Source organism: Neopelma chrysocephalum, unplaced genomic scaffold (assembly GCF_003984885.1).
Source record: "Neopelma chrysocephalum unplaced genomic scaffold, ASM398488v2 Primary Assembly neopelma1_96778, whole genome shotgun sequence".
Lineage (NCBI taxonomy): Eukaryota > Metazoa > Chordata > Aves > Passeriformes > Pipridae > Neopelma > Neopelma chrysocephalum.
This window is the reverse complement of record NW_020925422.1, coordinates 356,482-500,660: the sequence shown is the minus strand read 5'-3', so window position 1 is coordinate 500,660 and position 144,179 is coordinate 356,482. Positions and strand designations below refer to the sequence as shown.

General features: G+C 38.4%; 1 protein-coding gene across 1 annotated transcript; it reads right to left on the bottom strand.

Moving 5' to 3' along the window:
• Window positions 1–67,771: 67,771 nt before the first annotated feature.
• On the bottom strand, window positions 67,772–136,060 carry DTWD2 (DTW domain containing 2). The gene is made up of 6 exons (XM_027709434.1): window positions 135,819–136,060; window positions 121,993–122,085; window positions 116,974–117,068; window positions 99,479–99,668; window positions 75,750–75,878; window positions 67,772–70,511 (listed from the first exon to the last, which is right to left on the bottom strand). Exons 1-6 carry the CDS (start codon window positions 135,900–135,902, stop codon window positions 70,341–70,343), a joined length of 762 nt encoding a protein of 253 aa, XP_027565235.1. The 5' UTR covers window positions 135,903–136,060; the 3' UTR covers window positions 67,772–70,340.
• Window positions 136,061–144,179: the final 8,119 nt, after the last annotated feature.

The following is a 144,179-nucleotide window of genomic DNA, read 5'->3' as shown; positions in this document are numbered from 1 at the left end:
GAGGTTCAAGGGCACATGTGTACTTAGAAAGAAGGAGTTATCTCTTTCCTCCAAGGAAAAAGAGAGGTGTGCATCTGTGGGAAATCATACCCTTCTATCTTCACTAGAAATAAAAAAGAGTGCAGAGATTATTTTCCAGCAGCTAGTGAATACTTAACCCAATTTATTAAATCAGCTTCAGAAATTGATGTTTTCATACACAATTTTTCCCATTTCTGCTGTATACTTGACACTCACAGAATCATAGAATGGCCTGGGATGGGAGGGAGAGATCATCCAGATCCAAGCCCCCGCTATAGGCAGGGATGCCACCCACTAGGCTCAGGTTCCTCAGGGTCCCATCCAACCTGGCTTTGAACACTTTCAGGAATCCACAGCTTCTCTGAGCAACCTATTCCTGTGCCTCACCACTCTCACAATACAAAATTTCCTCGTAACGTCTAATTTAAATTTCTTATTTCAGTTTAAAAGAACATTCCCCCTTGTCTTGGCATTACATGCCCTTGTAAAAAGTACACCTCCCTCTTCCTTATAAGTCCCCTTTACGTATTGAAAGTTGCAATAAAGTCTCCTTGGAGCCTTCTTTTCTACAGGCTGAACAGACCCAGCTATTTCAGCCTGTCTTCACAGCAGGGGTGTTCCATTATCCTTGTGGCACTCCTCTGGACCTGGTGTAGTGGGTCCATGTCTTTCTTGTTCTGGGGGCCTCAGACCTGGACACAGCACTCCAGGTGGGGTCTCACCAGGGCAAAGTAGAGGGGGAAAATTACCTTTCTCAACCTTTTGGCCATACTTCTTTTGATACAGCCCAGGATACAGTTGGCTTCTGGGCTGGTTAGCTCTCTTGGTCAGCACAGTCTGCTCGTGAAAGGCTTTTACATGCACACTGCTGTCAGTGAAAAAATATGATCCAGACTACTTTGCCTTGCCAATTGCAGCATCTACTTTCACTTTGAGGGACTAGATTCTTGACATTCAAACTGCAGATCAGTTACCAAACTCAGTGAACTGTCTTCTTAGACAGCATCTTCACAGCAAGATCAATACAAAAAAAAATCAAAACCCAAACAGCTGACTTATCCTGCAAGAAGAGATACACCTATAAAAGACTGATTGATGAAAAGAAGTTCAGTAGCAGATAAACATCTTCTGGGACCCAACACCAGAATGGGTGACTATTAGCCAGAAAATCTGTAAATGACTAGTAGAAAAAATGACTCTCAAAAAAGAAACCTGAAAACAAAAAGAGACTATCCAGCCCCAATTTTCCAATGGTCTTAATGTTTTCCCTCCCCACCAAATGAGAATCATCTGTAGGAATATTTTACAGCTCAAATTCACATGACCTTGGATACATGCTGGTTCATGAAGACTCGCGCATGCACATCCTCTGAACATGACCGAACATGGCACTGCAAAGTTTGACAATGGAGAAATAGAGACAAATTGAGCACAATTATATGGGGCCTTCACATTAAGTGAAGGACTTCTGACAATACTGAAACACGATTACTTTGATCTCATTTTGTTTTTAGTATCAGTTGCCATATAAATTCCACCTTTACTGTGCTTTTCATGCTGATGGAAGTAAAATTGTCTCATCGATGAAACCAATCACGGATTTAAAAGAATTACTGTAAACCAGATTAAAGAGGTAGTTATGCACTTACTTTAATAAAGATTAAATGAAGAATGACATTCCTTTGGACCAGAAAATATCTCACACTTATCCTTGTCTGGCCCTTAAGCTCCATGTTTCAGTGCATGTCCTCTTCATAAGCATCCAGTGCTGGTCAGTGTTGCAAACAAGACTGTAGGTTAAATGTGCCTTTGATTAGATTCAATGATCTATGACATTATTCATGCCATAATTTAGTCAAATACCTTTGAGATTAAACAGCTAAAAGCACTCTTTTCCTCCATCAGCTGAGAAATTACTTACAATGAGTAAAACTTATAAAAATTCCTAAAAGATTTAAGAGTTTAAAGTGCATTTTCAAAGTTATTTTTCAAAAGTATGCTATGCAATATTCATGTTCCTTAGGGTCTTACTAGAATTCACTTTTTCTGAAAACAGGAATTAGCACCATTTAGCTGTTTTATAAGTCAGAAATCATAAATTGCCTTCTACTTAATGATTGCAAGGTTAAAAAAAAACAAACAAACAAGCCACCATGCAGTTCATGTAAGTAATAAAGTAATAGTGAGTTCACCTAAACACTTGCGTATACATGCCATATTTTTAGAGACTAATACTAATAATTACCAGGCAGAGGAATAATAAGGCAGAAGAATTACGATATGGTGAGAATTTCTACATTCGTTATTTCCCTGAACTGACTGTTACAGAATGACATGTCACCAATATTTTAAGATGTGGTAACTCTTAACAATTTTTCAGCTGAGTGCTGCTTATTCTTCCTTAGAAAGTACTCACTCAGCATTTTCTTCAAATACATGGGTTTTTTTTCAAAAATCCTCATTGAAACATTTAGTGTATTTCATTTTCCTGTGGCTGCCTATTTAAAATCTGAATTTTAGGCTCTGATATTTTTCTCTGATTAAAAGCACCAGATGTAACTAATTTTGATACCTGACTGAATCAATGAAACTCCTACAACTTCCAATTTCTGCTGTGGAGTTGGTTAATGATAACATTTAAATTTCACAATCTGCAGTAAACCTAAACTTTTGAAATAAGTTTTTGTTCACAAGCTCACATACTTACAGAGAGCAAATACAACAGAAACACAAATGGTGACATTCAGCAATGAATGTTCATTACAGAAACCTACAAAGAACCTTAGTTTGATCAAATACAGCCAGGAAAACTAATTTTGAAATGTGAATGAATGTTGAATTCACTTTTTTTTTTTAGACCCCTCTCAGAATCCCGAATTGGTATGAAGTGATGCAGTCCCATTAGTACAAAAGTTTGTGGTGGTTCATATCACCCTAGTTAGGCAGTCAGAACACAGGCATTTCAAACACAAGAGAATATTATTTTATACACTATCTCATGTCATCTATTTATCCCAGCTATTCAACACTGGAGACTACAAAGGACTCCTGGCTAACAGTCAACACTACCGTGCGTGAATAGCCAAGACTAAGACACACACCTGGTCACAGCCACGTCAATCAAGCAATATGGTAACAAAATAAAAAGATGTCTACAAACACAGGTTACATTCCCCAGCATCATGGCACAGCTGAAGAAAAAAAAAAGAAGCTTCTGCAGAAATACTAGCATACCTTAATGGAAGAGCTTTTCTATCTCCTTGAAAAACATATTTACTGTACTGCTCCTGAGAGAAGTCCTGGATAGTGACAGAACAACAATGTCATAGTGAAGTACTTGGCTTTCCAAAGTGCCATGCAGCACTGTAAATTGCAGCACTGTAACCAGAAAGAGCTGTTTCAGGATGATTTTTCATAATCCTAAATAATATGTAGATAAACATATAAATAAATAAATATATAAAAACAAGTCTTAGTTTGAAAACCATTTCAAAGGCAACTATAACATTGGGAGAGAAATTAATGTAATAAATAGTTTACATTTACATAGTTCAGAATATATTAATGCAAAACCCCAAAATTTTATTCTTACTTACAGAGAAACAAAATAATTCATATACTTTGATGTTACTGAGTATTTGAAGCTTTATGGTGAAAGCAATATTTTTGTGGAAGGAATTAATAAACATTAATTTTTAAGACTTGCAGCACATATACTTTAGAGCGAAATGTTAACCAAGAAAGCATTAAAAAAACAAACAAAAAAAAACAACAACCAACCAACAAACAAAGAAAAAACAAACAAACCAACGAAAACACCAAACAAGTTTAATCAAATTGTCAGTGCTATTTTATTTATGGATTCCTACTGCTTCCTGTGTTGCAACTACACATATGAATGTTAGCTATCTGTTGATATACACATTAGCATATGATAAAAACCATAAAAGACTAATTAAATTAATGGAAACAGAAGAAATAAAATTAACTTGCCCTATCCATTTAGAGTTCCATTGTTTTTGTAACTCCTCAAAAAGATACACAGTTACAGACATGTTCTGCCTCAGAAGATGTTAAGGATGTCTGCAGGTCGGGTAAAAAGAGGAGCTTAGTGAAAACCAATGATTTCTCCTACTTTTCTGCAGAAATTTTACTTTCCCTACAAGATCAATCCTTTCCCAATTTTCAGCGAAAATAATTCTTTTTTATGTTCACCAGTTAAAATTAATAGTTTTCATTTATTTTTGAGCAAGCCATATATCTCCAAGATTTCCTTACGGCAGTTCTAGTATAAACTGTTCAGCCTTTTATGGATAAGACAAATTGTCAAAAGGAGACACTATCTCTAATTGTCAGTAACATAGTCTTGATAATCTAAAAAAAAAATTTTCACTGCAATGGGTCCAGGATACCATTGCACTCATTTCCAAAAATCTTACCTCAAGCTCATGCTTTCTCCCAGTCAAGGTTAATGAATGTATCCTTCATAATTTTTTGAATGTTAAAACCACAACAGAAGTTAATATCCCACATGGCGAAAGGCACTCAGTGAAAGTCTCAGTAACTTACTATTTATCATCATTTTTACTGCTACTGTTTTTATAAAGATCTAGAGAGTAAGACAAGTGTGGTGAGCCTACACTTCATCCTACTCCTGAGGAAACTGGCTCCAAGGCATTTATTAGTCAGTAACATTCACAGTTCCTATGCTGTAATAGCAATAGCTTACTGGTTTTAACAAACAACAGCCTTTGTTTTGAAGGGATTACTGTCCTTGCTGGCTCTATGCCCTATCAAAAACCCAAGACATCCAATTATCCTTTAAAATGCACTGTTGGACATGACTGTTTGTCAGAACCTCCACTCACATTTTGTGCCTACTTGTTTCTCTTATATAACCTGTTACATCCTCCTTCACCATACAAGCCACACAGAAAGTGTGGAATGGTCTAAACAATCTATAAACAGTATGTTATACAAACAAACACCTTATTAAGCTACTTTTACTGAAAAGTAGAGCTAACTCAGAAAACAAACAGATAAAAAAAGGCTCTATATTCTACACAATTTATGTTAAAACATGTATTACACTTTTATAAACAGCTAGCTTATACATCAACATCTGTAAAATTGTAACGCCTTGAAAAGCAGTAAAGTACTTTGATTTTTCTAGACTTATCTTAGTCCTGTAACTAAACACATCAAGAACAACATTTTAGTTTCTCCCGCATAAATTGCCCACAATCTAACCAGTAAGTGTCACTTCAGTTTAACATCTGTCTGCTTTCAAGAATGTATGTCTTGCAAGACAGGGGCATGATCTAATTGGCCTTTCCTATGGATTTTTTTTCAAGGCAATTTAACCTGTCTGCAGGTTTGGGGGTGTTACAGATTCTCATTTCATAAAGATAGTAAGACTGTAGTAAGTATCAAAACACTTTTCTTGTTCAATGTCAATAGAAAGTTCAAAGTATAAGAATACTGTGCATTTGATAGATGAACAGAAATGGTATATTCTCACAAGTTCTAAATAAATAACATTGAAAGCTTAACAGTAATAAAAGATGGTAAAAAGTTCTCACATTTAGTGACAACTTCACAACACGCTTGGATTTCATTTAGTCTTACCTCTTGCTCAACTACAGGCATTTAAAAAGCAGCTGGACTTTGCAGCTATGCAGTCAACTCTTGCAGGCAGTTGAATCTTCAATATATTTCACTATCTGAGCACCGGGAATCCTCCCTTAGCAATGTTTACTTGATAAACTCTAAATAAAAGACACCTTTATAGTCAATAATACAATACAACTGTATGTTTATAAATATTTACTACTAATAAAATGTCTAATAACTTCATATTGATTATATCTCAATTCAAACCTGACAAGTGGTTTAACATTAATAACTTTTAATATAACTCAAGTGTATATTATCCACCCAGTTGTATAGATCGTAAACTTGAGATACAGGTAGGTTGAATGATTTTCCCATCTCTTCTCTGCGTGCTTTGGAGCATAATCTAAATGTAAACATGTAGAAAAGTTCAAGTAAAATGCTAACTCCACAAAAACCAAAATAATTTTTGCTCTTTGCTTCTACAGAGACATAATTATATCCCCAATTCATAAGAAATTTCCTGACATTAAAAAAAAATCTAGTGACCTTCCCAATTACAACTCCACTGGGTACAAGACAGATGCAACTCGACATCCGGTAGTGAACAGGTTTTTTTTCCAGTAACATTAAATTTTTGCGGTGAGTGGACATGGAACAGCTTTAGAATGGACTTAAAATATCTCTTTTCAAGATGTGAAAAATTATGAAAGGTAGCATGACACAGACAATAGTTCAGGTTGGCACACATCTAGACTGAAATTAATAATTTATGGAATAATCTTTTAGTTTGGTCTAGAATATAAATGAACACATCCATGTCATACTTGCACTGATTTTTCTCGTTTGCAACAAAATGATGTTTAGTGGCTTTAAATTCAGAAGACCCTCTTTCCTGTTTAACCTATTATCTAGGGTAATATAATCATGCTGAGCACTTGTTAAGTCACTTTTCAACCATCAATCATTCCTAAATAGTGATCTCTCATTTTAAATCAAAAAGTTAGAACAGATTCCCCCTTTTCTCCATCTCAGAGATAGCAGCAGTCAATAAAGCTATCCACTTCAAATATGTGCTGGTTTAAAAGTTAACCAGCAAGGGAAAATGAACTCAATTCAAAAGAGAGATTTATAAGTCAGAATAACAATTTATTAAAATAATGCAATAAGTACAATTATACAGACAGACAATTGGTTTTAACCCACAAAACCCAAATGTATACCCAGCACCCTGGGGTATGAACAAAAGTGGTGTACCTTGGCCCACCCCCGAGTCCAAAGCAAAGGGAGAGGGGATAAACCTGCTGGTGGGAGAGCTGCTGCAGTCTGGTCAGAAGTGATGATTGCAGTCAGGTCGAAGGTGGTGGTCTCAGTCTAGTTGAAGGCAGTGGTCTGGAGTCTTCCTCTGGATCCCACGAGAGGACGCAAGGCTCTGAAACTCCCAGTTATATACTCTCCAGTTCAGGCGGGAGTGCTCAGTCCCTCCCTCAGAGTAGGGAATTCCATAAAAGGGCATGCGGATGCTCAGTCCCTCTTCCATATAAGGGTATCAGAGCAGGGAATTCCATAAAAGGGTACAGGAACATCTTCCCACCTTGCAGGCCTCTACTGACAGCAGTTTTTGGGAAATGGCATGGAGGCTATAGAATACACAGTTTTGGGTTACACCCATCCAGGGATGAATTGGTCCCAGCCGTTCTAACCAGGACAAAATACGAGATTTTTGTCTGTCAGGTGTTTCATACCATCTACTCCACATTTCTAAATACAATATTCATATTGGTAGCAAACAGGCAACAACCACCTGTAGAAGCATCTAATGGGAATTTCTCTGCCTAACAGAAGTCTGAATCTTATCTAGGTGCCTGCTAATTGACCTGCAGAGGATACATTTCATTGTGTGCAGCCAGGCAGCCCTGTTTAGATAAACCAATACAGAAAAGAGAGTTTGGGAGTTTTTAAGCAGAGGTCAGGGTTAATCTACAAATGTGTTTTATCCCTTAAAGGATTTATATTAATCCAGTTTTGTCTCTGATGATGTTCATTCAAAGCTTATATTATAACTGAAAATCTTCCCTCTGATGCTTTTCTTTTTTAATACTAAACCACTTAATAGCGTGCTGCTCAACAGGAGAGCTAGGAGAATCTTCTGGTAAATCTTTAACTAAAACCCACATACTTTTTAATAAGCAACCAGGTACACTTACTGGAGAATAGAGGCCCTCTAACAAAAAAAAAAAAATCCTGATTTTGTTTCTTCCCTGAGTTGGTTTTTTTTCTTACATGTGTTCAGTTTGCTTTTTTCTTTTTCTGTTTTTTCTTTCCTAACTGCAACTTTGTCTAAGATTATTCTATAGCAAAGATAAATTAGAAGGTGTTCAGATACAGAGATATGATCCAATAGCACAGTCCTTGACAGAATTTAGACTCATTTCAAAATCCCAAAGAACAAGACAAGAATCTGGCTGACGTTCAGGATATGGGATTTTGTGGGATAAGATGGAATTACAATTTCAAGATGAACCCCAGTAGAAAGACCACCCATTTTATGCATATCAGATGGTGGCTGCTACAGTTAGAAAAGTCAACTTAAAACCAGGCGGGAGACAATTAAATATTCCATCTTTGCTAGCGAGGTCCTGAAAAGCACCTTTCTTCCTTCTAGAGAGTATTTCACTGCCTTCCTCTCCAGGGCTCCCTCCTTAGAGTGCAGCACCCTGAGCTGCCAGTGCAGGCGTCGCATAAGTGCTCTGGAGCACTGTCACACCAACATAGGCAGATCACTGTCCAAACACTGCTCTGGCAGGAACCAGCTCCTGAACCTACAGGTTCCGGGGCAAAACACAGGAAGATAGTGGGGGCAGTCAGAACAGAAAGACATGAAGCCTTTCAACAGCAATAACCTACAACATACAACAGACCAACTTTTGTCATATCCATGTTTTATTCAGTCTGGTTTTATTTATTCTAATGTAGTAAAAGATGGTACCCTGTTCCATTTCATAAATTCATCCATTTTATATGAACACAAAAAATCCTCACGTATCATTTTGGGTGTATCCCTTATTCAAGGCACCACAATATAACAAGACTTCTGTTGCAAGATCAGTGATGTACCACTCCTCCCTCACTGTACAGTCACTTCAGTTTCACGTGAGTTGAGTCAGTCGTCTCTTGTCTGTTATTTGACATTAATGCCCTTCCTTATGATGACATTTGTGGTTTCCGTTATTTTCTGCAGCACTTCATTGATTTTGAGATCTATAACGCCTGCACGAATTGTCCTTCAGAGCTCTGTCTTTACTCCAGCTTTACAGTAGGTACATGCCTAATGATTCAGGATCAAATTCAACCAACCTAGCAAGTGCATGAGTGCTGAAGAAACAAAAGTACTTTTTTTCCTTCAGCTGAAATTCAGTTTCCTTAAAATTGTAAGAATATTAGCATTTTAATGAATAGTGAATGTAATAGCTATGATTATATTGATCATTTTTGTTTCTCACTATTAGATACCTCAGGTCTTGCCTTACAAACTAATTGAAAAAAAATGTTAAAATATAAAACTATAAAGCCTCCATCCAGGAGTAACCAAAGCAAGATTAACAGCATTAAAAAGTGATGTTCACAACTGAAATGAGCTAAGCCAGTTTTTGCTTCTGCCCAGACGGACACACAGGACTTTGCTAAAACCAGTTCCGAAGATGGGATTGTGATTGTTCCTCCCTAACATCTCCTCTCTAGCATGCTTTTCCCTGTCTTAGAGATGAACTTGAGATCTCTTTGGTGATGAAGGTGCATACAACAATAAAGTTCAACACAGAGGCTTTCAGTTTAGGCTTTGATGACACCTGAGCCCACCTGTGCACCAAAGAAGCCAGTTTACATAAAATGCTCTTCTGAAATATTTCAGCTGGACCAATAGCCTTGGTAGCACAGGAGATAGAAACTCGCAAAAACATTCTCTCTTTCCTTGGCATTGATGGCTAAACTGAAGGCCTACATTTCCAGGGCTGCTTATAATTTCCAAGACTGGAGCTGATGGCTGGGTGATCCACAGCAGACCTTTGCTGTCCATATAGTACCAGCAACATTCAAAATACCATGTGCTATGACAGTCTGCAAATATAGGAGGAGTTTACAGAAGAACCAAGCCTTGATATCCTAGCAAATATGGTCATGACTCTTTTTGAAGCTTCAGTCTACATTCCTTTTTTGTATTTTCCAGGTATATTTATTTCTCCACAGATTAGTCACACTGTATGGATTCTTTTGAAAACAATGGCCTTCAGTAAGTCCTGAACTTCAATGTGTGTTTTCTTTAAACACAAGCCTGACATACTCACAAGGAAATCATTTTAGTGTGATCTCAGTTGTCCCTCAGAATATGATCATTCAAATACAGTTTCATAAAACTTGTCATACAGTCTTAATTCCATGAACATTTTGCCATCCCATTTGCTCTTGTCATACTTGTTATACTTATCTTACTGTATAATAGCATCATCCACCAGCAAGAGTGCTTTATTTGCACATGCAGACTGGTAAATGTCCACTGCCAGGGGCAGCTGAGTTGTATTCAATCACCTTCCCCAGCCTCCCTCTACTTTGTGCTTTCAGAGAAGAGCCATGCATTTAAAACATTCTCATAATACGACAAAGAAAAACAATTGCCTCCTAAATTAAAACAATTGATGATACCAGTGCCTAATTTCCATAATTAAAGCATAATTAAATAAATATGAACACATTGTAAGACACTGGAGCCCATTTCTTCCAGTACATACCATGAAGCTCTATACTTTCCACTCCTGTGTTTCAGAACAGTTCCTTGCTCTCAGGCCAGCAAAGAGAAGCAGCTCTCCCCAGGCATGATCCCTACATCTGCCAATGCTCACTACAGTGCTCCACCGAGGGAAAGGGAATTCTGTCATCATGTTACTGTACTGATGGAGTGTTCTCTGGCAAGCACCAGTAGGATCTCCAGAAATATGACACAGCAAGATAAAGCTTATACAAACTGAGAGGCATAAATATAACGTACTTGTGTTAATCCTGTAAAAGCACACGTATATGACAAGAGGGGGCAGCACTACAGAGCTCTGCAATCTGTGATTTTCCACTGCAGTTTTCACCTGTTGAAGAGACAGGACATAAATGCAGGTGTGTCTTCTGTCGGCAAGACCTTACTTCCATGTTCAAGGTAAAGCCTCTTTATATCTCAATTAGCACCCATACTAACAAGGCTGGTTATAGACCCACTTTCAACCTACACAGAAAATAACACCACATCCACTATGTTAGCGATCAAAGCTATACAAGTTTGTAGATTGTTTCAAAGATCAAAGACAGTCTGTCAGACTTCATTACCAAAAGAAAAAAGGGACTCTGACTTCAAAAGGCTTTGCATTATCCTTTGTTTCCTCCTAAAAAATAATTTTGAAACGGTGAGGTACCTCAGAGAAATCTAAATTAACAAGCTTTCTGACAGTATCTTCTATCTCAGGCTGCAGTTTGATCCTATCATTCTTTTTCCTTCTCCTTTATGTCATAAGTGAATGCTGATTGTTTGCCCCACTGGCTTAATATGGGGACACATTAAGGAATAAATATTCAAGCACTTCATCAGTCTGCAAGTACCTAAAATTGCTCCCCCTTCCTCACCCAACTGTTTTGTCTTGTTCACTGCAAGATTGTCTGCAAAAGGCAGTTTGAAAGTATCTTCAATTTGTTTTCCTGTTTCCCTGAATGAAGTGACACTTTCAGTCAGATTCACAGAACAAATTACACTAATTGTGAATAAAAATAGCTTCAAGATTAGATGACTTTGATGCTGTTTGAGCTGTAATTCACATGGGTGTCTTTTTGGAGTGCAGTTTCTTGAAAGCATTCACATTTTCATGACTGCTATAAATATTTTTGCACTATTACATAAGGGAATTTTCAGAATTTTCATAATCACCCACAAGGCAAAAACTCCGCCAGCCACACAAAGATCCAAACCTAAATACATTTCTTCCTATGTCACTAGGACCCAGATGTAAAGCAGTATAGTAAAGCAGTATAGTAAAGCTAACATATGTCAAAGCTAATAAACACTAGAAAAGAACTAGTTTAAGCTTGCTTTTCCTGTATCCAGGGCTGTTTTACACCACCACTGAGGTCTTCATTGACAGTTTCCATAGCCTCCATAACAAATAAGCTAACAGAGTTAAATCAACAGCACTGAGAAATTCATTCAGTCTAGTGAAGGACTATAAGAAAGTGTGGATCTTCATCCATTTCACCTCTCCACAACTAACAGTCATCAAGATACCACTGAAGAAGTGTGCTCTTTGTTTGCCTCTGGGATTTAGTTTTCCATTACAGAAATTGCACATGAGCAGGTTTCCACTATCATCAAACATTGAGCAAAAATATTTAATGGACAAGGTGCTGATTTACTAGCTCTTGGGGTCTTGCCTTGTAGGAAATGATCATTCTTCCATCTGAATCACAGAATCATAGAATCAACCAGGTTGGAAAAGACCTCTGAGATCAAGTCCAACCCTTGATCCAACAGCGTTGTGATTACTAGACCACGGCACTAAGTGCCACATACAGTCTCATCTTAAAAACTCCCAGGGAGGGTGCATCCACCACCTCCCTGGGCAGCCCATTCCAATGTCTGATTACTTTCTCTGCAAAAAATTTCTTCCTAACATCCAACCTAAACCTCCTCTGGAGCACCTTAAGACTGTGCTCTCTTGTCCTGCTGGTTGCCTGGGAGAACAGACTGACCCCTACCTGGCTACAACCTCCTTTCAGGGAGTTGTAGAGAGTGATGAGGTCTCCCCTGAGCCTCCTCTTCTCCAGGCTAAACAACCCCAGCTCCCTCAGCCTCTCCTCATAGGTCTTGTGCTTAAGTCCCTTCATGTGGGAAATAAGCAGGCTGAAGGCCTGGAAAAAACCAGACCTCTGCCAAGCACAGAGCAACTCATTACAGGAATGAATTTGTAGCTCCAGAAAAAAGCCACCTCCCCAGGCAACAGCTAGCACCTAGTCAGACGCTGGGGTCACGGTTTTGCCTTATAAGGAATGTTTTCTGTTTATGTTTGGCTATAAAAGGCTGCGACCTTTGAATAAGCTTGTCTCAGTTTTTCACCCCACACCTGAGTCTATGCCTTAATGCACCACACCTTCACCAGCCTCTCCACCTCTCTTCTCCACCTCTGGACCTGCTCCAGCACCTCAATATCCTTCCCGAACTGAGGGGCCCAGAACTGGATACAGTACTCCAGGTGTGGCCTCACCAGTGCTGAGTACAGGGCCAGAATCCCTTCCCTGGTCCTGCTGGCCACACTGTTCCTGATACAGGTCAGGATGCCACTGGCCTTCTTGGCCACCTGGGCATACTGCTGGCTCATGCTCAGCTTCCTGTAGACCCAAATTCCCGAGTCCCTTTCTGCTTGGCTGCTCTCCAACCATTCTGTGCCCAGCCTGTAGCGCTGCATGGGGTTGTTGTGACCAAAGTGCAGCACCTGGCACTTGGCCTTGTTGAACCTCATCTTGTTGGAATCAGACCATCTCTCCAGCTTGTCCAGGTTCCTCTGAAGAGCCCTCCTGCCTTCCAGCAGATCAACACTCCCCCCAACTTGGTGTCATCTGCAAATTTCCTAATGGTGGACTCAATCCCCTTATCCAGGTCGTCAATAAAGATATTAAACAGGACTGGGCCCAACACTGATCCCTGGGGGACACCACTAGAGACCGGCCGCCAACTGGATGCAGCTCCATTCACCACCACTCTCTGGGCCCGGCCCTCCAGCCAGTTCCTAACCCAGCACAGGGTGCCCCTGTCCAAGCTGTGGGCTGCCAGCTTTTCCAGGAGTATGCTGTGGGAGATGGTGTCAAAGGCTTTGCTGAAGTCCAGGTAGGCCACATCCACAGCCTTCCCCTCATCCACCAGGTGGGTCACCTGATCATAAAAGGAGATCAGGTTGGTCAGACAGGGCCTGCCCCTCCTAAACCTGTGCTGGCTGGGTCTGATCCCTTGTCCATCCTGTAGGTGCTGTGTGATTGCACTTAGGATATTCTGCTCCATAACCTTGCCAGGCACTGAGGTCAGGCTGACAGGCCTGAAGTTTCCTGGGTCCTCCTTGTGGCCCCTTTTGTGGATGGGCGTGACATTCGCCAGCTTCCAATCATGTGGAACCTCCCCAGTGAGCCAAGACTTGGTAAATGATGGAGAGTAACTTGACACTCCTGCTAGCTCCCTCATCACCTGTGGTGGTGGGAAACAGTTTTTCCCCCCTAGAGTTATAAAAGTGGTAACCCCCGAGGGGGTGGTGACCCTTGGGGTTTGACCCAATCAGCGCTCCTGTGAAATATAGACATTATCACACTTAGACCAGAAGAGAAGAAGTTGTAGTAGTAGAAGAAGTAGCCATGTTGTGAAAACCACGAGGAAGGGGCAGGAGCCCCTCTGGGGGGGCCACGGCCCCCCAGCCCCCAGCTGGGGTCATAGAAACTCAGAAACAGTGTTAAACTGGATTGAGGTCTGTGACTTGAGAAGCTGAAGGAATTTTCTCCACCGTGAGTGGGCAGACAGAGCAGCGGCGGAGACAGCAGCGTCCGGAGAGTAGTGGCAAAGAGCCAGAAGATAAGAGAGAAGCAGCAGAGACAGCATGCAGCTAAGCAGAGAGACACAGAGTTGTCTGAAGGATGAGAGAGCAGCAGAGAGCAGGACTAAGCCACTACAGAGAGAGAGTTTTTGGGAGTAAGAACTGAACAACCAATCTCCCCAAACCCCCTGGAGACCCCTCCTAGGAGGAGGGAGATGGAAGATTCTCAGAGTGCTACAGCACTGCTGAGAGAGGAGCTAAGAAGCTCAGGCATCCTGAGAGCTGAGCCAGGACGGCTGATGGAATGTGGAGGGGATGACCTTGGCCCCCCCCTCGCTGCAGCTGCAAAGAAGCTGTCAGCCAGCTTGAGTCAGAGCCAGAAGCTCTGCAAGGGGCTTGAATCCCCGAAGATAGGGACTGTCACGAAGACCCCTGCGCTTCGTGGTATGACGTGGTGAAGTGACCTTTGTCCCGGTGAACACAGCCCATGGAAGAGAAGACCCTCGTTTTGGAGACGGAGGGCCGAGGGGCTTGGATATCCCCTCGTGTGTATTGGCAAAGATCCAGCTGCAGCTGCTGCATTGGAAGAGAGAACGAGACACTGCTGCCTTAGAGAGACTTGCTGCTCATAAGTGGGAAGGATCTTTTTCCTTCTTCCCTCCTGGACTTTTATTTGGAAGGGAGAAGTGATTTGATCCATTGTAAATACTGTATGTCATGGTACAGTTAGTTAAGATTGTATATGATGTATTATGCTATTTATTTTTGTACAGTCTTGTAATATATTCCCTTCCCCCCAATTTGAGTCTCGTGTGGTGTCTGGAAAACCCATCTCACATTGAGTTGAGATGTGGGAGGGGGGCTAGAACTAGGGAATTGGATTTTGGGGCTCTCAAACCATGACATCACCCTAGAATGGATCCCATCTGGTCCCATAGACTTGTAAGGATCCAAGCAGCTCAGTAGGTTGCTAACTGTCTCCTCCTGGATTACAGGGATGCTACTTGGCTTCCTGTCTCTGTCTATCAGTTCCGGAGGCCAGTTGTCTTGAGGACAACCTGTCTTACTGTTGAAAACTGAGGAAAAGAAGATGTTAAATACCTTATCCTCATCTTTGGTGACTATGTTCCCCCCCAAGTCCAACAAATAATGGAGGTTTTCCTTGCTCCTCCTTTTGCTATTGATGTATTTGTAGACACGTTTCCAGGATGAAGGACTACTGCCTCCCTAAGATCGTGCTTTATGGTGAACTTGCCACTGGCTGCCACAAGAGAGGAGCCTCGAAGAGGAGATACAAGGACTCCCTGAAACAACATCTCAGCCTTGGCCATATTGATCTTCATCACTGGTCTACTCTGGCCTCCAGTAGGGAGGTCTGAAGACACACTATCTATAACACTGCTGCTTCTTTTGAGAACACATGCAGGATCAGTCTGGAGCAGAAAAGACAATGCAGAAAGAACCGTGTCTTATCGATACCATCCAAGGAATCTTTCTGCTGTGCCTTTTGCAATCGGACGTGTCTATATCGCATTGGCCTCTTTAGTCACCAGTGCACTTGTAGCAAATGTGGGTAGAGTACGTCCCAAATCTTCATTCGCGAATCCTAGCCATGATGATGATGATTTGTAGAAGCACTTCTTGTTATCTCTAACAGAAGTGGCTAGATTGAGTTACCTTCCAGATCCCTGGTAATATCCCCTCTTTAATGTGCTATTTCTATTCCTGTTATTTTGTGGATTAATATCACTGTAAATAAATTCCCAAAATTCACTTCAGCCTGATTCCAAAGGCATTGTCAATATTAAAGATGCCAAAACTGTGGTGGAATAAGATGTTCTACACATTTGCATTGAGAAATGTATATGCTCTGGGAAACACTATCATAAAACAAAATCCCTAGACACAGTGTGCTGGGCAGGCACTGGAGTCCTCAATCAGCAAAGCCAATATCTGAAATGGAGTTAATACGCTGTAAAGTGGTACTTAATAACAAAGCAATAGGTCCACAAATGCTCAGAGTAGATAAGGAAAATTAGGAAAGCACTCAGCCAAGCTGCTTGGGGCTGTTTCTTGCTCTTTCCTTTTCCTTCAATGTTGCCTTTTACTTAGCATTCAAAACTTCTAGTTTTGCATAGAAATAAAAACTGGAGGGGGAGGTGGGGGGAGATCCCTCTCAAGTCGCCAGAATAAACACCCTTCTTAATAGGAATATTTTGTTGTATAATCTTTTAGCCTACATGGATCAATTTAAATCTGGTTCCTGGCAACTCCATATTCTACTCCCTAATGGTTTCTCCCATGCTGATCACTAAAGCATCATCTAAAAGTTGAGAGGCATAAACTAATTAACAAAGCTAACAAACAGCCAAAATGGAAAACTGTACACCACAGCTGAACAAAGATGTGTGGTCTTTTACTCCTTTTGCCTGCATTAATATCCCCAGTTTTGTTCTTTCTCAAATGTTCACATGGAGATACACCCATACATAGTTATACATATATATATAAAAAGCATATACGCACATATGCATATATATAAAGATGTCACCACAGTTACTGAATATATAGATATAGATATATGGATATAAAAATTAAAATACTGTTTTCTTCAGGGTTTTCTTTAAGCTTTTTTTTACTTAAAATGTGTCTTCTCTGTGCAGGGTGGCTGGATGCATTCCAAAATTCACTTTTATTCCTGATTACATGTGACATTTTTTTAAAGGACACTTCTGAAATAGTAATTATGAACTGCAAATGTGAGTAGGCTGGAGTCCCCAGCAGGCATGGCAGAGTGAGCAGGCACTCTGCAGCACATGGCATTCTCCAGGCTCCTTCATGGTGTGCCCGTTGCAAACCATGTCAACCGTGCAGGACTGCATTAGTATCTCCGGCAACAGTGGTTTAGAAGAGCTGCAGATTCAGACTCTGAGACTGTGCAGTAGGCAAGAAGGTAACCTCTTCAGGAGTCATGACAAAATAAACCTAGAAATCTACTAGTTGGCATTAATATCCACATAAAGATAAGGCGTAATTTTAAACTCTTCACAGCTGTCTTGAGGCCAAACAGTGAAACTTATCCACTTCTAATCACTTTTAGATTTGCTTCCTCACAAAAACCATAGACAGAATCAATAAGAAGAGTAACAAGTGAGGGATTCAAATTCTCCTCTGTATGTACACACACACACACACACACACACACATATCCTAAGCGATCTGTGGTTGGGTCTCAGGTAAAGGAAAGTAAATCCAGGATTTAATAATCTACTTCTTCATGTATAAATTTTATTTTTAAATCTTGAAAACAATGCTGAACTTCTCTCTTTTAAAGGCAGCATCCAAAAGTGAGGCAGCCCGCAAAAATTTTCCTACTTCAAAAGCTTGCATGAATAAATGACAGCTTCTCATACAAGGATGATATGAAGCGGTTCTACAGCAGTCACAGCTCAGAGGTGATTTCGAATGCTGGAAGTGACCTTGATACCAAAATTATCAAGGTAAGAGTATGGTCTTCTGTTTGTGAAATATAGGAATTAATGGATTCTTTTATATATATATTTCATAAGCAAAGAGTGAATTTTTTTTTGTCACATTTATTTCTGCCTCCCTTTGCATATAATACTAGTTTGCTCACTGAAAAGACTGCATGTGATCAACCATATTGTCTAGGTAACTTTAATGATATTTCTGCATAGCCTGGCCAATGACTGACTCTGAATTACTGAACAAAGTTCAGTAAATGTTTAAGGTCAGTTCAATTGAGAGCAAAACTTAGATATTTATTTGTCTGTAAGAGTATGTTCAGCTCTTTTGAAAAAGTTGCACATAAACCTAGTCTTATGAAACATTCTAAAATAGTTTTTTTTTTTATTTAAGGTCTAGTTTTTGTCTTTCATCACTATAAAAGCAAAATAGAGTTAAATTTGAACAAAGACCAAGCTTGGACAGCAGTAGTCATAAAACCAGCTGCACCAAAGGAGGTAATAGTTTTGCTCCAGCTTGCCCTATCCTTTTCCTCATTTTATTTTTTTCCCACTCGTTTCCCCAGCTAGCTGACCTGACTGGAAAAAAACCCTGACTTTATATATTGTCATCTTTAGGTTTTACAACAGTTCCTTACATAAACAATGTTCAATTCCCAAATAATTGCAATGCTCTTGAGGAACACAGGCGGTTTGTACGCATCAATGCAGAGCAGTGAGCAGAATCCTAAGCTAATGGCCACCTACAAGCTGGCTGAATGTAACAGCCTCATGGGAGCATATGTTATTTGCTGCCTGTTAGATAATGCATTAAGACATGATTCTAGTTAATAAAGGGCATTCAGATGCCACACAGGGGACACTGAACACCTGTACCTGTGAAATGCTCTCCCATAAAGCAGTACTCAAAGGTTTTTTTAGACATGAAACTCTGGTGCAGGAAGAATATTATTAATACTGAAGGCAGAGGAATAAGTAAAGCTTTATAAAGAAATTTCTTGCAAGATCTACAACAGACTTTCAGAGCCAGGGCAGGGGCAATTCTGTGATTCACCCATGGGTCACAGCATCATTATTTTGTTGCATTTCACTTTATGCCCTATAGACAAAAGTTATCTCAATTTATCTTCTATTTTTGCAGAACAAGTTGGATGACAGCTTTCACTGGCAGAGAAAGTCCTTATGGTTTCTGAGCACAGGAAAAAAGAGCTACTTATCTCCAAAAATATCTTGAAAACACCAGACGTTTGAGCAGGAGATGCCATAAACAATGACCCTGTCTACTTGGAGAGGCAACCTGGAGCAGCTCATCACAGGTGTGTTCTGGATGGCAGATAGAGGTACCCCTCTTCATAAAAAGTTCTTTTCTTTTTTGCCTTTTTGAAAAAGTATTTCTAACAAGTCCTTTACTGTGCCTCTTAATAAAAGACCACTTTTTTGCTCTTTCTTACCAGTAAATATGGTCCTGTCATGCGACACACATGACCTTTTTTGACTCTTAAAAATAATGAACCTGGAATTGAAAAATATGTTGAAAATATTTTTAGAGATGAGCCAGTTGGCAGAACACAACCATCAGAAAATATCTCAAAAAATATTTCACCTACCCACACAGACTCTCTGTGAGATTGTTCTGGGAAAGATGTTACGCACTGCTCCACAGCTATTTCTGCTTGGTGATAAAAGTAGAATTGCAGTGTTCAACAGACCTTGTGGAAAGATATGTAGAGGGGAAAAAAAACCCAAAAACTAAAGCGAGTTGGGTGTTTTTGTAACCATTACAACATAGTGTCTCGATCTGAGACAATTTGGAGCAGCTGAGACCTCTGACAGAAGTCTCCTCCCTTGGATTCAATACTCCCCTGGTTTCTCCAATATCAAGAGAGATACCAAATACACTCAGATGTGAGTGAAAAAATAACTCTTTATGAAGGAGAAATTCTAATAACATTACTGATAAAACTGGGTTAAACCAACCAATGAGGAGAAACTTCCCAAGCCCCACCCTCAGTCCAAATGGAGATGGCAGAGGTCTTCCCCCACATGGAAAAATCCACACATGGCCACAGAATAGAGACAAACTGGACAGCCTTCCATGTGCTTTGCCTCGCCCATGCCTGGAAAGCCAGGCAGGAATGGTTGGAGAGCCAGTACTGGCAGGAAATGGCAGATAGCTGGGATTTGATACCAGCAGGTGCTTGCATGGCACTGGAGTGAGGCTGCAGGGCTGGCACAGAGAGTCAGAGCAGGGCTGTGGACCCCCCAGGAGACTGGAATGACCCGCAAGACACCCATTGGATCAACGATGAGACTTGGTTGTTACAGTTTCGATGTTCATTGGTCGAAGTGGTGGTTGTAGTGCTGTTAAAGTGTCAAAGTCCAGATCAGTTGAGGTTTAGTGGAAGCCCCAGGTGGTGAGGGAAGCCCTGAAACTCAGAGTTATGCAGGGTCAGGTTCAGGTGGAAACCTCCAGTACCTCTCCTGAGATAGGGAGGTTTACACTGGATGATATAACACTGTGAGTCACAGGATACTTCAGGAGTCTTTTACACCTTCTAAAATCACAGAATCATGCAGAATCAAGTAATCGACTAGGTTGGAAAAGACCTCTGAGATCATTGAGTCCAACCTTTGACCTAACACCACCTTACTAGACCACGGCACTAAGTGCCACATCCAGTCTCTTCTTAAATTCCTCCCGGGACTATGACTCCATCATCTCCCTGGGCAGCCCATTCCATTGCCCAATCACTCTCTCTGTAAAGAGCTTCTTCCTAATGTCCAACCTAAACCTCCCCTGGAGCAGCTTAAGACTATACCTGCTTGTCCTACTGCTTGTTGCCTGGGAGAAGAGACTGACCCCCACCTGGCTACAACATCCTTTCATGAGGTCTCCCCTGAGCCTCTTCTTTTCCAGGCTAAACAACCCCACCTCCCTCAGCCTCTCCTCATAGGACTTGTGCTCCAGTCTCTTCACCAGCCTTGTTGCCCTTCTCTGGACCTGCTCCAGAACCTCAATATCCTTGCTGAATTGAGGGGCCCAGAACTGGACACAGTACTCGAGGTGCGACCTCACCTGTTCTGAGTACACTTCCTTAATCCTGCCGGCCACACTGTCTTGATACAGACCAGGATGTCACTGGCCTTCTTGGTTACCTAGGCACACACACTGGCTCATGTTCAGCCTGCTGTCAATCAGTACCCCCAGGTTCCTTTCTGCCTGGCTGCTATTCAACCACTTTGTCCCCAAAATCACATCCCTAGATGCTGCAGCTGTCTCTTACATTAGTGCATCTGAATCCATTACAGCCTATCATGGCTCATCAACAAGAGATCATCAGACTAAGTATGAATGTTCCAGGGAGTTATCACAGCTAAGTCATCTGTGTAAGGAAAGAGCAGCACTACCCCATCTCACAGGGTTTGCCTCTTTCCTTATCTTGTTTAACACTCACCTTGTAGCCTGAGGTGTCAGATCTGCCTTCAGCCCCTGGCCTAGGTGGCCACTCTGCACATTGTTAGCAAAGCACAGTGCTGGCTGAGCCATGAGCACCAGCAGTTCAGTCTCTTTAAAGAAAGCAAAACACCAAAAAGCCAAAAAAGGCATATTTGGAGAATAGGGAAGAGAAATGGTGGATACCAGAATTTTTGTGTAACCCAGGACACATATGTCTTGTACAAAGGTAGACAGGCAGGATGGAGCGACCTCAGAACAATTCTCCTTGCTTTGACTTTTACAAAATTTAGCAGTTTATTTCACCAATCTAATGTAGCTCATTAATGCAAAGATGTTGTTTAACATCTAAATTTAATATAAAATAAGATGTGGTAATGTTGCTGATCACGTATTTATTTGAAAAATGCATCTCTCTTAAGTGCCTCTTTTTTTTGTTTTCTCCAGCTTGGCTGGGGCATTGCTCTTAAAGCTGAAGAAATGAGCAAGCTCTGTGGTGTCCTCACCAGTCTGTCTTTGAGATCTGAGAGGCAAACAGACCTGGCACTCAGGATATAAAGGCAGGAGACAGCACCAAAAATAAAGGCCAAACTGTGAGAGTACAGTTCCTGCAAAAACCTTGTTGCAGGCTCGCAATGGTCACTATCACAAAATTGATAGTCAGATTTTCCCCCCAGAGACATACGCCTGCATGAGGAGTCTCTGGACTAGAGAAGGTGGTTGGGCTTACAAGTATTGGCCTTCCTGCAGATGAAATTATTAATGAGTTCAGCAGAGACTTCAAGCAAATCTTCTCTCATACTTCAGGCCAATATTATATTTCAGATATATTGTGATAAGTTTTCAGATTCTGGCTCTTTTAAACCATGAAATACCAATCCTTTGTTTTTCAGTATTAACATGTTTTATCTAATATAATCAAAAACAAAACTAATATATGAGGCAATAAAGAAAAATAAAAGCAGACAAAATCTAATAGTTTCTTTAATTTTTTCAATATTTTTGCTAAAATAATACACAGTATTCTCATTCATTATGTTGACCCAGCACTTTCCATTACAGGGCTCTCCTTCTAGTTGCTAAAATTTTGTCTTTACCTGCTTAGGGTGAAATTTCCTATGTAATTTCTAAAGTTTAGTTTCAGCTCCAGAATAACCAGCCTTTTTTCTGAGTAGAGGATAACAGTAAAAGATCAATTGTTTTGTCCACGCTGAAACAAAATAAATAAATAAAATCCATTAGTGTGCTCAAAGAATGACATAAATGTACTGCAAAAAGAGCTGAATTCAAGTTCCCCAAGCAACCACCACTTTGACATTTTCTAACCCAGTTTCCCACTTACTTTTCCCTTAGTGCCACCATGAGACAGCAAAGCACAAAACACATACACGTTTTGCATAAGGTATTTTTTCTTATGGTTTTCCTGAAGCAGTAGTTTATTTTTAAGTGATTGGAGGCTTGAGGGCTTTGTTTACTCATTGCTGGAGTCCTGGTTTTGGATTTGAAGACTAAATAGACTTCTAGTACGCAGTAAATCCACAGGCAAAGGCCAATTTGAAATTCATAGTTCCACTTGGGAAGGCAGTACACACAGTGTCTTGGGCAGGCTGTATCAACAGCTTCAGCTGGCATAAGGGTGGTTTTATTGGGCTTTTTTTTAATGAGTATATTGTCCCACAGCAGTGTGGGAAGGAAATGGAAGAATTCACATTGCTGTTTCTTGTTCATTACCTCTAAGGACAAAGAAAATAGCATAGAAAATCTCACGTAACTTCAAGCCTCAGAAATTAACCTAGTGTATATGTAGAATACAGAGAAGAAGCGAGTTTGGTGCAATGAGGAGAAAGAATCTGTTGTTTGCAAATAAATTTGACTTGTTCTCAGGAAAATATGACATGAGAAAAGTGGAGGTCTTTGCACTTAAGGGATGTGATCAACTTCTTAGTCCTGTGTCACTGATAGGGTTTGATCAAAGGCAATTCAGAGTAGCAGACAGATAAGGCTAGAGAAACCTTTAACCTGAATCCCTAGGTAAGCCGGATTCTGGAGGCAGAGTCGTACAACAGAGTGTCCTCTTAGTCACACTACTTGAACGAAATGGTCTTTGTTTACTGAGCAGAGACCTTACTTGAGAAAGCATTCAGCATCACTTGGTCAAGCAAATTGCTCACATGAGAGGGGGAACTGGGGTCTTAATTTTTAATTCTGCCACCCACTCATCCCTAGAGAAAAGGGGGTCAGGCCCTGGGAATTGGCTTTATAAATTGGAGGCACGGTGGAAGGATCTGGCCGTGGAGTGGCACCACCATTTGGCAGCACAGGTGCTGTTTGTAGCAGGGAGGCGCTGGCAGCTCCTTGGCATGCTCCTCATACTACAAGTCTGTGCATGTGCACTAGGCTGTCTTTACAACTGGAGCAAGATGCTAAATCTGTCGTTGTCTGTCTCTGACTTGCCTCCAACTGCTGTCTGCTGGCAAATGCTGACACACAATGCCTGAATGGGGGCTCTGTGAAGGGTGCACTTGCTATGGTCCACTCCACCCATCTCATGTTTCAGGACTGATGAGATTTGGAACAGTCTTTCGGGAGCTATAGGTGTTAGACGAGATGATAAGTCTCATCAAGCACAGCTGGGAAATCTCCCTTTTAGGATCCATATAAGAATTATCAATCAAAATCTGTTCCAACTATCACAAAGACAGTTTGTTCATGCTCCCCCACACAAAAATATACGTTTCCCACTGCCTTCAGGGGTCTCCTAAAAATTGTACAAATAGGAGAAAACTTTTCACAGTGGGCTTATTGTGACTGATGTGCTACTGAAGTGTAACAGATTGAAACTGCATGGCATGTTGTGCCATAATGTCTGTATGTGGATTATTCCCTGTTTCAGCAGCTATCAAATGTGGGTTTATCTTCTTTTTTTTTTTGAGTAATTTTTGCTGAGTGAAAATAATACAGTCCCTCTGAAGCTTCTGAGGCTTATAAAAAAAGGTACTTCATCTTTTCATTTGTGTTCACACACTTGGGGTTCCTACAGTTTGCGCTTAATCAGTAAAATTGAATGGAAATAAAAATGAAAAATGAAAGATGCAAAGCTTACAGATTTATTTTTATCTTGAGAACCTTCAGGAAGGAAGATTTTTCAGTCTCTAATCTTAATGATACAGCAGTTAGGAGGAGTGATTTTCTCTCTGAGCTTTACATATTAATTAAGCTGTATTGTATAGTTTTAGTTGAACTAGTCCTTATTACTACCACTGCTGTGAATCTCCCCTTAAAAAAAAAATACAGATTCTAGTTGCAAAAGAATGCTTGATTTAAACAAGGTAATGAGAATAGTCAGAAGTCTCTGGGAATAGCTGATTTTATAGTCTATTAGAAGCAAAATCTTTTATATGTGTCATATAAAATAAGTGTTTCAAAAGAAAGGATTACTTTTAGACGATTTTGTGGGGGTATTCTGAATGCTCAAAAACAGCCACAGACTCACTGCATAACAGTTACAGATATACAGCAAAACACAGTACAACGTCTGCATTTATTGTCCAGATTTTTTAGGTTGCCAAATAGTTTGCAAACAGTAATCAGCACATCTCTGAAACACCTCAGTACAGTGAGGTGACTGGTACTGCATTTCTCCTTTTACTGTAATAACAAGGTCAAAATGTTCCACTTTGTGTGAATCCTCAATATAGGTCAACTGAAACCTCATTTCAGAAGGTACTTAGTGTTCTATAGAGCTTCATTTTGAAAGCGCAGCTCAGGGATCCTCTTGCAATTTAAAGATCTCTGCGAGCACAAGGAACAGGTGCCAATCATTTGTGAAAAATGTAATCTAGGTCCCCATGGCAAAGGCTGAATTAGCCATATCCCCGTTGCAGTCCTTCCCACGAGAAGCTCCTTTCTATTCCCTTCCCTCATCATACAGCCTGTCCAGACTCTGCAGCAGAGGACATATGGCTCCTGTATTAAACAAATTTTTTAGCTACCTACTCTCTGCACACGGGCTCATCTTAACTAAAGCAGTCATCTAAAGTCTTATCTGCAGCTTATAATTTTTCAGCTTTTCAACTTCTGATGTGGTCTGAACAAGAGTGCAACCTAAACATCCTTTGTGTCACATGCCACTGCTTACTGCATCTTGACAGCCTGATCCTAATCCTTGTATTGAAGCATCAAAAGCACACACCTGAAGAAAACATCACTTTGACAGACACACATCTGTAACTGTACCAATGGGTAATTGGTACATTGTCCATGACTTCTCTCATTCTTCTGTTATGAGCACCTTCCCCCCTCCTTCTGTCATCATACCACTTGGCTCCACAGTGCAGCTGGATCACTTCCCTACCCTTTGAAAGAACCATGCATTTTCATTTCACCCATTATCCTGATCTTTTCATATTTACTACCATGTGCTAGCAGTAAGAGGACATCAATCTTAAACTAACTTTTTTCCAAATTCTTAAAAAGCATTTGGGTTCAACTAGAAGCAATGATATGAGAAATCACTCCACACCTCCCTAGTACAAATTCTCTTCACCCACAAACAGGAACATAAAAGTATTCATATAGACATTACAGGAAAGACAAGAATAAGAAAGAAGGTCTTTTATTGTTCCCATATTCAACACAGAGCTTTCCATCTGAATGCCCTAAAGCAGAAGTCACAGCTTGAATACGGTATTGTGCTTTAAGTTACTGCAAGAAAGCAGAGCATCTGATAAAAAGAAGCATCCAAAATGTCAGCAGGCAGTGGGCCACTTTGGTGAGCCACAGCTCTGCAATACCCAAAGTTATAACCATGGATGCAACCACCATTTCTTTGAAATACTTGATAGCATTTCAAAGAAATTTTCAATATTCCTACAGGATCTTCCCTATAAGGGGCATCTACCATACATGCTGCCATTTTACTTATTATGCCCTCATTGGCGTGGTGTGGTGGGACACGTCAGCAGCACTAAAACAGAAATGCTCACTGTTTTCATGAGGATTTGTAACACGGACTTTTTATTTGGGCCAATTGTTTTCTTTCTAGCTTACAGTACTGATGGGAGTTCTCTCATGTTCCACAAGGATAGGTCCTTCATTTCATACATGCCTGAAGCTGTGTTTACTACTGGGAAATATGCTTCCTACAAGAACAATCTTGTTGCGACTGGAACAATGACAAATCAATCATTCCAGAGATTGAAAATGGATGTTGAAAGCAGAGCTGTGTAAAATTATTAATTCCAAGACAGAGCAGATAAAATCAGCCTCCGATTTATTTAGCACGTCTTTATATCTCTGAGTCTGCACCACAGTTTGAGTTCAAGCCTCTGTAGGGTTGCTGGAGCAAAAACTCCATACATATCAAAAGAGCCTCAAAGTGATTCCTCTCCTGGCATTTTTTCCTCTGAGAATGTATACTTTTTTCATTCTGATTTCAAACAAGTTTCCAGCTGAATTCCAGGACAATTAGCCGTTTATTAATGAAAGCATTGCCTTGTGATTTCTGTGCCAAGTAATGTATTACAAAGTGATACAGACCATAGACATAAGATCAGTAGTAGCCACCCAACATCTGTGGAGTAACTGTGCCCAAGATAAAAAAGGGGTCAGTTCATGACAGCGATGCAAAAATGAAAGCCCATAATACAAACCAGTTACCAAAGAATAAGAAATCTGCTCTCTGAGTGCTATGGTGTTCAGAGCTCTTTGTTACTTCAGCTTTTCTTGTTCTTGGTGAATATGCGATTATACAAGTAGAATTCCATTTAGAAAGAGAATTATGTATAATTTTTTTTACACTAGTACCTCAGTCACAATGAATCCAACTCTTCATCTACAAAATTCCAATCTTTCCTCAAGATCTACAGAAATTCAATAAAAAGATAAAAGTGGAATTAGTAAGACATTAGCCAGTGTGAAGCCCTGCTCACATTACCTAGATCATTTGCTTTCCAGCTGTCCAAATCTCATTTCCCTGTTTTGGTTTCTACCATTTCAATTACGCAAGCACACATTTTAAACACCCTGAAGGGTACCTACCACACTAAATGCTGAAATACTGAACACCATGAATAAGCATATAGTACCTCTTGACACCAGTGTCACTCAATACACTTGCTAAATTACTCTTAGCTTGCAAAGCAAGCAAGTGAAAAAAATCAACTCTAAAATGTCTGCAGTAAAACTGGTAATGTGGGCCCCCTACTATTTCCTATGCATTTTCAACATACACCTCCTATATCTTAAAAAAACAATTACTTTCATCCTTGAAGGAATTTGGAAAAGGTATTTGCAAAACAGGAGGATTGCAAGAAGAAATATTGTGTTTATTGTTAACATGAAGAAATTTACATTAGCTGATTAGCTATATTTATGGCTTCAAAACTCATAGGATTCTATTATTGACCCTCTGAACCTTGAATTTCTGGTGACTTAAAGTTTACAGAAGCATTTAATTTTCTTGCCTACCATTGGTAGTAATGAGTAAGCTGTAGCTAGCATAGAGCTAACAAATGAGATAATTCAGGAAAGTTACAAAATTTTCTTACATTTCAAGATAACAAATATAATAAATGCAAATTCTTGTTTAGTATTTTACCATTTTAGTCAGAGCAGAAGAGCAATTTTCTTTACTCCTTTTTTAATAGGTAATGGGAAGGTTATTTTGGAAACTCTGCTTTTACTGAAATCAATGTGCAGCATCTTCACTATTTAGTCATTGCTGATTAAGTTAACTCTGCCTAAAGTATGAGTCATTCACCACTTTAGAATTTTTTGTGCTCATGTGTTCCTTCAAGCAGAATAGAAAGAAGAAATTGTCCACTATACCTTTAGCAATTATGTGCAAGACATTAAACTACGATCAAGCAGAAGGAATTGACAGCAATGCTTAGAAACAAATACATACATTTTATAGCATGTCCCTCAGGCTGGCTTGTAACCTGTGTGCTCTTGCCTCCATACAAGAGGATTTTGAACAATACTAGTAACAATGAAAGAAGACTATGTTTTGTGAGAAACCCGAGGAACTATTACACCCAGTTCTTCTAATTTTTGTAGTGTTGACAGTGTCCTCTGTTATTTTTGTAAGAACAGATAAGTTAACAGCATAAGGTGTTCTTTCTGTTTCAAGTATTGATGTCAGTTTCAATATACACCCTACCTACTCCCTTTATATGACAGACCATTAAATTCAACCTTGCTGACCTTGTATAGAGTCTAATAATTAGGGGTGCTAAAGTTTAAATTATGTCTGACTAAAGCATATTTTCTAAACAGCCTTTCAGTATTGAGAAAGAACAGCAGGACAGGGAGTACTGGAAAAAAAACACCCTTTCCTCAGACATCTTCCCCCAGTGACTCATCCCCCTCTCTCAAAGAAGGCACAAATTCCCATTACTTCCTACTTTGTCTGATTTTAGGTCCCAGACATTTGGTCTTTCTTCTGGTCCATTTCAGGAAGCTGTTGTTCCCTCTTATTAAATTGCTTTCCTTGATGATCTAGATGTATTAAGATAAAGGCCTCTCACACCAATACATTTCATATTACACAGTTCACCAGGTGGATTTTTGTTCTATTGTTCCTTATTCCTTAATTTCTTTTTCAAAACAACTACAGAACTGTGTACAATACACATTATTATATAACTGGACATACACTTCCCATTTTCTCCTATTCAAGTTTACTTATTTCAGAAAAGCATCTACAGATGTTTTAGGGATGGAATCATCCACTGATAGTTTCTTCTCATTTCTTGTTGGCTGCGACATCCAGATTTTTTATGAAACAGGTTCATCTTGGTTTTTCATTCCTCTTTTTCCTTTGGAATACAGAAATTATCTGTATTTAGATCAAATATGCTGGAATAATACAAAGTAGGGTCACTATAGCAAATTTTTACTCTTCTTACAGTCTTTCTAATCTTATAGTCTTATAATTTTTAACAACCATAAGTTTATTTATTTGCAGGTAATAAAATCCATAATGCTTCCATCAGTCTAGTGCATAACCCAATAAATCAACTAGAAATACCACTATTCAAGGTGATTTTATGAGATATCCATTATCTGACTTTGAATTTATTTAATACATACTTGATTTACTGATATTATTTTAGTGTTCTTTTAAAAATGGAATATCATTGAATGAACGCCTTCAGATAATTATTTTGCAGCTACCTTGAGGAACCAAAGCTATAATCTGACTGAACAAGACCTGTTTTTCAGAGAAAAATGTGGAACTTTTTGCATTACAGTTTTGTTTAATCAAATCCAATATCAGGCCCTTCTGTTACAGTGCCTAAGGCTAAGCTCAGTTTAACAAGTTACTCATGCTACGCTTGTCTACTTCAAATACCTCTTAGAAGTGTTATAATCTTCCACATTTATTAAATATTAATGTTAGTATGAAAGACATTTTAACCAGTGGTATTAGACTGTGCAAATTGTTCAGGCTTTCTGTCTAAAGTGTTTATCTTTAAACATTGTTAATTATTATTCTCCTTAGTGAATGAGAAGGCAGTATGTCATCCTCACGGGATAGTGGCACATCATCTAATTTATTTTCAGATTCAGGGGAGAAATGGTTATGAATACTTGCCTCTTCCCCGCATCATCTTTTTGGCACCTCCACCTATAAATTGACTTTGTCATTCTTTCTCTATTTTATACAAGAAATTTTAAATATTTTGTTGCTCTTGTCCTTCTTAGCACACTGATTCTAGACTAAGAGTGTTCTATACCATCCTAATTTTTAAAGTTTTGTAGTAATTCATATTTTCCCCTTTTTTAAAATATTGTTTTTATTGTTTCAATTGAAAACTTTATTTCTCCACTGAAACAGAAGGCCTTCACTGAAACTTTGCTCTTCCTCAAACACATTATTGCAGGTTTATTACTTCCCCTTAAAACGTAAGATCCAAATTTTTATTCACATTTTCCATCAGAGTTTTATTTACAGTTGTACTTATCTTTGATGAATAAAGTTTTTTATGACTTAAAGTAAATATTTGACTGCTTGGCATCTTCCCTTTTCCTTATAATAAAAGCAAACAGATAATAATTGCTGATTTATAAACTATCGACCAAATTCCAATCCAGTCATAACATTATCTTAATCCACCAATTTAGAGCTCTAGATGTGACAAACACATTCATGTAATATCATTAGAAAAACATCATCTGTAATTGTTAGAGACTTCAATGACTTTATACAATGACTGCTTGCACATTTCCTCCAAACTGAAATTTCACAGTAGCAAAAGAAGTCTCATTTTTATGTATTCAAAACAGTGCTCTTTTCCTTTGTTCTGATTCAACAATTGTTAAGTATGTCCAGCATTCCAGAATTTAGACCATAATATACAAGGATAATTATTACAAATCTGTATTTTTATTGGTATATTGATTACATAAAATCAAGCAATGGTATTTCATCAGAACACCATGTTCCTTTAAGTATCTCTAAAATACACTGAGTGTCCTAAGTAGAATTAAGCAACAAATTTGTCTGGCTTGTAATGTCTCAGTACTAACAAATAGCTCCAATCAGATATTAGAAAAAAATTTCTCATCAGTTGGATTTACAGCTTCCTCTTGTCTGTTATTATTGTCTTTTTATTTCTATTTTTGACATTCATTTTTTTCATTAATTGCAATTAGTCAAAATTGATTGAAAATTTACGGACAATATTTTTTCAATGAATTGAAATTTTTTTCATTCCACAAATTAGTTTGCCATCTAGTCTATGTTAGACTTGCGACCCTAGCATTCTTTCTTCTAACTAGACCACCAGGGCTGTTTTAGGTAGTCTCCAGATACAAAACTCTATCTATAAGATGCAGACCATAATCCCAAATGTTCAAGAACACTTGTTAGATTGAATATCTAAACTCTTCACTATTTCCTACCTTTTCTCTATCTCAGAGAAGAAAATGGACCACTTTTTTCCTCTGCTCTCCTTTGTAATTTCAAAACTATCTACAGACAGCAGTGTTCAACTGTCATCTAATTTATTCCCATTTACATAATTAATTGGACAAAATTTTCTGAAGACTCCATAATCTGGCCAAATTGTGCAAGTATAATTTAAACCTTTCATTGAACAGAAATTCATATTCCTACTGCAGTTATATCTTCTTCTAAATTTTAAGTATTTTTAATGACAAATCATCAGGCGTCTCAATAAGTTTGTTGTTTTATCAGGTATTTATTTTTCCTCAGAGGTTAAGATATGGTGTATTTACCAGAATAAATATTCCTAGCCAAGATGAGCAAGTTATGATTGCCATTTTTCTCTAGTCAGAAATCTCTCGCCTATCTATTTAATCTTAACTATTTACAGTCACATTAATACAATTTTGTTTCTTTCAAGCCACCCATGGCAATCTCTCCTTAACCTTTGTTTTCTTGAATACTGCATAGCATTGGAATTTGAATTTCCAAAATAAACATGTTCTCCTGCAGTTTATGGCACAACTTGCTCTTTGCAAACCAGAGCTCTGGTCTGTCTGTGTTTCAGAACAAAGAATACCATAAAAACTTTAGGACACCCACTAGGAGCATATTAAGAGACATTTGCAGGATCAGAACAGGATGAGGGAATTCAAAGGAGCCTTTCTTCCCAGTGGCAAGCATCAATCAGAAAGCAACTTTCTGCTAGAAAAGGCTTCAGTTAAACAGGTTCTCTGCAAACAAAGAAATAGTAGGAAAATATCTTTGAGATAAAGTATGAGATACCAGGTTATATACCATATGGATAGCAAACATAAAGAAATAATCCCAACCAATACCTGCTATTTAATAGGTCACTAAAACTACTGCGAACACCTGTAAGAAAGAAAAGCTGTCAATTGGGCAAGAAAGAAAAGCTATCAATTGGGCCTTCCTTTGTTTTCCAGGGGACTATGGTGTCCAGAACATAGAACCTTTCATCTGGACAAACAGTAAAGTTGCAGAAATAGTGTCTCTGATATCAGTGAAGTTCTGCCAGCTAAAAACATACTAGAACAGACAATTTGGCTCTTTTTCTTGAAAATACTCTTTTTAAGAGCAGTGAATCATTATCCTATGCTAATTTTCAGTTTCCCAAATCTGTTAGACTAATATTTATAGAAGTATGATTTGAAAATAAAACTCCCCAAAATACTACCTTCTCTGAAGCTTATTAAAAAAAAATGGAAAAGAAAAAAAAAAAGAAAAAAAGGCACAGAAAGGATACATGGGAGTACCAATATTTTGAGGTCTTTCAATTTATCTAAAACATATGGGTACCACACATCTGTAGTTATCTCTCTGCTGGATGCCTGAACCAAATGTTTTCTAAATGGAGAAGGCAGTAAACATATTTCCACCTTTCAATGTGAATTTTGGGCTTCCATGTTCATTCCTTTCAAATTACTCATTTCTTAATCTTTTTCTTTTTCACCCCATAAGAGATTCAAACCTCAACATTCGTTGCAGTGACAAAACATGTCTTTAAGAGATGCCATCACAGGAAATAAAATCCTGCATATTGGGCTTCCTTTGCCACAACCTGGGATCTTTCACACATGTGCAAATTGGATGTGAAGTACTGTCATCCTCAACCAGATAGAGTGGCCACACAACTGAAAACAGAGACAAGCTTGCAGCCTTTGAAAGAAGAGAGCCTAGGTACTGCTGGAACTCTGCAATGGAAAGAAATATTCGTCCCCTCTGGAACATCTCCACCCTTGGGACCATGCTGATGTTACTGCTGATCAGTGACACCCATTCTGACAACTTTAGCCTGCCAGCAATGTTATGGTCCTCTGTCATAAAACACAGGCACACATAAAATTCTGTATATCTCTAAACATTGTTGAAAGTAGGCCATAGGTGAAATAAAATACACAAATTTTAAAAAAGATCTTTCCTTTTAGGTTGGGATGCCATAGATGTGTGTCTATAGTACTCTAATATGCACTCATGATGAAAAAAGACTTTTGCCTCATCTAAGATTTGAAGCAGGTAATTTCTGTGGTTCTATATGCAAAAAGGAGTATGAAATACTCGATAAACCTCAATATGACAACAGCTGCTCTGTTTTTCTCAGAGGAATTGGTGGGCTATTAGCCAGGGAATACTGGAGTCTGTAGTTTCTTTTAGTTTACTTTGCAACTGTGACCTATGAGTTTTTAGTTTTATGTGTGTACATCCATCTCTCACAAGTCAACTTCAATTGTGAAATAGTTTTCCTCTGTGTATATGTAGATAATGAATTCTTCCTGTTGCAAAGTGACCTCTAGAGTATGAGAACTGGTTTCATTTCAATTTGTGTCAATGAAATACTTGACAAATCGCTCTATTTAGGGTCACGTACATCCTGGATTTCAGTGCTGAGCATTGCTACCCCTCTGACAAAGACAAATCAGGTTGTAAGGTTTGCCCTGCCATGGCTGCAATTACAGATGTGAGTTCAGAGTGTAGTCTCTGAACAAAGCAGGATGCACCACAGTGACACTATTTACTTTCACAAACATAGCAAGCATCAAGCAACTTGAAGATTTTAGAAAAATTTTTAAACAGAACATGAGAAGTGTTTAAGGAAAACAAAACCACCTAACTAGGTAAGTGTATACAGATTTTTCTAGGTAAGTGAATACAGAGGGGGTTTTGTCTTCTTTTTTTTTCTTTAAATAAATACTAGTTAGATGCACCATCAGCTCTGTTTAGCATTGAGGCTATTGATTTAAGACTCTTCATAGCATAAAGAGCATTTCTGGAGAGAAGCCACCTCTTGGCTTCTTTTCTGACTCTGCAGAATTCTCCTGAAGGAACCATAACATAATCTTCTTTATTAACCAAAAAAAAAACAAGGAAAATTTTGTACTGTTGATCTAAAGGCAAAGCCTTCATCACAGAGATGATGAAATCATGTGCTTATGATTTGCCCTTCCATATGCTGCAGTGATGCAAGCCAATGTTTCCTGGAGGATCTGACACTTGTTCTTTTTCTCCTTATTATTTCAGCTTCACCTGTTCCTTTCTCAAATTAGCCCCAAATCATTTTTCATTTCTAGACTTACGCCAATGATAATAACTGTGACAACTGGTACCTAGACCTGAGATCAGTGGGCCACTCACTTCTGAAACAGTGTATTCTTAATTTCTTTGAATGGAATCAAAGGTTTACAAACTTTTCCCAAGAATTCAAAACAAATGGAATTTTTCCCTGAGCAATATTCACACAAGTGTCCAAACTTACACTATCATGTATCTCAGAAATAAAGAAGAATATAATGTAAGCTCCAAGGAATTGAGCAATCAAATAAAAACACAGAAAAGTGTGATTAGGTTAATTAGAAATGGTCTGGCTCCAAAATCCTCAGTAAGACTGAACTTAGAAAGTTGTTAATGCTTTCAAGTTCACATGCAAGTGAAAATTGGAATATTTCACTGAAAACCTTTTCTCTTTTTAACCTTGTTTATCATGTTAAGTTCTTACTGACTCTAAAACCATCTATAAACTTTACCTTGACAATATCAATTTAGGACTTATACCCAAATTAATATTTAAAAATCCAGTTAAGGTTCATGTTTTATAACAATTAAATTCCTTTGTTCAGTAAGAAAGAAGGCAGATATATAGTTTGCATGCTTCAAACTGAAAGGCAGAAAATAAATCTTTTATTTACTTTTCTAATATTTCTGAAGACCAGAGCATTCAGCATTTACAACATAGCTGTACTTAGTCCACTTGCATTTTTATATTTTCAATCATATTTACTGAGAAAGTAAAAAAAAAATATTTTTTTAAGTGTTTACTCTTTCTTCTCAAGGTCTGTTTTCCCTACACGTGGTTGTTATTTCAATTTGCAAAACACTTCTTTCCTGATCTGATCTTCAGTAATAGGAAATGGTGAGTTCTAAACCTTTCATTAATGACTCTTAATTCAGTTCTCCTGAGTCCTTACTTACAGCTCTCACTGAACACGTCTTAAAACCTAGAGTAAGTCTTATTGAATGAAGGTTACAAAAAAAATTCAATTTCCATCTGTTGTTTATGATGCAACATGACTAATAGACCAGCCACGATTCAAAGTATTTATTAAGGCAGTTCCTAATGCAAAGGCAGTTCCTAACCAGCTCCTACAAATAATTATCAGTAGACAAGATGAATAAGAATCCCTTGTTTATTAATCCCAAGCTTTAATTTTGTAAGAGAACTGATTATTAGAATTTTCCGTATGCTTCATTTTAGGGACCAGCTAAGCTATTAGTAAAATAGTACCCCTACAGGCTCTGAAGAACTGAGACAACCTGATGGTGAAATCCATGTCTTTTTCTTCTAAAAGAAATATTAGAAAAAATGCATAGCAAAACTTCAATATATTCCAATCCACCTTCTACAAGGACATTCTGAAAAATATGAGTATTATTACAAGTAATACTGCTGGTATTACTCTGTAGGGAAAAAAATCCCTGCAAACTCCACAGAACCATGTTTTCTGCAAGCACAAGTGTTCATCCTCCTCGTATGTAGCCACAGTAAATCAAAGCAGGCTTTTATGCAGATTGTATTAGAAAGGGAAAGGAAAGAGAACTAAATTTGATGTCACAATTACTTTTGTATTTTTAACTGGGGTTTGGATTGAAGATTTTTTAAATGATATTGAAGTAAAATTAAGAAAAGGCAAAAAGTCATATGCAAGATCACTAATGAAACACAGCCTAGATAATGTGCACCATGTCTTGCTCAATGGGAAGTAATTACTATAACATTAGTTTTGCAGTGTTTAAACAACCATTTCATTACATTTTTTCCACACTGATTAAATTTTCTCAGCATTTATAATGCATCATTACATCTGCTTTGTGCACAGATAATGCACAGCATAACTGCTCATTAAAATTTCACTGCTCTCCTTCATAATTATAAATAAATGTAATTTGAATGATTTGCACAAAGTTTTAAAAAGAATTGTTAGTTCTTTATTAACACAATATCTTAGGTGAGAAGTGACTAGACTTGCCACTTGCCAAAAGCAGGGTTTTTTTCTGTTTCAAGTCCTCAGAGAACTACACATGCCAGAGGTAAATAATAGTGAGCTCTAGTCATGAATACTGGTGTACTACAATGGCCCACAGCCAAGCATGGTATGAGCATATGACCTTATTTCCATTCTCCTTGTTGCTATGGCATTTTGTCTCATGGGTCCAGCAACAGAAAAATATTAAAATGTTGGTCCTCTGGTTCATAATAATTTTCATAGATATGAAGAATAATTCAGAGAACAACTAAGGAAATAACCAGTTGAAACTGTCTCAAAAAGAATTTTATATTCTCTCCAGCAAAAGCTACACTTACTATTAAACCAAGTGTTACACTAGCTGAAATTTTTGAGTCTTTTCTGTTGCGTTAAACTAAGACATGAAAAATCCTAGCTTATTTCTTTAAACCATTGTGAAGCAGATAAATATATTTAATTATTAACTTTGATTTCATCATTAAATGCAAGATTTTACAAAAAAAACAGAAACTCATTTCTCTTGATCATTTACAATTTTATTTCTTTTTATCTTTCCTATATGTCTTACTTTATATGTGTGAATGTATCTTCTATTTGGACAACATACTTTGCTGCCAGAGATGACAGATCTGGGAGTCCTGAGGACCCTGGCTCCCAAATACACCATTGCTGATTATCAGGAATGTGAAGCTTCACTTCAGCTCACAAAGCATCCTGAATTCTGGGGGGAAACTTAATCCTTTGTGACCAGGGTGAAAGTACTTTCTGGCTGACATCAGAATAAAAAATCCATTTTCTTTTATCTCTCCAGTAGGAAGTTATAAATCTTGACAAACAAGAAGACTCAATCAAAGCCAAGCTCTACTTTCAGTAACATTGGCATAAATCAAAAGAATCTTATCTCACCTTTAGGGTGTTAGTAGTATCCAAGATGGGGATTTGCCCTGACATGTTTATTATTTCTATTATTTTAATTAGAATAAAAGCAAAGATAGAGTGCTGATAATGAGTGTTAAATTGATTACTTTTCTAATACCTGTTCTTTAATTATTTTACTTCTGTAGTGATCCAAAACTATCACATAATTACTGTCATATGCTTCTGAAACTTTTCAGGTCAAGATACTGTGTTATAGAATCCAAATTCTGAATGATATTGTCAGTATAGCCATGCAAACAGGTGGTCACTCCCAAAGAATTATTTTATGTCACAAAACAGTGAATTGGACAAGCGAGGAAAATATATTTGAGACTCATTTAAAAGAGAACTATATGCAAATCAGTTGTGGTTAATGATGAACATTTGCACTGGGCAATATCTTATTTCTTTCCCAAAAGCATGATGGTTTTGGTTTGTGGTTTTTTTTATTTAAAGTCACCACAGACTTCCGTGTGCAAGCTGATCTGTGCTGGACAGGCTTGTTTCTGCTTGCTCTACAGGCACTTCACAGCAGAGAAAGGAAAGTTATCTTCTATTCTTGCTATAGACAGAGATATTTTCTCTTAGGAGAAATTAAAGATTTTATCTGCTGTGTAAAATATAACTCATCCTCTATCTCCTCTTCAAAGAGAACATGTCTGTCTGAAAATTTTTCTTTGATAGGAATTAAACAACACCAACATTTTATTAGATATAATCAGTCTATACTAACTAGGTTGTAATAGCAGTTTTATACTAGACATGAAAGCCCAGCATCAGTTTCAGTTTTATGGGCATGCTGCTAATAATTACTCCTCAGCAATATTTATCTCACAAAGGTTGCTCCTGCATCCTCACCCATCTCTCTCTGAAGGGCAGAAGTTCCTGAAGTCCTTCTGTATTTATACATAACTATTTCAAAAGAAAGCACTGGCCTGTGAGCCAGTGCTTCCTCTTTCCTCCTCTTAGAGTCACACTATTTGAAGTTTGCCAAATAAGACAAATAATTAAAAAAAATAAATCAGAAGTTTGTAAAGGAACAGCCTTTCAACAGCTTAACACAACAGAATAAAACTGGGAAAAGATAAGAAAAACACCAGAGAATAATAGAACCATTCTGTAGTCCCACAATGACGTAAGCTTTTAAGATCCATTCATTAGAAATAATTACAAGTCTCTCTCTTGAAGAGGAGAACAGCCTTCTTCAGAAAGCTTTACTCCCTGCTACCTTCAGCTGCCAGAAAATCAGAGGTAGAAAGCAAACCACAGGACTTTCATCTTTCAGATCATGAGACCAGATCCTTCAGAGGTGAGCAGCACAGCTCTCCAGACAATACTATCCTCTCTTTCTCTATAAACAAAAGGAGTAATAGTGCCCCAGGGCTCATTTAAACTCTTCAATGGAGGTAATTATTATAGTTTTCACTTTCTTTTCCCATAAAACCATTTTATTTCATTTTAGACTCAGAACATCCACCCATCACATCAAAGAGATTAACAGGTGCTTTTCCACACAGACTGATCCTATGACCTTCAGCAGGGCAGTAGGGGCAGGGGTGTATTTGTCTCCAAACAAGGATACATGTTCACCGTACCACAGGTTCTTGCTTGAAACTCATAGGATTTGTAGATGAGCACTCTTTTTCCATTAGTAACACTAATACCTACTGCTCTCAGTAAAGCTAGGAAGTCCACGCCAGTGACCAGTTCTTCTTTCTTTCTCACTCTTTTTTTTTTTAAATCCTCACAGAGCAAGTGGGCGAAAGCTGCCTAAATAAGAGGGAAACAAAACTACAATATGAAGACGTCAGTCAATAAATTAAACAGCTCTTAAATCGAACTCAATGAAAGAGATTAGGAACATGTAAATGTAGCACTTTGGATGCTCGATTATTTTCTAACACAATTTTGGATGAAAATCATCCCTGATCAACTGCAACCAGTGTTTTACTGAAAGAATGACTAAAGGATAGTGCCTTTATTACTCTGATCAATATCCTGAGCTGGGAAAATCTTTGCTATATATATTCATATATATATATGTATATATATGTATATGTATATATGTACATACATATATATAATTCAGGCTAAATACTTATATTCTACCTACCTACCTCACTACCCTTAACAGTAAAACTAAGTCAGTTATTTTTCCTGATCACACTTTGGCCTAACTAGCTGCTAAAAATCCTTAACAGCTGGCATATTGTATTATTTTTTATTCACTTGCAGGTATCCTGCAGTTGCTACATTGACCTGCAAAACTTCAGTGATAAAAAGCAAATTGTAGATGACTGTATGGACAAATTAACAAATTCAATCTGTAAATTTGAGGCTAAATCGCAGGACATGAAGAAGGACAACAGTTGGAATGGACAAGAGCTGAAAAATATCATAGAGTTTTATTTAAGATGCAGAGTTGATAAATCTCATAACCACCTCAGTTAAGAAAATTACAAGTAGTAGAAGTTCAGTTAAAGATAAGTCTCAGTATATTTAGCTCTGCTTTTTTTCACATACCAGTTATGTCCACATTAAAGTCTTCTGATAAAGACCTGATTGCATCCACTGATCATAAAAACATCCCAAGGCCTCCTGAGCCTTTTGCCATTACCAACAAAATTCCTATTCTGTTACCCCTAAAGTAACTATTTATCACTTGCTAGCTGCCAAAAAAAAACCCAAAAAAACCACACAACCAAAACAACAACAAAATCTTTCTCCTCCTTTTCTACATTTGTCAATATTGGACTCCAGATATTTGACTATAAGAGATCCCATTGCACACTGTGGCCTCCTCAATAAAGGCTGCTAGCTAGATGACACAAATAGGGACAGATTAAAGTAATAAAAGAGAGCATCTTTAGCACAAAGCTTTCTGAAAAGCTTGCCTGAAAAAAACTCTCTAGAGTAACAGTGCCTTTAGGATACACAAACCAGGGAAAAAGTACCTGATAATGACCTAGTGCATTCTCCATTAAAATGCAATTCTAATTAAATCATTACTTTGGTACTGGAACAAAAGTTTCCTTTAATGCATATAATATGGTGCTATCTGATGCTAAAATTCAATTATTATCCTTATGGAAAAAAAAAATTTCAGATGCAATTTATCCTATTCATTCCCTTGTGGACAAAAAGTAGAACAGCATTCAACTGAAATTTGTCTCCACATATCTGTTTTAGTACAAAAATGCTTCTCCTTTTCCACCTGTTTTCCTCATGGTTTTCATCTCATATAATCATAACATTATTGTGATGTCTGTAATTTAAGGTAGGCCAAGAAGCTTAAACCATTTGTGCAAGGACATGAACTTTGCTTAACTGAGCAGGAGTTCAATGGAATTTGACCCATTGTTGCTCAGAACCTTATTAAAAAGTTCAAGGGCTTTACTATGAGGATAACTGCACACTGGAACAGCTTGCCCAGAGAAGTTGTGGAGTCTCCCTCACTTGAGATGTCCAACAACCATCTGGACACAAACCTGTGCCATATGTTCTGGGGTGACCCTGCTTGAGCAGGTAGGTTGGACCAGATGACCCATTGTGGTCCCTTCCAACCTGACCCATCTTGTGATTTTGTGAAGGGTGTGTGACCTATGCTTGATCTATTCATGGAAAGATATTTTTTGTCATTCCAAACGTGTTCACTCTGGTGAAAAAAAAAGAGTCAACAGTAAACACCATTTGGCATATTGAGGATAGAGCCAGCAACTCCTTTAATGCTTTGGGTAGTAAAATTCAGCTCTGATTCAGTTTCAAAAAAACTAATTTCTGAGTCAAGCTTAATCAAGAAAACTAAAGACTTAATGAAATAAAAACTTGGGCCAGCCAACAGGAGACTAAGGTCAGATAAGGCTGCCTCATAGAGGATCAGGAGGTGCTGTTCTACAAAGACCTCATCTCTACTTGCAGCCTGTTCTTTGGAGTTAGGCTAGAAAATAATTCAAAAAAATAATAAAGGGGGGGGAAGAGTAAAATGAATGTTTTATTATTGTTCTGTTCTGCTAAGGAGAACAGAAATAAAAATAGAATTTGGGGCAGAGACAGCAGTACATTCTGGCAGCGAGCATACTCATTTCTTTCTGAAAGATAATACTATCTGTCAAGATCTAGCCCATAAAGGGTTTCATACGCTTCTATTCCACTTCCTCACTTTCATGCTGAAAAGATCAGAAGTTGTTTTTCTAGGGACTCAGAGTCAGAAATCATTCTTTCTATCCAGGTTGCAGTAAGAATGAAAAAGGTTATCAAGCCTAAAAAGACAATAAAGAAAGGGTGGTATAAATGGGAAACCTTAAAAGAAGTGTGGGTGAAACCTGAAAAGAAATGTGAGTAGAGGCAGTATTCACAATGCAAATTAGACACAACCTACCAAAGAACTTCAACAGGGGCAGGAAAAATTATTTCAGTATAATGAGCTGCATTCATAGCAATTCCCACAGGTAGATGTCAAGAAATAAACAAAACTTTGCTCTGATACACCATTTTAAATATTACCACTCCAAAAGCAAGACTCTGTGAAAATTTCCAGACAAATTTCAGGTAGTCCTGCTAAAAAAGCAATGCTACCCGTGGGACAGAACTTGTATCACGATCAGCAAAGCATTCTGTCAATTAGTTCTTCCATGCCCATGCTCTCTTAAGTCTCTGCAGGAGAAAGCAGTAACCACGGGCTTGCATTATGCTTGGCTGTGCGTGCTTGGTTGCAACTTAGTGCAGGCAACTTAGTCTGCAGGCGTTCTGGAACATATACTGACTTCAGGAGTAAGTAACACTGAACATCAGTCTTTAGAGCTCACAAGGTGGCATCCCCAGCACTACCACAGTGCAAGCACTAAGTAATAGCAGGAGGACACAAAATTCAGAATTTTGTGAACCAGATTTGGTACCACAGACTTTGGTGAGGATCCTTCATATCTGTCTGATATCACTTTCCCTGTGGGAAAAGGATGGTTGTATTCCTACAGTATCTGTGACTGGGAAATTACAACCTTGTTCATTTAGTGTTGAGCTGCTCAGAATTCCTGTATTTTAAGTAAAGATATAAAGCAACCAGTGTTGCCAAGTAGTACAGCCGTTAATAGTACTATTAGTAAAAGGGAATCCTCAGGTACTTGGAATCTGCTTGGATTAGATGTTGTCTTAGATCAAAGAGACTGATACTGGAAAAACCCTTTTTCAAATAGAAAGTAACTCAACCGCTCAATTAAATTGAGCTCTATTGCCTCATTCATGAAGTTGGACTGGAGTTCACTGAAGCTTCACTGGAACAGACTGTAAAATTAGGACTAAATGCTATTCAAATTCATACATTCCTCAAAATACCTGCATAAATCACAGAAGTTTTATGTTGTGGCTTCTCTATGTTTTTAAATAAAAGAATGGTATGTAATCTTCTCTACCTGTCAGAAGCATTCAGCAACCATATCCACAAGCATTTCAAACTCAGTTACATTCCTTTTCTATCCTTTGTGCTGTCTTTAAAAGTATAGATCCTAAACCATATTTGTTAACAAGAATGGACTGAAACCAGAAAAATTCAAAAACATTTCAATTAAAATACCAATGGCCATATAGAATATTATAGACTAATTTCATTACTTCCACTTATCACATTTTCAGCTTCATCTATATTTACAGAAGTTCAAGGTGTACATTTTTCTTTGAAGCCTTAGGGTATGGAGAAAGCATGAAGTTTTTTGATTGGTACTCTTTCCACAGTTAGGCCATTTGTTTTCAACAGAACATGTTACAATTTATATTCATTTCCCTTCTTCTTTCTCAATCTCATGGGAGGAGGAAAAAATGCTACCTGAAATTTTACATCTGACCACTCTGACAGCTTCTCTCAGACAGGTTTTGCCATCAAACAGGAACTAAAATTTTTTCTGATTAGTGAATAAGTATAACATTATTTTTCACATTCCTTAAAGCAATGACACTCTTTATTTTAAAGGACTTGAAACTGTATGGGGGACCTGGGGGTCCTAGTTGATGGGAAACTGAAGATGAGTCAGCAGTGCCCTGGCAGCCAGGGGAGCCAACCATGTCCTGGGGGGCATCAGGCAAAGCCAATGCCAGGGAGGGAATTGTCCCGCTCTGCTCTGCACTGAGGCAACCTCACCTTGAATATTGTGAATATAAGAAGGATATAAAGATATTAGGAAGTGTCCAAAGGATAGCTATGATGATGGTGAAGGGCCTCAAGGGGAAGCCATATGAGAAGCTGCTGAGGTCACTTGGTCTGTTCAGCCTGGAGAAAGGAGACTGAGGGGAAATCTCATTGCAGTCTGCAACTTCTTCACAAGGGGCAGGCACTGGTGTCTTCTGTCTGGTGACCAGTGGCAGAACACAAGGGAATGGCCTGAAGTTGTGTCAGGAGAGACTTAGATTAGATATCAGGAAAAGATTCTTCCCCCAGAGGGTGGTTGGGCACTGGAACAGACTCCCCAGAGAAGTGGTTACAGCACCAAGCCTGACAGAGTTCAAGAACTGTTTGGACAACACTCACAGGCACATGCTGTGATTTTTGAGGCTGTCCTGTGTAGAGCCAGGAGTTGGACTCAACAATCCTATGATTCTATTCTTTGGTGTGTTATATAGGGAAAAAATGAAAAGCTCATAACAAACTACTAAAAGTGTTTGAAAATACATAAATCCAATATAAATTCTGATTTTGTCCAAGGGGTTCATTTTCTTTCCTACATAACATGATCTAGAGAGTAGAACATTTTATCCCATTGAAATCTTTTTTTTTCTGGAGATTTTTTTACAGTCCTGTATACCTTTGTGGATTTCTCTAAAGATAATTTATTGAATACTTAAAGTTTAGTTGAGACATATATTTTCAGGATTAGAGTCTTAAAATCCAAAACTTGAGGATGCATTCTCCCTGAACAGAACCGAATGAAAAAGGAAGAAAAAACAAAGAAAACTAAGGAAAAAAATAAATTAAAGGAATAGCAGAGTTGTTTGCTTTTGGGTTTTTTAAATAGACTGTTTGAATCCAGTCTTGCCACCATGTTAGAAGTTCACATATTAACTTGCTTTACCTGTTTTTGTGTCTTTAATACAGTACCTCTGTAATGTAGAGGTGGTACCATACAACCTTCCCTCTCTCTTCCTCTAGTCCTTCCTGAGCATCCCCACCCCTCTTTGCTGGACTCAGCAGTGTTTCTGTCCCCAGTCCAGATCAGCATCTACCAGAACTGAAGAACTCATTTAATCATAATAAAAGGTGGAGAAAAGCACAAGAAACAACCTCACTATAAGATAAACTAGAGCGGAGGTTCTCAAAAAGTTTGGGGATTTCAACTAGATGTAGCCTTCTAGACTTCTGGTACATATCTATCACTGCCTGTTGAAGTGATGATTGAAATGTTGATGATTGTTCTAGAATTAATTGCTCCATATGCATAACTTAAACAAGGGAGAACCTCAAACTATCAAGAATCTCAGTATTGCCACAATTCAAATAATGTCACAAGCTGTGGCAGGTCTCTATGGAAATTATTTGCTTCTCTAAGGAGATAGTTATGTTTATGAGCTGCAAAACATTTGAATCTGAGGTCTGCTGCTCAAATCTGCTACTTCTGGCAAGACTTTTGAAAGTTACCACAGGGGCAGTTCTAGACAAGTAGAGAAATTGTCCATAAAGTTTACAAAAGTCATCCTATAAACATTCTTCAAACATATCTTATGCCATATTTGATCATTTGGTAGATTTTCAGTAATGCACAACTCTTCTGTGGGCCTTGCTTCATAACGCTAGAAATCTGTCAGGTCTTCATGGATTTTTTTTCACTTGATCTCTTGCAAACTGGGACTGGGGAGTCTCAGGTATTTTGGACAGCAGAACACAAACTCATTGGGGGTCTCCTTCTCACATTGATGGCATAGTACATAAACAAAACAAAAGTAGGTTTGCTTAATTTTACATTAATTTAGAGAACGTAACATGGAAGAAACTAACAATAGCTGGGAATTCCCTTCAGTAAGCAATGAGTCAGTCACAGGTGACTCAACAGTGATCAACATGAGCAAATATCAGATTAGGGTAGAATTGAGTCACTGGATTTCCTAACCTGTGCACCTCAATGTACCTCACTCCATATGTTAGAGTCTCTTATTTCCCAAAAGTGCAAGTCCCAGCAGTAAGCAGGCTCAGGCCTCAGCTCAGGGACCATCTTGTTGGTCAGGAGAAGCCTTAAGAAACCTCAGAGACAAGTTAAGTGACTTGAAGCCAGTCAGTAAAGGGTGTGATTTATCTACACAAATGTCAAAATCAAAGCTTTAGGAACATAAACAATGAGAATTTCTTCACTGTTCACATCCCAGATTTCACAGCCATGTGATGAAGCACCTGCTATGAAATAAAATCCTTTCCTGGACAGGCTCCAGGCTCTAAAACAGGTGCTAATGACAGTAACTGAGTCACAGTGGAAATCTTAAGTCCTGCAGTGTAACCATAAAGCAGAAAATGAGGAAAAAAAAAAAGACATAAAATACACTAAGAAAGTATACAATTTATCAGAACTTAACCAACTTTATCAGAAAAACTACTTAAAACAGGTTGAAATAGCAACACTTAGGTCACTGACACTATATAAAAATCTTGTTCTATTAGAAATTAGAGGTTAAAATGAGGTGGTCAATTAAGCACCTTATTCTTCCTTATTCCAGTATCACAAACACTGGATCATGGCATTCTCTTGTCTCATCACAATCTGCATTTAGATTACAGTCTTTCTTTGTTTATTTATCTGTCAGTGAAATACCTGAAAGTTTTGAGAGGGAGTGTAAAATCCACCAATCAGTGCCGGGAATGTAACACGTGAACACATGAACTCAAATAGACACATTATTAGTTTTTCTGTAAATGAATTAATGCAGAAAGATTTTGCGTGTGTCTGTGTGTGTGCATGTGATTTTTCAAGGGTAAAAAGCAGAATGCTGAACCAGTACAGCAATTCACCCAGGTACCCAGGTCTTCACCTTGTACCTTCTGTCAATCAAAATTAACAGAAGTTTTGTCACCGACTTCAATGATATGAAGGTATACTGTACTATCTGAGGCTTCACAGATGCATGCAAGACATGCCACAGGGAAGTATCAGAAAACCAATTTAATAAGTTAGCATATTCCTCAAGTAAAATAGCTGCTCAATTATCAAATAAGTTTCAAAGCACCCTTAAAAAATCCTGATTTTGGAACAGTCTTCTTAAATTGGTCATTCCTCCCCCAGCAACCACATTCATAACTCTGCATCATCCATAAGGCTGAGGCTGATAAATATACTGAAAAGGTCATGTCATGCAGCAGTTGCTAAAGGGATACTACAAAAGGCCACAAGTAATAAGTCACATAGGGAAAATTTACTCACAAATCTTAAAACCCTTGCAGAAAGGCAAAATTGTTTGCAGGAACAGTGGATGTCCCTGTCTAGCTAACACTTTCAGTACCTTCCTTTTTCAGGTGTTCTACTCTGACATACCATTTGGTACATTAAAACTATAGAAGGAAAGAGAATGAGACTTTGCACAGTGTTATATAGGTCCATCTTAGCATGGTAATTACCCGGCTTTTCCAAATATAAGATGTGCATAAGGTATCAGTGACACAATTTCCAGTGACTCTCACAATATTCTCAGCATATGGGATATCACAAATAGCATGACTTCTGTTTTGTCAACAGTTTTAATTTACCTATTTACTATTTCACTGCAATCCTATTGCAGCACACTTAATATCACAAACAACTGAAACTGTTTTTCCTCTCTGTTATTTCCCCTTACCTACTAAAAAATAAAAACAGAAATACACCTGTGTCATGTAAGGGTTAACTCCAGAAGTGAGTGCAATAAATGTTCTCAAAGCATTCTCTTGTCTCTTGCAACAAGGCATGGATATTGGAAACTCATCTAGGATACAGACTGTCTTTTTGCCATAGAAATCATATTTAGAAACAAAGTATATGGAACATCAGGTTACCTCACAAGAAAAAATGATGTGAATATTTGCTTTGGGAAAACTCACAGGGAAAAGATTACTGATTTGTAGAAAATTTTTAAAGATAAAATACGGTTTAGCTCATCAAAAAAAAGTTAAGTAAATTTCAACAGCAAGCAACCTAGGAAATCAAGTTTCTTTATTAGTATTTTTTGCTGGGTTTTTTCCACTCAGTGGCACATACCATTTAAAATTATAACCAGTAGTCGAGCTAAAAGAAATCTTCTGATAAAGAGCAGCTTTACCAGAAATATATTCTGCTCTATAAACTTTCAAATGCAAATAATACGAGATATGAGTATTTGGCTACAATAGTGCCCCCAGGTGACGCCCTTGTTTCAGTTAGTTTTTCGAGTGCTCTGAAAGTGACCATGTCAAGATGTTTAGGACCAGTGCTTTGGAGCTGCATTTCATCCCCTGGGAAGTCTGTGATACACGTACAATTTCCATCTGAGCCCCAGAAAAGAGCAGACTACAGGGCATGTAGGATTGGTCCAGATTTGTCTCCCAGTACTTGACCAGGTCTTGATGGCAAAAAAATTGGCTTCTGTGCAAAGCACAGCTGATGGATGCTACACTGAAGTTTCATCCTGCTGGGACATCAGGACATTCTGAACTAGGATAAGGGACAAGGAGGGTGGGTTTGGAGGAGAATTTTCTGGGTTTTTTTTCCCATTAGACTGGAGAGTGGAGGAAAAAAGGGATGAGCTCAGTGGAGAGGATACTTCAAAGAAAGATATACTGAGAGTGAGTTTCATGAATTTGCTACACTATTACACAGGTGCTGTTCTGTACATCTTCAACAAATATTTCACATAAAAGCATTTATTCTGATACCAATATTTGCCAAGTAGAAACATACTTTACAAAAGTGTGCTGAGAAGCCAATGGGAATTTGCAAGTGAGCTAGATAAACCAGGCCATCAGGCTGAAGAACCATTCAGTAACTGAACAGGTATTTCTTGGACCTTATTCTGAGATCTTGTATTAACTGGAGAAGAGTCAGACATCTCTTTTGGCCCAAAGAAAAGTTTAATCTAGAGCTGGAGTAATATACAATGTTCTTGGCTCCACCACTTAAAGCCAAATATGTCCACTCTTGGGCAGTGCTATCAGGAAGAAGTACAGAAGATATAATCCCTCAATTTCCCCACAAATCTACCCTTGAAGTTTGGGCTTTGAATTCATATAGTACAGTGGTCTCCCAAACCTGACCTAACTACATAGCTGAAGTCTAGGGAGGCCAACATACATCCATACTGTCTCCTGAACTGGCCTCAGGAGTCTCACTTAAATTCCATTTACATTGCTGATGGCTCAGGTATAACCAGCATGTATCTTTCACTGTAAGACAAATGAAAACCAAGTGGCATTTAATGACTACTATTCTCCCAAATGTAGACATTGTTCTCTAAAAATCATCTATAAAGAACCATGAAACTTTAATAGAAGTTCTTCTTTCAAACCACCTGTTCTGGACCATGGGTAAGTCCCAGTTAATTCCCATATGTCTAAGAACACTCATAAATAACTGAAGTCAAGACAAGCACACCCTGCTAATAACTAAGAAACTTAGTGTGAAGAACATATTTGCTATGCATCCACCTCTTTGTTAGAGAACTTAAATACTCCTGTTGTCACTTCCAAGGCTATCAAAAGATGCCTGATTGAGTACTACAGCTCTCCAAGTGTGCATTGCTATTGTTGCATTCATTTCAGTGGACTTATTATTATGCACAATGAGATAGCACAGGTGTGTCAGTGGTATGCAAGTATATCAGAAAGAGGTCTTACTCCGACATATAAAAGATTTAAACACATCTTCAGTTCTATGTACAAGTGCAGGCCTTGAAGTTGCAAGTGCTCAGAACCTTACAGGACACAAATCCTTTACCATAGAAGCAGTGTGATATCCTCCAAACTGGTGGAGGATTTGACTTCAAACAGCAGGATTTGGGTTTGTTTGGTTTGGTGGTTGGGTTTTGGTTGGGTTTTGTTTGATTAGTTTGTTTTTGGTTTGTTCGGTTGGTTGGTTTTGTTCAGTTTGAGTTTAATAGAGAATAAAATTGTATTTTCACTTGCCATAACATCTGCCTTTTTGGAAATTGCACAGTTGAAGGGTTGGCTGCTCCAAACATTTAATCAAAACTATGAATCCCCAGGGGCTGCTCATGGAGTTGAGTTTTGATTTCTCTTTACTCTTGTTAACTTCTAAATTCAATAGACATTTCAGGACTATTTATTTATGTATAGACTAGATTGTTAGTCATGTGGAAGCTGTGTTCACTCCACTTAAACCCAGTTGGCAACATTAAAGTCTTTGTCATGAGTAACACTACATTCTGACTTCCTATCACACTATAAGTGCAACAAATTTGGACATTAGCCTCTGGAAAGAACACAAACCAAAATGTACCAAAGAAACCAAAACCATGCTCCCTACCCTTCAAAGCTCAAAATTTATCTAGAGATTTTCAAGTCAGTCAAAAAAGAAAATGCACGGCCATGAAATGGCCAACAAACACTTTTTTTCCAAGCTTTGAATTCTAAACACCACTGCAGAGCAATACCCAGAATTAATGCAAAGGCTGGGAGGGGTGCTTGAGGTGGTAGCATAAAAGCACACATCCCTTACAACTTTTCTGTTTAGCACAGTGTTAATGAAGTACAGCCTTTTCCCTTGCAGAGAGGCAGGATCTCCGCTGGTTACAGGCTGGTTTTTGCTCTAACTGCTGGTTTTTGCTCTAACTGCAAAGGAGTACTTCAGCTGCCACCTTCTGGATAATCAAGCCTACTGCACTGCGTTAGAGTTCTTTCCCATCTGCCTTCCTCAGTCTTGTAAATACAGATGAAACAGGTTCTCCTTTAAGTGTACACTTGCCCTAATCCAAACAGGTATTTTATTTCCTGTATTTTTCAACAGCAGACTGACAAACAACTCTGTATTTTCAGCCTTGACCTCAAGTTTGACTGCGGGAGACCAGAAAAACTAGGAACTTGGATATAACACAGTAGGAGAGTGGTGGGTCCAGTGGAGGATGGAACAGGTATTGTAGCCCTCTACTAAGATGGCAGTACTGAACTAGGGGGATCTCTGTTATATTAAGATCTCCCAAGACCTGCCAAGTCTAGCCTTCACAGGGAAAATAAAAGGAGAAATCCTTGATGACTTTATCAACATGATAAGGCAAAACTGGTCATTAAATTAACAGGTTAAATACAGGTTTGTGGTGAGGAGGAGAAGATATTTACATATGTATTTTTTCTTTTGATTACTATCGTGATACCAGCTTCCAGGTAAGCCAGTGTAGGTTAGTCATGAGTGATACCTTAACAATGGCAAGAATGAAGTAAAAGTCTTTGGATGACCAGTGCATTACATCAAAGAAGTTGGAGCCTTTTAAATTCTGCATCTTGTTTACATGGGACTATGACCCTAAAGTAGAAGGAAAAGAAGAGGATTTTTAGCTTCTTTGAATAAGAATTTGTAAGGAGGCTACATCTATCTATCTATCTGCTGCAATGCCGAAGTTGAACTACAGAGAAAATGCTTATGACAAATATGGGTATTTCACACTGGTGACTCACTAAAATGAAGAAGTGCAGGGTTCTACTTAGAAAACTGAAATAAATAGAAAAAACACATCCTAGACCTCTTAGATATTATGTCTCAAGGCACCCTTGTTCTAAAAAAGTCAACAGAAACCAAGATGACAACAGATCTCCCTACTCATCAGTCCCATTTGACTCTGTTGGTCAAGGCCTGGGTCATAGTTGAACATTTGACCTGAAGTGTCATACTTAGTTAAAAACAGGCTCATAGAAAGTGGAAAGTCACAGGTACAACTACCCATTTAACTGCAGCCACCAGTACTATCTAGTTTCTCCTCAACACGAGTCTTCAGCAGCTTGGGGTATTCTGACACTGTGAAACAAACATATCACACTCTCAGGAATGCAAGTAGCTCAGACAAGGCCATGGCTGCATCCTCTATTCAAAACCTCTGTTCATGGATGAGAAGGCCAGAGAAGCAGAGCAGTAGACTTAATCCCTGGATTTATAAAGAAGCAGCACTATTTCATTGTACCATAACCTATCCCATTTACTTGCAGCCAAGCAAGACAATACTCACATAAAAACAGCACACTACAACAAAAATTGCTTGTACATTTGAAGTTTCCCTTTTACTCTCATAATCTCCCTGCAAATTTTCAGTTGTTGTGGATTTTTCTCTTTTCTGAATTACGATTTGTCCAATGCTCTGCATCAGTGTTTGTCTCTATGTAAAAGAGGCTGGGGATTTCTGGCCTAAAAGCGTAAAGATTGTTAAAATACTAACATTCTCTCCTGAAATTCCTAGTAACTTAGGCAATAAGATGGGGAAATCAGCATCAACAATTAGCATCAAATGGAGAAATCAATGAATCAACATGTTAAGAATCAGTAAAGTGGGTTTAGGAGATTTATCTGAGAAAATGCAATCACTTACTCACACTAACCGCACATGCTCTGAGGTTTATAACACTAAATATCACCTGTTCGTTCTTATCCAGTATTTTTCCCCACTAGACCTCATTCGTAGACTCCTTTCTCCCAGTCCCAATATCAGTCTCCCAAGAACCTCCTGACTCTCCAATTCCAGCTGAGCTCTTCCCCTAGCCAGTGCCACTGTGATCTAATAAAGGCATTCTTGTTTATCAGCAAGTTCAAAGTAATTTTTAAAGATGGCATTACACTCTTTTGGCCTCTGCCATGCACTGTGTAGGTTTATACGTAAGCCACAGTCATTTCCAAAACACTTTGAAGCTATTCTTGATGACATGAACTGTATAAATAATGTAATATTTATTTACAATCTGTACCAATGCTGTACCCAGATCTCACACAATATTTCAAGAGTTTAGGGAGTTGTGACAAGGTTCTTATCAATTGTAATTACTATTTGTTAAAAATGAAACAAAACAAAATAAAACAACAAACTGATTCCCCTCAAATAATTTAATCAGTTTTTGATCAAATCTTGGAAATACAGGCAAAGCTGAACTAACCCCATTACCCACCTCCCTCTCTGCTTCACTCTCTGTTTCAATCACTTGTCACTAAGAAGAAGCATAGTTTAAAGGGAAAAAGCTTTCCCTTCTGTCTGGGAACAAAGGGCTTCTTGAAACAGAATGCTTTTTCATTTGGGGGCTGACCTTGCTTTCATTTCCTTTCACTCTTAATCTGCACATTACTACAGCAATGTTACTATGGCAGGGAGATAAATATCATCTGGCTGTTGCAGGAAATAACACCCAAGAAAGTACAAGCAATTTATACACAACTATTAGGACATGAACTTTTTGAGGATTTTCCTTCTCTCCACTAGCTGCAGAAGGAACTTACAGTATCTTTAATTGCTGATCTTACCACCATCTCCTCTGCTCACAGAGAACTGTGGAATGCTTGCTCTCTTTTAGCGCTCTTAACAATGCACAAATCTGACACAGAAGGACAATATTTTACTGCAGTTTCCCAAGGGCACCAACTAGTTTCCTTTCATCTACACTTCCTTGGTAGGCAGGAGTGATGCTTGGTCACACTGAAGAAGACATATCACCATCAGGGCTCGCAAATACACAAACAGCACTGCTCTGAAGAAAACTATGCAAGGAATAAACATGAGCTTGTGCTCAAGGAAATGCAGTGTAAGACAGCTGCTGGGTTAAATATGTACACAGATTATTTTTCTGCTTCATCGTCCAGATCTGCAAGTAATACAGCTCAGAACTGATGTTTCATCACCTTGAGGAATTCACAGCTATGCAACATCAGTCAGAGCCAGATCAAAGATCCACTGCTAGAGGCAATAACTTTTTGGTCTCAGCTTGCCTTGTTTCAGAAATGCTGCTTCTCTGCAAAAGCTGGACTACTGAACTAGAAAATTCATCAAGCTGTTTCTTTCAATTAGTCATCATGACATGCAGAATGGGTTTTAATGCTTCTCAGCATTCTATACATGTTAATATTGCTTTCTGAAGATCATTTTGAGGCAGCAATGCTGGAGGGTGGATCAGGTAGGTCACTGTCATTAAAAACACTTTCACTGAATTTTGGCAAAGTGAAACTGCTGATTGTCCATTAGCACACTCATCTTTCCATACATTCAAGACTGCTTCACAACCAGACCTTGAAGCATCCATTACCTTTGTTTTTGTACTTCTTGCTGAAAACACAGTTAGGCAAAACACACTTATTTAGTATTCTCATTCATAATCTTAACTAGGATGAATATATGTCAGTTTTATTCCTGACCGATATGATGTCAGTAGGGATTATGAATGCATACATATACTGTTTCAAAAACAAGGAAGCTTTGGGATACAAACAAATTACATAGCAAATCAACCTGAAAAAAAGTCAAACTAGAACCTCTGCATACAATAATTCAGAATACTCACACTTAAATGACACTCATGATTGGACAACTCACTAGGATAAAGTGAAGCCACTAGCAAGGAAGTAAAAAATTATGTTTGGGTCGTCCATTTCATAACAGGGCAAAGAAGAAACAGTCATTTGCTAGTAAAGTGATAGCACCAAGACTTCTGATACTTAGCTAGACAATTAAAAAATAAAAAAAAAAAAGCTTTAGGCTAAGCAGTTCCAGCATAAGGGGCTGGAGGATGAATCTGAGGACAAATCAAATTTTGGAAAAACTCTTAAAAGACTATCATGTACACCAGCCTAGTCAAGGTGAAGTAAGGAGAAAAGAAAGTAAGCGGATGCAAACATCTGAAAGGAAGAAACATCAAAGGAAGAAGAATCAATTGCTGAAATAGAAAGCAATGTTGAACAAAGAGATGAAATTAAAATAAGGCCATTTAATATGGTTATTACCAAAAATAGCTTTTTCTAAAAACCATCAGGATATGAGATATATCATGAACAGAACTGAAACTTCATAACTATTTAGAGGAAGAAAAAAAGAAATATTTTTGTTTACAGGAATTTTGCAGCAGAAATGTGATGTTACAGAAAGTACTGAACAACAGTGATCCTACAGCACTTTAGTTGCCATGTCCTGCCATAACAGGACTGCCCATGTGTTGAAAAACTGCAAACATTCAAGTGCTGCATTGGTAATAAGACTAAATAAACATTTTTCTAATAACATTGGAGCCTTTTCAGGCCATTGTAATCATAGACACATTTTTCTACTTCATGTAGACATATATAAAACATTGGGAAATACAACATGAGAGTATTTATGCAACTTTGGAGAGTAAAAGTTTGGGCAGTTTTTTCTGTTTCAGCCCCTGCACTGATACCCCAAAGGGAGAGGGTGTCCCAACATCCATAACAGGACCCTTTGGAGTACACCACCACATCACACAAGGCAAACTAGTGTATCCTACACGCTTAAACAGAGCCATTTCCCAGGAGATGTCACCCCCCTGCAGCACTGTGGCAGCACAGGGACTGTACCAGAAGATACTCTCGAGGTTTTTAAATGATCCATAGCTATTTACATTATTCATTTCATTATTATTAAAACAGTGACAGTCTGACAAAAACTGCATATTTTCAGACAGATCTGCAGAACTAAGTGGCATAAAGCCTGCAGTCTGGCTGTACACACAATTAAAATGAACAGGCTACAGAGACAGATGCAGTCCTCCCTGACCTTAACAGTGTTGATGTTTACATATGAACCTCCCCACTCCATTGCAGATAAAGAATGACAGACAATATTACAAATTAGTGAAGGTCAACAGAGCAGGAGGCAGCAGTTAGTCAATTACAAAAGCAAATCTTCTGCTGAAGTACCAAGTCCTGTGTTTTCTCAGTGTAATCAACTGTCTGAGTCATGAGGTCTAATAAAATTGACCTGTTTTTCCTTTGTCTAATTGACTGATGCTTAGAATTGCATGAACTTTAGGTGTGCTAGAATTTAAGTCTTAATATCATGCAGCAAAAGGCAGACATCTAATTAGTCTGTTTTCAGGTCTAATGGCTGATCCCGCGATGTGCAGTTCTATCCAACCATGACAAAATCTTTGCTTTGAAGGTGTTTACACAGACAAAAAAAATTGTTTACAAGCTATGTATGAACTCTACTGGGTGCTAGTAAAGTTGCTATAGCAAAACAGTTCTTGTGTGAAGAACAAGGATTGAATTATAAACAGAAAAAAAAAATCCTAACACTGCTTAGACAATATGTGTTCTTTCTTTCAGAGATGAAGAAAATCATCAAGCTAGTTTTCTTGAAATAGCAAGGTGTAAAAATTTTCCTGATTCATTCCCCCTAATAAGTAATTCAAAATCCTAAATAGCCTTACAGCTCTGGTTTTCCCTATTATCTCTGTGGATTATCTACATAACTATTCAGACCCTTTAAAAAGCTATATACTGCTTCAAGATCTTAAAGGACTGGGGGTTTTTCCACATATTTCCTATATATTTTTAGCTTAACTTAAAATAGCTTTCAGAGGAAATGTCTCTTGCTCCCTAGTCATAAGTAGCTGCAACTGCTGTTGCTGCTTCTCCTTTAGCCACTTGTGTGTGTTCTTTAGCTTAGACACCACTGCTGAGCTTTAACTGAAACAGAGTTCAACGCTGGCTGCAAGTACTATTTGACACTTGGATTTTCTAAGGAATCCAGCACACCCAAATCCCACTGCAAGTGTTAGTGTCTAGCAAAATCTTAATCCAAACCAGAACATACCTCACTGTATTTTGGCCACGTCTCAGTGAAAAAGTAGTTGGACATGAAAGGTTCAGTAGGTTTACTTTTACTCAGGGCTCTATGACTCTCTTTTCCTCCAACTACACTCATTGAAGTTAGAAATTCAAAAGTAGCTGTTAAACTCCACTATTACATCATTTTCACTATGAGAGGCATCATTAAAAATAATGATTTTTAAAAAAAAAGAGAATAAAAATTGAAACAAACTCCAAAATTGTACTTTCTGTGGACAACTCCCTGTGCATTCACAACAATCATCACGGAGTTTCTGCTTTGGACAAAACAATTGCCTAGGGTTTCCAATAATAAATTCTGCTTGAAAATATATTAAGAATAAAGGTCCTCCAACAGGCCCTGAAAAGGGATTTTTCTGACACCAGAAACTATAGACTAAGAGGCAGAAAAGAACTCAAAGCAAAATTTTAGCCTTCATTTATGTACAGTTTAGTGACAAAGTACACATATTGTCTGTCTCTCTCTCGAATCACACACAATATTTTACACAAACACAAAATTGTTTACACATTTTTACATGTACAAATACAGCATATAATTTAGAAATTCAACTTCTAAATTAATTCAGTTTCCCACTGTTATATTAGTACTTTCTCTCCCTAAACCTCTAACACATTTTTTTAATAGTTCCTTTCTTTTCCCTGGGAAATTTACTAGCTATTTTCCTTCCCTCCCAGCTGCACATTTACTGATGTCTCACTAACACCTTTCCCTTGAACTGATTTTGCTTCTCAACCATCTCTATGTTCCCCAGTGTCATACTGCTATTTCTGGACTAAACAATGCATTCTATCACCACACAAGAGTCATTCCCTAAGAGGCAAATCAATTTATTTCCTATTTCTCATTCCTTTTACCAAGGGGCTACTCATTTGAAAAATCAAAATTTGTTTTCAACATTCCTAAGAGCAGCACACTTAAAATACACACCATGAACTCAAGTTTTTTAAACAATACTTCAAGTGCTAACATACATTCAGAAGTGAGCAGCCACAGCTTCCGAAGAGTATTAAAACAATACTTCACATTGCTACATAAGGCTATCTAGATCTACAATAAAAGGCCAGGAAAACTGGAATTCCTTTAGTCACTGCCAGGAGCCTACTACATTCATGAACTGTCACAGAGAAACATTTTAAAAGCAGAAAAAGGAAAAATAAGTAGACTTTACATCTTCTGTTAATCAGATTTAGTACATTCTGCAGGTCCATTTGGTTTTAGACAGTTCCACAGACAGGTCTTAGAAACCTTTCAGAAGCTTTAAAGCTTCTCTTGAACTAACTCTTATGTAGTTCAAGGGAATTCACAACAGGTACTGATCTGACAACATTAGCATTGTCATGCATAGTCAACTTTTACATAAATATTTCCATTCCACTGAAAAATTACTTATAGGATAACACAAAAAAAACCCCTGAGCAAACACCAGAAGCCTGCACATCTTATACCCACAGCTACAAATTAAAACAAATTAGTGGCATAAATTACTTTTAGCAGGATTAGTGCTCAAATGTATAAGATTCCCTTGAGATCTTTGAGAAATCAGAGCCCAAATTTTCCTTTTAAATGAAAGATATAATTTTGTACTAGACCACGTTAGCAAACACTAAAGCAAATTTTTATAAAAATACAGCTTCATTCATTACTAAACTGTGTTTAAACTCCTCAGCAAGGAAGGAATAACATCGCTTTGGTGAGACCACAGTCACTTCTGATGCAGTAAAATTGCATCTAAAAAAAAAATGTAAAACCAAAGAGGTTTTACAAAGATACAGGAGGAAAATTAGGGGGATAGGAAAAATTAGTGTTCTCACACATCATTTGTGCCTCGTGGTACCTGGGTCCTGTTGCACACATCAGCAGGATCAAGTACATTTCCTACCACACTGGATGTGCTCTGCATGTGGAGCTTGTGGAGCTCAAAAAGACAATACTAGGAGGGCTTAGGTTTTCTGTGACCACACTGAACAGACATAAAAACATCCTCTGAAAAGACTTTGGTAAATATCTACACCTCTATGCCTAAATTCACTGAGCGCTGTGCATACCAGTTACATCTCTACTATGGTACATTGGGTCCCTTTAGAATGCACCAGTTTGTGTCATAATGGAAAAAGAAAGGCTTGTTTCCAGTTTATGTAGAGCTTGTGTCCAAAGCTATAGCTTCCTCAAAAAGGGAAGCAGACACAAACCAAAGCCAAGGCCTATTGTGTATGAATATACAGACAACCAAGGGCAGAGTTTACATGAGAAGACAAAAGAGCACCAACATAACCTTACAAACTCACCCACAGACACCTCCTATAATACACTGCACAAATTTTGAGCTGGCTCTTGCATTTTATAGCACTTTTATAGAAAGTTATGATTTGATAAATTGTCAGTTAACATACATGGAGGCCAAAGAGGTCCCAAACAGGTGAGAGCTTCCTGAAAAGCAAATTTAAAACATAACAGGTTATACAAAACAGATGCCATGGTAGCACCAATTTTATGTTGCAGTTTTAGTTTAAGATACAGGTATATGAACCAGAAAATGTTGTAATCTTATACTGAGATATGAGGTCTGTGGAGCAAAGAAAATGGATCTCTGAAAGGAATGTTAATAGAAATCAGTTAGCACAGTAAGGCAAATGAAAGAACTAATTTACATGCAATTAAACTCCAGAGACTCAGAGAAGTAATTCTTAAGTCTGGCCAAACAAAAACTAGACATATAAAAATAAGAGAAAGAATCTGTTAATTTATTAGTTGGGGAAAACTGGTACTCTGTTTTGTGGCAACTTGTCAGACAGAAACCAAAGGAAATATATTTAAACACAGCCTTTCAGAGAGGTGGGTTGGCATATGCTCTACACTGGGAAGCAGACATTTCAAAAGAGACACCAAGGAGGTTAGAATATAATTCCTAGCCTAAAGGACATGTTGAAAATCAAGGAAAAGACAACAAAGGAATTCGAAAATCCAAGCAGTCCTGAAGGGATATCCACAGTATCTCATGTTTTTGTAAAGCACAAATTATGTTTCTACTTGCAATTTATGAGAATTACAATTTTGCTATGGATAAATTGCAGCTTAAGTGACAAACCTCTGTCAAGACTGCAGACCTGATTTCTGTTTCACAGAGAGACAAAAGTCTATTACATTTTTTAATGCTTCTGAAATTAGCTTGTTTTACTTTTGCAGGGACAAACTTAAAGGCTGCTCCACTGAGCATTTGAGGCTAACTGGATAGCTCACTGACTTGAAAAACATAATCACAAGATTCTAACTCCGTAACCATGTTGAACATTAACTACTCTACATTGCAGCTTGTACACACATGACCAGTCACCACATCTCACCTATCAGGAAACACTACTATACCAAATTACCTGAAATATTTTTGTTCATATGACTAACTAAAAATCATACTCAATCACGTAAAATTTGAGATTTAAGGACTAAAAGATAGTGACCTATTTTGGTTTAGCCCTTATTTCCTGGGTTTTATTTGCAGAAGTTGACTCTGACATGCTATCTGGAATTACTATTTTTTAAATTAATTACCTAAAAGGAAATCAAAAGCCATAGGGAGCCTGAAGTACTGACACTCTTTCTAAAGCTCTCAGTACACTTCAGTGGGATCACATCTACTTTCCTGAAATGATGTCATGCTGTTCCTTAAGAATCAATGACCTATGTATCACAGCATCACAAATACTGTGTCATGTTTTATTAAAACAGACTTTTGCTTCAAGGAACACTGAAACATAAACATGTCACAGCAGTTTTCTGTGTCAATATGTTCCAAGTGCCATTAAATATAAAATCTCTGGCATTACAGAGCATCATTAAAATCCGTTTTGTCAAATTGAGTAGGTTTAATTAAAACCTATTTTATCCTTGAAGGCACACTGCAAAAAACATGGAGAGTATGCAAGAGCTATACACAATCAGTTCTAACAAATGCTGCCAAGTAGAAATTGTCACCTTGTTTAAAAACAGAAAGCTTCAGGTGATGGGGAAAGAATGTAGAGTGGTATTTCAACCAATTACCTAAGATGTGTAGTAGAATAATGAAATTATAGAATATCTCAAGTTGGAGGTCACCCTAACAGTCATCGGGTCCAAATCCCTGCTCCTTGCAGGACCAACTAAAACTAAATCCCGTAACTCAGAGTGTCATCCCCCATGAACTCTGATAGGCTTGGTGCCATGACGACCACTTCCCTGGGGAACACGTTCCAGTGACCAACCAGGCTCTCAGTGAAGAACCTTTTCCTGAAACCCAGTTTACAGTCAGAAAGGATTTTCCCCTGAGTCAGATTGACATTGGTCCTAAGTTTGAAGTTTTTTTGCTTCCTCTGCAGTACCGGGCACAGACCTTCGCCAGGGCATCTCTAGGCCATATTGGGTAAGAGCCTGCCCACTGTTCTTGCAGCATAAAGACACCACAGGTGCCCTGAATCCCCAGAGCCGCCACTTTTCAGCCATCTCTGCACTCAGTAAAGGTGCAGTTTTGTCCTTGATCTGTTGTTTGTGTCACGTGTGTCCTGGTCTGGGCCCAGGAAGCTTGTCCTGCAGCTGTGCTGTCAGCAGTGCATGTTCATCGTACTAGGCTTTTGTGGCAAGTATGTGGGGGGAACAGGGGAGAGGCTTCTGTGGGAAGGTGCCAGAAGCTTACCCCATGTCAGAGCCAGTTCCAGCCAGCTTCAAGGTGGGCCTGCTGCTGGCCAAGGCTAAGCCTGTCAGTGGTATCGGTAGGACCCCTGGGATAACACAACTAAGACGGGGAAAAAACTTCTGCAGAAGCTATCCAGATATTGCAATGAGCTTTTGAATGCCACTGCACATTAGAACACATTTTCAGCTCTGAGACGCTGAAACAAATTCTACATGCTGCAGTGAAATCCTTATGCCCACGCACAATGCCATGACAATGGTAAGGCAGAAGCAAAAGGAGCAGTCTCCAGCTGCACATACCTCAGAGAGGCCTTCAATAGCCACCATCACTGCAGCATGAACTCTGGCCTAACAAAACAGGTAAATAGGAATGGTACAATCAATCCATTAACTTTCCAAAATCTCATTTTAAGCATAAAGCCAACATGTTAGCAGGTTTTGGCACCACAGTGAAAATGCAGAAACTAAGAAATCTTTTTAAACCCCTCAAAGTGTCTCAGATTAAAGTCATTCTCCTCTATATAACTCAAGCATCTAGAGGCTGCATTCACAACAGGGCATACTTGCACAACAAATATATTTGTTTAATAAATATGGAAATTAAAACACAAGAGTTGGTATTTACCGTGCATTTCTTATATGAGCTATCATAGATCATTTTAAAAAGATGTTTCTATTCGAGTTTGCTTGTGTTGCTGCTCAGATTATTTACTCAAGGAAATTTAACTCTTCAGGAAGAATTCCTGTTCTCTTCAGGAAGCAGAGCTACATAAAGTGGAGTACCTGTTTCTTTGCTATTATTTCCACAGCCATCTGTAAAATTTTGTCACCACACTCTTTCTTAAAAACCAGTTCAGTCTGTCTGAGAACTGGAGTGACGTTAAGCAACAGTGAACCTGCATTCCGTTTCATTTTAAAACAGAGCATTTGTGACAGCTTCACAAGCGATATACATGAATCCTGTTTGAGGTTCAAACATACTGCATCCTGGTTATCCTACAGGCCAAAACTTATTAATACTTAAAGATCAGCATTAAGACTATAATGCATTTTACATAGGATACTTTGGTTTCAACATGATTTCTTCATTGAGTCATTGGTCAGCAAGGCACTTGCTTCTATCTTACCTGAATTATTCATGGGGTATTCCCCTGTAGAAATCATCAACTGAACTAGAAGAATCACTCAACAGAACACTTCTGTCATATTTTATTTTTTCCTCTTTTTTAAGTTTCATTGTTAATCAAAAGCATTGCATTTCTACCCCTGAGAAAGAAACAGTGTAGGAAGCATTTATTCACGGTCATCTGTTACCTGCCACATATCAGAAATAGCATCCTGGACTGAAAGGTGGGAAATCTGTTGTGCACATGACAAAGTTCCTAAAAATAATTGAATAAATACAAAGAGGTAGACATTAAAAATATTTTGATATAAATAAAATTTAATATAAGTAACTACTTGCCAAACATCTACTTCTAGGAGCTACTAATTATCTCAAAGGCTCTGAGATGACTGTAACTTTAGAGGAATTTATAAAGCAAATGAAAATCACCTGTTGATATTGAATAGACACAATCCATAGAATTATTTCAGGAGGACGACATTTCATCACGAAAGCTGAAAACACACACAGGGTGCAACTAGGTTTCCACCTTCTATGGCTGCTTCAGTAATTTTGGAGGCAGAATATACTCAGTATTTTACAGGCAAAAAATAAAAGCTAACTGTAAAATCTGAATTTAATCCAAATCACTAAAATTTAATCCAAAGCTTCACAAAGGCAGAGTTCCTCTAGAAAGGGCAGCAAAGTACCTTTTAAAAAAAAATATTTATTTCAACAGAATATACAGATGAAGACTGATTTAGTTCTCTGAAAGGTTATCAAATTCACATTACAATTTTTCTTCGAAGTACTAGGAAGTCAGAGCAGATGCAAATTACACTCACACTGCTCTTTACAACCAATTCAACTTTGGTAACAACTTCTCCCGTGCTCCTGAATTTTAGAACTATCTTTAAAAACAAAACAAAACCACAAACATCCAATTCCCTGTCCCCACACTTTGTTATCACTTTGAATTAGTATCAACTTCTCTTATACACACTATGAAAACAACAACAAAAATAATTCAGAGGTGACTGAGGTCAACAATACTGACTTCAGGTAAGTGAACGCTTCTCATTTGATTTTTAAATACATTTAAATTTCTCTTGATGTAAAGTCCTTAAAAACTTTAAAGAGGACATATCCTAAAGAAGAGGCTGCATCCATCCACAAATTCCCTTTTACAGCAGTCATAGTCAGTATTACAGTTTTGAGCTACACAACAGTCATGCCCCTTTCCCTCTGCCTTTGAAGTGATACATGCCTCTAGAGATAGAATTCTTCTATTCCCTTGAACAGAAGGGCTGCAATTTTCCTTGCATCTTGTGAAGGTCACATAAGCAAGGACCTGCTGTTATGAGCTCCTAGGTAAAGCGTAAAATCTGATCCTTAAAAGTTTGCTTTCATAATTTGTCCTTTATCATACCAACATTTTATTTTTTCCATTTCAGATAAACCCCTAGTAAACAGTAACTGCAACAGAAGCTGGTGTGTTCTCCTTTCTCATATCAAAAGCACATAATGCCCCAACAGTGCCACAACAGGTCTGCAAAATATCATCTGCGACTCCACAGTGACAACTGAGTAAAAAAGGAAACATGACTGCTGTCTGAACAGATAGGCAGGGAGGATTTAGTTTTGCAGGCAGAGGTATAGGTTCAGCTTGGCTAAAGAGTGTGAAACTCCCACTGATCACAACGTGGCAAGTGCTATGAATCCCAGAGGGGAGAACTGCTGTCTGTCTGGGGAGACAGGTGAACAGAGCCAAGAAGAACAAGAATCTCACAACTGCTTCAAGATCAGCTGAAGTGCGTATCTTGTGTACTACCAATGCTTGCTCAAAGAAGAACAGAAAGAAAATGTCTTTAAATAAGGCAAGGGTCACACACCACAACTCTTCTTTTTTTGGCAAATACCTGACTACCAATACTTTCCATTACCAAATCCATTGTTGATACATTTCAGAATGAAAGAGAATGATCAGTAAGATTCCAGTTATGTGCAACTCTATTACACTTCCATGAAAACAAACAAACAAACATATCAGGCATAGACACTAGTCCATGGACTTTCATTTTCAGTGAAAATCAACATAATCTTTCTAGGGAAACTTATATGAATAATCTTCTCATCTAAATCTAGTATTCCCCACAATACTGATTCCACATTTGGCATACACCAGCACATTTAGCACCGACTGAAGACATCCTATCTAACCCCTGAAAAGAATAGGGAGCTTGATTTTGGGTAAAGTTAAATTCCTTAGAGGACTGCTTCAAATATTATAAAGCACCATAAGCTGATATATTAATATAGTACAGTGTAATTTTTTCTTCATTGCCTTCTGCTGTAATTATGAAAAAAAATCAAAGGCAGTGTACGTGACCTCAATTCTGCAAATGCTTAATCACAACAAGTATATGACCCATTTCTCAACATATCCACCTAAAAATGTATTTTTAAAAAGAGCATATAAAAATCCCAATAGAAATTTTTATTTTTATCTACACATTTTATATATGTATAGATATGAGTCATTCAGCAACAAAAGGAAAACAGGTAACTAGAAGCACTGGCTTTTGTTTCATAGAAATTTAATTTTCCTTTCAAAGCTTTTTTTTTTTAAATGGCAATAACTTCTAATAACTTATGTATTTTGTAAACACATGATCTATATTTACATGCATGTGTATAAGCAGCAAATGGTTTATATGTTATTAATTTGCCAAATATTCTGTTGCTTTCTTACACTAACACATTAAGTAGGTCTGTCTTAAAGTGCTTTAAATATTTTGTACATACTCTTTGATATTATCTCCTTATTGAGAGTAAATCCTAGTATTCAAGCCCAAAAGAATCTTGCATATGTAACATAAAGTTCCAGTTTCAGTTCAGCTAAAAAAAGCTATAAAAGCTAAAATATGTCACCTGTCCTTATAGACACAGTAGGCCACAGTGTAGCATATGGTCTGTTACAGCTTCTGAGGTTTTTAATTACTACTTCCATGGGCAGAAAGAACAGTTCAAAGCTACTTCCAACTGAGCATCTGCTGCCTCTTACATTCAGGACATAAGAAGTGCAGTATGTATGGTCCAACCAGACCAAGTGGTGTATAAACATCAGTTTAAGCCCTAACTGTGCTGCGAGCATTGCTGTCCCATAGGTATAGCAATTCTTCTGTTGCTTAAGTGATAGAAGTACCTCTTCACATAGAAAACTAGTTAGCATCTTTCAGGAAATACAAAGGGATCGAAAGAAATATTGCGTGAATCTTAAACCAAAAAAACAATGCAGGTGCCCTACTCCACAAATACGTCAAACTGTTAGGACAATCTTGGTATTAAGTGAACACGAAGCCACAGCGACAAGTACCAAGGTTTTTAGCAGACATACCCTAGCAAAAGAAACAACTTTTCCCTTAAGCCTCTGTACTCGTTTTGGCTGGGGTAAGTTAGTTTTCTTCACAGTGGTTGGTAAGGGTTTGTGTTTTGGATTTGTGCTGAACACAGGGTTGATAATAGAGAGAAGGTTTTGCTATTGCTGAGCAGCACTTGCACAGAGCCTTTTCTGCTCTTCATACTGCCAGGCTGGTGTGGGGACTGGGGGTGTGTGGGAGGCTGGGAGAAGGCAAAGTTGGGACAGGTGATCCCAACTGACCAAAGGGATATTCCAGACCATATGGCATCATGTTTAGCATATAAAGCTGGTGGAAGAAGGAAAAGAGGGATGTTCAGAGTGATAGTGTTTGTCTTCCCGATCCACCACTACATGTGACGGGGCCCTGCTCTCCAGGAGAGGCTGAACATCTGCCTGCCCATGGGAAGCAGTGAATTAATTCCCATTTCGCTTTACTTGCACGTGTGGCTTTTGCTTTTCTTACTAAACTGTCTTCATCAAAGATTCTGATTCTCTCCCTGATCTTGCTGGTGGGGGAGTGAACAAGCGGCTGTGTGGGGCTTGGCTCTGGCTGGGGTTAAACCATGACAGTCTCTTATTCAACTTCTTAAAACACAGACCTTTCTCTTTTTCTCTCCTCTTCCACTTGTCATCTGTCCCTTCACTGTAAAAGCAGCAGCTCTCAGGGCCGGGACTTTGGAAGGTTTGCAAAACGGGATAAAAGGAACAAGTCTGGTAACCAAGGCAGTATGGAAGTCTCTAAAATGCAGGTTTTGTAGCAGGAAGATGAGGAATGGCTGCATTAAGAAAGGAATGAGTGCTGGTTTTGTTTTTTTTTTTAACATGAGTGTAACAATTTGGGGAAGGAAAAACTGTGGGTGAGGTACATGATGCCTCAAGTCCCTAATGGTTTTTTATTTTTCTACCTTATAAGTTTTATAGGTAATAGAAGTAGATTTTAGAAGCAACCCCTTTCTCCCTCCTCCCCTAGCACCCCTTAGTTTATACATTCCTTAATCCTCTTACCCCATTCCATACTCCCCATATCAGCCCTATCCCTGTATCCAGTAGAAAATGTTTTGTCTCTTGTCAAGGCAAGCCTGTCTTGTTTGGGGAACGCTTGTATCTTGGCCTAAACCGCAGGACAGAGTCAAAGAACTGGGTGACTCTGCTCTCTGTACCCCGAAGATGATGAAGGATGATGAAGAGAGGGTCCCAAAAAGCTCCCAGACCCAATTCCAGGAGGTGGGCCAGGGGGTGGACCAGAGCAAAAGTTACGGGGAGGACACACTTGGGATTGGCCAGATATTGTTATAAATGTAACATCTCGGGCACAGCCCGGTGCGCGTCGTGTAACATCTCTTGCCTTAGCACAATTAAATCCTTTCCTTATCTCACCCCAACTAACGGCTCCTGGATTTTTTCTAAGCACCAGCTGAGCAGGCATCATACAGAATATTCAGCTCATTGTTCCTACTAGGACACTGAGCTGGAGATGCAGAGAGTGTGGGGAGATGTGCATGGTTTTGGGGCAACAAACAGGAGTTAGCCACTACTGCAGAAATAAAGAAGAGAGCTCTAAAACTGAAATGCTTGAGAAATGGCCACAGCAATTTAGTGTTCATGCAGGTTTCAATGGATAACAAAGGAATCCTTTTTCTTCAAACAGCATAGGCAAAGCCATCTCTCTTCATTAACTGACTGAATGGTGTTAAAAAGGCACAAAAAAAGGACTAGACTTTGTAATACCACTTTGTAATACTGGTACATGCAAACAAATGTGGTTCTGTGGAGATGTAGTGGCACATCATCACAGTAAATTATATCTTTTACTGCTTTGAGGCAGAAACAAATATATAATTTATGTGCATTCATGTACATAGATATAAAAAACACAAACACCAAGAGAAAAGCACGAAACATTATCCCTTTTAAAATGTTCAGTTTTTAATTAAATTTCAAAACAAGCAGGGAAGTTGCACAAAATAATGCAGCATAAGCAATTTTTTATCTAACGTAGCAGTTGAGAAAAAATCCCTTAGTCTTAGAATAATGTTTCCCCTTTTTGAAGTCAGTTTTCTTTTTATTTCAACAAAAACTAATAAAATAGTAATTTATTGGTAGTATGGGGTTATGAGGCAATGAAAGTAAAATGTTGAAGAAAAATACATTTATGTTTGTCCTGAGCGCCTCCTTAATGTGAAAGCTTTCTAAACGAAAGGGGAGATGTGGTGTATGTTTTTATTTAAAAAGATTTCTAGCTTTCTATTTTTTTTAGACTGTGTCTCACAGATTATAGAAATATGGTAACTTAACAACGCCCACCTTTGAAAAATATATATATCTGTTCAAAAGCCTAATATCCATGTCACCACTTTTCTAAAGCACAACAGTGGGGCACACAGAAGGCAGATTTCATCTTGGTAGCAATATTTGGAAGTACAAAGTGGACAAGGACAAAGGACCAAACATTAGAAGCAAACACATTCCTTCTTTTTTAATCAATATCTTGTTAGACTGGTGGGTTTCACTCATTAATCTTTCGGAAAGTGAAAAATGAAACAGATCTACCATTACAGCAAAAAGAAAACTGAAAATTAAATTCATTCTACTGGAATTGCTTACAAAGAGTGCCGGTTCATCACACACAACTTAGTCAAAAGAGTTTGGACTTCAGAGTACTCATTTCTTTGAGGTAATGTATTTATAGGCAAATTTTGAATCCAAAAGACCTGAAAACAAACTTTCTAAACTCTTTCCCTTATACTGTGCATATTTTTAAAATCATGAAAGTTCCACCAAAAAAAGTTTTTAAAAGTATTGTGTTTTGTGTTTAATAGCTTCGAACAAATCCAAAACTGAACTTCATGTGACTGCTCTGTTGCATCTAAATGTTCACTATATTATAGCTGAACCAGGACACACAAAAAAAGCTCCAAAAATAAAATGCCTGGAGGTTTGCAATGAATTGGTTTTAATTTCTTCAGCAATTGCTGCATAGTGATTGATCTAGTATCGTACAACACAGGAAATTAGCAATTAAAGGCTTCCATGCATCCAGCATGAGATCCTACAAATCCTGTTATCCACAGAAGCAAAATTAAAAGAGCAAGAAGAATCAACAAAGCTAAAAAGTGCATATTGTAAGCTGTGCAAAATTTGTCCTTTGGTGAAAAACATGAAAACTCTGCACAGACTGCACACATGGGAGCATTTAATGTAGGATTATAACTCAATTAAGATAACTATTTCTCTGATCCTGTAATTCTAAGGCATTTTGCAGATGGCTGTGAATTCCAGGCTGTAATACAAATTTCTTTCTGTTTTCTATAATATAAACTCACATATTATGTAAAGACACATTTAATCTTCTGTTTAGGAAAATAATCTTCACAATGTAGGTCAAAAGATACACTACTGTTCTAGATGAATCTAAAATAAGGTAAATCAAATTAACACACACAACATTAAATGTGAACATCATTCATATATGCAAATATGGCATTAACGATAAAGCTTAACTGATACCCTTGTTTCCCTAAGGAGTTATTAAGCACATCCCACAGCACAGGGAAAGAAGATTCCCAGCCCAGTAGGAGTCATGCCAATCCCAGAACTGGAGGCAGCATCACACACAAGGCTGCACAAGCAAATTGTACGAGATTGCAACTTCAGACTCCAAGTAAGCCTGGAGATTGGTGTGCTACAGGAATAAACATGCCCTTTCTCAGTTCCAATGTGAACGAAAGTGCAACTACACTATCATTAATCATATGAGACTGGTTTGCTTCAGATTTGTCAAAACTAATTCAGCTTTGCTGAATATAGCAACAGATACCAGATTTATCTAGACTGGGAGAAGAGAAAAAGGTTATATAAACTTTGCTAACATAGCCAGACAAATTATATTGTTTATCCATGCCTAAACAAAAGGTCACTATTAGCTCAGGGTTAACTAAAACTTCTTAGCTAATCTCTGACCTAATTTTGACCTTTCCTGTTAATCGCAGAAAAGCTTTCATTTAATATATTGATTAGTTGTGTTTACATCCTCCAATTCTGTAGTTTCTTGCCTTGCATCTGATAAATTAAAGACAAAACATCTTTTTCTAAGGTTAATTAATAGCCAATTAGCTCCATGTTGTTACCTAGAGTGGGACCAACAGTAAAGACAAACATTAAGCATTTTAATCTGTTACAAGAAGGAGGCATTTATGTATAAGAAGAAAGGATCATCAGACCCTTTATTCCACTTTATTTTTTCCTCCAGATCATAGAATATTATTTCAGAAAACTTGTGAAAATACCCAATTCTTCTGCTTCCAGCAATTCCCACTAGAAAGACGTACAGTTATCTATCACCGTTAGAAGTGAAAACCTAAAGAACATGTGAAATCTAACAGATCTGTAATCCTGTTAGTAGGCTGTAACCAGACATAATCATTTGTCATTGCATCATACTTCTTACAAAGACATTTACATTGGACTTGTTTAATTCCTTTAGTAGCATAACCATTGCATGTCAAGATATGGGTATGATGTATTCATATCTACAAGATCTCCTCATTTGCAGAAGACTAGTTTTTACTCAAGTAAGAGTGAAGCACCTAAGTTAAAATTCAAAAAAACATTTTTCTACATTGCCTTTTTTTTTTTTAAGTAGGAGTTGTTCAGTTTCTGGTAAAAACATATGCAGGCTTAATTTAAAAATCAAGTCTGAGAGAAACAAAACCTGACTGCATTGTAAAATATATGTAAATTTACAAAAAGGAGTTCTAACAATATAAGAAATAAAAATCTCAAAGTTAAAAAGAACTATCCAAATACCATGCCTTATGTTCATCTGAACCAAGTAATATAAGGAATTACAGTTTGAAAGCCTACTGTAATTAGATACTGAAGCTAAAAAGCTCAGCAGAAATTCAATATAATTCTAAATGCTGAAGCCTTACTGTCCCATCACATTCATATTCATACTTCTTGTCTTTTTGTACTGATAAAAGCTTCTGGAAAATAAATTTATCCAGTCATATTGAGGATCATATTTGACACCCAAGTGATAGCATAACTCTAAATTATGTTTAGAGTTTTCCTTCTCTTCTTTCCAGGAAATGAGAATGATCTTCCATCATCTGAAAAAAGGCACCTGGCCTACTGCAAAAATGAAAAGGCTTGTCCATTACTGTTTGTCATGTTGGTAGATAAACTCTTTCCTATGAAGGCCTAAAAGTTGTTTTTTTAAAGTACAGTCAACCATTTGGATCAAATCCAGATTCCTACTCATTTGTGAGCTGCAAATAAATCCTACTGTACAGCCAGTACAGTTTTCTTATATTTTAACATTATTCACCAAAAGCTCCATTCTTCTGAGTTTGCGTTTATTCTTTGGCATTGGCTTGTCATATAAGCCATTTTTGAGAAGATGTTCCTTGCTGTGATGGATCTGGGCACCATGCTGAAGCTGGAAAGAGCATAAAGCTTGAAGTGGATGGAGTATAGTCTGCAAAAAGATAAAGGGATGGGGGACAAAAAACCCAGCCTTTTAGTAAGATATTTTAAAGACATCAATTATTCCATCAATTGTTATTCGATGACTACTTTAAAATGCTGATAAAATACAACCTTTGGAGACACAGAAGGCATGGCAGAATAAGAGATATACTGAAAAGAACCACACAGCAGTCATATACTCACCTACCTGCTGCCATCCCTCACTCCTTCCTCGGATCCACTCAATCCTGACTTCAGCCCCAGCTACATTACTGTAAGTAATGGCTTTGACTTGACCTTAACAATGGACTACAATCAATTACTGTGGCTCGGTCAACAAGCTGTAATAAAATAAGTCACAATAACTAAGCTGTTTGTGTTTGCACAAAAGGCCCTTGAGGCAGGGTTGTAGAAAGAGAGGAGGGACTCATGGTCGAGGCAGCTGGACTGCTATCCTGGACTCTATCCATGCTTCCAGCAATATTTATACCTAATGATGCCACACAAACCAAATTTATCTCAAGAGCTTCCTAACTGTAGATTCTTCATTTTCTGGTTGCCTGACTCAGTATCACACAACCTCATGCGCAGATGTGTACAGCAATCACAAATGTAACTGCAGTCAGCAGGAGCTGAGATTCTACCAAGAAAAATATATGACTCTTACGAGCACAGAGGAAAATCACGTGACTTATACTAGGCATCAAACTAAGTGCCCATTTTTAACTTCCATAGCTTTCAACTTCAATTCACCAATTTATATGCTGGGAATAGCACTCAATTCAGAGAGCGTTCATGAATATACCTCTTGGCTACTGTAACACTTTGAGAAACAGGTAATTTTGTCTTTGAAAAGTAGGCTGAGCCAGTTCTGAGTGATAGGGATGAAGGAATACAGGGACCAGAATACCAGAGGGGTAACTGTGGACATGAACTAAACCCTCAATAAGACAGAAGTCCTAACGAAGGAAAAATATGTTGTTGTAGCACAACAAAGAAAAAAACAAATATAAACCCCCACATATATACACAAGTTTCTTGAAAAGCCTCTTTACACAGAGTTCCAATTTCTGAGCCATACTTTCTTGTGTGTCTACAGACTTTATTCCAAGTCTAGTTTTAAATGCAATTGATTTAATGATAAGGAGACTCTCTACTGTCACAGAGGCAGACATGGAGGTGGCATACTATACACTATGCAAGCTGCAGGAGCAATTTTTGACTTGAGAACCTTTTATAGTGACAGAGGTCGAGTATCAAAACATTAATTAGCTGATGCAAAGGTGTATGAGCAACACAGGGTGAACAGTAGCAAGTAGTGGGTACATGGATGAGCTTTAAATTGCTTTTCACAGACCTTTCTGTACTACATCCTGAGCACACGATCAGATTGCAGACCAGGGCCTATGGTGCAAAACTACTCATAGATGTTTTTCAGAAGGCTTTTTAAAATGATATTTCTTATGTCAGCAACAAAAGATTAAGAAGGACATTATCTTAATGACCTCTTCCATCACAGACTAGTGCGATCACAACTTACAAGGAAAGGTTGATGTTGATTTAGTATTCTTTGACCTGGGATAAACTTAAACTCAAGAACTATTAAGTCCCAAATTCCTCCAATGACATATAAGAGTTGTGAGTTTGCTGCTAAGAAGACATAACCCAGTGGGTTGCATTCCATGCCTGTAGGAGTGCTGGAGGTCAGTGGCCCTGTCTTACAACAGCATTTAATCTTCAAGATAGCTGTGAGTGGGTATTCAGATCATCTCTGCTGTCTAGTTTTTGCAAAGAAAAACTTACTATTTTCCATATAGTACTATAAATATATACTCAATCTCCTGTCACAACCTGTTATCAGGTTTTTGAGAGTCAAAGATCACCTTGCTGTGCTTTGACTTCAAAGGATAATTAAAAATTACCAATCTATTAAAAATTATAGTGGTTATTTGACTTCAGTAAATATTCTGAGACCGACACATGGTAAAAAGGAAATTAATCCTATCTGACTGCTAACTAAATGAAACTTTTTAGAGTCTAGCACCAGCTACTCCAAACATCTGTCAGCTCAGTAATTTTGAATTCAGATCTTAAGTGCAGTTAACCTTAAATTTAAGGGAGTTAAACATTTTAATATCCTATGTAAGGGAGACAGAAACTTTACTAATCTTCAAATTTTCTCAAGTTTCTTCTATCTTGGAAATACTCACTTTTTATCCAAGGTATTTTACAAATCCCCAACAGCCTCATCTGGTAGTACCTGAAGTAATACTGTTCCTCACTAATAGAATATGAAGAAATTGGGGAATATATGTGGCTTTTTCTATGACAGTTTTGTTCTCAACTGAAGTAAATAAACATTTTAAGGTGTGTACACATACATATCATATCCCAACATTTATTATAGGATGTGCAACTTAAAATTAATAAACTCTCCTGACTTTAAGTGGCTTTGCGTTTTAGCTACCACTAGGAAAAACCACAAGAAAGTCAAAGTCACTGCTTGCCATATTGTTCAGTACCAAAGAAACATAAATCAACTAAATAATCATCATGTTTTTCTGGCTTCATGAAAATTAAGACATCAGAGTGATTTTAGACTATAACCTCTGACAAGCTTGCTAATATATTCCTTTGCTAAAAATACTAATTGTACTTTAGAGCAAGCACAACTTGGGTAACATTAAGAGTTCAACATGTACATTCCACACATTAGTACAAGTGAACAGTTGTTAACAGTTACTTAACAGAGTACACAAAATAAAGCAATTTTCTATACACTATAGTTAAGAAATACCCAAAAGAAAGCTGCTTTTTTTAAAATCAGTCTAGCACCTTACATCTGTACAATTTTGTATATTACACATGCCTGGTACACAGTCTATGTTTTGAAGTTTTGTACTAAAAAATGTCAAGTGAACTTAGAAAAACATCACATGAAGAGATAACTACAACACTGCATATCCACACGACTTTCCCTGCAGTATACATAGCAATACTTCTATTTGCTTTGGTCTAAGTCTCCAGCTGTCTTCTCTACAGATTTTTATTTTGTATTGTGGCAAGCACAGCATGTATTTGGCACCTTGAAATCAAGTTTTTAAAGAAGTAATATATATGCGATGAGAATCTGAGTCACTCTTCTCATTATATTCAGAGGGACAGGAAGAAGTGTGGAAGAGAGTATTACAGGATATGAAAATGTGATGGGAAAGAAGAATGAGGTAGAAGGAAAGAAGGAACTGGAAGACATTAGAACACTGTCATTCTCCCAGTCCCTGCATTTGCCTTTCCTGACTTGGGTGGCGTGGCTGGAGCACTTGCTGTTGAAGACTGAGGCATACAGTCGTTGAGAACATCAGCATTCTCTTTGTCCAAGGTAGCCAGGTCTCCCATTTCCCTGTGGAGAGGGCTCGCAGTATTCCTAGTCTTTCTTTTCCTTGTAATAGATCTACAGAAGTCCTTCCTGTTATCCTTGATATCACTGGCCAATTCTAACTGGGCCTTGGCTTCCCTAACCTTACCCCTAGCTTCCTGTACAATTTCCCTGTGTTCCTTCCAGGTCACCTGTCCTCATTTCCACTTTCTGAAAGCTTCTTTTTTGGTCTGAGTTTGCTCAGCAGTTCCTTTTCCATCCATGGGGGCCTCCTGGCATTTTTGCCTGATTTCTTCCATGTCGGGATGCATCATTCCTGAGCTTGGAGGAGGTGATCCTTGAAATTCAGCCAGCATTACTGGGCCTCTCTGCCCTCCAGGGCTCCATCCCCTGGGACTCTACCAAGTAGTTCCTTGAAGAGGCCACAGGCTGCTGCTCCTCCTGAAGTCCAGGGTAGTGAGCTTGCTGAGTGCCATCCTCACTGCCCTGAGGATCTCAAACTCCACCATCTCATGGTCCCTGCAGCCAAGGCTGCCTCAGAGCACTAAATTCCTCACCCTGTTGGTGAGCACAAGGTCTAGCATGACACCTGTCCTTGTTAGCTCCTCAATCACTTGTGTAAGGAAGTTGTCATTGACACATTCGAGGAATCTCTGGGATTGCTTGTGCCCTGCTGTGCTGTCCCTCCAACAGATATCAGGGTGGTTGAAATCCCCCATGAGAATCAGGGCTTGTGAGCATGAGGCTGCTTCTATCTGCCTAGAGAGGGCTTCATCCACACCATCCTCCTGATCAGGTGGCCTGTAGCAGACCCCAGTATAACATCCCCTGTCCTCTCCTTAATCTTCACCCAGAAGCTCGCAGCTGGCTGCTCATCCTTCCTCAGGCAGTGTTCCATACTCTCCAGCTGGTCCTTGACAGAGAGGGCTACATCCCCTCCTTGACAGGCAGGATTGGGATAGATAGGTGCCCTCCCCTGAAAAATCTATTTTAAAGCCCCATTCACCAGACTAGCAAGTTTCCAACCAAAGATACATTTTCCTTCCCTTGTCAGACAGACCTCACCACCTCCCCACGAGATCAGGCTTAGCAAAGCAAGTCCCATGGTCTGAGTAAAAAATCCTGACTACAGTCCCATCACTTTAAACATTTGCCGACCTGTCAGATTCAGCTGGCCATTTTGAGACCCTCTCCTTTGACCTGAAGGACTGATGAAAAAACTACTCAAGCTCCAGAGCCCTTTACCGACTCTGTAATCCCCCAGACTGCTGCAAGCTCCCACATGGAACACTAATAGTGGGTAATAATCAGTGGGTTTAACTAGGCTTGGTAGCTTCTCAGTGACATTCCTTATCTGGGCTCCCTGAAGGCAACACACCTCTCTTGAGAGCAGGTCAGGCCCTTGAGAAATGAGTGCCTCTGTGCCTCATAAAGTAGAGTCACGCACTACTATCACCCACTGCCTTTTCTTGGTTGAACCAGTTGCCAATTTCTTTATTTGTGGAGCAGGTTGGGCTGCCCCAGTTAGCTCCCCCTGTGTCAGGTTGCCTCATTAGCCTGTAGAGCTACAAAGCTAACAAACATTCAGTCTTTGTACCTAACAAGTTTCCTTAGCAATCTCACAGCTATGTTGGGTAAAGAACAGGAAAACCGTAGAGCCTTTTCAGACAAACGTGAAGGAATCACAGTAGTCTGAACACATTGAAGAAAAATGTTTTCCATTGGTACATTCTTGTTTAGTTTCCTATTCAACAAAATCACTACAATGCCATTAAGATTTTAACTGTTGAATGCGCTACATTAATAACAAAGTACCTTTGCTGCTCCTCTACCATTCATAGAAGAAAAACCCAGGTGTTTGAAGCTACATACCTCTTGTATGCTCTTATTCTTTTCCATGATAGTAAGAGCAACAGCTGCACATTCAAGTGTAGACAGACAGGTGTTTGTTGGCTGCGTACGAATTACATATTGACTTGAATGATTGGTTTTCAACTGCACCTGAAAAATAGTAAACTCTAGTAAAATAAACAGGTCAGGATAGCAAACAGGATACCTATTCTCTACATCAAGCAAAACACATCCCCTTTCCCTCTGTGGTCACTCACCTTCTTTTTGCTGTTTTGCCTCCCAGTAAAAAATGACCTTATGCTACTGTTAAGTGTAATACTGTAACACATGCGAGTCACCATCAGAAACAAAAACTGCACATTTGTTACTGTACAAACATGTAAAGGAAATACAACTGTTTCCTAAAGAAAGATTAAGTTAAATTTTAGCAACCACAGATATGCTATAACAAAAATAAAATTATTCACTCGTGCTTGTTTTATTGGACACTCTAAACAGATACATAATCCCGTGCAATGTACAATGGCCATATAGTCACTAACACTATATACCTTGGATAAATATTATCTGTCAAGTTCTGGATTAAAGATTTCTAGAAACTACACTTATTCACATAATGTACTAGGTCACTGATTAGGGCTATTTGCTTACCTAAATCATGTTTGAAAATTATTTAACAGCTCTGCCTCAAGTGATAAACACTTTACACCATCTTGCAAGTTAAAGGTTTTTAAAAAAAAGAAACTTAATTCAACTACTATATGGCCTGTTTTATCAGCTCCAATAGCTTTTACTAAGTTTATAATCAATGGCTGAAACACCACAGAATTTACACTATTAGACTCTATGTGAAAATTCAGATATTATTCCTTTATTCCAAAGATTTCCATCTCCACATACACCTAAAATGTAATTTGCAAAACAAGTAATGTTTTAGCAATATTCCTAACCAAAAATTCTCAGTTCCTTTTCCAAAAAAATTCTAGTACAGAACCATAAAACCTGATGAATTATTCTAAAAGAGCAAGGGGTTTTTTTTAATCTCATCCAAAAAACTGCCTTTTGATTCTTCCTGAAAAAATGAGTGACTGATTCCCATGGCCATCATTGTATTGCTCCCATTTTGCTTGCCAGAAGTCTGTCAGCATTCCTCACTTCATTCAACACTTTCCCCCTTCACTTTCTCATTTTTGTTTTTAATTTGTAATGTTTTATTTTCCTTCATCTCTTTTACATGCAATTACCCATTATCTAAATTTCAAGGTGGTTCATTTAGAAAAGGAAAAGTCCAAGCTGCTGAAGAAACAGGAATGAATAAGATCAAATTCCACTGCTTTACCTGATCTCAATTTAATGGAAATAAGAAAATAAAAAGAAGGTAACAAGAGAAGAGGAAATGCACTCTGGAAAGTACAAGTAAGTTAGCTATAACACCTCAATCTACTAAAATATAAGAAAAAACAGAAAACTGTAGTCTTTATCAACTACCTTCTTTATTTGGTATTGCAAAACAAGAAAAGAATAAACGGATTTAGGAGACAAAACGTAGAATTTGGACATCAGTATATGTAATGAAATTAAAAAGAAAATTAAAAATTAAATTAATATTTTCATTTGTTATTCCTCAAGGTTTTCTTTGGTTTTATGCTTCCTCTCCTAATGCCATGTATAGATCTTCATCACAACAGAGTAGGAACACTAGTTATTTGAAGTATACAGAAATCTTTGTTGCCAGAAGCTTATACTACTTAGAAACTCACAGACAGGTATCAAAAACCAGGGTGAACTCAGTCCACCACTTCTCCAACATGTAACCTGAGCAGAAAAGCAGACATATACCCACACCTTTTCTCAACAGCCACATTCTTCACAGAGTATCTCTACAGAGGTCGAAACCGCCTGATGGACTACCTGCAGCACACGGGCTTCCCCCTCCTTGGGCAGTGCCTTAAGGCGCTTTTTTTGTAAAGTTTGGAAATACTTGTGTCTGCTGGTTTCCATACTTCATGTCTTGGGTGTCATGCTGAAAAACATTTACAATAATCAGCACTCCAGAGAAAGAAAAATTATTCATGATTGCAAGACAACTTCTACAGAGCAGAAAAGCTGCCTGCACTATGCCACACACTGTGGAGCCAAAAAGTCTGTAAGTTCAGCTCTCAAACAACAGACAATGTATAGAAGGGCAACTTTCTAGCTCTAATAGCAACAGCAGCAGCAACCAAATTCCTTCTTTCCTGGGAAGAATGTGAAAGGATGGAAACAAGTGGTGCCCATCCATTTTTCCGAAATATTACATATTCCCTGGGATAAGATTAAAATACCACAGACAGTGGTGGAGATAGAGGAAGAATACCCGATGAGGACAACTTTCTGCTATAGTTTGTCTCTTTGGCTTCTTTCAGTATACACTGTACCCTAGTCTTTAATCCAGAGCAGCCCAGTATCTAAATAAGTGATACTTAGTCACCTGAAATACAGTCAGGGTAGCCTTTATCTATGGCAAATTGCACAGACTCACCAAAGTTTCTATCTGAAACTAGAGACATTCACTGAATCAATAAAACCCACAATGCTCTGCTAACTCACAGCATAAACTGAATGCTAAGACAAAGACAAAAGAACACAGAAACCAAAACAAATTAGTTAATAGTTATTTTAGACATGGGAAGAATATCTTCTTGAAAAAAAAATGCCTAGATATATGAAACATTTACTGTTCTCAAACTTGACTGGGTAGGAGGATGACTTCTGTCATTTTCAGCCAACAGGTCTAAAACTTGTCTTTTGTGGAGTTAATAATTTCAGGTAGGGTATTGCAACAGTCTCATGCAAAGGACATACAGATTCCTTGTCTGCCACCTGCATATCTCAAATCCAGGTGAAAAAGTTTAATTCAGATTTAGAGAAATGTTCATCTCCAGTTAATTTAAACAAAATCACATTATTTACCTCTGACATTAGACTTTAAAAACTCAGAATGAGCATACATAAATATCCTATTTGAGTACAATTCAAAACAACAATCATGATATTTTACAAGCACTTGTCCATAAAATCACAGATACCACAACACAACAATTTACTTTTCTTTCTTTTGCTTCAAAGAAATTTGCAAATCATATGTACACTTCGAAATAGTATCAGTTTCTAACAAAATATAGCAATGTCAAGTTGGAAAAATAGCAGCCAATTTAACACCACACACCAAAATAAACAATAACTTAAGACAGAAGATGGAATCTATCTCAACCAATTCAAACCAGAGTGGAATTTAGATAAACTGAACGCAATTACTTGCTGGAATTTAGCCAAGACACTGAAATGAGTGTATCCATTCTCTGTAAGTTCAAGGGAGTTTGGGGACTTAGTTTCCAAGCCATCAGAAATATGAAGCAACACATAAAATCAAATTTTATTTCCACTGTAACTCAACACGTGGGGTTTCCAAAAGCCCGAATTTCAGCAATTCTCACAAACTGTTACATTAACTTAATAAACACTGGTTTATCTGCCAATGCACCACTCACTTAGCAAATGCTACAGCCTTTGAGCATTTACAAAGGATTTGAACCACAGTAAAAACAGTGACCCTTCAGTGATTCTCAGGGCTGAGTTTTTCTTCCAGGCCCTTCTTTGGACATACCCCAGGCAAGTAACGATCCCAGCTGATCCCAGTCAGCTCTTCAAAGCTGATGGAAGAAAAAGTGTTGCCTTGATGGGGTCGGAGACCCACTGTTTGAAATTTTAAAAATTTAAGCCAGTAAAAACAGGAAAGTGATTTCTGCTTTTGTTTGAAATAACAGAACTGGTGCTCTCACAGAAAGCTCTAAGTGCTTTTCTCAGTCCCCTCCTTAATGTCAATATACTTACCTTTCTACCTTTTCTATGCCAATTTTTTCATCATTATTCTTACTAGCTTTATTTTCGAAACAGAATCCAGCATTATCCAAAATTATATTTGGAAAATATGCATCACCAAGAACTCAAAAAGGCTACAAAGTTAGTACACCTGTCTCACAGGGCACACTGAACAATTCTTGCCTGTCCTGTTGTCTGCAATAACACTACAGGCATCTCAAAACAGGCAGAGGCACAACATATTCTTCTGTGGCTTCTACGAAAAACCTAGTACTTAAGGTCCCCTCTTTTTTACTTATGTGTCTTTACAGAACCTGAATTTCTATTAGGGAATTAATCTGCTAAACTCTCCAAGAATGAAGCAAGCAAGCACCATCTGTCCTCCTGCTTAACATAGGCAGTAGTTATTGTTCATATGTTCTATTACTTTAATAAGTATCTTTCAGAATTTTTTTAAACAAAAGGCACAAAAAAATCCCAGAAAGAGTACAATCATATCCTGCCATCTTCTCTGTCCTTCTAGAAACTAACAAAAAAATTGCTTTTAAGGTGCTGAGGAGGAAGAGCATTTTCTGTGTTCTATGGCACAAACAACCTCAGACAGATGATGGGTGTCAGGCATGGGAAGATTTTTCACTCAGTATCCAGTTGGCACAAGCACCTTTTACCTGTAAGCTAACACAAATTTCTCTTTTTTACGAAATTTCATACAGTTAAATAAAATTATCTTTCTGCCAGAGAAGATAGCCTGAGTAAATTTAGTCTCAGCATGCTACTGAAATTTAAATCAAGAATATAAATAAATTATTTTGTTCAAAACCTTGGCTTTAATTTAAAGTGACATCTTAAGAGCACTCTGTTTCTAAAATACTGGAGGGAATAACTGCCATGCAACTGTCACAAACGGACAGCTGGAAAAAGCATACGAAACTGTCACAAAACCCTCTATCCACCTAGCACAACTTTGACGACTTTGATGACTGGAAAAAAAGAAATATAGCCCCCATTATTAAAAAGGGGAATGCAGAAGACCTGGTGATCTACAGACCAGTCAGTCTCACCTCTGTGGCAGGCAAGATCATGGAGCGGATACTCTTGGAAACTGTGTATGATGGTGCTACAGCTTTGGTGGATTGGGGCAGAGCAATTGACATCGCCAATTGTTACTTATCCAAAGCATTTGACACTGTGCTGCTGGAGAGACATGGATTTGATGGATGGACCACATAGTGGATAAAGACCTGGCTGTACTGATGCGCAGAAAGAGTTGTGGTCAACAGCTCTTTGTCCCTGTGGAGACCAGTGATGAGTGGTGTCCCTCAGGGGTCGGTACTGGGGCCAGTACTGTTCAACACCTTTGTCAGTGTTGTGGACAGTGGGATCGAGGGCACCCTCAGCAAGGTCACTGACAACACCAAGTTGTGTGGTGCAGTTGACACCCTGGAGGGAAGGGATGCCATCCAGAGGGATCTGGACAGGCTTGAGAGGTGTGCATGGGCCTGTGTAAACCTCATAAAGGTCAACAAAACAAAGTGCTACACCTGTGGCAATCCAGACATGCCTACAGGTTGGTTGGAGAAGTGATTGAGAGAAGCCCTGTGGCGAAACATTTGGGGTTGATGGTTGATGAAAAACTCAACATGAGCTGGCAGTGTGTGCTCACAGCCCAGGAAACAAACCGTGTTCTGGGCTGCATCAAAAGGAATGTGGCCAGCAGGGCAAGGGAGGTTATTCTTCCCTTCTACTCTGCTCTTGGAGTACTGCATCCACTTCTGGTGTCCCCAGTGTAAGGACATGGAACTGTTGGAACAAGTCCAGAGGAGGCCACAAAGTTGATTAGGGGACTGGAGCATGTCCCCTACAAAGACAGTCTGAGAAAATTAGGGCTGTTCAGCCTGGAGAAGAGAAGGTTGTGTGGAGACCTCACAGCAGTCTTTCAGTATTTGAAGGGGGCCTATAATAATATATAATAATGCCCAGTCTTCGCGAACGAGATGGATTTTTTAGGTGAGACACAGCATGCGCTGAACTGAGCCCACCCTTTAATCCTAAGGTTCATCTGCCGGGGCCAAGCAAGCTTGGACAATGGCAGTGAGGTCCTCAGGACGTAGGTTTGTTTAGAGTGACCTTCTCATAGATGGATGGCCTCACAGGGCTAACGGGCTCCATCTGCCCGGGGAACTGGCTGGATTCGAACCTGGGTTGCAGAGGTGAGAGTCCTGCATGCTAACCACTAGGCCACCAGGGGTCCCTGAGGGGGCCTATAGGGAAGCTGGAAAAGGACTCTTTGTCAGGAAATTGTAGTGATAGGACAAGGAGTAATGGGTTCAAATTGAAAGAGGGAAAATTTAATTTAGATATTAGGAAGAAATTCTTTACTGTGAAGGTGGTGAGACACTGGAACAAGTTGCCCAAGAAGGTTGTGGATGCAGCAACTCTGGAAGTGTTCAAGGCCAGGATAAGACCTTGAGCAACCTGGTCTAGTGGGAGGCATTCTTGCCCATGGGAGAGTGGGTGGGAACTAGATGATTTTTAAGGCCCCTTCCAATCCTTGACATTCTATGATTTTATGATTCTATTTTGATTGAATATTTAGGAATATCCATGTAAAATGGTGAAACAAGTCATAGATTATATGCTGACTTTCAGGTAAACCTGAAGTAATCTGTTCAATTTCTAGGAAATATTTTGCAGACTGTCTCTGACAATTTCCCAGGAACTCTTCTCTTCAGGTATCCCATCAACCCTTTCTCTCAGGCAATTTATGGTGTCAGGTTAGACTCCAGAGTCTCATTACTACTACAAGCCTCAGGATATCCCACTGCTGCTACGGTGGAATACTGTGGTAAACATATAATATTCTCTGTGTGGAAGAGAAGCATAATGACTTCTGCTGAACAGTGGTTGTGTGTAGGTTCTGCCTACTTAAACTCCTTTCAACCTATGCAGTAGAACTGAATTCAGAGTTGCCATTCAGATTAGCTCTTTTGCTAAGAGAGAAATTTGGGGGGAAAAAACCCCAAACACAAGTACAAGCACTTTATCCACCCCAGCCTTGCCAGGCTGAGTTTTCAGATTGCTTCTACTGTGCTTCAGCCGATTTGTTGGGCTGGGCAAGGAAGCAATGAATGTAAAAAGGAAATACTGCCTTTAAAAAGTAAATCAGAATAAATACAAAGCTTTTATGATCATATATGATAATATTACATTTTCTACATGTAAAAAATTGTGGTAAGTGAACCAAGACAGAAAAAACACTGATAAAAAACCCATTACTAATAGGATAATTTATCTAAGGAAGACAAGTTTCTCACCTAGCAAGCTTCCTACTTTGTAATTTATTCTGTGTAAAGACCAGAGAATTTGACACATAAACATGAAACTTCCATTTATTAAATAGTTGAAAGAACTGCAAGCTAAATATTTACTAAAGTTAAAAAATAGCAACCAAAATAGATACCTCACTTTTCTAAATATATCTGTAATCTAATCTGTATATCTGTATATCTACATTGATCATCTTTACACATGATACTATATGAAGTTAAGGGAAAATTCAGGTTCCAAAGCCCAATTCTGCTTGAAAGAGAACCTGGTAATTCAAAATACTTAGTACCATGTATGCAGATTGTTTTGACAAAGTCCAACAACTACCTAATCATTCCTTAGGCTACATATTTCTGGTTTTAATGCACTATGAAATCAAAGGTCTAAACAAAAACACAAGATATTTTTCAGTGACCTTCTTAGTACTTCTTTTCTTCTATGAAATTATTTACAATGGGCCCTTCTTCCTTCTGCTTATGCAATAATTTCTGAAGTGTTTTAACCAGGAATCCCACATTAAAGTTTTTGTAAGAATTCAAATTTTTGGCATCTTCTCAAAGATGCTAAGATAATTCAACAGTTTAGCACTTGTCACATCTTGTAAAGTCAAATTCAATTGTCTTCTCTTTCGATTGTCAAATAAGGCAGCAGAAACACCAGCAAACTTCAATAGTTTAGAAATATCACCAAAGTAAACAATGCTTTTCAAAGTTACTTCAGTTGCTTATGCCCATCTGTATACTTTGATCCTTAACCATAGAATCGTAGAATGTTAAGGGTTGGAAGGGACCTTAAAGATCATCTAGTCCGAACCCTCCCAGACATGGGACACCTCCCATTAGACCAGGTTTCTCAAAGCCTTTCTGGGCTGTGAGCACACACTGCCAGCTCATGTACAGTTTTCCATCAACCATCAACCCCCAAGTCTTTCTCTGCAGGGCTGCTCTCAATCACTTCTCCAACCAACTTATAGGTGTGTCTGGGATTAGTTCTAATTCCTGTAAAAGAAGGCAGCACAAGGCTGACTCAAATATCCTAAAAATTAAGAGCTAAGAGACAATGAAACCGTAAGGAGAGGAAAGCCCTAACAGCTAAGGCATTACAGAAGATAGGACTGACCCAGTAATGTCTGGACTATGCATTTTGCACAAATAACTGAAATACCATCTGGTTATGGTCTCCAGTTCTGAAAGTGCATGGTTTTACCTATAACTAAGGAATGAAATAATTGCATACTGCCACTACTTTATAGGAAAATAATTACATTTAAGTGCAAGTCGTATAGGGCATACCTGGCACTTTGTAAAATGACTATGCATTTCTGGCTAATTTGCATGTCTTGTAATTCTTCTGTACTTAAAGAAGGGAAAATCCAGAAATTATTTCTGGTAATACCTCTCTTGTTCTGCTTACATTTAAAAAATTAATGTCAGCCAACAGTTCAATATTTTATGCAGCACTATTCTTTTAATAATTAATAAAACAGGAAAGAGCTGCAAGTAAATTCAGTCAGCGAACAGAGTATGGATCTAGAGAATGGGGTCATGAAATGAAGGAAGAAAAATTAATTATGTGCATTGTCACAGTCATTTAACTTTAATTACCTGCAAATATCAGAAAATTGAAAAGGAAAATTAAATACCTCAGTGTCAGAATGTAGCATCAATGCAATGACAATGTTCTTTGGAATCTACTAATTACTTTTCCTTCTTGTGATTTCTTTCTTTCTTATTATATGTAAATAGTAGTAAGCACTTTCTTGGATGGGGAAAAAGCAGTGGAAGAAGTTCCTAAGAAGAATTTTGGCAAGGGCATAAGAGAACATGAAAAGAAAGACTAAAATGAGAAAAAAGCCTTCAATTAACCTAGCTGTTTTAAAGTAAACTCAATCAAAATGAAACATATTTTTAGTTTACTTTTTAAAAAGTGTTCATATCCCATGAGAATTTCAACATGGGTACAATGGTACACAATAAGCAACTGACACCGAGTTTTTTTAGCAACTTGATATTCAGATATTTGTCAAAGAGTTTGACAGCAATTATGAAAGAAATAGCAAAAAAATAAAAGCAAAGTTTCTACCCAAAAAAAGCATATGCTTTTGACATCTGGCAAATTACCTTTCAGTCACAAAGAAAATGTCACTGTATTGAGAGGTAATAAATACATACTTACGACTAGAAAAATGTCAAAACAGACCAATGTCATTCAAATTAACCTAAATGTCAGAAGGACAGACTGTTGTTGGTTGCTTAGAATCATATCTCAACTATGCGTGCAATCTTGACCCAAAATAATTCCCAGTTCTCTCCATCTGATCTCAGCCTTCTCAAACAGCAATTTCTGCCAGTCCTTTGTTCTCTAGGGTTTGAAATAATTTTTTTAATGTTTTGGTTGTAATGAGACAGCAGCTAAAAACTGAACACATCAAACATTTCCCAATATGCGACAGGTTTTAGTGATTATGTTTATCTTACAAGTCATCATACCCAGGAGAGGATGTGAGCTACTTACTCCATGAAAACAAGTCTTCTTGCTACATCAAAAATTACACAATTGCAAAAAAACAACATAACTCACAAACAAAAATTTACTATCAAAGTTCACAAAGACTTCTCCAATCTAAGGAAAACTGGGTTGTCCTGTGGGATTATAAGTGAAATCACCAGTGTCACACATATATAGACAAAAAACATGTTTATAACAAGTCAGTGAAAATGGAGTATTTTTCTTCCATTTATATAAGGATGTATGGATGAATGTATACCACTTTCTGGGACCAACGTTACTACAGTTTTCCTGCTGCAACTGTTGTGGCTTACCTTTGTTGCCTTGGGTTCTGATTTGCCTCCTGCCCACTTGCACCCCTCATTCACAACCATACTTCTTTCCCTTGCAGCATTTAACTGGGCATTGTCCATTTATTTAGGCTCTATGGCAAAAATTGGTATTCAATCTCTCTCTATCATGCAAATTGGAAATTGTAACAAATGAAAACAGAGATGGGAAAGAATTATAGATAAAGGGGGACAGTAAAAAATGCATTTACTACTTGGTACTATTTAATATTTGGCCCTCATGTAATCACTTCCCTAAGTCTCATAGCTGTGGAAGATGAACAAGTGTATTTTTCTCTTCATCTCCTGAGCTCACTGAATAGGAGATTTAATAAAAATTAATTCAAAGTGCAAACATCAGAAAAAGAATAAACTAAGATACAGCCAGATGACAACAGTGATTCTTGCTATTTTGCTTTTTCTTCTGTTCTGGGTGTTTTCTGTGTGCAGACAAATGGATTTTTTATATTTCTACTTTTACATTAATTGTAATCCTCTCTCAAGGTGCTCAGACAGTTGGCTATACAAGTTAAACTGTATTAAATTCTGTGTCTGTGAGCACTACATATAATAGTAGGAAGTTTTAACCTCCTCTAGAAGGAATTTATCTAAATAGTAGATCGCACTTTAGAGTCTATGCTTGCCCCATCAACAAAATTCTTCTGATTTTTGGACATGCTTTCAGAAACAAACTGCTATTCATTCTTTAATCTTCTAGGCTTGAAAATGGCAAATCCCCAAATAAAGTTTTATAACCTAAACACACCAGAGGACTAGATCACAAAACCTACTTTCTGTTAAAAAGCACAATACAACTATTTACACAACTTGTGAATCATTACAGTTTGTCTACCAACTCATTCATGACTCTACCTATCACTACCAGAAAAATAACAGAATTAAATTCAGTTTTTGCTCGATTATGCACGCTGTCAATTTTGTATTGATAATACTGATATTGTTTCAAGTTGAATTGCTGATAGAAGACCCTACAGTCAATCAGAATTCAATGTCCTATACCTTTTGACACTTTTGCATTTTATCCTATCTGCCACAGAGTTTGCCTTAAACTAAATGGCATTTTTTGACTTCCTATCTTGCATTTAATCCTTCAGGGGAAGCCCATGGGCTTCTCCTACGTAGTAACTCCAGCAGCACCACTTGAATTGAAAAGCAGGTGGATCTCTAAAGGAACAGGTTTTTTAACTTTGTTTTTCTTTTCTTTTAAATAAAGAGAGTGGCAAGAGTGTTTTGAGCAGGTTCATTTGAACAAAGATTCCTTACCTTGCTTTCCATACTCCAAGAGCAGTTCCTTCCTTTCTTACTGACACAGCACTCAGTGAGGTGGTGAGAATAGTTTGAGCATCCCTTCACCAATTCCTACAGAGGAAGGATGAGTATGCCCTCCCAAAGAGTCCCTAGGATGACAGGAAGTTGCTTGATAAGACTTACTCTCAGGGATCCCATGCCATCTGTGAACCCATGCTCACCCAGCAGAGGCAACACAGAAACTACAAACACAATCGAGTAAGTGGCCCTCACTTTGCACAGCATGAAGTTTTGACATGGGCAACAAGGCAAATTGGCAATGAATTCTTAAAGCAGATGTTGATGTGACTGACTTTGGTGAAAGACCAAAACTCTAGAAACTCAGAGAGCAGTTTGTGTTGACACCTCCTCAGGCATATTACAAGATGGTCAGTGAACAGTTGAAAAGAAACAGAAATGTCTAAGTGTTTCATAAATATTTAATCACACCATCTTCCAAACTGTAACAAACAGATGTGGACCACGTTTCTCAGAAGCTGAGAGTAAGAAAAGCTTCTCCTGCCTGACATATTGCCAAAGTTCTCTTTCACTGACTGGAGTTCCAGATAGCAGATAACCTTGACATTTCAAATTCTAGGTCCTTTTTAGAAGACAGCATATCAACTATAAACTGGCAACAATGCTTTTAATTAACCAGTTTATGAGGTCAAAGACCACAGCTTCTTGTCATCGGCAGCACCTTTCTATTGAAGACAATGAAGTATTTTGAGGGGCTTTTTTGGAGTACTATGGTATTTTAATTTACTAATAAATTTTCTTAACAACCTGATTATACTGTTTGCAAATTAAAGCATGTTCAGCAGCTTGTGCCCATCTTATGCATGGAGCAAGAATGTTACAAAAAGGTCAGACAGAAGGGAGTAAATAAATAAACTTGGAAAGAATAACCCTTTGATAAATGCAGTGCTGAGTAAGAATATTCATGATACCTTGAAACTTTGCACTTTATTGCCACAAACAAGTTAATAAATCACCCTGAAGGTCTTGGCTCAAAACCATTATGTTTACCTGTGAATGTACAACCTATTTTAATAGCTTTATTATGATGCATTTTACCATAGGATTCCTAAGATCTTAAATAAATATGAAGAACTGACCATAAAAAAAAGGTTTAAGAAAGAAAGCATATGGCAGCATTTACCTCATGTAGCAGGTCACATTTTTTTCTAGTTCATTTCAAGCCCATCAAACTGCATATCAAAGAACACCCAAATTCAATCCGGAAAATGGGAGAAACTGAATGTAGGGAAAGGTTTACCCACTCTGGGAAAAATTTGGCTAGGATATTTGAGCTAAAAGCCTATCACACATGGGAAAACAAAAACTTCAGGGGTTTGGTATTTGTTTTAATTTATTTATTTGCATAGAATCATAGAATAGTTTTGTTAGAAGGGACTTTTCATGGGTCATTTAGTTCAACCCTCCCCACTTGGCCTTGCTGAACCTCATGAGGTTCCCACAGGTCCACTCCTCGAGCTTGTCGAGATCCCTCTGGATGGCATCCCATCCTTCAGGAGTGTGAACTGCATCCCTCAGCTTGGTGTTATCTGAAAATTTGTTGAGGGTGCATTTGATCCCTCTGTCTATGTAATTAGTGAAGATATTAAATAACACTGGTCCTCATATGGAACCCTGAGGGCACCACTTGTCACTGATCTCCATTGGAGCACTGAGGCATTGACCACTACCCTGTGGATGTGACTGTCCAACCAATTCCTCATCCATCAAATCCGTCTCTCTCCAATTTAGAGGAAAGGATGTTGTGGGAGACCTTGTTAAAAGCTTTACAGAAGTCCAGATAGATGGCATCATAGCCCTTCCCTTGTCCACTGATGTAGTCCCTCCATTGTAGCAGGGATTGGAACTAGACGTCTTTTAAGGTCCCTTCCAACCCAAACCATCCTATGGTTCTACACTTGCAAGAGGAATTTTTGTATACACTATAGAAGACCTTGAACGATCCGTCAAAGCAGTAAAATACAAACAGGTATGATTTGCGCAGGATAAAGAGACCACTCAGCTAGAATGGACTCAGGTACAAATAAATGCTGCAGAGGGTATTACATTACATGTCACGGAAATAAGTCTAAAAAGGCTGCATGTTGAGAGTGTTGTATGAAGTTAATCTACCATCATATTTGATTGTTACTACTAAATAGAATGTCAGCTAATTGAACTCCCACTTCCAATTAACTTCAAAAGAATTTCTGCACTGGACTGACAAATACTTTTTTAATTTGTAGTAAAGAAGTGTTTCAGGTGTATTTAGTGAAAAGATTTCAAAGCAGAAAATATCTTGTTGGCAGTGGTGTTGCCTAGGGGCATGCCAATTTAACAATTCCAAATCAGGTCCTGAATTCGAAATATTCTGGGTATGTAAAATCCAAAATGTACACAGATAATGTAGTTAGATGCTTGAGTTCAGCCCCTAAATGAGACTATCTTTTTAAGTAAATGCAAGAATTACTATCAAATAACCAAGTTCACCAGCACAAGGACTGCAAAAAATCCACTACTTACACTTCTAAGTAGTTTCTTACATGAATATTTAGTAATTGCATAGTGGTATGAAAAAGACTATGGAATGAACTTTTAAAACTAAGGACCAAATTCTGCTATCCTTTTTTTGCATAGTAAAATAGCAAGTAAATTCAACTTAAATAAATGTAACTGATTTGTTATATGAATAAGAGAAGCAAACTCTGTTCCTAATTTCTCTTCTAACACACTGAGATCTCACTTCAAAATTTCACTTTTAAAAATAAAAAACACATCTACTTGTCTCCTTGACTCACAATAAACACTGAAGAACTACCACTCCTCCAGAATGGCTGAAAAGTGTCTTTATCAACAGCATGAACTTTCATTAAAAAAATGTGAAAAAAATAGTTTCTATAAAAGATTTTGGCCTTATGAACTTTCAGGTGGTGAGGTCAAAAAAAGTTTGCTTCAGCTTTCTCATAAGCTGAAGATAAAGGACTTTAATAAAATAAATGGTTATTCTAAAAATAAATTGATACTGGAAGAGCTAGTGAAACTGCCTGCACTGGAGTGGAAATCTAAAATAAAAAGAGGAATGTGACCAATTACAGAATCTGGAAAATCACAGAAGTGACTTTTGAAGTCAAATAGTTCAGTAGTTGGTGAAAAAAACAATAGACAGACCAAGTAGCACAAAAGACCTTTAAAAAGGTTAAACAAAAAGAAAGTCTGATTTAGAAAAGTCAAAAGTGGCTGCAGAGATAGGAATCAAAAACAGAAATACTTCTGTTAGAAGTAGTTTATACCAAAAATTTATAAAGACAATGGCATATAGAATAGAGAAGATGAAAGTAAATTAGTGATTCTGCAGAAGAGAAGTAGGCATTACTGTGCAGAAAATACCACAAGAAAACAAACAAAAATAGGCAACAGGCTGTCAATTTTAACAGGTTTTAATACTGAAGAAGGTAACAGTACTTGTATAAACATGCCAAAATTATGTGACTGGAGACTCTTGTAAAACTTACTTCTTGTCTCTCCCTTGGGGATTGGGTTGTACTGTTCTGACCATCAGTTGCTACCACTTATTTACAATGACACCACCCACTTAAGATCCCATCAGATTTCAGGGCCTGGGCATCAATCTCCTCCTGGCTCACTGTCACCTACATTATTTCATCTTTTCACCCAATCTAGTTTTACTACTTCCTCTTTTGGGGTATGGATAGAGGGATGGAGCAACAGAATATTTATTTTGTAAAGTATGGGTTTACATCTGTCCTTAATGGGAAAAACAAAAACATAACCCAACTTAACAGCAGAAGACTATAAAAAAGTACACACAGAAGTACTTCCTCTGAATGTTTTTCTAACCTTCAAGAACCCAGGGTCTCATAGGCTGGAAGTGAGCCCTTGGCATTTAACAACAATTTAATCCTTGATGGATTTTTCTTCCATGATTTTGTCCAGTTAACTTCAAAATTTCAAAAATATACAAATTCCAACTGTAAAAAAATCCAATGCTTTTATACCTGTGTAAAGAACTTTGGGGTTTCTTCTACACAGCCCATCTCATATTTTGATCATTTGTTGGCTTTCTCTGAACCTCTTATAGTTGTTTGTGAATTTTTGTGCAATATTTTAGTAGGAAGGCTTTGGGCCTGAAAGGAAAAGCATGCATGCATTCAAGCAAGCAGATGTACATCTAACATTAACTAATATTTTAATGTTCTTGGGCATTGAATTGAAGTTTTCACAGAACTTGCTATTATAATCCAAAAATCTCATTGCTGATGAGTGAAGTGCTCAGTTAAGAAGCATTAAAAAAAAAACCAAAATTAAGATACTTTTTTTAATATGCTCTGATTAACATTTCTCTACAGGAAATTTCCTGTGCTTTGTTAATGTCCAGTTACTAAGCTTCACAGTCTTTTACAACTCTTCACAGATGGTCCTTCTCATTACCCCTCTAAATAACTTAACATCATGATGAAATTTTATCACTGAACTAGTAAGCCATCAGTATTACTTCAGAATATGCTAAACAGCATGGATTCACTGCAGGCTCCACTGGGTTTTTCTCTACAAACTGTAAAATAAAATTACAACCACTCTGAAAACAGACCAGTTACTGCTGTCTTGTTTAGCATTTTTTTAATAAGACAGTGTTTCTTCTTACAACACCTAGTTTTATTGAGGGTATTCCATGAGGGCACCTGCCAAGAGTGACCTCTGCACACCACTCCAGTCAGATTGCTTCTGAAGGAACCACAAAGCAGGGGGGTAAAACCTCCAGTAAACTTGTGAGATATGTTTCCTGTTTCCAACAGCTGCACTGAGCTAGCCCAATACTGCATATAGAACCCTGGATCTTCTAATTCTATTCTTTATCAGATTTTCCATTATTTGCTACAGGTATTAATGCAGTCTACCTAGATATGTGGAAAGATACGCAGACACACAGCCAATAACAGGCAGCACTTGAGGAATAATCAGGGACTGTGATAATCTTAGGCTGCGGAGATGTTCAGACTTCCTGGTGCCCACACTTGCCCACACTCTCCGTGTTGACAGGGTGAGAGGGCAATGAGGCACGACTGTCTGCAGAAAACTGACAGATCTAGATCCGAACATAAACTTTGTGGCCAAAAGATCATTCTGGGATACTTTACCCTTATTTCAAGAATCTCCTTTGCATCAAGTGTCCTTGAAATTTAAAGCACTGGCAGGAATGACTTTGCAGGATGCATGTCCTTACATACATATCATGCAGTCTAACACATAGGAGATTAGCACCTCTTCTGATACAGACATTTTGTGTGCCAAGTATTGACAGGTGTATCCATCAACAAAATGATACTTACAATTTTAAATTACATGGCCCTTATTAAAAATGCTCATACAGAGAGCCTGCTTTGCATCAGTTGAAGTAATTTCTGACTATTAAAGGTTGTTTTTCTCAAGATTTACTGCAAATAGATGACCTTAATATTGATAAAAAACTCCAGCATCCAAAATCTCTATATTTTCACTAAAATTACTCTAATAGAGTGTTTGTCAAAACCTCTGAATTACAATCAAGATGGTATTTGGAACTCTCACCTCTCTTTCAGAAGAAGAAATACACAAATCACTTTTAACTGTTTAAGCTCTAGTTACAGTAAGTCAGATTTACTGATGATTCCCTGATCTCAAAGCTACCTCTTATTTTTTAAAAGCTCTAGCAAGACTGCAGGCAGATTTGACAGAAGTTTTTAAAAGTCATATCTTGAGCTCTGACAAAGCTGGTTAGGAAAATAAATTCCACCTCAGGGATGGAAGGGTGAGGAGGGAGAAAGAGCAACAGCAAGAGAGATCACAAGTGTAATCTTGGATATGAAAATATCAACTTGTGTGAGGAGTAGTGCTTGAAACAGTACAAGCATAAACTAACAACCGCTCACCACTAGTCAAGCATACAGTGTAAGCTGAATTGAACAGTAAACCTCAAAGGTTAAAAATTCGCTGTGAGAAACCAGATTTCAGCTGATGATACCAATTTTCATATAACAAAGAAAGTATAAGGAAAACAAACTAGATGTGTCAGAAATTGTGAAGGCATGATGGGAAAAGAAAATGAGGTGTTGAATACATGAATAACAGTGATACTGTGATGAATGCATTAGCAGAATGATTTGTTGGCACAATGCTGCTTACACTATTATGCCCATCAATTAGCAGAGGAGTGCCTCAACAAAGACTTATAGAGTCACACTGAATATGAAACTACCTGTAGCCTCAAACCAAGGTCACTCATCCACAAGAAGGCACACCATTCAGATCAACAGTGATTTAAGCCAGAAACAGAAAGTTACACAATCTCTGCAAATGGTAACATTACAACTGGAATTACCGCTTCATGAAAACATTCTATAGACTTCCAAGATGTTTACAAAGTATTTTGTCACTACAAAATGTCAAGGAATTACAGATTATTAGGTATAAATGTTACACATAACAATACAGGAAGAAAAAGCAAAATAATTAACACTGTATGTTCCCTTCCTGACATTCTAAAATCAAATTTTTCTTGGCTGTTAGCTAAACAGATATCAGCTTAAAAACAGAAAGAAATAGAGTTTTCATACATAATTCTACATTCACTTAGAACTATTTATTGATATCTGCACATGAATTCTGCCCCACCTCCAAAATTCTCAAAATCACATGTGATTTGACTGGGGTGGTGGGAGCTACCCTAGAACCTGGGCGGACACAGTCCCTTTGGCATCACCATGGCACAGTGCAGCTCCTGGTGCCACTGCTGCTCAGTCTTGCCTGGCACACTGACACACCCCAAGCATCGTTTCTGATGCAAAACTATTACCTGGAGCTGCACCACTACTGCCTGCAGCTCTCAGGGGACACAGAAAGTTATTCTGTTTGAGAGAAGGACAAAAACAAAAGCAAAGTAAAAAGCAAGAACCCAAACTTCAAGCTTGACCAAACATTAACATGTTGTTAAGGACTCAGTCCAAATGCCTCTTAAACACAGAGAGGCTTGGGCTATTGACCACCTCTCAAGGAAGCCTGTTCCAGTGTTTGACCACCCTCCCAATAAAGAAATCCTTCCTAATGTCCAGTCTGAACCTCCACTGGTGCAGCTTTGAGCCATTCCCACATGTCCTGTCACTAGACCCCAGAGAGAAGAAATCCGTACCTCCCTCTCTGCATCCTCATCCCCAGGAAGCTGCAGAGAGTAATGACGTCACCCCTCAGCCTCCTTTTCTCCACATTAGACAAGTCCAAAGTCTCAGCCTCTCCTCAGAGGAAATGCCTTCCAGCCCTTTCACCAGGTTTGTTGCCCTCCTCTGGAGGTGTTCAAGGACCTTCATATACTCTCCCAGTGGTGGGGCCCAGTACTGAGCAAAACTCCAGCTGAGGCTGCACCAATGCTGAACACACTGGGACAATGCCCTCTCTTGACCTGCTAGCCACACTGTGTTTGATGTGCCCAGGATGCAGTTTGCCCTCTCAGCTGCTTGGGAACACCGCTGACTCTCCTTGAGCCTGTTGCTGACCAGCATCCCCACGTCACTTTCTGCAGGGCTGCTCTGCAGCCACTCCTCTTCCAGTTGAGACCTGTGCCAGGAGTTATTCCCTCCCAGCTACACTGGTTCAATTTCATGCACTGATGTGGGCTCAGTGCTCTAATCTATCCAGATCCCTCTGCAAAGCCTCTTGTCCCTCAAGAGAGTCAACAACACCTTCCAGTTTGCTATCATCAGCAAATGTGCTAATGTGGAATTCAACTCCTGAATCCAGATCATGGATCAAAATACTGAACAGCACAGGGGCGAGGATGGAGCCCTAAAGGCACCGCTGGTGACGGATCACCGGCCAGACGTGGCCATTCACTGGAACCCTCTGAGTCCTGCCATCCAGCTGGCTCTTCACCCAGTGCACTATGAATCCACCCAGCCACAGCTGGACAACTTGTACAGACTCTTCTCCCAGGCAACTAGTGATTGGACAAGGGGAAACAGCCTCAAGTTGCATCAAGGGACATTCAGGCTAGATATTAGGAAAAATTTATTCACTGAAACAATGGGGAAGGTGGCGAGGTCATCATCCCTGGAAGCGTCCAAAAAACAGGGAGATTACAGCACTTCATGATATGTTTTAGTGGGCGCAGCGGTATTCAGTCGAAGATTGGACTTGATGATCTTGGAGTTCATTTGCAACTTTAATGATTCCATGGTTCTATGATGTCCCACCAATTCTTTTCCACTCCAAACTAGCAAGTCTAGTGTGGCTGTCAGTAAGTCAATTTTTTCAATCTTTTTTTTGGTGTTGAAGGAGTAAAAGGCCAAACTGAGTTTTTTAGCCATCTGTTCCCACAATGCTCTGCTTATCTCCTCATAACCAGAAGCAGCTTCACCCACAGCAGCCTGTGATTGCTTCATACAATACACCACCACACCAAAAGTGCCAACAATGCCTGCTGTGCAAACCAGGCACTTATTCCCTCAAACTAATTGCGTCAACTCCTCCCAGTTAACTGAATACTTTCTCTGTATCACCTCTGTTAAATATTTTAGGTTCATAAATATATTCCTCTGGAGCTTTCTGGAAGAGGTCAATCGAAATATCTTCAAATATTTTTTTCAAAGGAGAATGCTCTGCTGATTTAGCTATTAATTGAGTTTTTATTGAAGATCTAGAGATTTTAATACTAATTTGAAACAAAGTTTATTAAAATATCCTACAGTATCTTTAAAATCATTCAACATAGCAATTTTACTCAAAATCAGCAAAGCTGTGAAGGAACAAAATTAAATGTTTCTTTCAATGCTTCCAATCTATTGTGTCTTTGTAGTATATCTTGCAATTAAGAATTGCTAATCTCTTCATTACTAAAATAGCTCTTTCCTACCTCCGGAATATTGATTAAAAGCTCCAATCACCATTTATTGAATAATTTTAGTTTCTTTTTAAATCACAGATAATGCCTGCAGGAATCAATCCTCTTCCCCTTGAATATCCCCTTCATTTAACTATTGTCATGCCCATCTTATCCTCTTTCTGGGACCAAAGCCTGCCTTCTTAAATTTCAAATATAATAATATTCTACTCATTTTCATCTCACAAAACTGCATTATCGAACCCAAAGTTTGAAGATATAATCAACAAAAACTCTATTCAAACAGAGAACCATTTACAAAATATTTAAATATGAACCATAATGTAGAAAACAATAAATAATAAAAAGCCAGTAAAACCTACAGTGTGAGCCATGGTGTTTAGCTCCATCAAAAAGGTGAAACTCTATCACAGGGTGAACAAAATTCAGTCTGTAAGTGTGCTGGTGTTTGCTTGAAGGCAGTTTTATTGTAACCTTTTAACACTTGACTGCTAATTTTAACTACTTAGAAGTTATAGTGGATTGCACAAGTACCTCTAGTTCATTTCAGCACAAAATAACCAAACTGAGTGTAATACACAGTCGTGTACGCAGCGCTTAAATGTAGCCTTCGCACTGCTCCACGCTCAGCTGGTGCCCCTACTGATCACCACCTGTCTCACAGGTGCCTGCAGCACAAGTTCTTACTTAGCACAGGACAGCACAAAAAAAGCTGAAATAACAGTCAAACCACTAAGTATAATCTTTAAACTTGATCTAAGAGACTAAAGCCAGTCAGGTCACACTTCATCATAGGAAGACATTTTTTTTCCTGCAGGAAGCTATTTCTGCGTAGGGGAACAATGTCATTGAAACAGTTCTACGTGATTTGAATCATATCAACTAGCATATAAAAATAAAAATCAAACCAAATATTGATTTTAGCTGTCATAGATTTAGTAATAAGCAAACCATCCATCACATTTTTTAAAAATTAATACCTGTGGTAACCAATACTTCAAGAGTCACTGTATTTCTCATTTTAACTAAGAATTTAAACCCTTTAAAATAAGAGTTGCAATGCAATTCCAATAAAAAAGAAGGCTAGGGAGAGCCAAATATTTTTTCCTTAAAAAAAAAAAAAGACCAGATAAAAAGTACTGTGTTAATTAATAACTGCAACTGAAATAGAGAATTCAAGTATGCACAAAGAAGCAAATCTCCTAACAATGTTTCTGATGTTCCTGCTCTCTGCTCATGTTTTCTCCAAGAGCTTTAAGTATGACCCTTCGCATCACTGTTTCATAAATCAATGCCTCTGAACTTTTTCAGAAAGCAAGTCTGTGACTCACCTAGTGACAAACTATATCCGATATTTCACTTTTGCAAAGTCTTAAACCCTGTACAGAGGTGCACACTGCAGAGAGGGAATTGTTAACTCTGTTAACAATTTCCATCTGCAAGACAGATTCTCAGAGCTGTCAGGTAGTTACATGGTTTTATCCATGTTCATGTACAGAGGTTTATAGATTAACATTGCTACACCTCGTTTTCTCCTACAGCCATGAAATTTTGTACAAAACAGGATACTAAAAACAGTTATGGGCAAATTCAGTGTCTATAAAATCCTATGTAGATGTGATTCCTACCTAATCTTTCTGGTGTAATAAACTCCCATGGTAGAAATACATTTGTTTGTAAACAGGAAATGCTTTTTCATTTCCCGTAGTAGACAAATACATTTTAATATCTTGGTGAAATCTCCTGTAATAGTAAAAGTAAATCTAAAGTAAAGTAATAAACTGGGGTTTATGGGATTTTTAAAATATTTATTATTTATATATTTAATAGTTGTATTAAACAAGGTTTCATGTACCATAGTCAATACTACTGCTCACTTTCCCAAGAGTTTTTGGAGTAGTGTCTTACTTTACTTCTGTTACATTATTTTTACTTCTTCTATCACTTCAAAGTCTTTTTCAGTTTCATTTTGCATTAGGCAGGATTTCATAATTTTAAAAGCATCATTTGTATGTAAAATGATCCATAATTTTGCTGTGCATTATTTTAATAAAATAAACATTTTAACAGCCTCAGAGATACTAATTACATTTTATGCTCCACTACAAGGCCTAAAAATATTTTAGGTAGGTAAAATGCCAAAATACTAATGGTTTTAGACCACATTCCTTTGACTTTCAGCAAATGCTCAGACCACATGAGCATTTATGTAGCTAGGTTCATTCAGATAGTACTTAACAGCATTGGTTTAAGTAACCTTTTTACCAGGATCATAACAACACATACACATACACAGCACATGCTGTTACCATAACTGTTGTGCTAAGATTGATACTGAGATTTAAGTAAGAGACTAGTCTAAACCAATTGCTTCAAAACTGTCTCGAAGACATATCCATAAGCAGGAAAACAGCCCTCTCAAGCGCAACACAGCTATAATTTTAGGACTCCAAGTGTCAACACTTGAAAATGGAATTAAACACTGGAGTCTCTTCAAACTTGACAGGTTTATCACCTTCAATATTTGACTACTATCTCATCTAGCTCTGCAATACTTCTTTTCTCCATGGTGAAAAGAAGGCTCAGGAGGATTTCAGCACAGTATTACAGTACTTTAAGGGTATCTATGAAGAGTAGAGAGATTCTCACTCCACAAGGAGCCTCATGGAAAGGACAAGTGGCAGCTGGCACAAGTTGCACTGGGAGGAGTTTCATCTAATTATAAATTATTTTTTTACGGTGAGAATGATCAAACGCTGGAACAACCTTCTCAGAGAGGTGATGGAGTACCCATCACTGGACAAGGTGGTGCACAATCTCATTCAGGCCTCCCTTCCCACAAAAGGGTGGAGCAGATGAACCTCTGAGACCGCTTCCAACCTGGGCCATTCTATGCTTCTGCAGTTATGGTCTAGGAGTTCCCGTGTCAAGGAAAATACCATAGCATAAACACAAGCAATCCTAGTCTTATGGAAATACTTAAGAAATAGACACAAAATTATTGTTCATACAACCCAGAGGGCAGTATTTGCCAACCATTTGCCAAGAAAGTTTTTAGTATGGTGGACACCACACATTGGGGAAGAGTGTGACATTTTCGTAAGAAGCTACAAAATTCTACTTTCAGCTTTCCTATCACTGCAATGCAAAATATTTATGCAGGGGAAAACTAATGCTTATTTCAATCAAGAAATGTTATTTCAATCTCTATGTTCTAACATCTTAGACAACATGCTACAATTTTCTACACAAATCAGTTTTCAATTTGCAAAACAATGATTCTCTATGAAGTAAGACACACTGACTCAGAACCCATTTCAAGTGAGGAAGTGAAAACCCTCAATATTTACAATCATCTTTCTTACAGTCTTACAGATTGCTTTATATAATTGTTGAAGCTGTCATTCTCTTGTCAGTTGGTTACCGCCTCAAAAAACCACTCCCTTCTGACTGATCAAAGCAAGCATCTATCAGACAAAATTAATTTTTTTATTTTATGGTTTTTAACTCACCTGTTTGGGAAGACGGAAGAGAGAATTTTTGTAAAATATATCTTTAGCCTGGCTCCATGTTCCATCGATGATGATCATAACAGATGGACTAGGAGACATCACTGCAACTTCTTCCAAATTGGTTGCTTCAGCTCCAGGATATAAAATTAGAGTATTGGGATTCCTGCACACGGTTGCTAATTCAGGATACCTTCCATGCACAGAAACAAAATTAAAATAATTATTGAAAGTTTTCATGACAGACACATACTTCCAGATACTCTAAGTTATGAGCTCCCACTCATTTTCCCCAAATTTTACTTAAAATGTCCCCTTCTCAGGTACCACTTTCTATTTCCAACACCTCAGAAGTTGTTAGTTCTCTCTCCTGCGAGCAGGAAAAAAACACAGAAAAGTAATCAACAAAAGCTTGATAAAGCAATATATCAGGAATATTTTCCAATGCTTTAATCACTAAATCTAATGTCTATTAGAACCAAAGATGTTTTGAATCGTTTACAAAAATTTAACATGTATCTAGCAAAATTTGTTCAAGCACTTGGCCTAAAAGTACTCCAATCATCTCATTTTGAACCTTGTATATATAAAGAACATTAGCAATTCATGGTCCATGCCTACAAGATATTTTGGAAAATTCTATCGTCTCAATTTATCTTTTTTTTAATTACTACTTCTATTAACTATTACAGTTATAGTTCCCAAATTTTTACATTCTCTTCTTCCTTTCTCTTGGCTTCTACATTTGCAATAATATCACAGGAATCATCATCATGGGCAGGCTTCGCGAACGAAGATTTGGGAAGGGCTCTACCCACATTTGCTACAAGTGCTCTGGTGGCTAAAGAGGCCAATGTGAGACAGACAAGTCCAGTTGCAAAAGGCACAGCAGAAAAACTCCTTAGATGGTATATTCTGCAAGGCACCATTCTTTCTGCGTTGCCTTTTCTCCTCGAGAGTGATCCTGCGTGCTTTCTCAAAAGAAGCAGCGGCGTTATAGATAGTGGAGGCCAGAGTAGACCAGTTATCTTGATCAATATGGCCAAGGCTGAGATGTTATTTCAGGGAGTCCTTGTATCTTCTCTTCGGGGCTCCTCTCTTGCAGTAGCCAGTGGCAAGTTCACCATAAAGCACGATCTTGGGGAGGCAGTAGTCCTTTATCCCTGAGACGTGTCCTGCCCAGCGCAGTCGTGTTCTCAGCAACATGGCCTCAATACTTGTAACTGCTGCCTGTTCTAGAACAGATGTATTAGTCACATGATCTGACCAGTGGATGTTTAGGATTGTACAGAGATAGCGTTGATGGAAGCATTCTAAGAGTCGCAACCACAATAACTGCTGTTCATTAAGTGCACCGTTAAGGTACATGGAAACTCCTGAAGCTTTTGCAGGACACCATTATAAGTTAGTTTATAAAAATCTATGAAAGGCATTGTCATTTAAATAGCATTCTAAGACTCAAAAAGCAAGTCCAATCCAATCTGGTCTTGAACGCTCAAGGGATGGGGCATCCACTACTTCTCTGGGCAACTGTGCCAGTGCCTTACACCCATCACAGTAAAGAATTTCTTCCTAATATCTAATGGAAACCTACTTTCTTTCAGTTTAAAGCCATTTCCCCTTGTCCTATCACCACAAGTCCTTGTAGAAGTCTCTCCCCGGCTTTCTTGAAATCCCCTTTAGGTACTGGAAGGCTTCTATAAGGTCTCACTGGAGCCTTCTCTTCTCCAGGCTGAACAACTCCAACTCTCTCAGTCTTTCCTCACAGGAGATGTGCTCCAGCCCTCTGATCATCTTTGTGGCCTTCCTTGGACTCGTTCCAAGTGGTCCATGTTTTTTCCTGCGCTAAGGGCTCCAGAGCTGGACGCAGTACTCCAGGTGGAGTCTCACCAGAGTGGAGTAGTCAAGTAGACTGCTAAGGGAGAATCTGAGAAAAGGCTGGCCTTGTAACAAAGACCACTTCGTGTCTTGAATTGACTTCTGCAGTATCATCACACAGTTTTCAGAATTGCCTCAATCAGAAAGAACGAAGAAATACAAAGCAAGGGTGGACTGTCTGAAGCGTGTGGCATAGAATAAGAAATTAATTCTGCATAGTACCTCAGAGGTTATAAAGAGTATTTGGTAGGAGGAGAAAAAGTAATATGTAGTTGAAATACCATGTCACTATTTGTGTTCTGAAGTGGAAAGGAAAGCTAGTACATCTTAGGTGTATCAGAATGACATTGACAACAGCCAGCACACAAAGTGGGCTCTTCATGTTACCCATCAGGAACCACTAGGTGCAAGATCATTGACATGGACAGAGGCACGCTGTAAATATGTAAGTTCAGACAGAGAAATTCCTAATGTCACTGTGACCCTGGAGCTCTTAAGTTCCAGGAGCTGGACACCTGCACCACTTCTCCAGAAATCAACCAAGAATCTTTATTCTTAGGGAGCCGGGGGGAAGGTTAGGGAAGAAAGAAATGGTTAATAATGGATTTTGAGGTGGTATATACGAGGTGTACTTCAAATCTGCACTCCATTATCAGTCTCTGGGAATATATTTGAAAACACAATTTTATGAGTGTTAGGTTCAGGCAGGATTGCACTGCCTGAGACATTGAGATCCTGAGATTAAACCTCATATAGAACCATATAGGAAGTATCTGAAATGAAAGTGGAATTGAATTAAGTGTACCAATAAGCCCAGAGGTAGTATTTCACTACCTGACTATCCTCACTGCCAGCTCTCTCCCTCCAGCAAATAGTTCAGACTGATTCAACACTATTTGCTTCATTACTGTCAACTTTATTTGAAAAAAAAGAAAGAAAGAAAAGAAAAAGAGTAATGATCTTTCCTTCTAAAATGAATGGGAAAAAAACAGAGACAGGAAATCTGTAAGATAAGTCTGGGCCAAGCACATGGAAACTTCCCTGCCCACTATTTTTTAGACCTTACTTACATTATGATAATTTGGTATCACTTTAGTTTAACCAAGAATCTTGTCACAGAAGCAAGGGGTCATCTCATTACAGGCTATCTAGCACTCAAGGCTTAAATCTAGAAAACTGGTCAGTATTTTCACATGTTTGTCTTGAGAACCCAATTGTTAAAAGAGCTAAGTACTCTGATTCTAGGATAGAATAGATTTTAAATCATTAGCACTCTTAGAGGATTAAAAAAATATTAAAATAATTAATTCTTTAAACTAATCCAAATCCAAAGTGATCATGAAGCACCAAAAGTTCATATTACAAACACTACAACTGAAGTTTTAGTCTTCAAAGTACAGGTTTTCAATGCATATTCCACCAAGAATCATAGAATCCTCATAGAATCATATAATGGCTTGGGTTGGAAAGGACCTTAAAGATCACCTGGTTCCAAACACCTGCCATGGGCAGGGACACCTTCCACTAGACCAGGTTGCTCAGACCCCCATCCAACCCGGCCTTGAACACTTCCAGGGATGGGGCATCCACAACTTCCCTGGGAAAGCTGTTCCAGTGCCTCACCACCCTCACAGTGAAGAATTTCTTCCTGCTGTCTATCCTAAACCTACTCTCTTTCAGTTTGAAGCCATTCTCTCTTGTCCTGTCCCTTGTAAATAGTCTCTCTCCATCTTTCTTGTAGGCTTTCTTCAGGTACTGGAAGGCCACAATTAGGTCACCCCAAAGCTTGCTCTTATCCAGGCCAAACAATCACAATTCTCCTAGTCTTTCCTCATAGGAGAAGCGCTCCATCCCTCTGTTCACCTTGGTGGACCAGTCCTTTCAATTTACAACAGTTTATACTCAAAAGCAAAGGCAGGGGGCTGCTTCAAACAAATTTTGCAAAGTTGTCCCACAAGTTTAACCTAAAGTTTGAGGGTTGATAATGCCATAAGAACTCACAACACTTTACAAATTAGCAGGAGTTGCTGCTATCTTCAGAGAGTTTACTATCCATGGACTTAATCCCAGAGTGGCATTCAGCACATAAAGAGTTATTTAGTGCTCTTTCCTTTCATGGGACAAGGTACTCAGAAATACATTGCTGTGCAACCCCTTTTAGGTTATGGTTCACACTGACATTAGTAGCTTTATTAAAACACGTCTTGCATTCATAAAAAACACTTGTTCTTCTCCCACTGGAACAGCACAGGAAGAATGAGTGAAACATAATCATCTATTGAGTTGCTTAAAAAGTAATTGTTTGTATAAAACAAGTTCAAAAAAATGTGTATATACCAATATATTTCTATATAGATACATTCTGTTAATTCCACTGCAGGTTTTGCATTTGCTGGGTTTTAAAATTTGCTTCCTGTTAGTTTGTTACTGACATGTAGCACAACTAGACTTTTTCTACTCATATAGTACCACCATTACGAAATTGTTCCCTCAAACAGTTTGTATGTTCATTCTTCAGTTGCATTTAATTAGATCTGTGAAAGAAATGAAAATTCTCAGTAGAAGACTAAATTTGTATCTGATCAATTATAGATAATTTCATCCACACAGTTTTTTTGCATTTCTTATGCAAAAAAGTATGCATCTTATGGCACGCAGTCATGCATAGTTTCATGTCACATTTGTGACTTTGAACACAGCAAAATATAACATGCCTGTCATCAAGACATGTAGCTTTGGCAGTGCAGATAAGGAATGATACAAGACAGAGGGCAGACACACTCAATCTCCACAATTGAGTTTGCCCACTAGTTTATAACAACCTGGATTCAGGAAATTTCAGTGAAAAAAGTTCCTACTTTATTTTTATTTCTTCTCACCTGTGTTCTGAACACTGACATTTCCTGCCACCTTTGAAACCTCAGCCTCATGTGTAAATGCTTGGACGTGACTGTGGCCCAACACCAGCAGACAAGTCCAAGGCGATATTGAGGCTGGGCATGGTAAAGGGGCACAGCAGAAAGCTCAAGGGGCTGAACTGGGAGAAGAAGAAGAGAGTGAAGAGCAGTGTTGCTGGTCAGTGTCGGAGACTACTCTAAGTTACATCTTATTCCACATCTTAGCCCTAAATCTTTATATACTGCTCTTGTAGAAGCCTTTCTTAGTGTGAAAAACATTACCAACTTCAGAGAAGTTGGGGACTTTAATCTTACCTTCCATTTCAGTCAGAACAGCCATGCTGATGGCAAACTCATTGAAGCCACCAAATTTCAAGTGGAGATTGAGAAGCTGAATTTCTAAAAAAGTACTTTTCTTCCTACAGATCAGAGGTTGACTTTTAAAGAATTTAAAATTCCGTATCAGCCAGAGCAAAAAAGAGAGATAACATTGCCACATAAGAAATAAAAGAAGGTCTTAAACAGTCTGTTCCTCCTGAGTGACAATGTGAACTTACTTCTTAATTTAGGTACTGTACTTCAGTGTATTTCCACCCTCTGTAGGCTTTAGAATTACTTTGTTTTCAAGCTACTTCACAAACAACTTTTTTCATTCAAACAGTGGATCACAAAGAATTTCAAATACAAAAATTGTCCTATGTTAACTTAAAAGCCATGAACACAATCAACTAAGCACAGCCTTCATTTACTTTATGTTACACGTATTCATGCACTATTAAAAATACTTATCAAAAGTTTCATGTAGATTTGTTATGATTAAGACTTGGAAGCCATGAATCTCCATCCTTAAGTAACAATCTCAAAAGAATATAGCAAACCTATATTATAGCAAATGAAATTAGGAATATACACAATTCACTCATACATATGTAACAAGAAAAAAGATGTGTAACATTTCACCCCTAGCCAAGGCAATCATTTGACTGAGCTCTTAATTGTGAGTGGGAGGGGGAAGAAGAATACAGCATGGGTTTTTCTTTCAGAAATATTATTCTCTATATAAATGTATATGTATATATATATATGCTATATACATAAACCATATAAACTACAAGAGTTTATAATAGTTTTTAGTTGATGTCATCTGAAAGGACCTGATAATGAACATGACTTAGTTGCCTGTAAAGGGATTATTTAGGTTCCTTAATCAGTGTAAGTGAGTACTAAGCAATATAAACCCTGAGATTAGTTCAGTTGCTTAGAGCACAGTGCTAATAATGCCAGGGTTGTGGGTTTGATCCCCACAGGGGCCATTCACTTACAAGTTGGATTCAATGGTCCTTGAGGGTCCATTCCAACTCAGAATATTCTGTGATTATGTGAAAAATAATTACTAAAATGTGATTTAAGTGATGGAAGTGACACGTGGTAGGAATTAAAGGGACTTTAAATTATATGTGCTGGATGTTAAAGAAAAAGAGCTTACTTGAAAAATACATTCAGGTAAAAGGAAGCTTTACTTTTTCTGAAGCCTGCAAGGCAGAGCAAGATTTGTTCTTTTCTCTGTGTGTCTCCAAGTAAAAACTAAGGAACAAAAGATTAAAGCGGGGGCATATGAAGAATCAGATAGCTTGGATTTTTCTTTTCTAACCATTTCTAGGTTGCTAAAAACCAGCAGAGATTCTCCAACAAGCTTTCCAAACAAAGACAACAGAATTTTAAAAACAAAAGCTATTCACATAATTGGTGGGCAATACTACAAATAAGTATGAAAGGAAAAAACAAATCAGAAAATGAAATACAGCAATGCAATGAGAACATTTTCCATATCCTGAACACTTCATTGATGTCATAAACTGTATGAAATACAAGAAGTATAAGCAAACATGAACACAGATCCAACAGGGACTCTCTAAGACACTAAGAATGGTTATAAAAGTATAGCACAAGACTAAACAAGTACTACAAGACCCATCCCACTGGTCTGCAATCGAGAGAAAGAATTAGTAATAAATAAAATTAGCAATAAGTAGAACCTCAAAAATAATATTTCACAGTTGACTTTTTCAATGGAATAATGTGGGCAACACCAGCAGCATCAACCCACAAGTCAGCTCTTACATTAGAATACAGACCATCTCAAAAAGTCCTCTGCTGCAATTAAAATGCAATGTTCTTTCCTACACACAAAAAAAACCCCCACAAAATTCTGCAGAAAGTCCACTAGCAAGAACAACAAGAGAGATGAAACTAACTTATTCTGCACAACCATAGAGGACAAGAAAAGAAATAATAACTCCAGCAATAAAGATGCAAACTAAACAGGAACAAAACCTCTCAGGCCTTCTAATGGTAATAAGTTAAGTTCACATGTTCAAACAGATCTACAGAGAACTCTGCAGACTCTCCTGTAAGTGCTATTAATACCAGGCCTACTTGCAGCTGATCTCACTTTCGCAGGAGAGTAACTATGGCATCTTGATTATCTTTTTATCCCTACTTCTTCAACTATGCTTCTACATATAGCAGCATTTGATGTACATATACATCAAATATACATAGCATCAGTTTGATGATACCAAACCGAGTGGGCAAGTGGACACCTTGGAAGAGAGCGTCATCTTGCAGGAAGACCTGGACAGGCTGAAAGAGTGGGCTAACAAGAACCATATGAAGTTCAACAGAGACAACTATAACGTCTTGCACTTGGGAAAACATAATCCACGAGTGCAGCATGGTCTGGGATCTACCCGGCTGAGGAGAAGTTCTGTGGAATGCAACCTGGAGGTCCTGGTGGACAACAAGTTTAGTCTGAGTGAACTGTCCTGCTGTGGCAGAGAAAGCCAACAGGATGTTGGCTGCATCAACAAGGACACCACCAGCATAGACAGAGAAGTAATTAACTCACTCAGCACTTGTCAGGCTACACCTGGAATACTGTGTTCAGTTTTGGTTCCCATAATATAAAAAAGATGTGGACAGGCTGGAGAGGGTCCAGAGAAGGGACACAAAGAACCAGGAAGCCTGCCAGATGGGAAAAGGGTGAGGGAACTGGGTTTTTTCTGCCTTGAGAAAGAAGGCCTAGGGGAGACCTAATCACCGTGTTTCGGTATTTAAATTGTGCCTACAAAAAAGATGAACACACTCTTCTTACAAGGAGTCACAAGGAAAAGACAAGGGGTACTACATACAAGTTACATCAGGAGAGATTCCAATTGGACAAAAGAGAAAAAAAAATTCACAGTGAAATTAGACATTGCAATAATCTCCCCAAAGTTGGAGACTTCTAAGACTTGGCTGAACAGGGTGCTGGGCCATCTTGTCTAGACTGCTTTTGCCAAGAAAGTCTGGACCAGATGATCCTTGAGATCCCCTTCTACCTTGGTATTCTATAATTCTACGGTACATATATAATGAATATCAGCGGCCAATGTTGGTGTTTACCTGATCTTGTTCTTAAAACACAATTATTTCAAGTAATTGAAGGAATATCCTCCATACTGACTATGCTTAAGAAATATCCTCTGTTCATATATCATGATGTTTCCAGTACTGTCATTAGCAGTTTGCAGACTTAAGAAAATGCTGGAATTCCCAAGAGAAATCAATTTTTATCATTTACACTTGAAGTAATCCACTTCAATTCAGTTCTTATTGCAATAATGAAAAATAAGATTAGTCTGAAGATAATCACTTTCTTTCTATAAGTACAGCAACACATAATTTCTCATCTGTTAGCCATCTTTCCATGACCAACAGTTAATGTAAAGTTCAAGAAGATGATACAATTTAAAAGACATGCTGTAAGGTGCAACTATGGACTTGAACTCTTAAAAGAAATATTTGCAATACTTGCTTCTCATACAAACCACTGTTCAGCTTTGGGTTTGGTATGCAGCAGGCATTGAAGGCCTTTATAATCCATTTAGTCTGATAACAATCTCTGCTAGAGCAGAACTATTCAGATGTTTCATTCATGCCTCAATTACATCCAACTGCTTTGTCATAGCAGATTTATACATTCTCATGATTGTACTTAAGACAAGTAGCATTTCATTGTTTCTGGGATCTATGCTCTTGAGATGCGTAATTTAGACACTATCTTATCTCACAATCCCAGTTTTGTATCATAAACATTTTTATTACACATTCATAGTCAGTTGCTCTCAAACTCTGTAAGTGGTTTTAGTTCCACAGAGATGTATTAAACTTTGCCAAGGTGAAAGGCAAGCATTCAAATTTTAAAAATCCAACACTGCCACTTAGTAGCAAACAATACCAATATTAAAGAACAGATGCTAATTTATTATTGGTAGAAAACCATCATGTTAATGGGAACTTCTCAGTTTTTGTTGTCATTTTTACTATTTCACCTTAGTCATAAGAAGGTAACTTGCTCTCTCTCAAAACTCCCATGCTTGGGAGAACATAGAAATGCTGACTGCCATAATTCCCATAAGGTAGTAATTCCCATCAAGTAATAAAATGAATAAAAATAAAGGCAACTATCCTCTGTCATTTCCCCATTCAGAAAGATGCCCTTAGGATCAGGACTGAAGCATGAGAGATACCCAGCAAGAGATATCAACCTCTTTTTTATCTACTTTTTTATCATTTATCTACTTTTTTGTAGATAAATGACATTTACTCTCTAATACACTCTTTATTTTTGTTCTTCACTTTTAAATATGTTAATTGTATACACAAATTGGTCAAAAGATCGAATAATGACAGATATTTTTAAGGTTTTGAAACCTGTAATTTTATAACTAAATGTTTTAACATTTACTAGGGAAAGAGGTCATAAATACAGTTTATTAAATAACCCTTTTTATTCTACGAAAATATGTATATAAAAAACTTCTCTAGCAAAAGTTCTTCTGAGTTCCCCTGTAAAAAAAACATCATTACTACTGCCTCCAAATAACATTCACTTTTACAGCATAACATAGAAATAAAACAAAGGTGAGTTTGTACTGGTACCCTAGTGCTTGATATTACTGTGACAAGTGGAGCTGGCCTGCAACATTTAATAAACTAGAATAAAAAGGAATAATAGGTAAAAATGGGTTGTTTTTATTGTGTCTTTTATTACTTCAATTTCAATTTACTTCTCCCTTCTCATATACTGTGCTTAAAGCAAAAATAGAACATAAGCTAGTAATAAAAGGAAAACTATTTCCTGCCTGTACTATCAAAGTACACACTTTTCTAGAAAAAATGGTTTTCAACCAACCTGCACATGTAAAAACCTGATTATTCTAACCAGTATGTCCACAATCATATTTGGTGACATTGGCAGATTAGTTTTGAAAATGAATGCAATGGCAAGGAGGGGAAGGAATTTCTGAAGTTACAAGTCCAGCTGGGTAGGAAATATATATATATACACACACACACACACACACATATATAAACACACACATATATACACACACCTTAATTCTAGCTCAGTGTATAACAAGAAAACAAAGCAGAGAATTTTACAGAGAAAGGAGTTCAGAGCAAAACTTCTAAAAACAGCCAAAATATCCAAGCAAATTAGAAACTGAAGTGCAGGAAATAAACTATGTATTTGAAACAGCAGCAGCAGTTATTGTATCTAGAAATGCTATATCACTTTAACATAAATAGCATCCATTACTGTTTCTCTGAAAAAGCTGCATATTTTGCTTCAAGGAAGTAATGCACCTGTTTCTCATCTGTAATGGCCTAATGTAATTAATTTCACTATTAACATAAAGCATTCACAACAAATTATTTCCAAGTGAAACAAGGAGAATAAATTACTAATGCCAAGCAACTTCTACTTTTTACTCAATGTGAAAAAAGAAAAACAATTCAGTGCAAATTTTGGCACTAATTCACAAAGCTGTTGCTGAAATGGGCCCAGAGGCATCATCTTGCTAAGGCAAATTCGAACCTCCACATTATCTTACACAGCTGGTGAAGCACAGCTCCTGGTCACTACATTCACTTGCACAGTTCTTTCCCTGCATGAAGCAACAGTGCACATTTGAAAACAAAAAGCCCATAATATCAAGTCTTTCTCTTCTACCTTCTATGCTTCACTGTGAAGCATAATCTTTAAGAACAGAAACATTAGGAAAAGGATCACAGAATCATAGGATCATAGAATTCTATACATTTGAAAGGGCCTCAAAGACAATCAAGTCTAACTGGACACACTGCCAAGTCCACCACTAAACCATATCCCCAGGTTCCACATCTGCAGGTCTTCTAAGTACCTCCAGGAATGGTGACTCAACCACTTTCCTGGGCAGCCTGTTCCAGTGCCTGACCATCCTTTCGGTGAAGAAATTTTCCTAACACCCAATCTAAACCTCTCATTGAAGCACAACTTGAGGTCATTTTCTCTTATTCTGTCTGTTCATTGTTACCTGGGAGAAGAAACCAACACCCACCTCAGTACAACCTCTTTTCAAGTAGTTGTAGAGAGTAATAACATCTCCCTTTATATATCATACGCTGTGTTGGGTTCATGTCAAGGTTTTGGTAGAGAGTAAGCTGCAAGTGTCCCCTGTGGATATGCCCAGAAGTGAGCTGCAGCCCATGGACAGCGCACAAACTAAGGCAGAGGAAAAGTATGAGGAGGAAGGAGTGGCAGCAAGCTACTGCTATGTACTGATTGCAAAGCTGAAGGCTGTAGTATTCAAAGGAAAATTAGCCAGAGAGAATGTTATCCAAATTATACTGAGGAATGTGAAATTTGATATGGTCAAGTACAGTCTCAGATGTAAAACAACACATGTTCAGTTAGCCAGCATTAATTACTCTCATACACAGAACCAAGAGAAGCTGTGACAAGCCAATGATCTCTGCCAGCATCTGGTCATTGTTGACTGAGATAAGCAGAAAAAAATGTGCAAATTTAGTTTGATAGCACAATGACAGCAAAGCACATGAAAAAAAACTTACCTGAATAAATAGCTTTAAATTTTTTGTTAAGTGGCAAGACTCAATTAGTTATTTGATACAGTAAGAATTTTTCTTTCTCAACAAGCACTAGAAAGCGCCATACCTACTGTATGTAATTACCATAAACAACTTTATAAAATCAACAGAAATAAGTTACATTTTATTACTCCAAAACTGAAGTTACAAATTTTTCCAAGTGCTCCAATTAATTTCTGATCCAAACTACTGAACTATAGCAGAGCTCACAACTATACTGAGATATCACAGAATCACAGGATATTTTGAGTTGGAAAGGACCCACAAGGATCATTAAGTCTAACTCCTGGCCCTGCACGGGACACCCCAAGAATCACATCAGGTGCTAAGAGTGTTGTCTAAATGCTTCTTGAACTCTGTCAGGCTTGGGAGCCTCTTCCACTGCTCAATCACTTTCTGGATGAAAAACTTTCTCCTGAGCCAGACCTCCTGACTCAACTTCATGCTGTTTCCCTGAGTCCTCTCACTGGTCACAAGAGTGAAGAGATTGGTACCTGTCCCTCCACATCCTCCTGAGGATGCTGAAGACCACAATGAGGTCACCCCTCAGTCTCCTCTTCTCCAGGCTGAACACAAAAAGTGACCTCAGCTGTTCCTCATATGGCTTCCCCTCAAGGCTCTTCACCATCTTCATTGCCCTCCTTTGGAAGCTCTCTAATGGCTTAATGTATTTTCTATATTGCAGTGCCCAAAATTGCCACAATATTGAAGGTGAGGCTGACCCAGTGCAGAGCAGAGTGGGACAATCCCCTCCCTCGCCTGGTTGGCGATGCTTTGGCTGATGCCCCCAGGACACGGTTGGCCCTCCTGGCTGCCAGGGCACTGCTGACTCATATTCAACTTGCCATCGACCAGGACCCCCCAGGTCCCTTCCCACAGCAATGCTCTCCGGCCTCTCATTCCCTAGTCTATACACACAGCCAGGGCTGTCCCATCCCAGGTGCAGAATCTGACGCTTTGTGTAGCTTGACATTGCATTGCATTGAGAGCAATGCAGATAAATTTGTAACTGCCCTCTCACTGTCCTAAGTAATGGGGTGGTGGATGCAGAGATATTTGCATCTGTTTTCCTTTAAGTGATCACCCATTAGAATGCATAATTTAATCACAGAATTAACAAAGTATATTTGCAAGGAGGAAAGGTCTGAGAATAAGATTACCTTTTCAGAAAACTAAAATAAACAAAATAAAATAAAGCAAAACCACTCCTCCCAAACAGTCACAAAGTAAAAAATGAAACTCAAAAGCAATAGTGCCAAGGTTGTTTATAAAACTATTATATCAAATTAAAATAATTCAAATTTTTTACGTTAGGCTTCAGAAATAGTTGCTATCGCTGTTCAATATATGCCCAAAATTCCTGTTGAGTGGAACAGTATTATTATTCAAAATCAGTTGCCTACAAAATTTTATTAGTAGCCTAAAAAGAATGTTATATTTTATTCATGAATATGAGACTACAGTTGTTTTTTGCCCTAACATTTCCATAACGAATAGCAAAACTACTGCTCAAGTATGCTGCAATTATGAGATACAATCCTAATGCTAGGAAAAGGCATTAGCACACTTTTTTCCCATGCCCCGGTTCATTCCCCTTTTTTGAAATTTCATCCATTTATAGAGAGAATCTTAATAGACATCCTTCAAATGTAAATGCTTCTGTAATTGCAGTTTCAGAAAACCATACTGCAAGCGTCTATCCAGCGATATAAATTACATCTTAACTCTGTATCCAGGAAAGAATAATTACCCAGACAAATTAAGACAACAAATACCCCAGCCACCCCTCTATCCTCCCCAAAACCTTTTATTAACTGCCCCTGCTCATGTATACTAACAATTACATTCCATTTTAAGCAAAGGAAAGAAAACAGCAAATATTAACAACTCATAAAAAGGCTATTTTTACAATACCACCACTTACATTGTGTAAGTATGCCCTGGTTTTGTCTGTGGTAGCATTAACTTTCCCCCCAGTGGGTGGTATGGGGCTGTATTTTGGATTTGTGCCGAACACAGAGTTGATAACATAGAGATGTTTTTGCTATTGCTGAGCAGAGCTTACACAGAGCAAGGGCCTTCATATGCTTTTCACACTGCCATGCCGGCAAGGAAGGTGGGAGGTTGGAAGGAGACACAGCTGGGACAGGTTACCCAAACTGATCCAATGGATATTCCAGACCATATGACATCATGCTCAGTCTATAGAGCTGGAGGGAAGAAGGAGGAAGGAGAGATCTAGAGTGATGGCATTTTGTCTTCCCAAGTAACTGCTACACACAATGGGGCCCTGCTCTCCTGAAGAGGCAGAACACCTGCCTGCCCACAGGAAGCAGTGAATTAGTTCTTTGTTTTTCTTTGCTTGTGTGCACAGCCTTTTCTTTCCCCATTAAACTGTCATTATCTCAATCCAAGAGTTTTCTGGCTTTCAGCCTTCTGATTCTCTCCCGATCCTGCTGGTGGGGGAATAAGGGAGCGGTTGCGTAGGGCTTGGTGTTGGCTGGGGTGAAACCACGATGAAGTACTTATGCCAAACTGTTTGGTTTTAGTTTAATCACTTTGGTACATCAAAGATTCATCCAAGTATCTGATACTAATGTAATCAATACCAAAAAAAATGTCAGTCTTTTGAGTACTTGGGGAAAAAAAATCCAGTTAACCAACAGAACTGGTCTTTTATTTCAGAAAAGCCATCTGATGAGCCAAGTCACCATGCAAACATTGCATATTTTCAGTAGAATTAAAATGTCAGCTTACAGGAAGAATGGACAAGACTGGGAAAGATGACATATTAGCTCTTAAAAAAATTAATCACTTCTCATCTTTACCATTTCTTTTTATCAATTCTATGTTGAAGATATCAACTTCTGGAAAGATTTCGAAAAGTTGGTTCTTTAGCTTTTCTGCAATATAGGTCCATCAAGAATAAGGTAAATTTAATCTATATAATTTGTTTCTTGGCTTCAACCACAAGAAAAGGTGTACCCAAGAAGGAACTGAGTAGAGGAAATGCTAAAAAAACAAGGGGAAAAAAAGTGCTTTATGTTTACACTTTCATCCAAACATAAGTTTAATAAAAAATAAAATTCTGATTTTCAGTCTTACTGTCATAAACATCAGAGGTCTAAATGTTAAGCTTTCATTTAAATCATGACATTTCTTCTAGAGGACGCAATTCTGTGTGGAGCTCCTCATAAAATCCCTCTGCGCTCCTCATACATTTTGGATGCTGATGACAAAGCATAGGAAAAATAACCAAGACACACTTGAATAACAAACTTGCCTTCTCCTTCCATAGAGGGGTACTGAAGACTAAAGAGCTGCCCAGCTGAGATGGTACGTAAATTTCCCCCTGAAAGCAACCTCCTCTGACAGCTACAGATTCACAACAGTCAGTCTGCCGGTTGGCACACCACTGCTGGAGCGGCTGCGATGGAGACCAAAACCAATCAGCTGCTGTGTACAGCTTACTTTCCACTCAAATCCATAATGACAATTAATTCTGTTCACAAAGGCTGCCTTGAAGTGTTCTAAGTTTATGGATCTGTTGCCAAGAGCTGCTGGATCCCATGATAATACAAGTATGTGCACTACCATTCTATGCTGATAATTTACAAAAATATGGGCAACCATCAAGGTCATCACTTTCACAGGTCTGCTGCATGGTAGGGCTTCTACATGTACGTGGAGAAACAATGCGTGCACCACGTTACCCCTCCACCTGCAGGCACTGCTCACATGCAAGATCAGTGCAAGCAGAGATTCTGAGTTATACTGATTTATTCCCTTCCAAATCATGCACTTACGGTGGAAGCAGCATATGACATAAACACTATCACACACTGTCAGGAAAAAAAAAAAGCAAAAGTATGGCCTTAATGTGCTTCAAAACAATGATACTTCTAATATGCATCAACGAGCATTCTTTAATAATTTATTTCTTCAAAGTAACTAAGAACAGGGGGCAAGGTTGATTAAGCTGCTTGTACAGCAGCTACCAAATTGCTTACAGACAGCATGGCTTTTAAGAAATCTAGAAAACAAACAAGTCCTGTTTAGTTTAATATGTCACAAAACATCAGCTGGACTACTGCAATTTATAAGGCTTTAAAAATCCCATTAGCAGAGATTTTCACCCTAAGAGAAGAGCAGGGACCAGTACAGCCCTTCCCATTTACACTAAAACATTGAGATGTTTCTACCATCTGCAGATGCCTGTTGCTTTGCTGTTATAAAGAAGGAATATTGATTAACACATTGGCAGAATGTACTTATAGCTAAGAAAAAAAAAGTATGTAGAAATAACACATTGCAAAGCTGGAAAATAATTTTTCACCTCTTCTCATCTTTTCTCTTCCCAAAAAGGTGAGCACAAACTCAGTGACTGAGCACTCTCAATTTTTCCAGTCTCACATCGACAGGGCAAAGCAGGCATAGTGCAGATGCTTAAAGTGGAGCCATGACTACCACCTAAGTAGTTTTAGCCCTCCATCTGGGTAAGACAAATCACCAAAATTCATATTAACCCAAGGAAAACTTTCACTTCTTTCACCATCTCCAATGTGGTTTTATGGAAAAAAAAATTAATAGGAAGTAAGTAATTATGAATCTATTTAAACTATTTTGAGGCTGAGATGTCCTACAAGCAGTTTTGGCCTAAAGAGAATCCTTTAGGTTAGAGAAATATCCCTGTATTCAAACTTGAAGAAGCTTTAATACTGTAATTGTCTCTTCTTAAAAAAAAAAAAAAAAAACAAAATTGAAGGAGATTTACTAGAAGCAGACTGTACTGACAGTATTCTACCCTGTGCATATCAGTTTGAAATGTTGCTTCATTTTCAGGTTTTAAGAGGAAGACAGTATAACTTCCCTGTAGTCTGGAACTTTTCAGATAATTATTTAGAGTTATTATCACAGAAGACTAAAAGAAAAGCAATGTATTTCTAATGTTTTCTAATTAGTATACGAGCAGCACAAGCATGTGGAAGCACCATTCTGAATTATCTTCCACAACATTTTTGTTCACTGAACTCTACAGAAAGTTTTCTCCAAGGATTAAGCTCAATTTTAGAATCAATTTCCTTCAATTTCCTTCATGATTTCTATTTGCTTTACTGAAAATGTATGTAGTAAAATTTCACTGGCATTTGTACCAAGAATTGGTTTCTAAGACTTTGCTTCATCTAATGAAGATTAAAGATGTTACATGGGAGAGCAATATTTTCCAAGGTCTCAGAATATTAGAAGAAAAAATAATTTAAGAAACTCCAAAAGCTATACTTTCTTATAATTAATTTTAGAGAGAGAGGAAAGATTTTGAAAAAACTACATTCACTAAGAGTTTTTCACCATGGGGTTGTCAAATTCCCACACTTGAGTAAAAACTATTAGTTTTACTTCAGTGACACCAAATGGCTAGTCAGACAAAGCAAATCAAAGGAAGAACCAAACAGAATAGCAAGACAAACCTAGTACCAGGTAAGAACAGAACTGCAAACAGCCAAGAGTTTGAGAGTAGCTGTTCGAACATTCAAGAGTATAAAACTGAGATTATAAATACTACAACCTAGAGGAAGAATATCAAGTGTTTCTGACTACCTTGGGAAATCAGAAGCTTGTATCAAAAGTGAATATGCACACTTGAAATAAAAATTAGGAACACTGTTGGTTGTTAATAAAGACATTGAAAAAAATGTCTTTCTCTATAGTTTACAGAGAACCAGAAAATGCACAGACAATCCTGCTCACCTGTCTTCACTAAAACGTCGACCAACCAAAATTTTACATTTGTCTGGAGGGAGACAAGCTGCTAGCAAAGGTACTGTCCTTAACACTCGACTTTCCTGTAAAAAAAGAAAATTTACTTTTGAATCAAATCAAGGAAGGCTTCTATGAATGCTTAAAGTTTTCATTTTCTATCAAATTCTTTTGACTACAGATACAGAAAAGAACCTTACCACATAACAAGAAAAAACAATCTACAAGAAAAATACCCAATCTTGATGCTACAAATTGTATTGTTTCAATTACAGCATTGAACTTAGTCTTAACTATGATCATCAGCTTAAATTTTAACTAGGCTAACAGTATCAAAAACAGTAACAAAACTTCTCAGACAAATAAAGAATAGGCAAAAAACCAGCATTAGCATTAATGATGTAACAGTCTGGGGAGCTAATGTCTCTATACTAGAAAATGAGAGGAGAGCTTGATTTCCACAAACAGATGCTAAAAATAAAAGCATTGGGTGCATCAGACCAGACACTGTGAAATGCAAACATCTCCACTCCGCTGTCACTTCATTTCACAGTAACCAGGACAATGACACCTACACTGCCATGAATCCTTCAACTTACGCCATTCAGGCTGTATTGACCAGGCATCTGCCTACATCTTTGTGACACAGAGAGGAAGGTGACCATCATGCTTGGGTGGGGAGCAGGGACTCTTCAGATCTCAGAGCATTAAAGAGAGCTACATGGAAGCAGGATTTCAGAAAGTGGAGGAAGAGTGAAGTAATAACAGCTGAAACAAACTATCTACTCATCAAACAGAGCCATTTATTTCGGTGCTTTATTTAACACAGCTGGGAACAAACTTTTTGTCTAGACAAGAACTAATGCAAACTGAGCTTCATTTGTGGGATGTCAATTTTTGTTTTCCCATCAAGGAAATGGAAGCAACAGAAAGCAAACACAAAAACACAGAATGAAAGTTTCAGTTACTTTATTTATCCTAAGATAAACAGAGGAAGGTTATTAGCTGAATCTAGCAGGAGGCAAGGCACTAGATGTTAGGCGAAGATTATGAAAGCCCTAAAACCAGTAAAAGAAAGAGTTCTTTCAATACAGTGCATGTCTTACAATCTGAATGTCTCATGATTCAGACCATGAAAATCCAAACATCAATCCCTAAACTACAGGATTCATTAATGAAAACCCAGGGGGCTTTTGGTCTGTCTTTTGATTTAAGAGCCTCATCACAAAAACACAATATTTGTGAACATGTGAACATGAGGCTCTGATTAACTCACTCTGGGCAGATGTTACTTTCACAAGCATCAATGTGCAGCCATCTGCACTCTCACATTGTCTTGCTACCAAACTGCTGTTAAAATAGTTTTGTGAAAACTTTTATTACTATTGCTTAAAACCTTTATTCATTTTACTTTTTCTGATCCTTATCTACTGATCCTCTATAAATAAAACATCGTGGAGTTGATGGAGTAAGTTGTTCTGCTACATCCACCACCATTTCTCATGGCAGCAGCAGTGTAATGTCTCCTAGGGACAGATGAAGATCAAAGTACCTTGGGAGTGAAGTGCCAGCAAAGGGAAGGAGAAGTAGTCTTTAAATTGACATCAATTTCTTCTACCTCAGAACAGCAGAATCAGCCATCAACAGTGTCATAGTATTACTTCCTTTTATTTCACCATAATTAAATAACATTCCAACTCACTAGTCAGAAGCCTCCCTTCTCCATAAGAATGTAACAAGTGGCAATAAAGGACTTGGAAAATCAATTATTTGCCTCTGATAAGCAAAACCAAAAGAGCTATCAGCAGTCAGGAGAAAGTTATTCAACTGTTCCGTCCAATGTCACGTCATTACTTCAGAATTACCTTTCATTCAAATAAATACATTCTTTTACCAAAATAGAAAATTGAGTTTTCCAACCTAAAACCAATATATGCTTATAGGAAGATAAAACATAAAATGTAAAGCTGAAAGGAACTGAGAACAGAAGCTTAAGAACAGCTAAGTCAAACAAACATTAAAAAAGGTTTCATTTGTTTATAATGTTCTTCATTAAAGAATTCGTATTTAACTATAGATAACTTATTTGTTATCCTACCAACAATTTTCCATTTACTAGTTTGAAAGTGAGCAGTTACTCTCTTTGTTCTTCTCAGTGTTCTAGCAGTGATTTGCAACTCTTTGCTTATTAATTATTTGATTATTAAAGTATATAAACAGAAACAGGACTGGAGGACTTATGTGGTGGGCTGACCTTGGTTGGCCTCCAGCCAAGGTGCCCACCAGCCATTCTGTTACTCCCCCTTCTCAGCAGGACAGAGGGGAGAAAATAAGATGAAAATGAACTCTGGGGTCAAAAAGGCCATGGGTGGAAGCAAAGGAAAATAAAAATATTTTATTCTTATTTCCCATCAGCAGTTCAAGTCCAACCACTTCCTCAGAAGCAGAGCCTCAGCTGGTGTAGCAGTTCCTACAGAAGACAAATGTCTTAATCACAGGTGCCATTCCCCACCCACCCACCCCCAGCTTTTACTGTGTCATATGGTATGGAACATCCCTCTGGTCAGCTTGGGTCAGCTGTTCTGGCCATGTCACCTCAGTCTCTTGTCCACCCCCAGGCTACTGGCCTTTGTGGGCATTTTGGAGGGACAGTCCTGACGCTGCATGAGCACTGCTCAGCACTAGTCCAAACACTGGTGGTATGGTACTGTGGTGACTGCCACGTGGAAAGTTAATTCCATTCCAGCTGGACTCAAAACAACTTACTTTCGTTGTTCTTTTTCTTTTCTGGGAATTTGTGGTAATTTTGGTTACCACAGCATTATCCATCGACAATGAACAGGACAGTTCAAACTAATAAAAATATTTATTAAAGCCAGGAGATATATATTTCCTCCATTTCTTTTTTCTGAATTGTTAGGACAAGCAGCGAGAATTTCCCCCTTACATTTGATTCCTACTGCTCAATAAGGAATACTATACAGCAGAAGTACTATAACGAGCAAGTCAAAGCTAACTCCTGGCATTAGATCAATACATAGAATCATTAAATACACACAATCTAAATTTTCTTCTCAGATGCTTAACACAGAAAATTCTTACTCTTACAGAAAGAAAGAAGGCAGGGAATGAAAACAACTTAAACAGATACCCTCTGCTATGCTTTAGGGGTTCTGTCCCAACTTATACCTAGCATCCAGGTTCTGAAAAGCACATAATGGCCTACATTGTACTGGCAGTCACATCAAGAATGATCAAAGGCAAAAGTAAGGCAAAAGTAAGGCAAAAGTGTACAGGGGTTTATACTCTTAGTTGTGTCACTGACCAGTCCCGTGGATCACATGAGTAGGCATGAAACAGGAAAAATTGCAAATTTTTTTTTACTTCTACATATATATATATTTACATATAAATTTATCTATATGCAAAGAAGAAAAATAAATTACTAGCCATATAAATCTTTCACCTTTGCACTAGTCCTGATGCTGGGTTTCTTTATATTTAGTTTTTAAATTACTCTCACAATGAATAATGGTACAATAACAGTACCATCTGAAAATAAGTATTTGCCCCCTTGATACGGAATGCTGAATTCTGGATTCCTTCACAAATAAAAATCTAATTAATTCATGTACCTATTGTGCAAATAATTCCTCACTTGTGATCCACTGTTCTACAGTTCCTCTCTCTTTCACAATAGGTGACACATGCACAGGTCTTTCTGGCAATACAGTCTCTGGAAAGTATGAATGTAGAGACTTAGTCACATTAATCAGGCACCGGGAATGTTGCTCCTGACTTTCTACATTACTGTCTTGCCTGAATACAAGTCTCAACAGCATCATTTAACCGTAGTTGAAGGCTTACTTTACCGCACTGCAGACTTCCAAAGACAATAAATAATGAAGCACATGAAGGATGACAGTTGGGGCTGACATGCAGTAAGGGAAAAACATTCACTATCTGGTTAGTTCAATGAGATATTTTTGAAACTGAGTGTACTTTTAATGAAGTGGCAGATTGAAGGATCAGATGCAGTTCAGTAGGCTTATCTGCATTCAAGAGTGATTCTGTTTTTAGTATGAGCAACTACAAGCAAATGGAACTTACCTCTTGTCAGGTACGTCCCTGCTGTTATGGAATCAAAAACATCACCTGCGAACACTTTCAAAAAACACTGTAAGATGTTCTTAGCTTCCCACCATTTGTTTGGATTTATCTCTGATAAGCCAAGTGCCCTCATATAGCCAGATAATGGTCTTCCAACACTGTGTGAATTATTATTACGCAATATATACTAACAGAAAACTTGCATCCCACTGTAACAGGCAACTGTTGTGATTGCTGATTAATAAAAATTGTAGACAGTCACTCAGACTGTCACAGGTACGGTGTATGAAATCTAAAAAAAATCTGCCAACTTTTTCTAATACCTTCCACTAAGTAGTGTTTACCCTAGGACAAGGACTTCTCAGTGTCTCATGCTCTGTCAGTGAGGAGGTACACAAGAAATCTTCAGAGAGTATGTCCAGGTCAGGTGAATTGAACTGGCCAAAGGTATATTCCATACCACAGAATGTCATGCCCAGTATATAAACTGGGGATGGCCAAGAGCCACCAACTACTGCTCAGGGATAGGATGGGCATTGATCAGCGTATGGTGAGCATTGTATTGTGCATCACTTGTCTTTCTTGGGTTCTCTCTCTTTCTCTCTCTCTCTCTCTGCTTTTTATTGCAATTATTATTGTTATAATTATCATTAGAATTATTAGTACTATTATATTTTACTTTGTTTCAATTATTAAACTGTTCTTATCTAAACCTACAAGTTGTTAGCCTTTTTTCACTGATTCTCCTTCCCATCCCATCTGGCACAGGGGAAAGTAAACTTAGCTGATGGCTGGGGTTGAAGCATGACAATGTTAACAGCACAGCTGTTTCCTCTTGCCTACCATTTGCTGCATTAAGATTCTAGCTGAACTCTCAACAGTTAACACAGCCTTACTCACCTCTGCTGGATGCTGGATTATATACAAGCAGGTGGAGACCTTTAGTGGATGTACGGGCAGGAATGGACACAAACACACCTTCTTAGGACGGCTACATGGCAAAAGGAAGCAAGAGAACAACAAAAGCAATCAGCAATTTGTGAAAGATGATGTAAATACATTGCACAAATACACACTGCATCCCAGGAGGCACAATGAGAACTTCTTCTTACAACACTGTACTAAACCTGATGTAATTTTGTTTGAAATCTCTTCCATTTCTAAAAATAAAGAAGCAAGGCTTTCATTGAAACATTTGAGAACAGTGCACAAACCCTCCCTGCGGGCTGGTTAGAGTTAAAGCACTTTAAAAATCCTTTTGTCGTATTCAAGATGAGCAGCTTACTAGTATCCATAACCTTATCAGAGAATTCTGTTACTGCTTTCCTAACAAGTTAGTTTCAACAATTTGATATACTATTTTAATAGAACAATGTCTATAATTTATATATTTATAAGATTGATTAAAATATAGCATTTCAGAAGTATCCAAACAGGAAACCCCAGACATGCTGTATTTTAGTTTTTTGTAATTCCATTTATGTTGAAATATGTAGCAGAAATATGTTTTCAGTATGAAAACAGAGAAGTCCTTATTAGGAACTTCTAATCTAAGTCTGAAAAAAAAATTATCTATAATTCTTCAGTGTACTGCACGAAGCTGTTGGAATGGCTAACTAAAGAGCTGTGTCTAAAGAAATTAACTTAAATATTGCCTGATATGAAACTGATATGCTGAATGATCAAGAATAAACAGAAGCAAAGAACAAAGTTTGAAGCTATAGACTAATTGAAGTTGCTACTCCAGAAAACCACACATACATGCACGTGCACGCACAGATATCACTCTGGCTACTTGCATATGTTATTCAATAGCTCAGAAAAATTAAGGACTTCCTTAACAGTGAAGCTATTGCCTGTATTCACCAATTAAAATCATACCAACCCTGCAAAAAAAGCTCTCTGAGCTTAACAAATACGAAGTCAGTATTTTCAGCACAATGCTAGGGGCTTGGAGCACTCTTTCACCTGCATCCTCCTTGTAGTCTTCATTGGCAACAGTTCATCTGTTGCTCACATATCAGAGACAGTAAGCAATCAATCACTGCAGCAGATATGATTCACAGAAGTGAACTCTGAAGACAGGCTCAGATTAAATTCATGATGAGCCTGTCACTGAATGTGTTCGTCCACAAGAGCACACACCCACACGAGATGTACTAAGTAATGTTACAGTAGTCCAAGCCCGTACAACTGTTTCCTAGTCAAACAGTACGGTAGTAACAACAGGCAAGCTCCTCTTTATCAGCTGATAGGTTGTGTTAATTGAAACCCCCTATTGCTAGCTGCAGCTACTGAGGCTCAGAGACTATTCCCTTCTCCACAGGGAAAATATTTTAAATATCTTAATAACTTTTAAAATATTTTAAATTATTAAATAAAAATAAATTATTAAATAAAAATTAAATATTTTTAAATATTTAGACTAGAAGGCCCACAAGCAAGCAATCAGTCTAGTAACAAATTGGAAATTACTCTGATACACTCTTCTGGTATACTGTTCCAGTGTCCCATATCCGTCTTTCATTCACACTTCTGGTGCTGGCAATTTCCTGTTGCTAATTCTGCATAAATTTGGCACATTGTCTTATATAAGGCCAGGTTGTGGGCCTAGAATTAAGTACTCAACGACTTTACTATTCAGTGGGCTACTCTTGGGACCTTCATCATGAATGAACTGAAACCAACCTCGCTTTCAAGTCTAGTGGGTTGTTCTCCAGTGCTGTACCATTGCTTTTTCCCCAAATTTTCTCATGTGTAAGCAATTTAAACAGAAATTTCTGAAAACGGTTTTGTTAACAACTGGAAGCAGCAAGTACTGCCGAGGCTGTTTGTTGCCTATGCCCTGATTGCTAGGTAGAAGTTCATCCTCTTTTTGATCATCAGAAATTCAATTTTTTACCAACTGTGGTTCCTTGGTTTCTCCCCAGTAGTTCGTTTCACTAACAAGAGAAGTTTTTAAAGTTCTCCCCATTATGTCATTTTCTGCTAAGGAGATATTAGGACATGACAAAGCTGTTCCAAAACAGTAAGCTGGTGACTTCAATCCAATGAGTTGCATTGCTCATTAGCTCTTATAAGCAGACAAAGAGAGCTTCTGGTGATTTCTGACCTCAGGGTGTTTAATTACAACAAATTTCACTAGACCAGAACTTATGTTCAAGTCTCCCTTTGCATATACTTTTTGTATTTTCCACAACGGTTTGGATTTTTCACAGGTAGTTTTTTAAGCTTTCTTAACCTCACCAAAAAACAAAACAAAACAAAACAAAAAACCACACACACAACAAAAAACACCAAATATAAACAAAAAGAAGGAAATTATCTGGAAAGCAAGCAAATAGTTGCAGAATAAACTCTGCCTATATTCTAAGGAGCAGAGCACAGACTATGACAAATAAAATACTTTCCAATATAATTTAACTACTTACATATGCATATATATCACTTAACTTTAAGCACCCAATTAGATTCCTAATTATGTTGAATACATAGGTTTACAACCCCATCCTGGGGCACAAGACTTATTTCTGTAATTTTACTTCGGAATCTAACGGTTATTGTGCCGAGACAAAAACATTATTCCTACATGAAACTGACATTACCAGCCTACATCTGCCAGACAGGAAGCACTGCAGAACAAAAGAAGTTCTGTTCCACCACCACAAAAGCTGCCTTTGCTCTGAGAAAGGCCACCTAGGCAGAAAAGGCTATTTGTCTTTTTCTTTTGTTTAAAGATTCTGTTACATTCTTGCCCTACATACAGAGCTGGTGTTACAGAAGAGCAGGGGAAGCACCAGAAACTTATGCAGTACATCAGTTTTCTCCCATTTCTGGAAATCAAAGTAGCAATCAGCTCTAGGTAGGAACAGTAGCATTAAGAACATTAAAGAAAAGGTTTGTAGGTGGGGATTAGGATTCGAAGCAGTATAATTTTTATAGTATTATTCACCTGTATGCAATTTCAGTACAGTTCAAAGCTACTCAGTGCGTTCTTAATTGTTTTTAAATACAGCATTTCTAGTTTAAAAATTTATGACAAAGTAACTGTCACGATGGCATCTAAAATAATCATTCCACATCTCACAAAAGTGCTTCATATGCAAGAGACAGCCATGCACATGCACTGACTTCTCACAGCTTTCTTTCCATTATTCATATCCAAATTAATGATGTTCAGAATTTAGTTTATCTTCCCAGAACTGAATCTGGACAGTGGATTGTGCTGTGGTGTCAGATTTAGTGTGATTAGTAGTTTCTGCGCAGAGATACTCTAAAAGTGAATTTGCAGTATTCTGGAAAATAGTGAGCTAATTCTGAAACTCTTTCCAAGTCTCTGTATTATTTTCCTGTAAATAAGTCCTCCCTTGCTTCAGAACCAAGTTTTACCTTGTTACAGGCCCAAAGAGCTTCTGAAAACAGGCATCATTCTGGGAATGCAAACAACTGTAGTCTTACACCCGTGTTCAGAAAACTACAGGTGGTTAATTCAAAGATTTAAGCCCAGAGTAAGCAAAGACTAACAAAGTTACAACTTCATGCTCAGCATACGTAGACATTTCTACAGAAACACATAAAGAGGTTGAGTGCGCCAACCATGTGTTCTAGAAACAATGTGAAGAAGCTGATGTTTTTAAACTACTAACACTTGTAGCAACATTTTCATGTTCCAACACATATTGCCAAGGTCAGGCCCCGGACTCCATATTTTCAAAAAAACACGCCTGCCAAAATAGAAATGGTCGCTTCAAGTAAATTAGATTTCTCTACTGTTTTCGTCAAAACACCAAGGGTTTCAAGGTCAAAGCCCACCTGAGAAGTCTGGAGAAACCGCAAAGTTACCATATGTTTGCTTTATACTAATGCTTTTGTATGTGTTTTATACTGACACAAGTCCATTACACACAAGCATTAAAACAACATTCAGAAGTTTTGCAAAGCTATGTGGGAAGTTTATAAGGAGAAGCCCATACATTTTAAAAAATTTGAGAAAAAATGTTATTTTTGCTTGGTTTATGTTACAGGACAAACACAAACTAAAAATTGCTTTAAGATTATATTTTGCATCCTCCACCTTAACCACTACAGCTACAGAGGGAACATAAAAAAGAATGAGAGGATTAAGCTAAACATAGATAAACAAATTTATGCATTTAAGAAGAAACAATCCTAACTCAATAATTAGAAAAAAACCCAGAGTCTATGGTTTACATGACATAACATTCAACAGTATGAACTCACGATAAACAATTCTGTGAAAATAGCAGTTTAAAATGCCTGGTAGTTCTCAAAAACGCAGATCAGATGTTAAGTGTTACTAGTAAAGGATGAAATAATTAAACATGGAACATTATTATGACACTACATAAACCTCTGGTTTGCACTCTAAGTGCTAGAGAAGCCAGGTCAAAAACACAAGGAGTAATTCCTAATGCCATCCGCACTGTCAAGATTTCTTCTAGGCTTATTTTGAACATTCTTTGCTCAAGTAAAATTTTCAAGCCTTAGTTTTAATGGTGCTTCCTAAGAAAAATCAGGCATAGAAAAATTACTCTGACTTCATTGCTTTCGAGTTTCCATTCTGTCCTCCAGTCTCTTTCGAAAGACTTTGGAACTCACTGGTCATGAGGCATTATAATGTAAAATTAAATTCTTACAAACTTCAACAGTCACATAAAAACACAGTATCAGAAAGACAGGTGGAGAGAGTACCAAGATCAACAGAGCACTTCCTTTTCCACTTAATAATCTGTATAGCACCAGCTTCCTGGCAAAGTGAAATCAAAAAGAAGAAAAAAAAAGAAGGCATATTGTGAAGTTTTGCTTCCCTCAAAAAGTTATAAATAAATAAAACAGGTGTATGGGTTTGTTTCATTTTGTTGTTTTAGTTTTTTTAACGGTGCAGCCACTGAATTTCACACCACCTCTCAGCATTTCTCCTGCTCCTACATTCTATGGTGAGAACATACATCCCTTGCCATTTTCTTTTCTGCTTCCAGCCTCCTGACCAAAACCTGATTATGTTTTCCATCATATTCAATGGAGATTTCTCCTTCCATTTGAAAACTGTTGCCTTCTTGTAAATTTGACATAATCCTGGGCCTCTGCCCAGAGCACTGGACTCCAGAAAACCCAAACAAAGAATAAGGTAGTTAATTGGTGGAGGTATAGAGCAATACCAGCAGAGACCAAGTTCAAAAACAAACACTATTTACATCTGTTCCTTGAACAGTTACATGTATCACATGATGGAGGGGAGGAGGGGAGAAATTCACAGGAACAAGAAAGGTATCCATCATCAAAAGTTAATAAAGCATGAAGATATGCTTTTTAGTTCAGAAAAATCACAGAACCACTCTTCCTATCAGCCACAAAATACCACTCTCCACGTGCCCTGTACTCATGCTGATCCCCAAGCACCTGTTATACACTGCTCAGCTCTTCAGCACACAAACCTTGGGTTTTTTCTGAGCATGGTTTACTGGCACAATCATTACTTAAAAGAATACAAGCTGTCAGGCCATGCCAAGCAGCTCTCAGGTCTTTCAGTCTTCCTCAGTATGCTATGCATGAGTGCAGGTTTTACTGCTAGTGAACAACGATACGAACACGTTGGTGAGCCACAGATCTAAAAAACAAACCAAACCAACCAAACAAACAAAAAAAAACTTAAAAAAAAAAAAAAAGGGCAATACACCATTATTCAGCTCCTACTCTCAGCAGGAGAAAATAAAGCTTGGCAAGATAAGTGTTCAAAACAAGATCATAGACTATATGTGGTCCCACTTTAACATTTACTTTCAAAGCAATCCAATACATTTCAGGGATTATGTCCTGAGCTCTTACTGGGAAAAAAAAGTGACGAATCTGTCTGAAAAAGCAAAACCATAAGAAGCATCCACAACGTAAGTCTTCAAAGAAGATGTTGTGTTACTACTGATTTTCAGCTTGGAGTTTTCTGTTGTTGACATCCAGCCACCAGAAATGGATTTACCTCTCAACTCATTTCTTTTTCAGCACCAAGCAATGATCAACTTGTAATGATTTTCAGTCAAAGTTCAGCTGGTCTGCTTTTGAACAACTGTAGCAAAACATTCAAAAAGCCTTACTTACAAAGACTACAAGATTTCATTCTTCCTAGATTTAAGACTAACATTGGACAAAAGAGGCAACGCTTCAGAGGTAAGGATGGAAAGTCACTTAGTTCATGACAAGCTCTGAGTTCTCATTAAGGACAACCCTCCTATCTTTTGGAAAATTACATCAGTTAGTGCTGTAATTAGGTAAGTAAGTAAACATACATACATATATATATATCTCTTTATAAAAGGTATATTTGTAAAAATATCTAAAATTAGTGAGGAAAAAAATCCTTCAAGTATTTGCATCATTCCAAACTTCCCTTCTATTTTGCATTACCATATTCTTCACAGTAGTTTGGGACACTAAGTAAATAGTACAACAGATTTTATTACCATCATCATCAGTAATAGCAGTAGTAGCAGCAGCACACTGCTATTGTGTTGCATCTAGAAAATTACCACTTAGGGATGAAGTGGCTTTTATGGAGAAGTTGGTAACACTAAAGTGACAAGCAATTATACTAGGAGTATTTTCAATTAGTTTGGACGTTACTTTAGAGATTGACACTATAACAGAAAGCAACAGGTTACCAACAAAATTAGTAGATTCATTAGCACAACTTCTGTACGAATGCTCCACATGTGAGCTATCTTCAACGAATCTCTTTCACATATTTTCATGCTGAAGGTAAACAGACAAAAATCAGTATATTTCAGAAATGCAGGCAAAAGTAGCATAGACCTTATTAAAGGCTTTTTAGTTGTGCAGTGTTCTCATGTGTCCATTTCCCAAGGCAAATAACCTTTTTGCCTGACCAGTTAAATCATAAATAAAGGACAAACAAGTAAGTTTGGGGATTTTTTTAGCCTGGAATGATCACGGCAGCTTTACAAGGTTAAACAGAACATATTCAAAACAACAAATATCTTCTAGTGCTTTAAGAGAAAAGGTACAAAGAAGAAAGGAACAAAATATTCACCCTGCATAATTTTTTGAACTTATTACATGTAAGGAGACTTTGGCAGACTGCTTTCCTTGTAAACAACTTAAATTAACAAATCAATAGGAGAACACTCTTTCAACTATTTCAAATGTTTCCATTAAAGTTGGCTGTGGTTTCCACTGTAACTAATAGGAGTAAATAAAAAAAGCAGCATTTAGCTTATGCAGCACTGCAGTCATTACAGAAAGGCCAGGAAAGCCAAAAATTAATGAGCCTGAGATAGTTGACATTTTCATGCATCTTGGCTCTACAGTCAGGCAAAATAGCTGGCAACCTGACAAGCCTGATGCCAGACAGTTAGCAGAGCTTTAAATTTGTTGAAGAACGTGAAGCAGTAATGGCATTTAAAGTGAGCCATTGAGACATTAAGAAGTTAAACTGAAGTCCTATATTGCCAGCTCTACAATTCCCAATCTGTTTCAGAAGTTTAGAGGCTATCCCAAGGAAAGACAAAGCAGGAAAATTCTGTAACCAAAATGACTTGTAGAAAAGCTCAGAATTTCCCGGGGAGAGAGGAACCCACCAATCCAAGAACGAAAAAGAAAACTAAAGATTTCCAACAATACCGAATCAGCATCCTGGGTCTGGTAGACTTGCTAGCCCCTTGCAAGCCCCCCCCCAGAGCCTCTCCATGGAAGACCAGAAACTGTGGCTAACCAGTCCTTCTCCCCCTCTCCTTCTCAGTCTGGTACCTTGATGTGAGGGAGTGCAGGCTCTTAACACCCCTTGTGCAATAAAGGGTCATAATGAACCTGCAGTGGGGAAAGGTAGCTTGAGAAACTGAGGGATTAAGACATTGCAAGCAGGAGATGCTGACAGTACATTTCATCTGCACTCAGTGGTTCAAACAGCAACTGAAGCAGTATAAATGCAGCCTAAAAAAATCTAAAGTTAAATTACCTAAAAGCTTCCTGCATTTTTGTTGCGTTATTGCTGGTTTGATTTAAAAAAAAAGCATGATCACAACTTGTCATTAAGGGTAACACTGCAAGGACCTATGCAAAAATAAAAACTTCTAACACTATATTTCCATGTCCCACTTTATTTTTTTTCAGTTTTGATTTTAAGTTAGTTTAAGTTACATGCACAGCATTCTCTTGTTCCAAAAACACTGACCATGTTTCAAGAAAACCAGCCTTTCTAACTCCACAAAAGCAATAAGCCTTTTAAAATTTGAAATTTAGGTCTCCCTATGCAACTTCACCTTATTTAATATAGTAGTTTAAAGATGGAGCCTATTGACATGTATACTTTATTCGTTAATAGTAAAACAAGTCTGGATCCAAGTTTGAAGCAAGCAGATGAGAAAAGTGAGTTTAATAAAAAAAGCTCAGTTCTACACCAAGTAAAGTCAAGTGAATTCTGCAATTGATTTTTAATGAAAGCAGGCTCAGTACCCAAGCATCTCTCAGAAGTTAAAAGAAGAAGTTCTTGTGTTTCTCAGTGCATACAACAATGTCATATCCTGTCACTTACAGCTATGAATTTTAGCTTTTTTTCTTTCAGAAATAAAAAAATAATTTTAAAAAATCAGTTAAATTAAGGTATTGCTCTAATTTATTATGGTAAAACAGAATACACAACAGAATGCTCATTCTATATTATATTTAGCATTAACATAAAAGCAGATACCTTCTACCAGACAAAACTTCTTTAAAGAGTACATACTCTTCTTAAAAGAAAGATTCTCTGTAATTTATCTTCAACTGAATGTAAGCAAAAATACAGTTAACAAAGCTTCCAGTATTTCCTAATAACTAGTATGAGGAAAATGGTTAAATTTTCAGTTGAAGTGTTCTAGTGTATTATCAACTTCTGCCATAGATGGTAGAAGAACACAGTTGTGTTTATACATTCAGAAAACTTCAGTGTAACTTAACGTTATAACACCCTATGAAAAAAGGCAGTTTGCAAACAGTGTTCTGTTCAGAAGGCTTCATGATGCTGCTTCACTGCAAGAGCACTATAAATGCTACACTACACTCTAGTGTCCTTTTTCTGAATAGCGGCACTTTTGTTGAACACAATGGTTTTTGCTCTAGCACCAATATTTTTAAAAAGCAGTCAATCGGTTTCCTGGTATAATACTACACAATAATGTATTTTAAAACATTATACCTGCTATTTAACAGTAAAAGGTTATTATATTTCATTAAAACATGTTGATTTTTACTGAATACAGAATATTTCATTTATTTAACCAGGCATCAAGTTATTTAAGCCACTCTAAAGCTTTTCGGCGATACTGGAAGATGCTGCTCTTAAGGCAGGTAATCCATTAAGCACAAGTGCTTTTTAAGTGCTGAATATAGCAGTCACCACATCAAACCTCAGAACCATATTGATTTGTACCACTCAAGGCACTTTGCAGGCTGCATGTCTTGAGAATAATACCTTGCTTGCTTTTAAATAAGAAAGCTAGAAGTCCACTGCATAGATGAAACTTTCTTATGTAACTTGAAAACACTATTTTTATAACTAATGAAGTATATTTAACAAGCATGTTTGTAAAACTTAATAAAAACAAGGTTAGACTGCACCCAAGTACCTCATTAAGAGACTGACAGGAATAAGAAGGACCACAACAGTTAAGATTTTGCACTGAGGAAAATAGCATTGCTTGATCTGAAAGGCCAGTGGTATTAACTGAAGCAGAACACAGCAGTACAAAGTCATAAATGGACTCATAAAATAACTCAGAATTGGACAGATTCGGACTGAAAGCAGGACTAATTTCAAAGCACTTGAACCACCTTATCTGAGCCTTCCAAGAGCAGAGTCTCACCAGGCAACGAGCATTTAACCCCTCTCACAAAGCGCGATTCATTTTTTCTGAAGCTGAAACACAGCTACACTTTCGTTGAAACAGACAGGATACACTTCTCCCACCAGGGGATGCTGCTCGTCCCTGCTCAGCCTTTGCTGCAGGGTGGTTCCTTCGCTGACAGTGCTGCATGGGTTCCTTCAGCCCTGGGCACAGAGCTCTGAATGTGCTGAGTTTCATGAGTTTCCTCATGATTAGACAGATGTCAACGTCTCTCTGAGTGGCAGCTCTAACCTACAGCAGTACAGCAATTGCTCCGTCCACCTGGCTTCACCTGCTAGCTGTGTAAGTCTTCACCCTGCCAACCTGGGCACCAGGAGCACGTTCAACAGCTTTGCACGCAGCATAAACCCCCACGAAAACCTCTCCTACTTTGAACTGTCAGCTGTTTGAGGTCAACAGCCCAGGCAGCTCTCTTTGTTGGTTTTGTAGACCTATTCATCCAGTCTGTATCTTCCCAGCTTGACTACCAGGATATTGTAGAAAACTGCCAAACGTTCCCTTAGTATTCCTATCCACTCAGACAAATGTAACCACCCCTGCTCCAAAAGCTGTCATCATGGTTAGATACTGTTAAATCCATTAACCAGTCTGTCAAAGAAGATGGGCACTCCTGTGCCCTACGCCCACTTGTTTTAGTGGTACGTGACTTTTTTAGGTTTTTGCTTTTTTTTTCTTTTTTTAGGTTTTTGCTTTGTGTAATGTTTATAAAAATCAACAGCAATTCTTGTAAAGCAACCATTGGTATTTTTCATATTCTTTATGATTAAATTGGGAAGGCTTGATCAATGTTGAAACATCTTTGGCTTCCCTTATAATACACTACCATCCCCAAGGCAAAGTTGCACTTGGTGTAATTACAGAAAAGCCAATCAAAGGTAATAAAGTTGCTTTAATTAACAAGATTATTCTCTGCTGCAGTTCTTGTCTGTGGTTGTGTTTCTATTAGCCTATAGTTGTCCATAGTCAAAACTATGTGGCCAGTCATATTCTTTTTCCTTTTTTTTAATGCCAGATCAAAATGCATGCTAACCAAGTCAGCTGAGGCACAAAATAAGCAGCCTAAAAAGGTCTCTACTATTTCAAATTGTTATATTGCTCTCAGTGCCACACCACAAAATCAAGTTGTTGTCCTACATTACTTCAGTTATGGGGCCTGCCTCATTTTGGTTTTCAAGCTAACAGCAACTAGGAAACTATATTAAGCGTATTCTCCTATTTAAATGTTTGGGTGTGGGGCTTTAACTTCTGAAAGCAAATAGTCAGCTATGAAAGCCTTAAGAAGTTATCGATTCAAAATTTATCACCACCGACCTTTCGGTTTTGGCAGACAGAGTATGTATTAAATTGTATCCTCAAGAAAAAAACAGTATAAAGTCAACTGCACATATTTCATTTGCATGAGCTGTTTGCCATCTCAAACACCAACTACAAGCAGGGTCATTTTACACTTTTTTTTTTTAACTGGCACTTACACACAAACACCTTCAAAATGTAAAATCTCATTATCTTATTTCATTCAAATTCTTCACCATAAGCTATTTCCAATAGTTGTATTTTCTCCACAACCATCACAGGCAATAGAAAGTCTCAAATACTTAATACTTATAAACATTCTGTTCCTTCAGGACACTCAAGTCATTCATACTATCCAAAATGAAAACTTATTTACTATACTCCCACATTTCTATTGACATCTTGACTGCCTGAGTACTTGGTTAAAAAAATTGTCAATCAGGTGTCTTGACATATTTTTAAAAAAGTCAGAACCTGAAGTCGGTCCCCATGAGGAACCACCATAAAGAGAATCCATTCTTCCATGCTTTTGTATTGAATTCAGATCATCATGACAACTAAGTCACATTCATTAAGGTGCTAACAGTAAAAATCTACAGTTCAGGAAATAAGTGCGTCAGTTAAACATACCTGGCCACAACCTACAGGATAACATTCAGGGTAAAATTTCTTCCCATGAGGTACCCTAAGTCACAGCCTTACTCTACTCAGCACTTCTGCACTTCTACTCCAAGTCATGCCACAGAATGTCATGCTCATTGAAAAGCATAATTTAGTTATATTCCCAAGGAAGAGAATGGAGAAGATACACCGCAAAAATACACTGTGCGCACAATTTACTCATGTGCAGTCATCTCCACCAAAACTTCAATTAAAAAATGCCACTTTCTCTTTTTCTTAAAAAGTAAGCAACTCTTTAGTCTTTTCATCCTCCTTGGTTTTTCTGCCCCTATATTTCTTTCAGCGTCTGTGCTCATTGTACCCATCCTCTTCACAACAGGTGTAATTCATTCACAGCTCTTCAGAAAGCCAACTACTGCATGGTAGGGAGAAGCTGAGTAAATACTTTCCATCAGATTTACCATGAAAGAAAACAGAAAGATGTCTATTCTAGAAACCATTTCTGAAGGTGACTGATCAGAAAATCTGTCCAAAATTGAAGGAACTAGGGTAGAGGTCGTGAAACACAATGACAAAAAAACTCAACAGTAACGAACAGTACACTATGGGCATTTTGAAAGAGCTCAAGGTTAAACACCTCAGTAAGGAATGACAGTGGGTTAACTCTCATTCAGTGGTTCCTTGAAATGTCAGGACTAGAAATGGCAAGGAGGAAACAACTAAAAATAAAAATCTTCAACAAATAAAGCTGTTCACGTGAACAGAAGCTACAATTAAAAATATGGTTAGTGGACCCTTACAAAAAGTAGAAGAAGAATTGGCATGGCTTTTGCAAAAGGAAATCCTGCTTTTCAAAACTATTTAAGATCTCTGAAAGAGTCAATAAAGACAGCGGTGAGGGTGCTGTAGTTATCAAAATTAACTTTGGCCTTCCAAAATACTTCCCAAACTCCCTTACCAAAAGGTTACAAGGAAGCTAAGTAGCCATAGAATGAGGAATGGTCCTATAAGCAGAAGAACATTACCCAAGCTCTGGCTGGCTCACTCATACCTTATATACTATGTGGAGAAGAGGAAGGTAGAAACCACAACAAAAATAAACCAAAAGGTAATTCCTCCCACTCTGGGGTTTGTAGGCCTGGAGTGTCTTCCTGCCAGCCCGATGTTGCTGATACAAGAACTTTACATGGGTTCAAGGGGGACTGGAGAAATTCACATTAAAAAAACAAAACAAAACAAAACCAACTTATGTCTACTGCGGCATACATCCAGTTCAAGAAGTTATTTGAGCTACAAATCACCGGAGAAAAAAAAGGACAGCAAAAAGCAAGTGTCCTGTATCTGTTCTCTGGGCTTCAACTACTGCCTACGGCTACTTTTTTCAACAGTGAACACTTAAAAATATTATGACTTGCCTGGTACATATTTTTTTAATGACAACTTATATACAGGAATCTTACCAAAAATAAGCTTCTGAACTCTGACACTTTAGCAAAATTACATGCCTTTCTACTTATTTCACCAATTAACAGAAACAGAAGAAATCAGTGTAGGTGCTGGGAATCTTTTCCTTTGGCTGTTATGCACAGTGCAGGAACATCTGACATCCTGCTACTCACTCTACTAAAAGGACATATCTACAAAGACATAAAATCAGGTTACGAGATATTTCCATAACACCAGAAGTCACTGCCTGCTTTAAAAAGATACCCAAATTCACAACAAGTTGTATTAACCCCTCCATGCCCCGGTGCTTGAATGGATTTCAAAATTAGCTGTAAAGCTGTTAGATGAGGCTAGTTTCTCGTTTTCTTTTCACAAAGCACCAAGGACTGCTCAGCCCTGCTGAAGTGTCTGCGTGGCACTAGGGCGACACACCTTCCCCCTCCCACCTCAGCTTTTGCTCTTCAGGTGTGTTCGTACAGACAAAAGGTGCAGTACTCCCTGCCGAGCCTCTATATATTCCCTGCCACACTCCGTCATTACCCTCCATAACAAAGTTACTTCATGTCATGATTTTGTTACACACGAGGTGCGCACATGCTTTCAGGACACGATGCCTTCAGGACAAGAGGCAATGGGCAGAAACTGAACATCAGAAACACCTGAACATCAGAAAGAACTTCTTTGCTCTCCACTGGAACAGACTGCCCAGAGAAGCTGTGGAGTCTCCCTCATTGGGGATGTCCAAGGGCCATGTGGACACAATCCCGTACCACGTGCTCTGGGATGACCCTGTTGGAGCAGGGAGGTGGGACCACATGCCCTCCGTGGTGCCCCCCAGCCCGGCCCATCTGTGACTGTGCGATGCCACAGGCGCTGCTCGGCGGGCGGGCCACCGCTGACACCGACCCGCTCGGTGCGGGTGTCGCCGGGGGCGGCTCCGGCCCCGCCGCGACACCGACCCGCGCCCGCCCCGGGGCCTCGGCGCGGCCCCGCGCCCCCGTCACCTGCAGCGCCCGCACTCGGGCCGCCTCTCGCAGCGCTCCACCGGCAGCTCCCAAAGCCCTTCGCAGCCTTCGCCCTCCTCCTCCTCCTCCTCTCCCGGGGCCGGGTCCCCCCCGCCGCTCCCCTCCATTGCCGGCCCGCCCGAGCCGCGCGGCCGCCACCCGCCAGGGGGCGCCAGGCGGGCGCCAGAGGGAGGGGGCGTCCGCCGCCCGCGCTCACGTGTTGGGAGGCGGCACCGCCCCTTCCCGGGGCTCGCCCAATGGGGGCGCGCGGAGCGCCGTCCAATGGGGAGGCTCCGAGGGGAGCCGCGCCGTGCAGGGAGCGGCCGGCAGGGGGCGCTGTGGGCGCGCGGCGCTCGCGGACAGCGGAGAACCTTGCCGGGAACTGCCGGGAACGGGGAAGGGGGGCCTCGGATCTGCTGCCCCTGCTCTCACCCCTGCCCTCACCTGCACGGCTATTGCCGCCGAGAGAGAGCGACATATCAGCCAAGGGCTGGAGCCCCCAGCGCCCCACCGAGCGCGGATAACCAGCTTCTGGTGCTGGTGCCCCTGGAGGTGGAGATTGAAATTCTAGTAGCGTTTTTTATTAAAAAACCCACGAACTTCTGGTCGTTAAGTGCTTATCTGACCGTTTTAATTGGTGTTTTGTTCGAAGTCGTGCCGAGTAGGGGTTTGAAAATTCCCATGCCCGTGGATCCCTTTTACCCTCCCTTGGGCTCTAGGACAGTTCCTGCAATACATGCATAAATGTAAGTTTATACTTAATTGAGCTTATACCTTAAGTGATAATTAAGGTAGATCTGTTAATAAGGTGCTGATATTGGAGTCTGTTATACAGTACAATAAAATTCAACTTCAAAGTCATTGCCATTTACGTTAGAAATCTACTGAAATACAGTAACCAGTAAATCTCCACAGGACAGATTCTCTCCTGAAATTAATAACTGCAGTCATGTTGTTTCCTGTTTTCTGTTCTGCATCCAAAATAAACTGTATTGTGTTTATGTACTTACAATCTTCAGAGCCACTTGATGCAATTCAGGCCTCCTGGTATTAGACACATGCACAATATTAATGTAGTTTTGTTTTTAGGTTGTGTATTTTTGTACCATAGTTTTGTAGCTCATAGCTCAAGCTACAAATAAATGCATTTTCTTGTATAGACATTGGAATGCATTTTACTCACTAGGTAAAAAAAAAGTAAAAATCAGAGACCAGTGATTCTGAAGCTAGCTGTATATTTACATACTGTAAATTTGAAAATAAATAAAATAAATAAATAAATAAATAAATAAGGAGGTAAGGAAAAGTTACTTACTGCTAGTATTATAGGCCACCTAATTTAGGACAGGGGGACTAGTGTGGGAGTGAGAGAGCTGAAACTTTCTTATTAAGGGGAAAGCCTCATCACAAGGTGAATTGTTATAACTTACAAGGAACTTATTTAGGCTGATTATTAGAAGTAACACAGCTGTAGTGGATATGAGAAGGCATATTGATGTCTTAGTGCGGGGTCACTTTTCTACTTCCAGCTTACTGAGAAGAGTCCCCATGGTACTGACAGTAGCCTGGAAATACCTTCATAGCTTTCCACGAGTATCTTCAAAGACTTTTTATCTGGTCTGGTAAGAATAATCAGTTTCAGTCATCAGTTTAGAAGAAAGTAAACCACTGTAAACAGTTCTGATCTGACCACACAGAAGAGAAAATTGATCTGCAGATAGATGCCTAAAATACATGTAACAATTACATGGCCTGAAGTAATTTTGTTGTCAAGGGAATGGGTAAATGTAGCAGGGAATAGGTAGAGGCTCAGTAGAGAGAGTGCTTTTCTCTATGTGCATACATCTGAAGTGGAAAGTGAATCAGCTTAACCTGAAGGAAACTGGAAGCATGAGATCAGGTTAGGGTAGACTGACCAGGCCTAAAAGCTGGGCTTGAGGGTTGAGGGTTCCTGTTACTTCAATATTGCTGTTTTGGACTACCAACAACAGCAGAAAGGATTAAAAACCAGCTCAACCCTAGATTTTTTTTTTCTTCTTTTTTTGAACAGAACTAGTATTTGCTATGTGTCTGGTTCCAAAGTTTAACAGACCAGCAACTTCTCACACTACAGGCCAACAAACTATAGATCTGGCACTAAATACTCATTTTAAAAAAATTGGAAGCATTATTTTTAGGCCAGAAGTCTTGTTTAAACAACTGAAGGAGTTTAAGAGGAGAAATGCCTGAATATTGAAGTTTGAGGCAAAAAAGTAAAATAAATTTTGTGGCAGATCTTCATAATCTTTTGCAGGCTAATAGATATGTATGTCCACACTATCTTTTTAATGCGTGATTACCTTGAGTATTTGATGTGCATAGTTGAATCAAAATTAACACCTCCACCATTGTATTAGAAAACTGAGGAATCCACAGCACCTCTTTGGACCAGTGTTTGCAATTTGTAAATTTACAGATCTAAATGATGGGTTGTCTGGGAGCTTCTTACTTGCATTTAATACATTTGATGTACTGAACTGTTCCCTTTTTTGGATCATGAATGGTCACATGTTTAGTGACTAGCTGTAGACTCACTGTAGTATGGAAAGTCCATTAAGTTTTATGGAAAGTACCATTCCTCTGCACGTCCGGCCTCTTCTGTGTCCCTACATAAACTATTTCTCTTTTATTCTAGGATTTAATATTTATTTTATTCTAGGATTAGCCCTTACTGAGTACGTACAAGTTAGAATTCTTGCTGTTACAAGTCACCAAAAAAGCCCTGCCAAGAAGTTCAAATTTATTATACATTTATTTTAAGAGATGGGAAGAAACTGTCAGGATGGCAGTTCTCAAAGAAGCATATTCAAATGGCAGTTTCCCAGCAGCTTTAGCCAGTTTAATTCTAAGTGCCATGTTTCTACTGCCTGGATTGACCCACAGTTTCAAATACTGACATAAGTAATTTGAAATCCTGAGGAATGAATTTCTTTTTTTTTTCTTCTTTTTTTTTTTTTTTTTGCAAAAGCTGTGCCCTCGTAGAGAATTGCAGCTTTCATATGTTGAATTTGGGCTGGTTGTGGTTCCTGTCCATACCCATACTTGTCTATATGTTCCAGTGATGGATCCAGAAGCCGTCAGTTAAGCTGGATAGACTACCTGACCGGGCTTACTGCACAGTCACTCGTGTCAGCATGAGGTGTAGTCTGTGTAAGGGGACTCGGAGCTGGGAGCTTGGAAGACATAATGAGCTAAGCTGCTGTCTCAGAGCACCACAGGTGAGCCTGGAGAACTGACTAGGACTGAGAACTGAGAGTCAAGTGGAACAAGACAGATGAGCTTGGAAATGCTCATACAAAGGCTGTAATGAGGAAGAAGGATGTTTTTGTTGTGTGATTCTGCCTCATTGTCTCACAACAGAAGACAGACAGACATCTTGCTATTTGTACAGCAGAATAGGTTCACAAAGCTCCTTTTTAGCTGTCAATGTGCGTGAACAGAAGGCCATGTGCAGATATGAAGCCGTATGTTAAATAAGGGGGGTTGAGTGTAATGTTGGTAAATACCATTACGGCTGGGAATAGAGCTCTGTGCAGGTGAAGTCTGGGGGTGCCTGATCGAAAAACTAGGAACTGTTGAATTTTGGAGAAGAGCTTGCTTTCTGTTTGACCCAAGCATGCACTGACCTGATTTATCATACCACTTGTATCCCAACACAGGCCTTTTTGAGGGAAAAAGAACGATTTAGTGAGACACAGTAGCTGGCCAGAATAATTAACTCCAACCTTCCACCAAGGACTTGCTGGAGGTGCTGTATTTTTCCACATGCTCAGAGATGCTGTGTGTTCTAAGGGCAAAAACTGTCTGTGACTGTCTCTATTCTAGAAGGTGCTCTATTATAACTGATTTACAACAAAAAACATGACTGTAAAACATTTAGCCATCCAGTACTGAAATCGACTGCATAGTAAGAATCATGTAATAATGATGTACATTGCATAATGCTGTCTCCTATAATCTGTTGAACCCGTGGGTTTCAGACTTTACCAATTCTATTTAAAGTCTTTGAATTTGTCTGTCACTCATGATAACTCACTGCTTTGTAAATACTGACAGCAAGTGACTTGAAAAACGCAGAGTTCATTTCAGATACTTTAGTCACTACAGGGGGGTTGGAAATGTCCTTTACATGAACTAAAGAAACAGCAGCAGCAACAGAAACATCCTGTTTGTCACTTAATCTTCATCTGCATTTTTTTCTGTTGGCCTAAGAACTAAAATTTGTGCAATTGTGTCCAAAATGCAGCAGTGATTCTGCCTTTATTCTTTCTGATGAAAATTCTTCCGCAGAGTTGACTGTTGTGCTTTCTACACATTTGCCAAAAAAGAGATACTTTCCATAACATTGTTTCCTTCTCAGAATCACAGGATTTGGGCAATAATAATGTTCGTCCACTGAAACTCTTTTTTTTCTCCACAGCCTAGAGATACCCTGTAAGAAAGCACTAATAGGAATTATTTTCATGCAAGGAAATAGCATAAAGTAACATTCCATTCCAACCATCTAATTCTAATTCCTGTATATACACTTTTATTTTTTGCATAACTACACACATGAGTTACAGTGAAATAATAAGAGTGTGACATTTCAAGGTAACTACTACATCACAAAACTATTGGTTTGCATATTTTCACATACTGTTAATACCAGCAAGTGTTCTTCCTCTTTCTCCCTTTCACTTTGGGATAATTACCAGCAATTTTAGAAAAAATAATAGTGTAGACAATGATACATATTGGGAGTAGAACCTTATTTCTTTACGCAGTTTTACAACAGTGAAACCTTTTTGTGAATCTGCATTGGAACTAATTTCAAATAAGTTATATTAGGGTACTTACATTGTAATATTTTTCTTCCAAGAAGATGGGAAGTACTGGGGTAGGACAAATATCAGTACAGACTGGGACTTGTTTTTGAACTCTCACTCAGCTTAGTGTAAGTGGCTTAGATTAGCCTCACTTTCAAGAGAGAAACCATGAGGAGTCTGAATATTGGTCTGCAACTGCACACTTGTGCAGTTATCATTCATCACTTGCAAATACATTTTACCTCACACAGATATACTATTAGAGCCCTAAGCCTCTGGCATAGATACAGTTATGCCAGCAGGTATTATTGAGAGGCAGCTTTTAATCATTTTGGTTGCATTTGTTACTATAAAGTGTTACTAGCTGGACAGAAAGATTGCTACTTCCAAATGAATTTAATAAATATTGCCGTGCTTGTATGGCTGTTTGCAGTCTGCCTGCACTTGGAGTTCAGCATTCTGCATTTGGTGGGCACATGCCAATGGCTCTGCAGGCATTTGTGCCTGATAAAGTAGTCACTCTTAATGGTGGATTAGCAATTCCTTCTCCTAATGGTAATTGTAAACATACATGCACGCATTGAATTCTTATGAAACAATGTTCGCTTGTTCCAGCTCAGGAACTGGTGAGTGCTGGCAGGGTAACAGGTGTTAGACGATGCTGCTGCAGGCTGCCTCCAGCCAATTTCCATTAGGCTCAGATAAGCATGTTGTTCAAGCCAACATTTATTCAGCAACCTTTAGAAGTTGTAGCATATTTCTAAATGCAACAAATAATTTGAAGGTTTGCATAAATTGTCAGAGCTGACGGAGGTGATGATCTTGCCTGTCTTGCCATCCTCCCCATCTCCCTTGGTGCTAACAAGAGTGATCATGTGCCCACACAGCCACCCTGCAATATTCTTTCTCTTTATTTATTCTCAGACGGGTCAGCTGAGCTTACCCTGTGGCCAGCCGGGCACTGGTGCTGGCATAAACATGCTGATGGGAGGAATGAGGAGCAGAAAAATGTCCATCTGATCCTTTCAGAACTCTAGTACCAGTAAAAAAGTAAAAGACCAGTAAAAATGTAAAAATGCTGAGGGAAATGGACTGTTTCCCCAGGCATGTACTGCTGCCTGCAGAGGTTGGCTTCCGTCCCCAGTCACTGTCTTGGTGTGGGCCAGCCCTGTGCAGAGTACAGTCATAGTCTGCTGGAAGGGCATGTGGCAACATATCCACATTGCCAGCTAAAAATAACTCTTCATGTACTTGTGGGGTTTTTTTCTCACCCTTCCTTTTGTGAGCCACCACTTTTCCTTTCCTGTTGTTCTACTGCTCAAACGCTTCTGACAGATAAAACCTCCATACTGAATAGATGGTCTGAACACTTTCAGACTCTTTTCAGTACCAACCGTGTAGTCCAAGACTCAGCAATTCAGTCCATCACACAACGACCGGTGAAATACGAATTGGATACTGCCCCCACTTTAGGAGAAACCCTCAAGGCCATACAGCAGGTGAAAATTGGCAAGGCAGCTGGGGTTGATGGAATTCCACCTGAAGTCTGGAAACATGGGGGCCTTGCACTCCATGCTAAATTTCATGAGCTTGTGGTGCGCTGCTGGGAACTAGGCGAACTACCTTCAGACCTTCGTGATGCAGTCATCATCACCTTATATAAGAAGAAAGGTACTAAATCAGACTGCTCAAATTACCGTGGTATTACTCTGCTCTCCATTGCTGGCAAAATCTTGGCAAGAATACTCCTGAACAGACTAATTCCCGCTATAGCAGAAGAAATTCTACCTGAATCTCAGTGTGGCTTCAGAGCCAACAGGAGCACCACAGACATGATCTTTGTTCTCAGACAACTGCAAGAGAAGTGTAGGGAACAGAACAAAGGTCTCTTTGTAACCTTTGTCGACCTCACCAAGGCTTTCGATACTGTGAGCAGAAAAGGTCTTTGGCAGATTTTGGAACGTCTAGGTTGTCCCCCCAAGTTCCTTAAAATGATCACCTCACTTCATGAAGATCAGCATGGCCAAGTCAGATATGGCAACACACTTTCTGAGCCCTTTCTAATAAAGAACGGCGTGAAACAAGGCTGCGTTCTCGCTCCTACCTTATTCACAATCTTTTTCAGTATGATGCTCCAAAGGGCCACGGCAGACCTCGATGATCAGGACGGTATCTACATTCGATATCGTACTGATGGAAGCCTATTCAACCTAAGGCGACTGAAGGCCCACACTAAGACCCTGAACCATCTTGTCCGGGACCTGCTTTATGCTGATGACGCCGCCCTTGTCGCTCATACAGAAGCAGCTCTGCAGCGTTTAACATCCTGCTTTGCAGATGCTGCTGAGCTCTTTGGGCTGGAAGTCAGCTTAAAGAAGACAGAAGTTCTCCATCAACCTGCACCTCAGGAAGTCCTCCATCATCCCCACATCACCATCGGCCAATCAGAACTCAAATCAGTCCAACAGTTTAATTACTTAGGCAGCCTCATCTCCTCAGATGGTAAGATTGACGGGGAGATAGACAATAGGTTAGCGAAGGCATATAGTGCTTTTGGAAAACTCCATAAAAGAGTATGGCGTAATAAACACTTGAAGAAAGGTACCAAGATCAGTGTCTACAGAGCCATAGTGCTGTCTACTCTTTTATATGGTTCCGAAACATGGGTCATCTACCGCCACCACCTGCGTCTCCTAGAACGCTTCCATCAACGCTGCCTCCGCACAATCCTGAACATCCGTTGGTCAGATTATGTGACCAATACATCTGTTCTTGAACAGGCAGCAATCACAAGTATTGAGGCCATGCTACTGAGAACGCAACTGCGCTGGGCAGGGCACGTCTCCAGGATGAAGGACCACCGCCTCCCTAAGATCCTGCTTTATGGTGAACTTGCCTCTGGCTGCCGCAAGAGAGGAGCTCCGAAGAAAAGATACAAGGACTCCCTGAAGCAACAACTCAGC

Coding starts and splice junctions, on each gene's coding strand:
- DTWD2 (XM_027709434.1), bottom strand. CDS start 135,902: ATGACGGAGTGTGGCAGGGAATATATAGAGGCTCGGCAGGGAGTACTG. Junction 122,086..135,818: donor GAACACACCTGAAGAGCAAA/AGCTGAGGTGGG, acceptor CTTTTGCCATGT/AGCCGTCCTAAGAAGGTGTG. Junction 99,669..116,973: donor CGACGTTTTAGTGAAGACAG/GTGAGCAGGATT, acceptor TGTGCATGGAAG/GTATCCTGAATTAGCAACCG.